Here is a 106,445-nt window from a genome sequence, read left to right on the forward strand (position 1 = left end):
GGTGAAAATAAAACTACTCTGATAATGTAATATTTTTATTGGAGATGGGGATCCATATATGTCTGCTGTGGATCCATGGCCCATGGATGTGGAGCCAAAAATGTCGAAACAGCGCCACGATAAATGGACTCCCACGCTGTGGTCAAAGATGGTATTGCAGCTTTAAAGTGTGCGTTCGTGCTTAAAATGCCTAAATATTTTAGAACTACATCTTACCTACAACATGAGAACTTAAACATACTAATAATGCGTCAGGGCTCTGTTAATTTTAATGAGTGGCGAGAAGAAATTTTCTTTTACACCCATACTATCTTACCCCGCCCTCCAGGGAGCAGGAGCTGGGTCACCCTGCCGACTAACGTATGTTCCGTCACGCCATTTTCCATCGACGACCGAGAGGAACAAACCAGCAGGAGAAACGCATACAGTCAGACCTGTGGTTTTCAACGAAAAAGGTAGAGTTTTAACGACATTTTTAATCGTGTGTAGTGCTTTAACTTTTTAAGAATGATATTTTGGGTCGATTAATCGTATCTCCGCATTAGCTTAGCCTGATATTGTGGTCCTAATTCAGTGGTTGTTAGCGGAATGCTGTTGCTTAGCACTAGGCCTCGGAATGGCGACAGCCATTTTAGCTATCGTTAAATAGCGGTTAGCCACCGTTCAAGCGTCGAGACATAATCTTTTGTCAAATGTGAAACAGTTTATTTAAAAGGTGAAACGTCTGTTAAAGTGTAAGGGTAACTGTTTAGTGGAGTGAGGCTTATTTCTATCGATTAAGGGGTAAATATCTGCCGAATAACAGCTAATGTTAAGACAAAACTAGCATAACGCCGGATTGTAGGCCAAACTTGCTTCCGTCTCAAAACGTGTTTAAGAATGTAACGTTATTGTAAATGTTTTTATTGATTACACGCTGTGAAGAACAGTATAGTATCACGTTACGGTCGCTCTCACATTATAGCACGCATTGCTGAACGATATGTTGGAACAAGCTAACTGGCGCTGCACATGTTTACGAAATGGGTACATAAACTTTCATTTTCCACACCAAACGCTCGGTTACCTTGCTGTTATGTATTGGTTTTAGCTTTCTCCAGGAGAAAACAGAAAAGTAGCGTGCGGTATCGTGTTTGATGTGCTGCCGAAATTCCAGGCCTTTATTATGGGTCCTGTGTGATGCCGGGGGGTAGCAGTCTTTGTCTCACCAGGTTGTGATCTAGTGCCATAAACAGGGTTCCCACTGTCATGGAAAATCTTGAAAAGTAGTGGAATTCCACACTCACATTTTCCAGGCCTGGAAAAGTCATGATTTTTATTTTGAGTTTTGGAAAAGTAATGGAATTTTGTTCTGTGAAGGATATTGATACAGTAATCTAATGTGAAATATTTCCCACTAGGCTTGGAAATTGGCAACAGACAAATCCTGGTAAAACATTCAAGCAGCTGTTAAATTTGCCAAACTCACCAGCCATAAAGAAAAAAAAAACAATGCTGAACTATTCAGTGGCTGGTGGACAAAAAAAGTTATTTTCCAATCTCGCCGTCCACATAGCATAACACTCCAGCAAATGTATTTTCTGTGGCTGTCAATGTGACACAGCTCTGAAATGCATCAACCCATCAAATTCGCCGTAAAGAGAGTTTGAATCTGATATGTGTAAAAAAAAAAAAAAAAAAAAAAAAAGTCAGGCAAGAGGGTAAAAAAATTGGCTATTATGAGTCATTGAAAAGAAATGGAAATATTTTGAAATTGTGTCCCTGAAAATGTGTGGGAACCTTGCATAAAAATGCACAGGGACTGTATTTTCAGCATGTTTTAGTGAAGTAATTCTCTGAAATATAAACTTTCTGCTGCATTAATAATCATTTGCCTATCTTTGATTATGTTTCAGATCCAGTCATGCATCGTGACTGTCCTCTAGACTGCAAGGTCTACGTTGGAAATCTGGGCAACAATGGAAACAAGACAGAGTTAGAGAGGTCATTTGGCTACTATGGCCCTCTGCGTAGTGTTTGGGTGGCCAGGAACCCTCCAGGCTTCGCCTTTGTAGAATTTGAAGATCCCAGAGATGCAACTGATGCTGTGCGTGAGCTCGATGGAAGGTAGGGATCAATCTAAACACACTCTTGAGATACAGTGGAGAAAATTCATCTTTTTTTTGTCATCAGCTTTTTTATTATTTAACACGGGGACCAAACAACAAACACACTAATGCACAACATACCCCACACTTCTGGCATCAACCAAATCCACATTACAGTAGGCCGTAGTGAATTTAATGGAGAATTAAAAAAAGAGATTATGATGGGAAAAAAATAGTGAGACATAGAGTAAAATGAAAAATTTGAAACCAAATAAAGTAAAAATAACGATAAGATTTTTGATAATAAATAAAGTAACAATAGATATATAGGATCTAAGATCTAGTGGTTGTTCACGTAGGATTTTTTACAATGCTGACAAGGGAAGCCCAGGCACAGATGGTTGATTTTTTGACATAATGCATTTTTAATACTGACATCTCCATATATGCTAAGTCCAATAGGTGCCATTTTCCAAAAATATACTACCCCTAGGCAATTCCAATACATATGCAGAAAAGACGTGTCACCATTAGGGCAGAAAATGTACATGTACATGTCAAAAATGTACAAGACTTAACCAGCGGATGTTATCCTCAGAACAGCTAAGATTTCTACCCCAGATCTGATGAATTGCCATAGGTTTGCAGGCAGGAATAAGGAGTAAATATATCCTGAGAAACAGGAGTTATCTTGATACAGGTCTGATGGTTTATGATGGTTGTTTCACAGGACATTGTGTGGTTGCCGGGTGCGTGTAGAGTTGTCCAATGGCGAGAAGCGCAGTCGAACCCGTGGCGCTCCCCCTCCATGGAGCAGGCGTGCTCGAGACCGTGACGACTACAGGCGTCGTAGCCCCCCACCAAGGCGAAGGTGACACATGTTTTTTGACAGTGACCAACAGGGACAGCCTATGGTCGATCTGTGATTTACTGATTCTGCTCTCTTACCCACAGTATATTTCCTGCTAGTTGCTTATATTTTTCCAGTCTGGGCATTTCTAGTGTTTGTAATCTTTTCTGCTGATTGTACATTTGTGATAGTCTCATCTTCATTGTTATTATTGGTCATTTTATGTAGGAAACCAAACAGATAGACATTCATAACCAAATAATGACATATGCCATGGGTATACTAGTGTATGTAGTAAAGTCTTTCTATTGCAAAATGCATCTTCAAATCTGGCCTGCCGCACTTGGAATGCTTTAAGCACTGATGCTTCTTTTGAAGTGTAAAGTATTTTGTGCACTCAAAACATTAGTGAGTGCTTAAGTGCTTTTAAAGTGGCAAAATAGGCTTGTGAGATAAGATAAGGGAATTCCTGTGTCAGTAAAAGTGTAATCTATTTAGAATTTGGGGGGATAAAAGTGCCAAATGTGATGCATTTTTTCCTTTTGTTTGAGGATGCTTTTTATTTTTCATCTATATTAATAAGAATGAAACCCGTTGCAGAGCCGTCACCATGCCTCCTCTCACCACCCTCTGAGTCAATCAACTAGTCCTCTTTCAGCATCATGTGACTGCTGACCATCGTGCACCAATCAGCTTGGCTGGTGCTGTCACATGACCCAGGCATGGCCAGTCGTCAAGTTGCACCAACCCATTGGTTCCTCAGCATGCCGTTCTCAACCTCCTCCTCCTTCAACCTTAATCCAAACGGCAGCGGCCCACCTCACATTCCCGACCAATCAGCGTATTACGTTCCCAAATGTCTACAACCTACCAACAGCAGCCTTCGGCTAACCAATTAAAGCAGGAAAAAAGCCACAGCCAGCCCCCATCTGCCTGCCACCTAATCACCTTGCAGCATCTGGCCAGTCCTATTCAGCCAATTCTACCTACCCGGCCGGCAGTCTGCCTCCCTTTCGTCATATCTAGCTTGTTGAAAACCAAAAATACTAGTAAGTTTTCCTGCTTCATTCAGTACACTGCTGATTACAGTTTTGAAAGTGAAGAGACAGCTGGTTTGACAAGGTTGTTCTTTTTTTTTTTTTTTTTTTTTTTTAAACTATGTGAATCAGAAGTCTGGAAGTTCATTGCCAGAGATTTCGATTATAGACAAACATCTGGTATGTCTTGGGGCTCTGAGCAGAATTATCAAGTCACACAATCAAAACTCTCCTCAACCCCCAAATGATCATTTAAAAGTTTTCTTTTGTGCTGTATGGTTGGATTTAACAAATCTTAGCCTGGTTGCTTCTCAGACTTATTCCCAGCGACCAGTAAATTGTTTTTGCTACTAGCTTCCAATTCCTAATGTTGTCCCTTGAAGTGTAGTGGACCAGTTTCATACAGATGGTGGCCTCTGTGTCTTTTTATCACTGGCCAGTCCACAGTGCGACGTTTAATCTTCTGACTGGAGCAAATGCTGCTCTTAAGCTCGCTGTAATTCTGCAGTAAGCTTTGAGGCTCTGACATCATGCAAAATCTCTTGTATATGTATCATAGTTCACCACTTCAAATTAAAAGCGGCAATGACGTTATTTAAAGATGCACATGGCACTGTGGAATAGGTGAGATATAATTCCTAAACACCTGCCATCTCCATGCACTAGGTCCATTGCCAGTAAGTTACAGATTTTGAGTGAGATAATTGTGAAATAATTGTGTTCCTGGAAAAATACTCAAGTGTTTTATTTCCATTGTGAGTTACTGAAAGTAGACAAAGGGCTGTGTTGACGGAGGCCCATGTAAGTAAAGAATTGGAATAGTGTGGAGCTCTACGGGGATCAGTGCGTCTGTGTTGGTAACCTTTTTCTATTTTCCTTGCACAGATCTCCACGCAGGAGGAGCTTCAGCCGCAGTCGAAGCAGGTATGTCAGCTTTCGGGATGTCAACCCAAAATATTTTCCCACGTGCAGAATATTTTGTAGCTATATTTATCTAAGATATGTGTTTAATAAACGTCTCTAAAGGAAGACATAAGAAGAGGTCACGATGTCTACATCAAGTTTTGTGTAGTCATTTTATTAAAGCCAAATAAAGAATTAGGCCAGAATCCTCTCAAAACCCTAAACAAACCTAATCTGTTGTTGTCTGGGAAACCAGGAACTGCAGATTTTAGTGAATGTGTGCAACTAGTCGAAGAAACATTGCTACCCTTACTAGTCGTCACCAAAAATACCATACAGTTAATGTTATTATTAAAAGTATCATTATTATAAATGATTGCATTCATCCAATGACAGTGCTGCTCTAATAATCGGTGTGTATGATAAAGATTACATTTCCCTAACGAATGTTGTTTTCAGTATATACGTTAACCTGGATTTAGTGAGTAGTTGTCATGTTTTATAGGATAATTTATAAGGTTTACAAGGCCGAGTGCCACACATTTCTGTGACATTTTAAATACGATGTGGTTATCAAAAAAATGCGATTAACAATTTTGAATGGTTCTTATAATATACACAATACCTTCAAACAATGTTGAAGCCTTACAGATTGATTTGTGCTCTATTTCGACTGTTTTCATAGTGTTTTTTTTCTAAGTTTAAATGTACTTTTATGGAAATTAGTTGTCAGGAACATATCTAATAGCCACTAAATGAAATGTTTATATTTATTAATGTATGTGTGTATTTAATTATAAAGATAGCCTTATTAACTGCTTGATCTAAATACGTAGACAAAACTATGAAAGTGATGATCACAAAATATTTATTTTAAATGCATTTGGGGGTTTTCTGGTCTGGAAGCTGGATCCTGAATGGAACTCAACCTTTATAGTCATGTAGCTAATGTAACCGTGATTATTGTGTGATTATTGTGTGAAATGTTTACTTAATGGGATGGTTTGGCTTTGCAGGTCTTTCTCCAGAGACAGGAGGAGGGAGAGGTCCCTCTCCCGGGACAGGAACCACAAACCTTCAAGGTCCTTCTCACGATCAAGGAGGTAATGATATCTTTTGAGCCGTCTTAAGATGATTTCAGTCTTGTGTCCCAACAGATGTTTGACAGTTTACTGCAGTTTTTTCTCTCGAGGACACTACACCTCTGAGAATAACACTCATGTGGCTCAGCAGCACACAAACCATTGCGCCTGTTGTTTTTGTTTTGCTGGGTGTAACAATGACAGTTTGGTCTGTGATTCTTGCTAGCTTTAACAGATGTTTTTTTTTTTTTCCTTCCCACAGCCGCTCCAGGTCTAACGACAGAAAGTAGAGCAGTGTCTGTCAGGTCTAAAGGGAGCTGAAGATGAACGGTTGTACAGACTTGACCGTTTCATATGGTGGAGTTAAATATGGCCGTGTGGCCATTTTTGTGTTGGATTTTTTAAAACAATCAAGCATTTTAGTGTCCCTCCCCTTGTTGTAATTTTCACATACATTGAGTGGGTGTGTACAGGTGTGACGCCTCGCCTTTAAGTCCATCTCGTAGGTCCTGAAACAGTCGTGCCACCCAGCATTCCAGTTCACCGGTAATTCTCTTGAGTTTTGTTTTCTTGTCGATGAATGTACTGTGTAGTTTTGACATAGTGTGAGTAGTTATCTCTTTTTCAACGCCAGCATTTTTTTTTTTTTTTAAGCAAGGATTGGGATCATTTATAAGAGTCCCTCCTTTTGATTGTCTGTAAAGCCAACCTCTTTTCAATGTGCTACTTTCTTACTTCACACTGAAGGTTTCCATCTGTCAACGGTTGGTTGTTTGTAATAAACACACCCCCTCATTTAAGATGCAGAATTATGGCATTGATGTAGAAAAAAATATGTAATGAACATGACTGATTTTTGTCTATGAAGTTTTCCATTATTTTTTTTCTTTTGTTTGATACAATGTGAGATGGTCTTTCAATTAAAGATACAGGTTGATACAAAAGACTATGTTTGTATTTATTCTTTCCTCTTGAAAGGCCAACATACTGAATAATCTTTTCCTGAGAGGGCATCCTGAAGAGCATCAGTAACAGCTGAACGGGGACCAACCTTAGTCACTTTCACATGAAATTAATTACGTCCAAATAGGTTTATTATATAGGCTGTCTTTGGTTTGAGCTGCACCTGCTTTCCTTCATGTCTACATCTATTTAAAAGTGTTGAAACTGCAAACTTCACTGAAGTGTAGTTCTGTCTTGTAGGTGATCCACATCGTCACTTGGTGGTGCTGTTTATTCTGCCTTGTATGCTGGCATATTTAACAGGATGTATTTTATCATTCAGTATCACCCACTTATTTTAAGGTGCCAAATTGTAATAGTTACTGAAACAAACAAATTGTATAGATGTGGAATTTTGACAGCTACAGATCTCATTATCTGCATTTGCAGTTTCAAGATAAATTTTGTGTTAATATTTGAGAATTGATATACAGTATATTGAATATATATTTTTTTTATTAAACATTCACATTTCAGATAGTCAAATCTGAATTGGAGACATTATTTGCAATGTAGTTAGGGACTGTTAAGCGAAGGGAGGGGGTGGTGCAAGAGGTGAGAGGCGCTGCAGAATTCTTTAAGCACTGTGGGGGAAGTTTTGTCCTTCAATTTGGCCTAGGAGGAGGAATTTCAACTTAAAATAGTTATATTTTGTTCTTTTTTAAGTACCTTCAAACCCTGCAAGTGGATTTAAAAGGCATGTTTTCTTTTAAAAAAAAATCTCTTAAATCACATTACTTTTCTAATAGAAATGGTGATATATGGTTAATTATAGTGGAGGGAGGGGTCGTGCATTTCCCCTCCACTCACTCAGGGAGGCTCAAGGAAAAATATTTGTAGCTCTAGGGAGGGTCATGAAGGACATTCTTGTGAGGTCACACCCACCCACTACGATGATACATATAGATCCTTAAATATGATTTAAAATAAAAGTTTTACCTGTTTTTTACATTTCAGATCAAATTGAAGGTTCCATTTCATACAACCCATACTCATACAAAAGTATTGTAGTCTAAATGTAATAAATGTATTAGAGTTTTGACTCATTTGAGGTAAACAGCACATGTGTAACAGTGGATTGGTGAGGATGTTGTGATTTATCACATACTGTGGGGAAGAAAAGTAACCTGACCAGTTCATGTCACTGTGTACATCCTCAGATTTCCCTCCTTTTCTGGTGTACACGGCGTTCATTATATAATCCAGCTGACTGAGAGTTGAACCATTTCACCAGGACAAATAAGCGATAAGGCATCCAAATAATGGTGTCCTTGTGCTGCAGATAAAGTCTCTGTAGGCTGTGTGTAAGTTGTATAGTTTAAACCTTTTTTGATGACTTCAGTGAGCCCTGAACTATTTTCAGTAGTTAAATTAAGACATTATTCATCAATTAAAACCACAAAGTCGAGGTTACATTGTAATTTTGTTGTCTGGTGGTGAGATCTCATTAAGGTTTTATTGTTCATTGTGGTCAGAGAAAGTGCTATATCTAAATTTACAGCTGTGGGTCTCTTCTGGTTCCCACAGACGTTTCACAGCACCATTTCCACTCCCACTGCCCAATAGCTTTTTTTCGGTCCCACCCCTGACAAACCCACGGCTCCCTGTTCACGCACACAGTCCACGTGAACCGGCATAACACAAGAGACGAGTTTCTCAAATCTGCGCGCCCTTTTCCACGTGTTACTCAAGCGCTGATGACATCATAGAAGCTATGAGTCACAGTATCCACGGAGACGGGTCTCACAGTGAAGGAGCTCGCGGGAATCCACTCAGAAACCTACGGTATTTCCACCCACTGTTATGTAACACACTGTGCCACGGAGCACTGTACAAGAGATAGGCTGAGTGCTCTGAGAAAACACAAAATGTATGTTTGATGGAGCTAATTTTAGATTTAGTCACAAACGGTCTATTTGATGTATCTGTGTTTTAATTATTAACCAGTGTTGGGAAGGTTACTTTTAAAATTAAATATTACTTGTTAACCTGTTAAAAATGTAATTAATTACATAACTATTTGAATTAGGCTACTTCGTCAAAGTAATATATCTTAGCCTATTACATTTTTGATTACTTTTTGATTACTTTTCTAACAAATATTTTAAACTGGGTAATAAAGCTAAAATGCATAAATGTTGCACTGTGTTGCACTTTGCTGATCTGCATTGTCTGAAAATATGCTAAAAGAAGGCATTCCTGCAATGCAAAAAAGATGCAAAGCATCTTTATTCTACATATAAACCTTTTACCAAAAATATTATATTTGAATGCAACCCCCTTTATTCACTAACATTTTTATAAGACAGTGTGATTTAATTTATTTTTTGGTAATTTATATATATATATTTGTAGTTATTTTTCTCAGTAACAGTAACTGATTATAATTAAATTCATTTTGTAGTTACACAACTCCATTACATGTAACTAGTTGCTCCCCAACAGCACTAAACCCCCCAGCAAGCTGTTGAAACTACAATGCTATACTATTACTGCATTACTATTTGTAGGTATCTAGTACATAAAGTTACATTTAATTAATGTTTTAGGGTAAAGGGTCTAACTTTACATTTTTACTTTAAAGGAAAAAATCTTTTTTTTTTTAAATAAATTGAATGACTCTCCCTACAAATCCCCCATCATCATATAAGTTTGTCAAAGTGTTTTTTATGTATAATTTAATATTAGTAAGTATCACTATCTTCTAGTGACTAAAATAATAGATCAGTTTACCCTAAAGTAGTTCTAGTGGAATAAATCTCAAGAAAGCGGCAATTCAGATGAAATGTCACAATTCATTGGAGCATAGTCGTTCAATACATGTGTTGAGAGGAGATTTAGTGCCGTATGTTGGTTAGGAGAGGATTTAAGGGGGTGGGGGCATCTTCCCTCATCTACATGTTTAGTGACTTTTTTGCTGAGTTAGATGACATCATGTACAGCCAGTACTGGGTTGGTTTCTTTTGAAATGTTAATGGTTAAAAAATTGGCTACTAGTTACCCTATTAAACTGTAACAGAAACATTACATTTAATTACTTCATCAAAGTAATGTAACTTATTATATTCTGACAACTGCTTTAAAATGGACAATTAAATTGAAAAATGTCTGGAATTTGGTTATGCCAAAAAAAAAGAGCGTATGGCAAAAAAAAATGCAAAGCAGCAGATTGAATGTTTTATTCTACATTTAAATTTGTTACTGATGAGAACATATTTGGATATAACCCTTTTGTAATCAACAGTTTGATTAGTAACTGTAATTTAGCCGATCACGCTGTCTGTTAAATATGAGACCAGAGCCAGCAGCCGGTGAGCTTATCGTAGCATATGACTGAATACAGGGAAACAGCTCGCCTGGCTCTGTCCAAGGTAACAAAATCCACCTTCAGAGACCTGTAAAGCTCACTAATTAACACATGACATCCTGTTTGTGCGATACATACCATAACCAAAGTGTTGTAGTTATATATCGGTCTACTTCTTGGCAAAGAGCACTGACTTCCTGAAATGTTTCCAGGTTATCAAACAGCCTCAGTAATGACAGGACTTAAAGCTGGGGTAGGCTCAAAAGCCAAATAAAACTACCTAACCCAGCTTTAATGGGCTGTTCAGATTCAAATCAGCCTTTCAGTAAGACTATGATTAAAACTATACACAACTATACACAACCCAAGTTTGCTGTGCAAAATGTTAATAAAACAGAACGCAATGATTTGTAAATCCTTTTTGCTCTATATTTAGTTCAATATAGTCCAACAACAAGATATTTAATGTTCAGACTCATTAATGTAATTATTACTTTTTTTTTTTTTTTTTACAAACACACTCATTCTGAATTTGATGCCTGCAACACTGAAAGGTGCATGTTTACTACTGAGTTTGAGAACTGAGTTTTGAAAGTGATTATTTTTTTCCCTACTCTTCCTTGATGTACGTCTTCAGTTGCTCCACAGTCCGAGGTCTCCATTGCTATATTTTGCATATTTTGCTATATTTTCCACACATTTTCAATAGGAGACCAGTCTATACTGCAGGCAAACCAGCAGAGTACCTGCAACTGTAATGTGCAGAATTTGTTGTCTTGCTGGAATGAGCGGGGGCATCCCTAAAACATGTAATTTGGATGGCAGCATATGTTGCTCCAAAACCTGTATTTATCTTTACCGTTAATGCAACCTCAAGAGTTACCCATGAACTACCATCTTTACTTGCATTTACCGATGCAGCAACAAAATGTATTTACCAGCAATGATTTTACAAAGTGTTGTTGCAGATATTTAGGTTTTATTGTAATGCTACCACTCTAGTAAGTAGAAACTGCTTTTTTTCATGTTCAATTTAACCACCACATTAAAAGGAATATACATTTTTGTTGTTCATTTTAAACACAAGATTGATTTTAATACCTTTAAAGTACTTAGAGTGTGCATTGTGGAGCTGTATTATTCAGGTAAATGCAAGTATTGGATTGGGACTTCGTATTGGCAGATGCTCAATATCAAATGACACGGATCAGAACGAGTGCAAAAAAAAAAACTTGATGGGGACATCCCTACTTACATTTCACAACTGTTAACATAGACTGATACATGTAACTATTCTTACAACTCGAGTCAACAAAATTTTGATTATAATAATTGTAAACTATTCTGTTTTTACTTTCTAACAACTACTTGTACTTATTTCATTAAAATTCATACTCTCCCCAAAGTCCGTTGATCCAAGAAACATTCCTGATTGGATAGATGGGTGTCTTTCACAATATTATATGTCACTTCTTTGGCTTTAGGTGGGATTGGATAGGATAAATATTTAATTTTGCATTTCCACAATTTCTACCTCACTAATGTTAAGGTGTCAAGATTCACTGATGAAGATGAAAAATGTACGTTTTGTAAAATTAAACCTGAAACACTGGTTTCAGGTTTAAACCAGTGTTTAAACCTGAAACCAGTGTTTCAGGTTTTTTTTAATTTTCTGAAAGAAAATTAAATATGTTATAACTAATAACTAACTCATTGAACTTTATGACTCTTGATCATGTTAGGCACATTTCTTATTCACAAATCTAAATTTGCAAAGACATCCTCCTCTTTAAAAGTTTTTTAATTGATTCTTTTAAGTTAATGAAGTCTTTTCAACGTGTAATTAACAAGAACAGTCTATCTACTTTACATGATTTTAACCTGCCATTTGGTAATTTATGTACTACATGACTTAAAAGTGCTGTCTCTTTTTTTTGTTTTTTTATTTTTGTTTCGTTTTTGGTTTTTTTTTTGCTTGTTTCTTTGATTTTTTTTCCCCCTTTAGGCTATGTTCAGTTTCAGTCTGTCATTTCTCTTATTGATAATTTGTGCAGATCTTTTCAATAAAGCTGAATTTAAAACATGGATAGGATGAATATGTTTCTTCATGTGTCTTGCTTCTTCCTAACTTTATTCTTGAAAACACTGTCTTTTCAGCTGATAGTGGTGTTTTGCTGTTCGTCCAGTTATCTGTGTGATCTGAAACTAACAGTGTGCCTGGGTTGAAATGGGAGGAGTTAAAAAAGTAAATCCGGGATACTGCACGGTGGTCCAATGACATGCGCAGTGAGAGTCCTCGACAGGAGTCTTGTTGGGCCGTCCTCCATAAGCATATATACGTCTATGGTCGTCCTCAGCTGGAATTTCCTCCCCGACTCATGCAGAGCCAAACTCTCACGTGTGCTCATGTGTTTACCGGCAAAAATCCACGTGTGTGCGCCACGCAGACCCCGCCCCTGCACGAGAGAGGAGGGTCCCTGCCCACCGCAGTTAATAAAAGTTTAGCTCAAGACAGCGAGAACACTTGGAGATATGATCAAGAAATAGCCTAATACCCAGCCGCTGAAGCTGTATTTGATTCATTGGAGAGGGTGGGCTCAATAACATTAACCCGGGGCATATTTTACACCGCAAACATTAAAAACAAGGAGGCAGATAAACAACCTTCATTCAGCAAGTTTGAATTAAGAAGACTTTCAACTGGACTGCAGACGACTGAGAATGTAAGTAATACCACTTCTAATGCGTTAATGTTTGGGTTTTGTTTTTGTTTTTTTCACAGTTTCTAAAGTGATTTTGTCTTTTATTTATTTTGTAAGCATCTCTAGAAACACAAGTCAAGGTTATACGGTTATTAACTATATAACTATAACTATAACTATATAGTCACTTTTATGTTGTTTTAAAAAATACTTTCAGTCCTACAAAATTAAACATTTTCATGAGTAATCGCTTCCACTACTTATATGACCTTGTGTTATAACCAATGGGTTTATTTCTGCATATCACTTTCAAGGTTTTAGTTTATCACCCAAAACTTGACCAAAAATCTTCAAAACTCATCGTGGTTGTCGTCAGTTATTTGAGTATGTGTAAGGTAAAGGTTGTCGGCCAGGCTCCAGTGACAGCCCAGTTTGACTTGTCGACACGAGCTCCAGCCTCACGTGGAGACTGTAGTAAACTGGGCAGGGTCTCTGCTGCAGAGGCTCCGCCGCCAAGCGCGAGACGAGCCGGTGCCTCCGCCGCACATGTGCGACTCCTTCTCCCGCCACAGACTTGAATCACTCCTCCCGCCCCGCCCAGCCCCGCGCGGCTCTCTCTGACGTAGTATCCCGTGAGGTGGATATGGAAAAAAAGAGGGGGTCACAATGGTGATCCCCCAATTTTTTTTTCGGTACCCGTTTTAACAAGCATATATGATCATATATACATTTTTATTTTTTTTTCTGGAGCCACTTTGATTATATTCTTCTCAATGAATGACCCCACCTGACCTCAGGACATGCAGGCCCACAGTTATGTAACAGTGGGTGGGGAAGCGACCCTGAAACCTATGGAATACTTATCCTTTCTAGCAAGAAACAGGTTTAAAAGATGTAGTAAAACTATAGTTTTAGTTAACCAAGCAAGTCTTTTAAGGGCCCCAGGAGGCCCCCAGACTACACAGTCATTGTTACTTTTACACCTGACTGTAAAATATTTGAACATTTTAACTTAACTTTTTCGAATCTACAACAGTTTTTACATTTATTAATTAATGTATTAAGAAGTGATTACCCCATAAGGACAATACAAATATATCATTTACTGTTAAAATAAAAGCAGATTTTTATTGTTTAATATACTTTTTTTCTTATCAGTCTAATGATCAGTCTGAGATTTTAAAAAATATTCTTTTTAATTAATGTTACAGCTCCTTCGCAATTTATGGGGTAATGTTTCGGAAATGTTTTTCAGTTAATCAGGAAGTTGTAAGTTTTGGTTTCGGTGTTTTGTTTCTTGGATCGTGTTAAACTGAACATGAATGAACTGAATTTCCTGGAAACATGCCACATGATCTCAGACTAGTCTGCGGTGCTGTGTGGCTGCAGCCAAGTCAGGTGACAGGACAGGACATGTCCCACCTTCTGCTATTTTATTAAACAGTCTTGCAGGTTTAATTTTAGGAATATGTTTGCTTTAAATCTTTATATAACAGTCAGAAAGGCTTTAAAGTAGCCGTCAGACCAAGTCAAACTGCCGTTAGTGTTAATGTGCAGTGGCTCATACATCTCAGCCCATCATCCACATAAAACCAGGACAGTTTCTGTCCTCTGATAAAACATACTTCATTAAATCAGTGAACTTCATTAGTGTCTGACCTCATCTCCCTTGCAGTGCTGGATAATTAGGGTGGGCTGGGACGGGTTTCTCTTGATTGTTTGCTGAAATGGGAATCCTGCCCGGCCCTTCCCGGATGACTGTAAATGACTTATTATTCTCCTGAGACACAGCTGATTCCTTCCTGTAGCGCTGACAGGAAAGTGACCATTCAACCCTTGTACTTGTAATAGTTTGTATGTGATCAATCTGTACAGATACACAGGTTGAAAGCACTGATTTATTGATAAGATTTAATAATCTGACCTCAGCTATGATCCTCATCTCTGCTCCCCGAGGGTTGTTAAACTGGTCTGACTGGAGGTCTGACACTGACACCCAGTGGTGCCTCTGTGAACCTGCACTGATCTCAGCTCAGGATTTGCCCTTACATGTCTGTCCCAGTCTGTCTGAGACTATGTCCAGGCATGTACCAGTGAGTGGCACAGGAGGGCCCAATGAGTCACTGGCTGCTCAAGCTCTTATAAAGAGAGCAAACCCAGTGACACCAGTCTGAGATGCTCTGTTGTTCATGTTGAGGATACTGTAACTGATCGGAGCCATGGTAAGAAAGATTTCTTCTTTTAAAATAGAAGCAGGGAAATAAAACCTTTTGTTCTATGTATTACTGAGCTCAGGATGGATTTTAAGTGGATTTTAAGTATTTTTTTTCTAATCTTAAAATTAGATTGGGGTTGAAATTAAGCTTTTTATTCACCTTGGAGAAATCAATTCATCATTGAGTATTCAAGGATTAGAGCTGCAACCATTGGTTGATTATTCAATTAATTGTTTTGGCATATTGGCAGATTCATATTTTAACACCTGGATTGACGTCAGTTATACATTGCTACATTTAAACGCCTTTCAGAAGCATTAAAACCCCTGAAACCTGAGAACATTGGTTTGATTTCTTTTGAAAACTCGGGGGAAAACACAATGAGCAATTTGGCAAGAAATGTACCAAAAATCCTAAAAAAAAAAAAAAAAAAAAAGTAAACGGTAATGAAGAAATTACCCAACAATTAGCTGGAGGGAATTGCTAGATATTATCACAAAAAACTACAGAAAAATGTCCATTAAACTACATTTATAATTCTCTTTAAAATTATTATGTTTATTGTAGCACTTTCCTATGGTCATTTTATTGTTTATTTGTTGTTGTTTTTTTAAATTTCTTTTATTCATTTCAGTTAATTTTCTCCTAACTGTTAACCTAACTGTTTTAGGCGAATCTCGTTAAGTTGCTCATTGCCACCTTTCCATGTTTTTGATACAATTTGCTCGGGTTCCAAAGGGTTTATTGACAGGATTTGCACAGTCATGGAATACCTGGAAAAGTCTTGGGATTTCACAAACATGTTTTTTCAGTCCTGGAAAAGTCATGGAATTAGTAAAAACCACTGAAAGTTTTGGACAAGTTATGGAATTTTGATGTGTGTAATGAGATTGTTGCAATAATTTTTCCGTGGATAATTTCCGTGTAACGTCACATAACAGAATTATTTTCTGTAGCTGTCGACATCACAAACTGAAGTGATAACAAGGAGAAATGTTGGTACAGCTCATCATCACCGTCTCAGCAGATTATTGATGATTTCAAACTAACCGTCTGTCTTTTCTCTGTTCCCCGCAGTGTAGAACGATGGCTACTCATAAGCGGATCCTGAGCGCACTGGCGAACGGCCCTGCCCGGCGAAACCTGTTCGGCCCAGTCGACCGAGAGCAGCTGCAGGCGGAGTACCAGGCCGCCCTGCGAAAAGACCTGGACGAGGCTTGCCAGCGATGGGGCTTCGACTTCTTCTCGGACAAGCCTCTAGAGAGAAGTGATTTCCAGTGGGAGGGCATCCCAGGCACCAAGGTCCCGCTGCTGTACCGATCCTGCATGCTCAGTGTGGGACACGCAGGAGGCCAGAGGGCGGCTGAGGCCACAGTGAAGCCCAAAGGAGGAAGGGCGTCGTCGATACAGAGTGAGAAGGAGAACATCCCAACATCGCGTCAGAGGTGTGCACTCAACGTGGAGAACTTGGAGAAAACGCCAGAAAAAAGAGAGAGCACGGGGCTGAAGAGGAAGCAGACAAACATTACAGGTACATAAACGGGTCAATTTAAATGCGAACGAGTTGTGATTTCATGTTGGATTTGCATGAGCTGAACTTCCTGTCCTTTATCCCTACAGATTTCTACCAGGCGAAAAGAAGAGTAGTTGGGATGCCGCGCAAATCCGGCGAGTAATTTTCGGTGCAGCTTTCTGCAAAAGGTGCCAATATCCCCAGAGATCCACACAAACAGTGCAACACTCAGGAAATCTCCAGTCTGCACAGACTCTGCTGCACAGTCACTCAGTGATTCATCTGACAACAGAAGGGACCTCAGCTACACGATAACATATCACTATCAGGTTAATTAGGGTACTGTATTTACTCTGAGGGGGGTTGGTGTTTTTCCCAGTGGTGAGAAGGGGACATTTGAGCAGAGAAGATTAACGGTAATCTCTGGAATCAGTGGATTTATACTCATTTGGATCACGGGGATGCCAAAGTGTTGACTGACATTTCCTACTGTACATTCCACCGGCTGAAAACGTCTGCTCTGTAGAGAGTGGACATATGATGGATGAACGTAATACTGTATACACTTGAAACAGATGTCATGTCGGTTATAATCATCAAGAAGTGTCTGTGGCAAATCTGCAGAATGATCAAAAATGGGTGAAGCCCTTTTGGCTCCTTGTTTAAAATCCACTAGTTTTTTTTTACAATGTTTTTTCATGTAAATCATGAGGGCTAGGAGTCGTTTTTTTGTGTATTATACTTAATATATCAGGACGTACTGTCTGTTTTTTTTCTACCATCATGTACTCAAAGGAATATGCTTGAAGAGTTTTGATATCCTGCACGTGCAGTCGCTTTGCTTTAGATTTAAAATGACAGAAGTGCCATCATGTCCTCTTCAGTTCCTTCCATCTGTTGTATGTCGACAGATTTTCAAAGCAGATCTCCACAAGTGCCCTGTCCGGACTCTGACTTGTGTACAGCACCTGATATTGTAGGTTAGGAGTGCAGCACCATGTCCTTGAAACACTTAAAAACACTTATATTTAGGTTTATTTAGATATATATCAGAGATTTATCTATGTAGTTAAATACAGCACTGTTAAGTAGCACAATTAAAAAAAAACATTGCAGTATTGCACATACATCTGATCGGTGCTGTATCCAAAGCACCCTGTATCAAGTGCCTTTATGGTATTTGACTCGGTATTTGAAGCTCCATTTAGGACAATCAGAAGACAGTGTTCTCAAATGTGTTATTGACTAAGCTAAGGCTAAAGTGCTATTTTCTTTTCCATTTGGACGCAATGTGCAATTGTAACAATGTGTCATTATCTGCCTCAAAACAAATGTTTGTTCTTGACACTTAGTCATGCCTATGTTGGCAAATCCTGCTGCTATGGTTAATCTGAATGGGTGTCAAACAAGGTCACTGTAATGCTAATCCTTACCAACTGACAGCTTAGAAATGTTCACTGTCGCCGCTGCAAATACAAAGCTAAGCAAATCACAGCATTGCCCCAAACATTGAATGCACTTCTGTTTGTAGATGCTTGTGCACAGGTCCTAAATATTGTGTTATGTTAAAAGCTACAAATGAAAAAGATCTATCCTTATTTATTGCGAGAAACTATGCTTTGTGTTAATTTAGGGTTTTTTTGTAATTATTGTGAGAATTACAAATTCCAATAAAATGTTAAAATGACACTTCTTGAGAGTGTTTGGGGTTTTTTTTGTGTTTACGTGTGTGTGTGTGTGTGTGTGTGTATGTGTGTGTGTGTCAAAGACAGCCTATCAAATCTAATAAATACACATGAGAAACAGCCCGGAGATATTTCTGCATTTCAGTTAAAAAAAGTCAAAGCCATTTTTACAATTACAAAATACGTATATATGGACCATTGTGTCAAAATGAAAATATGAGAGTCCTTAAAAGATGAGATAAGACACATCTTCATCAATCCCCAAGGAAACTCTTGAGAGAAGACAGAATTTTATTAATCCTGAGGGAAATTCTTGTGCCTGAGATTGCTCAAAAATTACAACATAAATAAAAAAATAAGAGAAATAAATACAATGTGAAAAGGGCACTGCTAACATATTTGCCCAGTAGAATATTATGATAAATTTAGTAAAATAAGCAAACTAAAAGAAAATATAAAAGTATTGTTAGAAATGAGATATTGCACATACAATAACATTAAAAGTAAGATAAATGTAATAAAATAGGAAAACTATAACATAATATAAAACTAATATCAGCAATGCGTTCCATGCCTCATCCTGTTATCCTTTTTGGTTCCCCCTGTGTTTCATTGTCTTGTACTTCCTGTTTTATTTTGATACTCACATCTTGTCTCATTTCGGGTCCTGCACTTCCTGCCCCTGTGTTTCCCTCCTGTGTGATTACCTGCCCAGCCCTGATGTGTTGCACCTGTGTCTCATTATCTCCCTCCCCCTCAGCATACAGTCTCTGTTCTCCCTTCCTGCTGTGCCGCTTTGTCTTGATACCTCGTCTGGTGCTTCTTTTTAAAAGTTTTGTGATCCTTTGTGATTTTGACCTTTTTTCTACTTTTGCACTCTGCCTTTTTCCTGCTGTTTTTGTACCTCTGCCTGAGTTTTTTGGGATGTCCTGTGTACCGACCTGGTTTTGCATTAAAGGACTTATTGTTAATTTTCCCACCTGTGTCTGAGTCAGCATTTGGGTCCAAGCTTGTGGTTCAGTGTTTGTGACATAAAGTAATTTTTCACGATATTAAGAAATAACATTGCACATACTGAAAAATAATATCACAAGTGATATTGAACAAGTAATATTGTACATGGAATTGGAGTCGTAATATATTGCACACATTAAAGGAAATAAATACAGTTTTGCACATAATATTGAAAGGTAACATAGCACATTTGATTGAGAGGCTACATTGCACATGACATCAAAAAGTAGTATTGCACAAGATATTGAACAAGTATTATTGAAAAGTATATTACAAAGTGTTACTGCACATGATATTAAATAGTAAAGCACATTATATTGATATGATTGATCTCAGTGTCCGATATTTCAGCTGCTACTCTTGCAAAAGGGGGAGTAGTTATAATTAAGCAACAGTTTGGACGCCATTCATTTCTATTACATTGGTGAGAAGGCAGATATCTCTACGGATGATATCTTCAACTCTCAGCAACTCACACCAAATAAATCTGGATTGATGAACAGCACTTTAGGTAAGAGGACAAATATGTACTTTATTTTGATGTGAATTGTCTCTTTAAGTTTGAATGCATAACTCTATTTTGGCATCAAAGTAAAACATCTACTTCATCCACTGTACTTGAGTATCTTATGCAATAACGTCTCTGTTGATGAAGGTGGGTTTTTTTTTCTTCTTTGAAATGTATTTTAGGTTTGTTTGTATGACGGAGATGACAGCTTGTTTTATTTGTAGTGGGTATCCCTCCACACGCACACACACAGACACACAGGCCAGCACAGAGAGAGATTTGAAGTTGGTTGAAAACAACTTCAGGCAGTCCTGAGTGGCTCAAACAGCCTTCTGTTGTTGTAACTCCACACGTTGTGAAGAAGGTAAATTAAGAGAGTGAGTCACAGCTTAGGCAGACACTGTGTACTTTGGCACCACATCACTGCAGCCCCACATCGGCGTGCACACTGGGCGCATGTGTTTGAACTGAGGGTTTGGGGCAAGGATACTCAGCTTACTTTGCTTTGGGGCCACTTTTGCAAACTGACAGGAGACGAGGCGCCAGTCGCAGCAGAATTTTAAGACATTTCTAGGGTTTGAGAACGTTTCTATAGGATTTTAGGACATTTCTTGGAAGACGTTTCTAAGATTTTAGAACTTGTTTAGGATGTTTATTTTTTATGTAAATTTGAAAATTATTGGGAGGCCACCTGGCAGCCTTTCAGGGGCTAGATTTGGGCCGTGGGCCCTAAATTGAGTATCAGTGGTTTAGGGAATGAGGGCCTGGAGCAGGCCCTGCTGTGCTCCCTCCCTCCCCCTCCTCTCTCCTCTGGCCTCACAGAGAGGCACCTGCACGCCTGCGCTAAGCTCCCCCATCCCCCCGCCCATCTCCCTCCATCATCTGTCCCTTAGCTCCCACATCCATTATAGGGCAGGACAGCTAGCATTTGCATTTAGACTGAAAGAGAGAGAGAGGTAAGAGGGAGGCAGAGGGAGGCGGAGGGAGCACAAAGGAGAGAGAGGGAGAGGGAGGACTGGATCAGAGCGTTAGAGAGAGAGGGAGGGAGTGGGAGGCTGCAGATATCGATGGCATTAACAATGGAGCGTTAGGATCCAGAGAGGTGATAGTCAGCCATACAGCGGCTGCTGGGGGTAAAGATATTTGAGGAGGGGGGCTCCTCCTCGGTGAGCACAGAGGGAGGAGGAGGAGGAGGAGGTGGAGGCAGGAGGAGGAGGATGGGCCTCGAACACAGACTTGCAATGGCACTGCAAAAATTGGATTAAAGCAGTATGGTAACGTTTCTAATTTAATTTATTGCTGTGCTACTTGTGTCTCATCCTCATGTGTTCGCATCCACGCTTGTTGACATCCATCTCTCATGTCAAAGTGTGTCCTCCTGCCGCGTGAAGAAGGCACGGGCATACCCCTGTCCTCGTGTGTTTGTATTTAAATATAAATATGTAGGCTACACATCTGTCTTCTCCATCCTCATCACAGCCTCCCGACCTCCTGGAGCTTTTTGTTCAAACCATCGCCGGATTCATCCACGTTAGATTTGAGCATCTGGTCCGTGTTGTTTTTTTTGTTGTCTTGTTTTCACCCATATATCGCCGGACACTGCGCCCCCCCACTCCTCCTATGAGCCATCGCTTTTAGCTGCTGCATCTCACTTTCTCTCTGTGCAAAGATCAGGAAATTACTAACACCCAGGGACTGCAGTCATCTGTTTTTCACACCATTACAATGTGATTGTAACCTACTTTGTCTTTAAAAAAAAACTGCCTCGCTTCGCTTCCGCTGATTTATAATAGCACGAGGAGCGCGTGCTCATTTCACACTGTCACGCAAATAAAATACAAATAAATCCTTTTGCACCGTCCCGCCTGCAGAAATGAGAGCAGTGCTGTGAGATTTTTTTGGTGTCACGTCTGCCCGGCTCATGTTTGCAGGGTCTGATTACACTGTTTTGACGTCAGGCAGAGGGTCATTAACAATCTCTCCATCTGCCAAGATGCTCACAGATAGCCTTTAATACATAGTGTACCAGGGAATTCCCTCATGGGACCAATCAGACAGAATGGACACAAAATAGAGCATTTAAAAATAGATTACATTTCATCCTCATTATCATAACTGTCACCTGCTGCACCATCATGGTTATAAATAAACCACCCAGCATGTTTTTACCCTGTTATTCCTGATACATACCTGATGCATTTTTCAATGAAAGGTGATTTGAAGTAACTTGTGTGCATTAGTTACTGAGGCTTTGCAGAGCAGGAAGCTGCAGACTAATATGTATCATCTAATTAATGCATGATGGCCTTTCTGTGTACTCTCTGATGCCTCCACCAAATCAATTATGGACATAACAGACTGACTCTCAGTTCAGAAGCCAAAGTGAAAGAAGTGATCAGCTGATATTTAGAGTAACACTTTATTTGGAGAGTCCGCCCACAGACAGCCTAGTTTGTAGAGTATTTGTAACATTTTAACAGTTTATTGGTTGAGTTGCAACAATGCAGCTGTTTGGATTCTGTAGATGTTTATCTACAGAGTATGTTTTACAATTCACTGCATATTCTCAATAATTTGAACTTGAAATATTCATTCGACCAGAATATTTCAAGTTTGGCCAAATTATTCTGAAAATATGTAGGTATGCTCATGCAACAGGACATATACTCTACAGGATGTTAATCTACACAATAAAAGCACATCATATGAATTGCTGAACGAATTACTGAGGATATAAACTATCCTCATAGTTTCTAAGAAGTTCCCTTTAACAAACTCTTACTTAGTAATCATTATAGAAAAATACAGACATAAAGACAAAGCAAATTTTGTCAGTTTTTCAGTAAAGTTAATCAGCATTTGTTGATTTCCCAAATGCATTTACTCAAAAACAAGCAAACAAACAAAAAACACATAGCAAAGGGCTGTAGGTCAGAATCAATCCTGAGCTGTTGTGAAGGCCTCAGCCTATATGGGGCACACACTTTACCAGGTCACCCCAAATTTTTGGAGTCATTATAGCTAAATTGACCATAATTTCGAAACACAAATCTTAGATCAGGGTTCTCAAAGTTTTGAGGACTGAGAGCACTTTTAGGGACACAGAAAATGTGCACACACTATGACTTTACACTTACAAAAACTCAAACAATCAACATTGATAAAGCCTACATAACACTCATTTTATCTTCTAGTGTTCCACTTTTCAATGAGTTTGAAAGTAATGAAATAAAGACAGAGCAGTCGATCAACAGCTTTTGCTGGGGTACAGCAACACCACTTGGACAAACCACATGCAGAACTGCAGCATTCTAAGTTTATTTGTGATTAGATTTACATTTGCTAATCATTATTTGGAACAGCAGTGCATGGTTGCCTTTCATAGCATAGCACTTTTCTTTGGGGGGGTAGTCCCTCAATATATGTTATGATTACTGCCTAAATTAGGGGTGTTCAAACTTTTTGACTGGGGCCCAGATTAGATTATTTAAAAAATCCTGGAGGCCAGCTGCTTCTCACATCTTATTTATGATTAGAAATTATTATTTAAAAACAATCACATACAAGAGCGACAAACACATCTGTGTCATCTTCCATTAAAAATTAAATTATGCTTCTTTCTTCCTTTGTTTGCTTGTTTACCATCTGCTTACAAAAACACATTAGATCTGCCTGTGTGCGTAGTTCCCACTGGGTGCATGTCTACAAACTGTATGATAGTCTAGCCATGGTGGTGATCTTAACTGATTACGTGTAGCGGGCCACATATAGTGTATTTTGAAAGATAAGACATTTAAAATCTGTCTGTAGGTCACAGTTGACCCCTGGGCAGACTTTGGACACGCCTGGCCTAGATTGAATATTTGTCTGACCTGCTGTGACTGACTAAAAGATTCGCTGGATTACACTAAAATGAGTTCATTAAAATGGTGTCAATTGAGCACTTTGTCCATGCAGAGCATTTTCTCTATAAATAGTTCCAGGACACTTCGAGGAAATCATCAGGAAATTCCAGGACCCGTAAATGAAAGCCTAACTGTTTTTGGAAAGCCAAAAACTATCACAGACCCACATCTTATCTGTTGTGGCACCATCAGATGGATATTCTATTTATGTAAATCTGAGATGAACTTATTTTCCATTTATAAAAAAAAAAAAGAATAGACAAATAGCCCTGCAATAGTCTGGTGACCTGTCCAGGGTGTATCCTGCTTTTCGGTCAATGACAGCTGGGATAGGCTCCAGCCCCCCATGACCTTAACGAGGACAAGTGGTTTCGGACCATGAATGATTGAATGATTGAATGAATGAATGAATAAATAGACAAATAATTACAGCCAGGATGGAACGCAATGCCTGTTACTTTGTATAATCTTACATTACACTTTTATTTGAGTACATTTGATGCTTCTAATACTTGAATGAAGTCATGTCAACACTACTTCATCTGTAGAAGTTGTAGTTCTCTTTCCACCCCTGTTGACGTCCTCCTGCCCTCTCGTCCTCTCGTCCTCTCAGCTGGACAAGAGCGAGGTGGCAACTCTAGGCCTACCCTCCACCACCAGCCATGGAGGCTCTGACAGTAACATCAGCACGGACGGGGCGGCAACAGCAGCATCTGGGGTCATGGCCTGTGGAGGTGCAGAGGGTTTTGGTGAGCCACAGCGGACTCGTGCTGCTTTGGAGCATCTGCAGCAGAAGATCCTGAAGGTCACGGAGCAGATCCGTGTAGAGCAGGAGGCCCGTGACGACAACGTTGCAGAGTACCTGAAGTTGGCCCACAACGCAGACAAACAGCAGGCGTCCAGGATCAAGCAGGTGTTTGAGAAGAAGAACCAGAAGTCAGCACAGACCATCGCACACTTGCACAAGAAACTAGAGCACTATCACAAAAAGCTAAAGGAAATAGAACAGGTAGGTGAGCAAGTGTGATCTCTTTATGTGCAGCTGTTTTTGCACTGTGGCTGAATCATTATCTCGTGGCTGACTCGAAAAAGTGTTGAACTTTGTCAGGACAGTTGTGTCCAAATATAGACTGATGATTCTCATCTCCTAAACCAATGCATTATCCTGTGTCTCACCTAATTCTCTACAGGGCCTGCTTTCCTCATCTATCTTCCTACAGTTCTCTCCCTTAACCTAATCTCTCCTACCTTTGAGATCCTCCACTTCTCTGCTTCCTCATTTCTCTTCCCTCTCTACAGAATGGACCAGCCCGGCAGCCTAAGGATGTCCTGCGGGACATGCAGCAGGGATTAAAGGACGTTGGGGCCAACGTTCGTGCTGGGATAAGTGGTTTTGGAGGTGGAGTAGTTGAAGGGGTCAGAGGTGGAGTATCTGCCCTCACTCACACAGCCGTGGTCTCCAAGCCCAGAGAGTTTGCCAGTCTTATCAGGAACAAATTTGGCAGCGCAGATAACATTGCTCATCTAAAGGACTCGCTCGAGGACGGAGTCGTGGGCCACTCTGAGGACACCCCGACACCTCGTGCACTGAGTGGAAGTGCCACTCTGGTCTCCAGCCCAAAGTACGGAAGCGACGACGAGTGCTCCAGCGCCACGTCCGGCTCCGGAGCGGGCAGTAATTCTGGTGGTGCGGGGGGAGGAGGGGGACTGTTAGGACCAACCATGGGGAGCCCCAGACTGGACGGGCACCACCACCACCACCATCACATGCACAGCTCCTGGGACTCTCTACTTGAGGGCCTGCAGGAGATCAAGGCCAGCCAGGCTCACATGGAGGACACCATCGAGGACATGAAGGGACAGCTGCAGAGTGACTACTCCTACATGACACAGTGCCTGCAAGAAGAGAGATACAGGTACGAGTCACACAAAAACACTGACAGTCACACTTGTGAACTCTTGCTGTAATCATTCACAGTGTAGTTCACATGAAGCATAAGGTTGGTAATATTTTTTATTTTTGTTATTGTCAACAAATCACATGAAAAGACCAACACCAAAAGCACATCTCTCAGTACTCTCTCTGTGCCATTTGGCACCAACCCAATTTGCTCCTACTGAAGATATAAATCTTTAAAAAGAGTCACAAATCTATACTTTAATTTAAAAAAAAAAAAGACTTGAACAGCTCAGCACTGTAGTTTTTGGCAGTCGCTACTCAAACTTGAGTAAATAGTGAATTTGCTGCGACTATTTTCAGCTGTGGATTAATACACATTTGCTTGCAAGTATTTACTGCAGCAGGATGAACATTGGATCAACTTAAATAAACTTAATCGCCCATGTTTATCCTAACAAAGAAACATAGTCAGTGCAAGAATTTGATGTGTTTACAGCAGTTTTTGGACAACAATTACGCAATAAGCTGTACATGACTTTGGATATGGAGACAATATTCGACCTTTGAGCATTATCTTGAGCATTATTATGTGTGTGTTTTGGACTGTGTGCTCAGGTATGAGCGACTTGAAGAACAGCTGAATGACTTAACAGAGCTGCACCAGAATGAGATGACTAACCTTAAACAGGAACTCGCAAGCATGGAGGAAAAAGTCGCCTACCAGTCCTACGAGAGAGCAAGGGACATTCAGGTAAAAATCTGCTCGGTTATCGTTGGCATTGAAACCTTGTCAAACATGGCTTTAAATATTGTCTCTGTGTGTTTTTCTTCAATATTAAATACCCTTAGTTCTTAAAGAAGCTGTTTGTGATATTCAGAGCAAGTGAATGATTCAGAGTCTGGATTAAAATTGTCTACACTCAGTTCTCAGCAACGAGTTTACTGAGTTGGTTGTTAGCAGCTAATGGTGCTAACTCATTAAACAGTGCTAACAACAGCAACAGTGCTGAAAAGTTAACCCAGGGGGAAATCGCAGTATATCAGCGGTAACTGCTGTATGAACGCAGTGCGGAGTGGTGGCGATTCACCAGGGGAATACACTCACAGGGAGTCACGTGCTAACTCAACTACTAATAGAAGCTCAGATTACAAAACACACAGAGATAGTATGATTTTACTTTCTGCTCAGGATGCCATCACACCACTATATCTCTCATAGCTAATATTGGTTTGCTGGTATTATTCTGAATGTCACATACAGCTCCTTTGATAAAGAGTAAAAATCAACATATTACCAAAAAAAACTTGAAACTCTAGAAAAAACCCTAGCATCACATTAAGACACTCAAGAATGGTAATTTAATTGCTTGTCTTTTCAAAATAAACTTCCATGTTTGCAGGAAATGCACAGTTTCCACTCATAAATACTTACAGTCTCATTTCATAGTGAACTTCCCCAACCCTAAACCAATGTAGGTTTACTTCGTTTTTAGGTTTACTTCCTTAGAATTAAGCAACAAAAGTACGTTGTTAGGTTTAGAGAAAAGATTATGGTTCAGGTTAAAATAAGGACATTTCTCACTAATGGAACAGAATGTGACGTTTCTCCGGTGACATTGGCTATGTTGTGATTTTTTATCATGTGATGTACATCATGATACATAATACAATAATTTCTTAAAATTACCCAACACTGAGCTTTGGTTTCACAGGGGACACAAACAGCCGTCTCATGGGTGAAAGTCCTGTGTTTGCACCCTACCACTCTGCACAGACTTTCTCGCTTTTTAAACTTTGGCTGTTGCTCTGAGTGTCAAATAATGACACAGTGTGGTGCATCTCTTACTAATATTAAAATATGATTGAGAAAATACATTTTCATGGGCCTATGATGTGAAAAAATCTTACTGTGGGTACTCTATGCATACAGGAGGCCGTGGAGTCTTGCCTGACCCGCATCACCAAGCTGGAGCTGCAGCAGCAACAGCAGCAGGTCGTCCAGTTGGAGGGAGTGGAGAACGCCAACGCTCGAGCTCTGCTGGGCAAACTCATCAATGTCATCCTTGCGCTCATGGCCGTACTGCTGGTCTTCGTCTCCACTTTGGCCAACTTTATCACCCCACTGATGAAGACCCGAGCCCGGGTGGCCGCCACCGTCCTGCTGACCTTGCTGCTGTTTGTCCTGTGGAAGCAGTGGGACTTTCTGGAGCCGTGGCTGCTGCCCAGCTGAGCTCCCTGAGAGAGACTCCAGTGGAGGCCAGAGCAGGGAGACACAAACTCATCCCCACTGAAGGATTCAGAAATAGAACAAAGGCCACTGCACTTGTTCCCTGTGAAGGTGGAGCATCAGAGGACAAAACATGGCACTTTTAGATCGGCAGTGACCCGCTCTGCAGAGCGTTGAGAGGCGTTTACAGATAAAAGGAACAGAAATTCTCTGCTTGCCAAGCAACATAAGACATCATCTCATCTCGCCCAAATCTACTGGTGTTGATGACCAATCATTGATTGCATTGCTGTCACCAAAAACTGAGTTTCTTGCAAGTAATCTTTGGAATGGTCTTTTTCTAATTATTTATGATACATGAATTACCAACTTAATAATGACTTTAAAATGCTGATCATGTTTCGCCGTAACCTTCATGTTGAAGCTATAGTATATTTGAGAGGATAAAGGTTTTTTTCATGAATGTTATGTGCTCATGCATGTCCTCATATGTGCACTAAGATGCATCTAGCTGGCATGAGTTAACATTTCATTAATGACTAAATGAATCTTCTATAACTGCGGTTTTGTTGTCAGAAATAACAGTGCAGATATGTTGTATTCACTCCTGGTTTGTTTCACATCCTGTTCTGGTGTTGAAGCAGTGCTTATAGACGCATTTCTCTCTTTTTGTCTTTTTCTTGAAGTCAAATGAACTGTTAAAAAAAACACGCTAATATTTCCAACAAATTCACTGTAATAATTCAACAATGTAAACTCTGTTCTGTTCTGTCCATAAATGCTCTTTCATAACCACTGCTACTATCCACAGTGTCAAATTAACTGGCATGTCAAATTGTATCAAAGTTTATATCCAGTTTGCAAAAAACAATTATTGCTGTTTTATTAAACAATGTAAGAAATAAATGATTTCATATATTAGGCTGACCTTGAAAATATCCTTATCGTCCTTTTGCAGAGACTGAACTTTTTGACTGAAATGTTCGTAGACATAACAATTCTTAATTTAATGTGATTACAAACAAATGAAAACATAGTTATGATTAATATAAACTATTTCTGCCAACATCTCTGCCTAAATCCTACACACTGGACTATTAATAGTAAATAAAATATTGTAGGCAACATACATCTGTTTTAATCCTCTGAACCCTGGATTGACATCAGTTTTCTTTTGCTGTGTTCAAGCGCCGTTAAGTGATTTGACCTTTTGAAAAGTCAACAAAGTGGTTTGATTTCTTTTAAAACATGGGGGAAAAAGGCAATGGCCAGCTTGCAGATAAATGTCCCACCAAATCCAAGAAAATTTACCTAAATATTTGTCTTTCAAAAGAGGGGAGAATTATTAGAAAATAATGCAAAAAATAGGGGAAAATGCCCAGAAAATCTTTTAAATTAAAAACATTTTATTTTTAAAGTAATATCACAGAAATAAACATTATAAAATCCATGATATAATTTTATATCTCTATCTATCTATCTATCTATCTATCTATCTATCTATCTATCTTATTTTTTTAAAGTTATTTTATTTTTTGTTGTGGGCTTTTGAAAGTCATTTTCTGGTCATTTTCTTGTAACTTTTTTTTTTTTAATTTCTTTTTGCTAATGTTTGGGCCATGTTTTGTTAGGAAGCTTCAAATCAAATCAAAACTATTAGCTCTGGTTTCAAGGGGTTAAAGATAATAGCTGTCTCATACTTCAGTTTTTGTTACAGAAGTTTTTTGTACAACAGCACCGGAACTTTTAACTCTTTATGTATCACTCCGCTTCACAGCTGTTCTAATTCGTTAATTAGACCTACATTAACGTCGGTAGTTCGCCTATCTAACCTGTAGATTGTGGTGTAACTGACTGCTCTGTTACCATGGGGCAGGAAAAAAGTTGTGGGGGGAACTTCCACACTTCTCGGGGCACATGCAAGTGTGCAAGAGCTGTCACACTGTCTTCCGTCCTGTTTATTGTGTTATTAGTGAACAGTTAGGCGGAGCAGGACGCTCGGCTACAGCTGTAACAGCGGTGCTCCTCGACAAACCGCGGTGAGGGCTTTTCTGTGTTGTTTTTAGCTTAGCTGCCTCAGTATTGCTAGCTGGCTAAACCTCACAAGGTGCCCCAAGACTGTGCAAAACTACTATGAAGATGTGGCGCAGAGTCCAGGAGCCTTTTAAACCGGGCACGGGGATTTTTGACAGTGGCTCGCTTTGCAAGGACTCTTTGCTTGACCTGTCCTCTCCTTCACTGGACACAGGAGCCACAGTTTCCTCAGCTGGAGGCCGGAGACTGCAGCTCTGAGCCGGTAAGGATTCATTCATCAAACAATATACAACAGGTTGTTACAGTTAACACACTGGCATCTCACTGGAAACATACAGATACTTGTCCATGATACCAGGCAGCTGCCCTGCACATAACAAGTAGACCTAACTAACACCAAGTAGCAGCTAGTTTATCAGTTGCTAGGCAACACTGTCACTTCCATGTACTGTGGCTTATTTCTGTTAACTAATAATGAGGCCTGTTGAACTGTTTTATGAAATCAGCATCACACTCGAGGTCAGGCTGTATTGTACATCATCATGGTTTTGATTATCTACGACTGAATCAAAGCTGTGATGATACAGTACAAAACACTCCCTCCCCTGTGACCTTGCTTAAATACATTATCCCTTGGTTGTTGTGCTGTTAACTTTGAGTGTTTCTGTACTGTAAATCCTGCTGAAATGCAGGTGAAAATATTTCTATGTTATGTGTACCTGAATCCTGTGTTGTAAAACCTGTGTTGATGAGATACAGGTGATTTTTTTTCTACTTATCGTGCTGTTGGCTTGCAGGTGAGTGTATGTCTTGGTTGAAAAGCTGTGCTGGCGTTAATTTAGTGTACCTGGGTCCTGTGTTGATGAGATACAGGTGAATTTAACTCTACCTAGTGTGCTGTAGGCTTTGAGTTGTGTAAATCCTATTTAGATGCCGGTGAATAAATGGCGAAATTCGGGGTGTAAAAATGGAAAAATGCCAGTGCCGAATTTTGTTCCCAGCCCAACCATGCACAGACCTGCTTTAAAAACAACAGTAGTCTCATAGTTAATCAACAGAAATTATTGGGAAAAAATCCCACAAATAATGAATTGTGGTTTATGTTCCCAGATGTTTTGATATATATATGATTTCAATCAAATGCATTCAGGATGTGATTTGTAAATTAATTTTAAAAAAAACCCTGAACATTAATTTGATGGGTAAAAATAAAAAAAGTCATCATGATACATCAGTGAAAATAAAAGGATAGGGGAGCAGTTCACTGCTAAGAAAGTGACTCGTCTTCAGAGATTATTTACATTTAATACCCTCTCATAAGATGCATCTTTTTCTCAGTCAGATTACATTTACTCTAGGTTTCAAATCTTTAAGAAAGCTTTAGAGAAGCAGAATTAATGTTATAGATCAGCGGCATATCCATCCTCTAATCCTGTGGATTACTGCAGTTCTACTTTACTGTATCTGTTTCTGTTAAGGTGCTAAATTTGTGACACATTTTTCCTGATTTTATGTTCTCCAAACATGTTTGTATGCTCCTATAATGTTGGTTATATAAACGTTGAAGGCGTTATGATGACTGAGTGAGTGAAGCTACATTCACATGTGTGGATCTACAGGGGTGCGTAGGGGACAGGTCCCACTAAGTATTTTGAATGTGCATTTGTCCTCCCAAATAAAAACATGAAACAGAGGACGTTTACAAAATTAAAGACATTTACACCATAAATTGATGCAGAAAATGCACAAATTTGTGCGTCAAAAAATCACCAGAATGCAGGAAATTATATGTTTGATGCTCAAAAACCCACCCCCAGTTTCATAAAGGTGTCCCAAATATTGAAATAAAACCTTTGCCCTTGGCTACATATAGAACATAACCTCAACAAACACTCTCTAATTTAGACAAATTATTACCCTAAATAAACTATTTGTTCTAAAATGAATACAACCCAAGAAACGTTTCAAATTTGTTTTGTCTTTTTAATAATTACCGTCAGGCAAAACCCATATGACCATTACATTTATGACAGGTATTCTTACAGTACAAGACAGAACTCAAGGGGATCAGAGCCGGTGGCATGGCCACACCTGACCTCTAAAAAGTAAGACATTCATCGTCATTAGATTGTTCAAACTTTTACATAGAGTTCACAAATGTATCTTGCATTCGACTCGTATCAAACACAACAGTTTTTCTTGATTACCTAGCAAATTCTAAAGACCTTGATAGAAACAGCAGAGTAGAAAAAAACATTGTATAACAAGCAGAAGAATTCCTGATTTTTTCTCAATTTCCTGTCAAGATGCAAGATGTACAATATATTGCTTTCAGGTGCTCAACTAAAAATGGGTACCCCAACACATTCTTCTGTATCGCAGTCTGCCCTTTCACTCGCTTTCCAGCTCCTGTAGTTAAAGGGGAACTACGCCCATTTTTAAAAATCATGCATGTTATTCCTATGGTCTAACATAGTCCAAATCATATATGTAAACTTATACAACTATCTCCCAAATCCAAAAAATCGACTGTTAAAACTACAAATTTTGACGACTAAGTATAAAGTCTGGAGCTGCTCCATAGGCAATGAATTTGCAAGGATAGTCTAGATGATACTGTTAACCCTTTTCCACCAACAGGGAGCTGGTTTCGCTCTGGTTCTCGCACCTCATTTGAACCATTTAGAGCATTTTGACCATAACTAAATAAGTTCTGAAAAGTTGGTCCTCAGCTGGAACCACAAGTCACATTATAAACAGTGTGTAATTTGCAAGTTGCTGTGTGTTAAGTTGCTGTGATTCAATTAAATTGCATTGTTAATGCTGAATTTAGGGGGACTGTCAAAAGTTGCATTCATTGTTGCTATCACAACATCCTGAGGGGACTGAACAATAGAGACGCTAAGTGAGAAATTGTCAGTCAAAAAAAGAGCATGCAGTGCTCCTATTACATTGTCGGTTAATGTCCCTTGTTTGGGTAATGACAGAGCAGAGTTTGCCAGTAATCGATGTGATCTGCCATTTTGCTATGACAGTTTATTTTTGTTGTGCACGGTGCAACACTTTACATTGGTGACAGATTCTTGATAACAATGGTGCTGTGTAAAACTGGTGGGAATGTGGTGGAATCCTGAATGGAACCAGTTCAAGAACCAGAGCTGATTTGGTGGAAAAGCAGCCAGAGGAATTTTCTGAGTATATGGGTACATCTTCTGTTTTAGAAGTGAGGACGCTACAATAGAACAAAGCTCAGTTGGAGAAAAAACAAACTTTCTGTGGGTCCACAAAATCAGTCTCCAATTCATTGTCTATCTAGCTGCTCCAGACTTTGTACTTGATAACATCACAAGTTTCAGACATTTGTCTCTGGTTTTGAGAGAGTAGCTCATGTTCACAAATATTGACATTTCCCAGGCCATGGAAATAACACTGTAATTAATAATTTAGGTGGTATTCCCTTCAAAAACACAGGCGCAGTGTCTCAGACCCAGGCTCAGACTACTCTAACCGTTACACCACAGGGGGAGCTGCCATTTAAACAGGATACAGGAGCTAAAAGATGAACAATCACAAAGATAGGACCAACAATAGTAGCCCCTCCTCAAAAGTGCAGCTTTCCATCACTCATCATCAATCAAGTGTTTTTCGTGAAAGTGAAACATAGAATGACTACAAAAGAAACTAAAACAAAAAACTATTTCTGTTCACTGAGAGTGCAGGCCTCGAGCCTAAGACACAGTATCCAGTCACAGCAGTACAGTTGAGGAGAGGACATGATGAAGTACAAACGACACAGGAATGAGTATTAAAAGTTTCCATAACTGACATTTCACAATAATTGAAAAAGCTGAACAGGAGGCAACAAAGAGTCTGGACTTTGGTCACAAGATTCATTCTATTCAAGTGGAACTACACAATAATGTGGAAAGATGTACCTCTTATAATACTTAGTGCATTGCTATCAAATGTAAAGTCACATATAAAATGTACATTAACGACATTATTGTGATAAAACTTCTCTAAAATCCAGAATCCGTGTTGCCTCTGAATGTAAAATGCTGTTTCAGAAGAACGCCTGGTTGGTTCCAGACTCAACAGACATGAGCCTGATTGTTTTTAAAAACACGGACACACAACTTGGTGTTCAGCAGGATAGAGGCGGACCTGCTCCCACAGTCTTCAGGCCATTAACCGATATGCTGGTCCCACAGGCCGACAAACCTGTGGCCTCATTTATGAAAAGGCTTTTGATTTTTTTTTTTCTTTAAATCAAACATAATCCAGAGCCGCACGAACATATTATTTATAATTATTTTCCTCCAATTCACCTTGGCAACATTACAGTGTGTGTATTATTATTATCATCTGGATTATGCTGCTAAAATCTTTACCTGAACTCATGATTTTGGCTGTCCTACTGCCCCCGTTGCCATCTTTTTTTAGATAATTATTTAAAACTGATTGTTTGATGACATCTGGGAAAACATCAGAGAACGTTTTCATAAATGCAGCCTTTAGTTGCCACGCACAGGTCGACATCACAGCGAGAGGTACCTAGGCAGACCTCTGGGTATAGAAGAGAATATAGGCCTGAGTGTTGCACACTTCCTCCACACTGCAAACCTTCATCTCAGAGTCATTACAGTGGACCCAGAAACCTGAAGACACAAAAAAGTCAAACAAAAAGGTTAGCAACAGAAAGACAGGATGTCAGAGGCCAATCTGAATCGAGTGTCGTCCTCACCTCCTTCTGTATTGTAGCAGTATGCGGTGTAGTGCCCTGAGCCGAAGCCTTTACCATGATGCATAACAACAGCAGACAGATCGTAGGTGTAGCCTCCTCTGTGGACAGAGTGACCTGAGCCTGTGCAGCAGTATGGTTTGATGTTCAGAACCTGGTCAAAGGCCACATGGACGCCGATTTTCTCCCTATGGTTCCGCCCCGACCATCTGCCGTGCAACAGGGACTAGTTAGCCTCACAAAGACCCACAAGCACCATGATAAACAAGAATGCTCCTGTACTTAAAGGAATACTTCTGTATCATAACATTGTGGGTAGTAGATTAAAATGAATTGTGGCAAACTTCCCACTATCTCACCAGCACCCAGACCTCCCTGCACATCTCCCAGCTCAAATATGGAAACTACAGATCTTCCCTGGCTTGAGGGCTGTTGCGCAAACTTCAGCTTGTTCTTCTACATTTTCGAATGCCCACCACCACCACCACCACCACCAGTCACAAAGAGCACAGAGAAGCATCCCTGTCTCTCTTTCTAAGTCAAACGGAACCATAAAACTAAGCAGTGCTGATCATATAGGAACCAAGATTATTTCCTGTGTTGCCTGTATCTCACTTTAAATGTTTTCAGAAACATATTTTAGTGCCCTGTTTAGATGTAACCCGAGATTGTTTGTTAGCCAAGTTTGCATTATGTCACGCACCATCGGAAGCATTTATTGGTCCCGTGTGCACAGTGCGTAGTGGTAGTTGTAGATTTTCTACCCTTGAGCAAAAGCAAATGCTGCATCACTATTCTCATTTTTCATGAAAAGACCATCTTTTCAGCAGTAAAATAGTTCTCTTGAGCACTCTGATTTCAGCTATAAAAAAGAAACATGATAAAAAAAGATTGGCTTTCTCAAATAATCGTTTAAAGTTATTTAACGTGCAGTAAACATTTTAAGAAAATCTGCCTGTAGAGACACTTGCCTGAAGCGTTTGAGGTGCAGCCGTAGAACCTGAGGTAAACGGTAGATCAGAAGCTGCTTACGTGCCTCTGACAGAACTAAGGGTTTGTGGGATGATTTTCGTCTTCTTTCTGACAAACCATGAAACAAAGAGATATAAGTTAATGTGCAAAGCAATTCAAATGCATATCACTGACATGAGGCTTTGTTTTAGTGCAGAAGTGACACACTTGCTCACAATATATGAGGCTTTGCAAATAGACAGTTTCTGTAGCTTTCATAATGGAATTTAACTCTGGAAATTATTTTGTACATTTACTTATTTAAAAGTCTTTTTTTTTTTCTCCTCCAGGCACTAATGTACTCTGCGGTCCAACATCCCATTTCTGTTTGTGATGGATCTTTATTTGCATAAGTATGTGGAACACAGCATTGTCAACAAGCTGCTAGTCAGACATGGATTTTTAAAAAAATATTATACAAGGCCTAAAAAGACACAATCAGATGCTACATGAATTAGATTATGTTAAATTGTGAGCAGACAGCCAGAATTATTTCAGACGTATCTTACTCCATTCATAAAAGGCAAATCTTAATAGATAAGAAAAAAACGGTTGTTTTGCATTAAAAAAAACCCTGCTGCCTTTGCTTTGCTTTGCATTGTATTGAACATTGTACTCACTGTTGCAGTGGTTGCAGGCATAGATCCTGCCTTCGAGAGCCTCCATTTCTGTAAACTTGGACAGCATCTCAGTGAGGGTGCAGCTGCGCTGGTAAGCTGTAGAGCCTGAGCCTTTGTCTATGCTGTGGTATCGCTCTGGAAACTCCAAAGACAGATCCCAGAACGGCTCAACTGTGTTAGACTTGTGCTTACAGGACAGACACGTCACCTAAAAACAAATACAGCCGAGAGAAAGAAAACAGGTGAAGCCTCAAGCTGTAAATAGTTGCAATGCTTGATGATGAGATTAAGTCTTAAGAAATTATGTGGATTTCTAAAAGGCATCACAAAGTTTGAAAAAAGCATCACAAAATATCTGAGTTTTAGGATGTCTAAAAAAATTACTGATCATTGTTGTAGAGTTAATTAATTAATATAAGTCAACATTTCTCTGTGGAACATGGTATTTGTTAATCACACTGCCATGAGCCCCTTTACACTGCCTACTCATGACTGGATTACTGCGCCGTTATGCTGCCTCACCGCTCTGTATAAAGTGCGACTGTGGAATGGAGGGACAGAGTGGTTTCATCAATAATCCGCTACGGGAGGTAGTAACAGGGTCAAAATGGTATTTGCATGAACAGGGTGGCCGGCAGGATGGGACTATGGGTGTGATATTTTGACAGCATGTTATCTGTGAAACCCACTGCCGTCCGAGCAGAGGACGAGATTAGCCGCCATATAACAGAGATGGCAAATGATTGTTATTAACATGTTAAGCCTTTGTTATTATTTAGAAAGCACAGCTGATGCATACATTACATGTCACAGTAAAGGCAGACACTGTTGTGTTTAACTTTACACCAGTCACACCTCTTTTGATTCAGCAATGCTGGCATGCAGTCTATAATCACACGATGGAATGGCATGATGCCACTGCTGTTGGTTCTGTGTAAAAACGCAAAGGAGGTATAAAGAAAGGACTTTTTAAGTGGTCCTACAGTGGTATCTCTGTGTGAAAGGGGCTATAGGTTTATATCAGTGACGCAGCCTCCTAAAAGTCTGTTTAAGTCATGTTCAGAATTAAATATAAATGATTTTTTGTCCACAATCACATCTCATTTATGAGGAGGAGACATTGTGTATTCTTCTCAAATATCTTGGCTACATTGTCATGAATTTAAAGGCAAGTTTGGAATAAACATGTTGCAAAGTGTCTTTATGGTCACATGTCTGATGCCTCACCTGGCTGAGTAGCTGCCCATGAAAGATGGTGTTGAGAACCTTTAGCACTTGCTTGGATAGTTTCCTCTTTGTAATGGGGATGACTATCCTGCGTTTGGACCCCTCTGTGTCTAGCTCCTGCTGCACCTTGTCCAGCAGTTCACACAAAAACTCCTGGGCGTCCTGCTGGTCATACCCACGGAAAGCTGGGATGAGGTTCCACACAGAGTGCAGCATGGCGAATGGAGACACTAAAGACCACCGGCCTGACCACATGACCCTGAAAAGTGTATGTAACTCATGGCAAAGTGACATCTGCTGGCGGGTGGAGCAGCGAGGCTCCTTGGGCTGGACCAGCTCCGAAGCCTGCGGGGAAGGCGGGGCACTTTCTTTTTGGCCAACAGGCAAATTCCAACTGCCTGTCTTACCCATGCGTCCAAGAGGGCATCCTGACAGTGCTGTGTTACCACTGCTGACTACACCTCCCGTCACACCCTTCACCCCCTGGGAGTGATTGGTCTTGGCCAGCAGCTCCTCGGTCTCACACAGGTCCAAAGTGAGAAAACACTCCCTGAATTTCTGCAGGTGGCTCAGCACTTGCAATATTGAGTTCATGTAGCATGTGTTCCCCAAATTGCGCAGACCAGTGACACCTGGAGCGAGTCTCCGGCGGGTTACTGCGTGTGTGGAGTAATACCTCCTCAGTTTAGCAGCTCTGCCGTTCTGAGGAGCCTTACGGGACAGGGTTATGAGGGAAGGCTTCTTGGGAGGAGGAGGAGGTAGGCGTTCTGGAGGGTCGCGAAATTTGCGAGGAATGAGTGTGATGGTTGAACGTGGCGCCTGAGTAAGAAGCCTAGCACTCTTTCTGGGAGGGACATTGCCAAGCTCTTCCATGAGTCTCTTTTTCACCTCTTTTTTTTGTCTTCTAGCTTCCTCAAGTTTCTCTTTACGCTGATTCTGCAGCTCCTGATGTCTACCGATCCAAGTCCGAAGCATCTTCCCAAGAAGTGCTTTCCTCCTGTGACGCGAGGCCAGCTGCATGGCGGGCTGTGGCCCGCCTTCCCCAACCCAGGAAGCACAGTCCCCCGCAGTCGAGGAGCGTAGCGAGCGCCTACCTGGGCTGCGAACGGTCGAGAGCGCCCCTCTGAGGAGTTTGAGGTCTCCCTCTGCGTTATCATTGAGTACATAGTCTCCACAGGCAAAACAGAAGACATCCAGCTCACGCACCTCCATAGCCAGTGGGTGGTGTGACTCCTGAAAGTGTTTGAGTGAGTGCTCCTCCATGAAACGTCCACAGGCCACGTGGGAGCACTTGAGGCAGGCCCACACTGAATCGGTGGTGCTGCAGTCCACACAGTGCCATTTTTGTGGATTGAGGATGGAATGGTCGTGGCCCAGACGAAGGCGTCCCACGTGCTTACAACGATCCATCTCTCCCGATACACATGAGGCCTCAGTGACAGGACACACGTCCTTTAGCCAAGCAGGAACTCATTCTGATGTGAGATTTACAGAGAAAATATGAAGGGGGATTAAAATCTGACCATACAATTATGATGTGTAAATTATTCAAATTAAAGAGCACGCGCACGCACGCACGCACACACACACACACACACACACACACACACACAGTGCTTAGAAAATGACAGAAAATTGAAAGGTTTCCTTACTATACAAAAAGTTTGCTCGATCAGGTTTGGGACAATACATCACAACATCTGCAGAGAACTCAACAGCAACATTCAGCGTGATCACCCATGTCCACCGTCATCACCGGCACCAACAGGAACATGCTGAGAAACAGGGATGAAATCAAATTAAAAGTGCACAGTTGCATCAGGACTCTGGGTAATTCTTGGTCTTTTACCAAAAAATGTTCAATTAAGTAATGAGACTAAACCTAGGAACGTCAAAAATAGCAATTTACAAACAATAAAAATAATCCATTTCCTGAAAAGACTGGTCACCACAAAACAACGCATCTCTCCACTTCAGGAATACCCAGCATTTGAGCAGTTTTCAAAAGCAAACACGTTGAAGGGCTAGTGTGTAGGATTTTTGACATCTAGCCGCTGAGGTTGCAGATTGCAAAAAACTGAAACTTTTTCTGTGTGCCCAGCATGTTGGTGGCTGGCGTGAAAGGCCCTATCTAGAGCCAGTGTTAGGTTTGTCCATTCTGGGCTACGGTTAATGGAAACAACACAGCGAACTGTGTGGAAAAGAACCCGCTCTGTATGTGGACATGAACAGCTCATTCTACAGAAATAAAAACAACTTTTTAAGGTAATTAAACACAAAAGAAAACATTAAATTATACATAATTTCTGCCAATACTTCCCTCTAAATCTTGCAAACTGGACTTTTAAGGAATCTGCTAGTGTGAAATAACATGATCCTTCGCATTAATTAAAATATGCATCGTTTAAGGTTTACATCTATCAAAAGGCAGTTTTTTTTATATGAACAAAATGTCTGTTTACAAACATTTACATTGAAAGCTGTATTAAAAACAATACCAGACCCTGACAACTGAACGTGACTGCAAAACTTGGGATGTCACAGTTTGACTGTGATTTTGCAGTGATGTGAAAAACAAAATATACCCACCTGCTCACCATGGCCTACAACCTCTCATAACTCTGTCATCTCAGCAATTGTGCAACTTTTGGTTACTTTTTCAGATTCGCTTTTTGTATTTGTTTTTTTATGTTGTTTAGTTTACTCTGCTATGTAATACATCCTTGGGTCTCTTGACAGGGAAGCAATTACTATGTTATTATTGTTAATATTATTATTATCAAAACCACTTGATGAACATGAGACTTGACACAGACAGTTTCATACAATACCTTTTTTCTCTTGTGTTTATTTTCCTTGACTTTACAGCCAGCTTGTGCTGTACAGTATAAAATAGATATTATGGGCCTTTAACACCCATTTAAACATGTAATATCAGGCTTTACAAATAAACTTGACCTGACAGTACCCAGGATAAGTATTACAGATCACTGACGACTTTGAAATAAAAATCAAAGAGTATAGTAGTAATTACTAAAGTATAGTGTATTTGTCATGTTGTCTGCTGGTAATAATTAAGTCTGATGTTTACTGAAAATATGCCTTCCCATTCAAACACGATATATGGTGCTCATTTCCACAGAGACAATAAATAAAGCTAATAAAAGGCCATACTTGAAGCCAGAAATGTTGACATGAAGGAGAACGGCTGCCTGTCCATTTAATTATGTGGTTAATCCACGTAATTGTCTACCTCGCCGGTACCAGCGCTGTGCTACACAGCCCTTTTTGCTCTTCTCATTGTGTAAATCATCCTATCGTACTTTTAAAACTACAATCTTGACGGAAAGACACCATTAATTTGCAAGTCGGTGCAACTGGTTTCTCGTTAGTTGCCCATCGTGCTATGTTGTGTTGTGCTATTGCCGCTGCGCTATTGCCAGTGTCTATTAACGCACGAGACGCTGATAATCACAAATGTTACATTATCACAATCATATCGTTATCTGTCCGTGTTTTAACGCCTGTCGCTTGGATCTGGCTGGCTGGCTGATAACGCCATGCTAAGCTACCCCACCATCACCATGTTCAGCCAGAACAAAGAGCAGTCAGAGAGCCACTCTCCAGGAACATCCACCAACTTTGTTGCTCTGAGGCAGCAGCTCAGCAAGCCATAAGTTAGCTAACCCCGCTAACCGCTAGCTACGGCGGCTCCGCGCAGGGTTAGCGCTGCTTAGCCTTTTGCCGTCCTCTCTATTAATGTACTTTGTTAAACACAGAGGGCTCGCCTGGCACCAAGCGGTCAACACTTACGGTTTTAGCTCACCACAGTGGCCGCCGTTAGCTGCACGGCTAACGCGTTTCTTGAGGACAATCGAAGTTAACCTAACGGTTGTTGTTGGTCGCTAACGTTCACTAAGTATTAACACTAACGGCTTAGCTCGCTAGCGAACTGCGCCGTCAACGGTTTAAAAACTCCCCGGTGACTTTCATCACAGAAAGCCGGTAAATGGAGCACACAGTAACCCCGGGCCTCATCTGTGTCCGGTACTACATTTGTAACATCTGATAAAAGCTGGGTAACGTTACCATCGCCAACATCCATCCATCCGGTACACTCAGAGCTGGTTGTTGTCCTCCTCTCACAGATTGAACAACCCAACTCTCGATCCGTGCCCAGACCCTGCCACTCTCATTGGACCGGGACTGAGCGGCAGCCGGCCTCTCATTGGAGGAGCGGCTGAACAACAGGCAGCAGGATGGACCGTCCGTCCGTCCACCCACCGAGGCCACATGGAACAATAAGCGAGACTAGACCGCACACCGGGCGGAGAGGACACCCTGAGCCCCTGACCCCAGTGTCCCCGAAAGCCCCGTGCTCACCATGTGTCAGCTGGTCTGAGGTAATCTGATAAAAACATAAGGGAATGTGAAGTTTGTAAGGACAGCATTAGCACAATCTGGTGTTAAGGCTTCTTGTATGCGGAGGGGACTTAAAAATCTAGACTTTGGGCCTCTGGCGCTGCAAATTAGGGACTGTTCTCTACTTATCAGAAGAAAGGAGTGGCTGGGGTGTTACTTCATTTTTGTTTTTTAAAACTCTCCCCTATAAATATTTTTCTTTAAGCCTCCCTCTTGACCCTGCCTTCACTATAAATTAGTATTTCGATTTAAAAACATACCCTTTGATGTTTGAAAGTTAAAAGTTGAAGACAAAATCCTGGATTTATCAAAAGGCCTGGTTTTTCGCTCTTGTCTTGCATGCTGGTTAATTAGTGTGAACAGTTTTTTTTTGGCCAAATTTTAATTAAGACTTGCGGAATGAAGTAGGGCTGTACCTGACCCAGACATAAGATGATCAAATTAGATTTGGCCATTCAATATGAATAATTCCAATAATTCCATATTAAGTTTTAAGATTTGACAAGGCTTAGTGGGATGTTCACTGTGTCAAAGGCAGATTTTATATATATATAATATATATATATATATATATATATATATATATACTCAACTGACCCATATAGTAGTATATGCAAATTCACCACTTCTAAGCAGAAGACAGGAGATAGTGTTGTCTCAGAAGCACAGCACAGTGACAAGCCATAAAAAAAACCCCCAAAAAAGACTGTTCGACTTGAAGCAGTTGCTGTCGATTCAGGGGTCTCTGTCTGATAATTGGAATCTCAATACCCCTCCCATTTCAGAATAAGGTATTTTATTTCACTGGATCAAAGGCTAACTTTCACTGCATCAAATGTGTTGAATGTTGCAGTTGGTGAAGGTGGAGCTTGTTTAATTAATTTATATTTTTCTGGGTTGCTTAATCTTTTAATCTTTATTAATACACCATCTTTTATGAGTTGATTATATTATATTATTTAACAAAATCTGTAAAGTGACGAGTGACTAAAGCTATCAGATACATGTAATGGAGTCAAAGTGTATGATAGCTTGGATTAGAAGTATGAAGTAGTGGAGTACAAGTACCTCAAAGTTGTTCTTAAGTACAGTACTTAAGTACCATTGCATGAATTATTATTATTTATTTATTTTATTTTTTACTTAGTCATTTTAATACCCAATTTTGACATTTGAACATTTCGTATTTTAACTTTCAGACCTATTATTCAAAATTTCAGCTTTGCAGAAACACCATGGAATTCCTTATGTGTTTCTGACAGATTTTTTCATTCATTTATTCATACCTTTTTTTCTGCAAATCCCCTCAGGCTCTGACTTTTTGACAGTGGCCATTTTGACTTGTCAAACATCAGAATTTGAATGAATATTTACATCCTTTACTTCAGTTGAAGTAGCAGTAAGATCATGTAAACATACTTTGTTATAAGTAACTGTTAGAAGTAATTGATGCGTTAAAATGAAAGCAGCTTAAGAAAATGGTGAAAATGATAAAATAATAGTGTTGGTTCAGTTTCATTTAGTCTTTGTCATTGTTCATCTCAAGACTTCAATAAATCTAAGCATTGTTAACATTATTTATAACACCTTTGTATTGTGCATGCTGACCAATAGTAAGGTTTAATGGGAGATTTAAACTGAACAGAAACCTTTATCATGTTACCTGCATTTGATTATCTCTGTGATTCAAAGTCTTTCCCATGAAAACGCTATTGAACTGAGATCTGCATGTTTCTGCACAGATGCACAGAAATGTCATTGTGCACGCTTCAGTGAAGTGTTGCCTGTGTAAAATTGAATTAAACATGGGCCTTTTGTCACAACCCATCCCAGGAAATTTAGAGAAAAAACAACAGAAAAACAATTTTGTGTAGTTTTACTTTCAGCTCATATGTCTCAGAGAAGGTTACAACCCCACCAAGAGGACGTTTGAAGTATGTGTCTGATTAGAAAAGCAAAATCACAGTTGCTGTTCTACGTTAAGTCTCTTTAATACAAGATGCTTTCATCAAATAGGAAGATGTAATACAATGTTGAGGCTCCGGAAATAGAAAAAATATGGCTTTGAAAAATGCCTGGACAACATGCTGATCCATAGGACCAGATTTAAATCATCATTAATACAAACATAAAGAAAACAGTTCTCTCCTTTGCCACTTACAGCTCAACGCACATTGCTTCCTGGGATTTGCAGTTTGCGAAGTTTGTTAAACAGTTCCAGGTACTGAGTCATGGTGTCAACGCAGTCTGATGGTGCGAAGAGTCCTTCAGGCTTGGCTGCAAACACAGACGGCAGTTCAGGGACGCTGGGGCCAAGAAAGGACTGCATAAACTCCTTGATGAGATTCCAGCAGTCCCCTGGAACCACACAGGGACAGTACTCCACCTGAGGAATTACACAGAGTTAATGCAGTCCTAGAGGGAAAATGTCACACTCTCACTCATATTCATCAAACTACGTACCTCTACAGATATCCCTCTGGCGCTGGAGCTCATTGTCACAGTACCAACTTTTATCAAGAAGTCACAGTAGCGGTATCTAGACCCACGACACTCCACTTTGTGCCCCTTGGCGTTTTGGAAGTGACTTTTTAATTTCACCATGAGAACATCAAAGTTTGCGTCGGCTATCAGGCAGGGACCGCCTTCAAACAGAGCCATGCAGCTTAGTGGCGTCTCAGAGTTGTGCATCACGTATAAGAGCTTGGAGGGCTGACCTGTAACAGATTAGAAAGACTGACTGTCAGCAGTGTCAAATAAAGACGTTTATTCAAGTACTGCACCGCCTTTACTGTAACACAATGCAATGTGTACATCTTGTAATTTTTATTTTATGACATTTATCTAATAACATTAGTCAGAGTAGTTACTTGCAGGATTTGGTTTTCTGTGTAAAAATACAACTAACTTTTACAATATGGTGAATTATTACAGTCAAAAGCCGTCTGTGGAGTTTCCCATGTCCATGAAAGTTCTTGCTACAACACTACTACATACTAATAGTTTAAGACAGTAAAAAATCATAGATAACTATCTCTTATACACATGCTGTCACTTTTAAAAGGAGCTGTGTGTGACTTTCTGGGCATATCTATGGTTCAGAGTCTTGCATTACAAAATGATGACATGGACTTTGAAAAATGAGGACTTAATTAGGCAGGGAGGGTCTAAAGAACGTGGCGTGATGGGAATTGTAGGATTCAGGCTTTATAGAGCAATATTATGGAATTAAAGTCAGGATATCCTAGCATAGTATCACATTATTTTTGCGTGGCAATATCATATAGATACACAGATGCCAAATATCAAATTTCTTATAAAAATTATCAATATTACAAATACAAATTAAAATTTGAGTAGTCTACTAGAACCATAATTGCTACTACTAAAACAATTGTTTTTTTTCAGTCCATTAGAAACATTTTGCTGCAATAAAAAAATCCTGAAGTGAGATGAACAGACTGAAAACATAAAACCATCTTAGAAGTTAAAACAAATGTGGTATTTTCTTTTGGGGACATAATTTGCAGTTGAAAAAAAAGTTATTGCAATACTCGGTATATCGTGACTTTCAGTATCATGATAATGTTAAATTAATATCAATAATAATTCTTACCCCTACTACTTTCAGTTGCTTAGGCTGTATGGAAGTTCATTACTAGATCTCAGTAATATCCCCTCTTCCTCTTCCCCCTCAGTCTATCAGAGAGATTAGGCGAAATCTGATGCTCAAAAAAAGTAGAGAATGAAATATTACCGCTGACATTTGTAGCATGGTATGTCTCGCAGTCCACACAGAAGCTGCCCTGCTTCACAGCGCCGAGCTGCTCCAGCTTCTTGTGCAGGATGTCCACTGTCTGCTGCACGCTCTTCCCCTCTGCCACAGGCACCTGACACACACTGCACGACAAAAGAAACACCACATCGCGTTACAAAACACCAGTTTAATCCGCTGCGTGTAAGGATACAAGAGCTGCTTTCACAGAGCATCGTGTGAATGAATATGAACGATGCAGCGGTGCACAGTGACAAAGTATATGTGCGATGGTTGAGATGAGACATTGAGGATGAATAAATATGTAATTTAAGTTTATGGCGTTCCAAATATTGTTAAAAAAATTAAATATCGCTAAAACTATAAAGTAATAATCTCACCAAGTGACCCCCATTGATGTTTTGCCTCTCGGTTGAATACTTCCGGGTGAAAAGAGTCTTCCGGTAAAGTTATATAGGAATATTTATATTTATCGGCTAGAAAACAGTCTTGACAGTTCGTGATGCTAAATATCCACAAAGTATCGACAGTTAACTAGTTTCATCCTAACAAAAACAGATAACATTTTCTCTACATTTTTTCTAGTTTAGAAAAAAAAATCCATTTTACGTGATGTAATATACGTCACTTCCCGTCTGTAATGGACATCCGCACGTGTTGACCAAGTGACTGTTTACAGCACTTGTTAATACTGGACTTTAGGCAGCACATGCCAACAGAAAACACTGATATTGCTGCTAAATTGTGTGTGAAACTACAGAGATGCCGAAAGTGAAGAAGTCCAGAGGCGGAGGAGGAGAGCCGAGCGGCGGAGCGGTGGCGCTGGCAGACCAGATCCTGCAGGCGGACACGGTTCGATCCCGAGGCCGGGTTAAGAACAGGGACAGCCGGGCAGAAAACGAAGACGAGTACGTAGACGAGCGTCTGTCGCGGAAGATCTTACAACAGGCCCGGATTCAGCAAGAGGAGCTTCAGACTGAGTATGGCCTGGCACCAGAGAAGAAGAAAGCACCAGTCACTGTTCTCGGTAATGTTGACGATCTGTCCTGAACTGCATCCATTTTATTCAATAAGCCATGTATCACATGAAATGCACTGAGTCCACATATACATGATCATAGTCTGGTATGACAGGACTAGTCTTCTGTAAGTGTTCATATAGGCACAGTTATTAAGAATTTAGTTAACTGGAAAGTTCACACTCATGAGTAATTTGTAGATTTTTTTATGTTCAACATTAAAGGTCCCATATTATGCTCATTTTTAGGTTCATATTTGGGTTTCTACTAGAACATAAATGCAGAAATTGTAAATAAATAAAAAAAAAACAACAACGAAAAACATCAACATTATTTTTCTCATAGACTCTGCCCAACTTTACCTGCATTCTCACTGTGGTGCCTCTCTCTATAAGTTCCCCTCCCAAAAACAGCTCAGTTAATTTTGGTCAGTGTTTCGAGATCTTCCAAAGGCACATTCGATTTTAGTGTGAGCAGGTTCAACAGGCTTTGAAGTACGTTTTCTCAAGTTTGGCTGGTGTGCTGGAGGTGAACCCAATCACCAACGACATGTATATACAACAGATTCTGGTAGATCTTTTCTAATTGTACATAGATTTTTTTTGCTTTTACTTTACACTTGCTTTGGCAGTGTTGATGTAACTTTTCTCATGCCAATAAAGTCCCTGTGAACTGAACTGAATTAAACCCCAGCTTATCATCACATGTGCGTCACACAACAGGGTGTTCAACGCTTTTGTATCTTTATTGACAGAAATATATAATAAACAGGAAATAGTAAGGGACCCATTTGAAATATTTTTGTTTCAAGTTTGAAAAAGTCTACATTGTATAGTAGAGTTGTGACATCACAACACACAGAAGTCCAGACAGGTTGTCTAAAGGTACTGTTTCTGGCATAACATGGCAATAACAATCATTTACCATCCCTGTCATCTAGCGTTTCAGATACGGATTGTGTGTATTTCTCAGTGGATTGAGTATTTTGATACTTTCACAATATTTATATAGCAGCATATGTGTTCTGACTTTTTTACAATATGGGACCTTTAATTTCACAATACTAAGAGACATAATGCATAGAAATGGCGAAGAAAACTTAATTCTGACGGAAAAGTATTAAATCAGGAATATTTGATCAAAGGAAAAACTTTGACACATTACACAAATCGATTGCAGTGTACATATGTGGAATATGCTTAATGCTGTAAAGCTCCTTTAAATGAATAATGTAATCAAGGAGAATAACTTCATTATAACAATAACACATTTTATTTGAAAAGCTGTTTTCTAGACCCAAAGACTCGCCAGATCAAAAGAAAAAAAGGGGGCATATAAGCACATATTCATGCAAAGCAGAAAATTCAGCATAAAAGCACATAACATTGCAGGTGCAGACAGTGGCAGAGGACAAGATTTCTAACAGCTATTGTTAGAAGAATCTTTAAGGTGTTTTTTAGGATGAGAGATGGAGTTTGGGTCCAATCTGGAGCTCCTCGGGCAAAGTATGCCAGAGTCGGGGGCCACTGCACCTGAAGGTTCATCATCATCATTTATTTTCACATGTCAACGAAAATAATAAGAGTATAATAAATAATAAGAATAAAATGCAATACAATATAAAAAACATATGACGGGACACCCCAAGTAAGCCACTACAAGGTTTTTTTTGGGGGGGGGCTAGCAATAACATATAACATAAAAAACAAAACAGAACATCACAAAACAAACAAGCAAAACAAAAGAAACACTGCCGTTAAAACAACACAATTTTTCACAAATTTCAGGGCCTGACACTCAGGATGCAGACTCCGATGAGGAGTGGCCCCCACTGGGACAAGCAGGTGCTGGTGGCGGCGACATCATGTGTGACACTGAAGTCGTGGTTGACCCTGACGACGAGAAGGCCATGGAGATGTTCATGAATAAAAACCCTCCAATGAGGCAAGATGCAGCATGATCCTGGCTCTATCTTGAAACCTGCTGTAGAGTTTGACTGTAAGCTCAATTTCCACATAACATGCTTAGCTGTGTTTTCTTTTGGTGGTCTTTGCAGACGCACCTTAGCTGATATTATCATGGAGAAGATTACGGAGAAGCAGACTGAGGTGGGGACCGTAATGTCAGAGGTCTCAGGGCGTCCAATGCCCCAACTCGACCCGAGGGTAATAGAAGTGTACAGAGGTGTCAGTAAGGTGAGTTACCTCAGTTATGTCCGTTAACCTTTTGGTTGTGAATGTGAAGATCTTAACAGCTGAATTGATTGCTGTCATTTTGGTTCGTATGCTCCAGGTTTTGTCAAAATATCGCAGCGGTAAACTGCCAAAGGCTTTCAAAATAGTCCCAGCTCTTTCAAACTGGGAGCAGGTTCTCTATCTGACTGAGCCTGAGACCTGGACTGCAGCTGCCATGTACCAAGCAACAAGGTGAGTCCCCAGCTGGTTTATAGAGCTGCTTTGGCTTCATACTGAGCTAGATTTTATATTAACTGCAGATATCTCAACACATTACAATGAATTTATTCTTTTTTAACATGTTTTTTTGTGTTTAGAATCTTCTCGTCCAATCTGAAAGAGCGAATGGCCCAAAGGTTTTACAACTTGGTGCTGCTGCCCCGAGTACGGGATGATATCGCAGAGTACAAGCGACTTAACTTTCATCTCTACAGTGCGCTGAAGAAGGCTTTGTTCAAACCAGGAGCGTGGTTCAAAGGTGAGACCTTTTTAATGGGCACTCTGTTTCTTGTCTGACATTTCACAATTTACTCAGTGCAATTTTGCTTTTAGTTTGAGTTATTAAACAAAGAAAAGAACAGAATAGAATAGCTTTATTTTCATTAAACATAATCGTACAACATTTGCTCTGCAGTGCCTGAAAAAAAGACCCAGGGGGCAATGAGAGTTCATTTCTGTGATGGCTCTTAGGTAGAAGCTGTTTTTTGGTCTGGAAGTGTAATTTTTTAGGGTTTTGTAGCTCCTTCCAGACGGTAACAGAGAGAAGAGGTGGTGGTGGCTGGGGTGAGCGTGATCTGTCAGAATGGTGCCGGCTGAAGGATTGAATTCATTAGTGCCACTCTACTAGATGGTATCAAAACTGTGTGACATGCCCTCTGCTGTGTCTCCTACATGCCCTCTGAGGGGAAGCTGAGAGTAAAATCAAAAAACTGTTTAAGTAAAATAGTTCTGATATGTCTTGCAGGTGCCCACATGGTAGTTTTTGTGTGATTAAATACCCAGTAAATGCTGGGCTAAGTTCTTGTCACATGTGATCCTTGAAAATAAAAAAGTGAGTGAAAGAGAATTTGACAGCTTGTTGCAACGAAGAAAACTGTCTGCTTTCTGGGACATGTCACCTTTCTAATTTCAGCACTAAATATAGAGTTTTTATTCTGAGGACACTGTCGGAGGATTAGTCGATGTCCACAGGGTAAATAACACGATTGGTTCTGGAAGCTCAGTAATTAACACACAAAAATTTAATTGGGTCAAATCATCCTTTGTATGTCTAGTATTTTTTTGGGCCACTGATTGTTGATTGTTTTTCTTTAATCCTGTCGGTCCTGTCTTAACAAACTGTCCCAGTTTAATGGGACAGTTTACCCCAAAACATCCCTTGACCCATATTTAAAAACGTCCAGAATGAGACGGCACCACTAGGTGGCGGTGCTGCTCATAGAGACACTAAACTGTGCACCACTCACAGTGTGAACGGAAGAGCCAACAGACCACTGACTTCCTTTAATTACTGACTTCCATTAATTCTTCTATTAGTGGGGTTTATTTAATTAACTGAAGTGATTAAATATTTGTTTAATGAAATCGGTTTCATGAGACAGTTGAAAGTTTTTCTATGCAGCATTTTTCATAAAAATATTTTCCATTATGATTCAGTTTATCGCACAAATAAACATGAAAGGCTAACTTTTAGGACAGAATCATAACATCTAATGTAAAATTATGCTCTGGTCAGTCATGTGGCTTATAAACTGACAGTTTCTTTTCTTTTTGATGATGTTAATTTTTTGTCACTTTAATCAAAATCAGTCTGTTTCAGTTAGGTAAACATATTAATACCAGAAGTATTAGGCTCACCTATGTTTTTAAAAACAATCTGAATAGCGTATTGAAAGCAGAATAAATGTTGGTATGTGAATAAAGTTACTGTAAAGGTTTGTGTTAAAGGGGCAGTCTGCTCGTTTATATGTTATAGTCAATTTCATATTTGAGTTACTATGATTACCACATTCTGGCCAAGTCCAAGTCTGTCTGGGGAGGCTCCAGTATGTCCTACTTGGTGCATGATAATACAGAAGTACCTGATAATGAAACAAACAGGGATGCCTTGACATTGGTCAAAGTTTTTCATCAAGGTAATTAAACCTAATAGTTCCCATCTCTACCACCCATCCCTTATGATCTGTAGACGGTACAAGCGAAGATGCTTTTGACCTGCACAATTGGAAGTGTGGTATCAAGTGTTTTTGTAGTTTTAACCATTTTTACTACCTTTACAGTGGACTAAAGGTCAGGTTTATAATGGCCACTGCTGCATCTGTCTCTCGCAGGTTCCCCACCTTAAGGAGGTGCAGCGCTGGAGAACTCATGTAATATTTTTATGCCTTTTCTGCCACACAGGTATACTGATTCCTCTGTGTGAATCTGGGACATGTACTCTGAGGGAAGCCATCATTATTGGAAGCATACTCACAAAGTGCTCCATCCCTGTGCTGCACTCCAGGTAACGTTTCACTGACACACAGCTGCAGACAGATGTCAGCATCTTCTTGTCAGATGTAGGATCAGGTGTCATTTAATGATTTAATGATTTAGTGTTGGAAATAGTGTTTCACTCCATATCGATATTAGAGAGGTATTGAATATCCTGCCATGAAATATATTCCAATTTATTCACGCCAGTACTTCAGTACTTCATTTATCAACAAGAGCTGTATTTCCTATGAGTTGTGTGGATTTACAACGGCAGGACAGTGTGTGTGTGTGTGTGTGTGCAGTGCTCTTCTTCCACTCCCTGCAAGAATATTGGGTGTGTCAACTTTTTTAAAATTTTTTTCATTCGCTCACACACGCTGCAGTTTTCCTGGTGAAAAATAAGAGTCATAGCTGCAATACAAGTATTCTTGCCAACTGTCCACGGCTTGAAGACAACGCAAACGCACAAAGCTTACATGACTGACTGACTGAAAGCCCACAGACACCACAAATCCTGTGCAGACCAAAAGAACATGTCCAACTTGGCAAAGCATCTTGCTGGTGGACATGCTGTCCTGCTAAAAGAGTGACATGTTAGCAAATTTAAAAAGCCCTTTTCACACAGAGATCCCATTTTAGGGCCTCAACAAAGACCCTTCATTACCATGGTCTTCCTTTTTCATACAACAGCGTATACACACAGTGTATATGCTGTAATAACATTATGCACTTGATCAAATTATTGACAATCCTCCATTTATTAATGTATTAAATGTACTAATTAATTGTCAAAAACTCACTTACATGTATGAAAAACCAACAAAACACTTAACAGCAAAGAAACTGCAGTTTTGTTGGAAGTCTGGCACTTCATGGATATTAATATATTGGTATAGACTGGACAAAGTGCAGATCAGTCAGTCATTTTCTGTAACTGCTTGTTCTCATAAGGGTGGCGGGGGGGGGGGGGGGCTGAGGCTGAAGCCAATCCCAGCTGTTAAACGCATTTTCTATTAAGTCAAATTTAATTTAAAAATAGGCTCTGTAAAATGTTAAAAAAAATCCCATAAACAAAAAAATCCCATCAAAAAACAAAGAATTTGAAGATGCATGTTCTGTCATCTATATTTCATAACTTCTCTTGATGATTTAGGTTTTTGCCGTTTCAGTATCGGTATCGAGATGATTAGGCAGTTGTCTTATTAAATTCATAATTTTGGTATCATGACTCTAGGTGACAAGGTAAGTGAGGCCAAGGTTACATAACCTGGGAGGTTGTATAACATGTACAATCTTTCTTGCCTTTCAGCGCTGCAATGCTTAAGTTGGCAGAGATGGAGTACAACGGCGCCAACAGCATTTTCCTGCGCCTCTTGCTTGACAAGAAGTACGCCCTGCCTTTCCGTGTCCTAGATGCCTTGGTGGCCCACTTCCTGTCTTTCCGTAATGAAAAACGTGTGCTTCCTGTGCTGTGGCATCAGAGTTTACTCACCTTGGCTCAGCGCTACAAAGCTGACCTTGCCTCCGAACAGAAGACTGCACTGCTGGAGCTGCTCAAGATACAAACACACCCTCAGATCTCTGCAGAGATCCGCAGAGAACTGCAAAACTCAGAGTCAAGGGATGTCGAAATCGGGCTTCCTGTTACAGTTGAAATGGACTGAAAATCCAGTCTTGTCTGGCACTTCCTCCTCCTCTGATTCATGCTCCCTTAAGCATGAAGAGAATATTGTTAAATCTAACTTCATCATTCTTCTTGACCTATGAAAGGACAGTGTCAAAGACCGCAGTGTCTCAGGAGCCATAATTCTGTTTTCTGCTTGGATGAGTTTGCACATTTGAATATGTACATCAGTAGTGATGCAGATGTAACTTTATATCAAGAATCTATGAGCTTTTTTCCTGCAGTGCGGTGCTGTGATCGCTTAGGAATACACAGACTGGTATTTGTGTTCTTTTGATTAAGAACAGTTTTGTTGTTTTGGAGCAACAATTTGGATTAAAAACAGAATCTTAAAAAAAGTTGGTCAGAAATCATGTGTTTCTCTCCATTTTTAAACTGCAGAACACAAGATGAATGGTTAAAAAACAGAATTAAGAGCAGCTGCTGTATATTTGTACCCTGCCTTGGTATTTTCAAATGGGAAATTAGATACCGTTGGTACACTGTACAGTAGATTTTTGTGAAAATATGTAGCTGTCAGTGACCTGTCATTTTTTGGGTGCTGAGTTTCTGTGTTGAATTTTATCAGCATACAGACTCATTTGTCATTCATTGATCACGCAAACATTTTTAAATTAGTCATGAAATAAATATATTAGAATTAAACAACAATGCAATAATAATAGTCAAGCAAATGTCAATGAGGTATATATATATACACGTTTTATACAGATTGTACCTGTTTTAATATTTTTTTTTTTTGTAGTTTTTAACTGTTGGAGGCCCACACAGCCACACAGAAAAATATAGACACATAAAATTAACGTATCCATTTTAATGCACTCTGGGACAATAATTATGTTCAAAGTAAAAAAAAAAATAAATAAATTTTATTAATTGAGAATCTTACATTGGCCATGCCGCACCCTTCAGCGGAAGGTTTTAAGTTGAGTATCAGTCCTTCACCTTCACATTAATGACCAATTTCAAACTTTTCTGATAGAACAGGATAAAAGTTATCGGTTCATATATATTTATATAAATACCAAAAATTACTAACAATTGACCTTTTTGATTCGCTACGTTGAATGACGCTTTAAACGGCCGTTTGTGGTCATAGGACCGACGACAGTTAGCATAGCGAGCTAACGGTGGTCACGCTCTCGGTGGTGGTTAGCAGCTAGCTTAACGGTTTGTTGATAACTCCGTGATTTGTCGACGCCATATTGAATTCTACTTTGTTTAACCCGACTTCACCATAACGAATCCATGGTTTAACCCCGTCGAATGGATAATTGTGTGGATGGACAGTTTCAAAGTGGACCCAGAGAAACCTGGTGTGATGTGGTTCTCCGGGCGGGCAGCGATCCTCCTGTGGCCGGTGACCTGCGAACACTGCACAGCCTGAGGGCTCTGGAGAAGACCTGCCCGGTGTCTCCATACTTCGGCCGAGTCCAGACGGACATCCAGCCATACATGCGGAGGATACTGGCAGTGTGGATGTTTCAGGTGTGCAAATGTTTCTTAAAGTAATGTTATATCTCCCTGTAGATGATTAAAAGCACCACACGTGGCGTCTTTTTAGGTGTGCGAGGAGCAGAAGTGTGAGGAGGAGGTGTTTCCGCTGGCGGTGTATTACCTGGACTGTTACCTGAGCCGCTTCCCCATTGAGAAGTCCAACCTGCAGCTTTTAGGGTCCGTCTGCATGTTCCTGGCCTCAAAAATGAGAGAGACTGTCCCCCTGACTGCCAGCAAGCTTTGTATCTACACAGACAACTCCATCTCAGTCTCAGACATCCTGGTAAATCTTTATTTTTTATATAAACTGCACATTGTATTTGGGATTATAGAAGTGTGGCGACTCAGGAAATGGAGTTTAAAGGCCTATCAGCATGGCTACAGTAATCTAATAGTAATGTTCATGCTTGCTACTATTGTGCATCTGCGCATGAGCAATGTGGACAACACAAAAACTAATTTGATGGAACGGTGAATAAGATTTTGGGGCATCAGTGGCATCTAGCAGTAATGATTGCATATTGCAATCAGCTGAAACTTCTCCTGGTTAGAATCCTTCAGTGTTCATTGTTTAGGAGGTCTTTATCGGGAGCTGAATTGCAAAGTCTCCTTTTTCTCCAAAACAGTCTAGGTGATTTAAACTGTTAAAAACACTGAACATAGCAGGCTCATGTTACAAATCCACGTTCGTCCAGCGCTGTTTGGCCTGTTGGAGACAGGTAATGTGCGCTCACATTTTTATCTACGATAACATAAGATCCAGACGTTCAGAGGGTTTGTACTGGGAGCCAAATTATCCAAAGAGGTCTCTTTCTCTCCAAAACAAACAGACCCGCTGACTTGAAACTGGTTTAAAACGCATAATAAAGCAGTTTAATGTTAAAAAAAACACTCTCATCAAGGAGGGGCTGCAACCAACAAAAAATGTGAATAGCCCTATCTGGAGCTAGTGTTTGGTTTGTCCATTCTGGGCTCCTGTAGAAACATGCCAGTCTTTGTAAACGCAGAGCTCCCCCCTCTGTAGATATAAGCAGCTCATTCAAAGGCAACAAAAACGAGATTCTCATTGTCAGGTGATTATATACTAAAGAAAAAAAATCACATATATTGTATTACATTACTGTCAATATATCCCCCTAAATCTTAAACACTGGACCTTGAAACACCACTGATCTATAATATGGGATCTGATACCTGTTTGGTAGGCCCAAACAGGTATCAGATCCCATATTATAGGATCTGAGATGCCACCCGGACATGACACGCCAAAAACATTCTTTCATACCCAAATATACAGCTCAGTCCAGTTAGGTATTAAGTGTTATTATGAACCACTGTTCATAAAAGTTCCCTGTAGAGCTGCAACAACTGATCAACTAACTGACAATTCAATTAACAGAAAACTAATCTGCAACTATTTTGACCATCATTTAATTGTCATTGTCATTTTTCAAGCAAAAATGCCAAAAATTAGATATTTCCAGGTTCTCGAATATAAGGATTTGCTGCTTTCTTTGGTCTTACATTATAGTAAATGTAATATTTTTGTTGTTTAGTTTTGTTGGACAAAAATATCGCTGTTTTCTAATATTCTGATATTTTGTAGACCAACTGATTAATTGAGAAAATAAACTACATAATAATCTGTAACAAACATAACTGTAGTTGCAGCCCTACTTCCCTCAGATAGTGAACAAAGCTGTGGAGGGAACTTGATTAAAGGTTTTCATGCAGTGGCACTGTGATGGTGGATTGGTTTAGAGGAATGTGTGTGTGTGTGTGTGTGTGTTGCAGCAATGGGAGGTGGCAGTGGTGTCCAGGTTAGACTGGTGTCTGGCGTCTGTGGTGCCCTCTGACTTCCTGGAGCCAATTCTTCACGCTCTCCCCTCTCTTCAGCCGCACCACTTTCCAAACATGCGCAGGCATGTTCACTCCTACATTGCTCTGGCAGCCACCGGTGAGTTATATAACTGAATTACCAACAAGAGATTTCTTTCCAAATAAAATAAACCAACAGACAATGTGCATCAGAAGTGGAAGAACATGTAAAAACACATATATTTTTTGTGTTAAATGATTTTTTGCTCAATTATACGGTCATTTTATCTCCCCAGCGCAATAAAAGCAACTACTTTATATCCCTAGTAATCCCTTTGTGATTTAGAAAAATGTTAGAGAGCATTAAATGTAACAGTGAAATTAAATGACTTTCCTCACAGTGAACAATGGACACAAAGCAGCCATAAGTTTGATTACGATGTGTCAGCAGTTCATTTTGGAGACAGAGAGCTGAGTTTGTGTAATCCTGTATTGTCTGCTGTGAAAGACCAGCGTCCGGCTATTCAGCTGGCTGATTTCCCACGAATCTCTGTGGTGCTGCCCGAGGCAACAGGTCACGGGGATACAGTCAGTTAGTGTCACTTTAGAGGGACTATAACATTACAGCCCATAAAATTAAGACAATTCCTGGCTCCTGACGTTGTAACCAGTTTAAAAAGGTGTCTGAGTGGGGATTGAATGTTAGACTTTTTGTCTCAGTGCGTCTCCTGCCTGAAGCAATTAGGGTATTGTATCAGATTGTAAGGTTTTGGGGAAATGTCTGCTTTTGAGTGCTTGCTTTTGTCTATCAGGGTGTGTCTACAATGGTGGCATTTAACCATCTACATCCAGCCTTTACTGACTGTCCCACTCTTGCAGTAGTCTACAATAGTGCTGCAATAGTACTTAAAGTAAAATACAGATGCCATCAAAATTTTGAAATGCTAGTTTTATTTTTTTTTAAATTTTAGAGTAAGTCTCCCTCTCTTGTCATCAGACTGCAGGCTTTCAGTGTTCTTGCCCTCCACTGTTGCATGTGCCTGTGTGAGCATTGCCATGCAGAGGCTACAGTTAGTGGACGCTGCCGTCTCCTCTGATTTGGCGATGACGTTCTTGGCCAACCTTTTGGTCATTGATCTGGTAAGGGTAATGTTTAACCGTCATTTTTAGATAATATCTCTTTTGACTTTGCCCTGTTGTCAACAGTGACTGGCTTGTTTGTGATAATTTTGGAAGGCATAGGTTTGAACAGTCTTGAGGAAAAAGTACAAAAAAGAGGCAGGGTTAAAAGAGCAGCCATGCACATACAGCACTGGCCAAAATTAGGGTTGCAAAATTTCCATTTCCAAAATCCATTAACAAGGATAACAGTTTACTTTTGGATTAATGGAATAAATACAGTTATGTTTTTATCTCTTTTCTCTTATAAAATGATTTATATATATAACATTTTACCATATCATGAGCAGCAAGGGCGTACTTTTCCCTTCAACACTGGGAGGATCATATGAAACAAGGGATTTGGGGTTCTCAGCTCGAACATTTTAAACATCAAACCACTAATTGACAGCATTCCAGTGAATTTTTATCCACCAGTTTGTTCCCTTTCTGCATCAATTTATGGTTTAAATGTCTTTGATGTTGTCAAAATAAAAGGCTTATGCTACTTTCACATTTTTGTTTTTTATCAAACCCCTCTAATAGAGATGATAAAAAATTGACACTGAAGTGATTAAAAAGTATGATTCATGTTTTGCAGAATAAATTGAAATAAAAAAGATTTTTCTCCAAAATTCTGAAGCTTAACCTCCCTTAGAAAAAATTCCAGAAATGTACCGACCCTTTGCAACAATAGCCAAGATCCAACAGTCTGTCCATGACCCGCTAATGAACTTATGGTTGTTTTTCTTTCACTCTGACCCTGAACAGAGCTCTGTCCTCCTCTGCTATGACCAGTTAGGGAGTGTGCTGGAGCTCAGCCTGCCCTCTCGTTTCCAGGCCAGTGTTTGCAGATCAGGAGCGCACAGCTCGGAGATCAGCTACACCCCTGCTGACTTTCAGGATGCTGTATTGACACAGGTGACATCACCCAAGAAATCAAGCTAAAACACTCCTCCAAGACATGAATGGTGAGAGCGAACTGTAAATTTAAAGCCATGATAGAAAACAAGAAGCCTAAATACCAGGCAAACTGAACCTAACTACCATTTCTCCTTGTTCTTTGCAAGTTGATTGTTGTTGAGATCCCTCTGCGCTGTGTAGAGCTGTTGCAGTTTGAGAGTTGTTTTAAATGTGCGTCCTGTTGCTTCTTGTTTTGAACGTCTTTTGAGATTGCTACAGCAGCTTTGAAAGATAAAATATGATCCAAGATACATAAACTTTTCTGTGATGCTGACACCGAAATCGAACCCTACAGCAATGTTTGCACATTTTAATGAAATGTCTTCTATGCATTAGGGTCATACATGTATTCACATATTTTTAGCATTTATCTGGATTTATTGAAGATTATTATTACATAAAAATTCCTTGTGACTATAAGTCAGCACTGTTGAAAGATAAAAACGACAATATAAAAATGTATGTAGGTCAATGATGACATTAGCCAGCACTTGAGTTCTGTTTTTTATTGATTTCCTCATCCTGGTCATAACAGATCACACAGTCATATAAATGATAAGCCCAGTAACTTTGGCAAACATTGTTTTTGTTGCTGTTAAAAAAAAAGCATATTAACAGAGCCTGCATACCTGCAACTTCTGGGACAAGAGGGAGAAAGAGACGTGTCTTCTTCTTTGTCACACTTCAGTAATATAAGATCAGTTGTCTGTGACAGATTAGAAATAACAAGAACTTCCAGTTGAAATTAGGCAATTCCAAGCCTACTTTTGTGGAGGCTTTATATTCCTGACAAGCCTCAACGTGTGCCAGAAAAATAACCATAAATAAATTCAGTTTTTACATTCCAGTTACAGCATGGTTTTGCAGCATCAGCGTATTGCCGTGTGCAACTTTTAGTACTTGAACTTAATACTTCATAAACAGCCAATAAATTGAATGGTTATCAGGTTTCGATGGTTCGACTAAGTGCTGTTCCAGGCGCCGGCTTCATGTTCTAATTTAATGCCAGTGTGCCAATCCAACTGAGTAACTCCAGTGTGCAGCAGGGCATTTCAACAGAAACAAATACAACATACTGATTTCATTTCTCTGACTACCTGGATGTATTTCATATAGCAGGAATAAGAACCAGATAGCATGTATCTTTCCAAACTTAATTGTTGATCATCTATATGCATAATTCATTGTTTTACTTTAGAACCTGGTATATAAGATTATATAAGTTTTACCTTTTGAGTCATGTACATTTTTAACAGTTAAATGGCTGAACCTCTAATCCGGCTTTATGAAATACTCAACCACCGCGGGTGTCTGGATATTTTAAATTAAAATGTAAAGTTGAATACACCTGAGCTCCGTGACTGATCTTAAAAATTCCATTGAAAGGTTACACATTATAAACAGCATACAGTAGTAAGCTGGAACTTATGATTCACTTTCAGACTCAAGTCACTGTTTTTCAAATTTTCAAACAATCAAACTCTGAAGTGATTTCTTGAGCCCCACCTTTTCTGTGAAACTGCCACCTGCACACTGAATGAATGGCCACCTGGGCACTTGTATGAGGGCAGGCTCTGTAGCAAAAGCAGGTTCTTCTAGTTTCACGTGATGTGAGTCACATGAGTCATGATTGTTATTCAAGTAATTGTCCAAACTTAGAACGAGTCATTTAAGAGGAAAAAATTAAACAATAAAAAAAAGTCCATGTTACAAACAAACATCTTGGCACTTTTTGTTGGTGCTTTAAATAAAGATAAAAAAAGAAAGAAAAAAAACATCCAACGACATTTGCAAAGTTGCTCTTTGGTATCCATGAAATGTCATATTCCCCACATTCTATAAAGCACAGTCAAAGCTGCAGCATACCCAGCCTGACATTAAACCTGCGTGTTATTGCGGTTATTCTGGTTAAACATAAGGTTGACAGATGAGCAGCTTCACACAGCCAGAATCCAAATGAGCGTTTATGTCAGAAGCACTTTCTCAAACAGTCCTGTTGACAGTTAAAGACACTGACACCGGCTTAAGTAATATTCAAACAACAGTCTCATTGTGACTGTAAAATGTCAGTTTCTTAGTTTGTTGTCACTGATAAAAAATATTCAACACACTGTCACTTTTTGACATTTAAGACCAGTGTTTTGGTTTCAGAGTGACTTTTTGCATTACCTGCACTTTTGATGGTGAGCTCTCGTGTTGAAAATTAGAGCTCCTTATTGACCGACAGCAGCTTTCTTCTCCTGAGAATCTTTGAAATGGACATTTTCAAATACTGTACCATCTGGTTATTTTTAGCCTGTTCGACTCAAATTACAAGCCTCACCAATCACCATCTAAATTACAATCTGATGTTAAACAAGAAGCCTCCTGCCTCTTTGGTACTGAATAATTCCTGAAGTTAGCCAAAAATGATTAGGACTACAGTGTGCTAATTTCACTTTATGCGCTTTGGCTTTCAAGTCTTCCTTAGTTTACGGTCCGTCAAAAACAATTGTCCCTCATTACCCATCACCAGCCTTCAGCTTGCTGCAGAGCCTCGTATAACCAGCGCCTGTTTGTAAGTCTCTGTGACGTTATCACAGTCTGTGATAGAAAAGGCACTGTCGGCCACTCCAGACTTGTAGCAGTTCCAGGGCCTCAGCGGCCCATCCCCAAGAATCCCGTCTTCGTTAATGTCTAGCAGGTTGTCAGCAGACACACACCCTCTCATGATGGCCCTAGCTGGTTTATCCATTTGAGATGGAGGTCCTACTCGGTCAGGCAGATCCAGCTGGTCAAAGGACTCAGAAGACAGAATGCTGTCCTCGCTGATGGCCCCATTCGGCCTCGACCTGGTGCCGCTGCGCGGTAAAGAAGCAGCCAGCTGGTCCAGAGAGCCAAACTCCTGCAGTCCACCTGAGGAGAACTTTCCGTTGCGCTTCAAGATGCCTTTCCTATGGGTTGGCGCTGAAGGGCACTCTTTAGTTTGAGGTGGCCAGCCAGAGTCACTGTTCTCAGGAGAGGAGGAGTAGTATCCTGACTCATGCTCTGTGGGCTTCTTTAGGATTCCTTTGCGAGGCAGCAGTGCGGCTGAAGGAGTATCATCGGGTGCAGACAAAACGTTCTGTGGCTCTACTGAGGCCACAGCGGGGGTTTCACTCATCGGCTTCTGCTTCACGCTGTTGCGTTTCTTTAAAATACCCTTAGAGGGGCGGCTGTCTGTGCTTACTTCATGAATGGTCTGGGAGACATTGTTTTCCTTTCGTGACCTTCGCAGAGAACGCTGCCGGACTACATCCCCTCCAGCGCCCTGTGAGCGGAGCAGGCAGCGCATCTTGGAGCCGTTCTCCAGTAGAGGTCTGGATGTACGGCGCAGCCAACTGGCAACACTAGCCAGCCCAGCAGGGTGTGATGCTGATGGAGAGGTCAGTGAAGAGCTTTGCTCTACAGCACTGCTCTTTGTCTCAGCCAGTAATGGCTGCTGGTAGCCCCAGTTGAGCCACCAGTGTCCTGCAATCTCCTCTATTGTGGCTCTGCGCTCTGGGTTCACCATCAGCATCCAGCGGATCAGCCCACATGCATCTGAGAGAGAGCAACAGAGAGAAAGAAACAAACATGTTCTTTATTGTATTCATCTACAACAGGGTGTATGCCTCTGCACTCAAGTTGCAGTTGCAGTTGCAGTTTATATCCACGTCTGTCCAGACTCATGGTGTTCTGTTTTTTGCAGAACATTATGATGTCACACTGAAGTTGACCTTTTGACCTTTTGGGTATAACATTTCATCACTTCATCATTTTATTCTGTAACACATTTGTGTGAAATTCTAGAGTCATGGCCAAAAACATGTTTTGTGAGGTCAAAGTGATCTTGACTTTTGACCACCAAAATCTAATCAGTTCATTCTTGAGTTCAAGTGGATGTTTATGCCAAATTTGATGAAATTCCCTCATGGTGTTCTTCAGATAATTGTGTTGGCATGAATAAGATAGAGGCAATGTCACAGTGACCTTTGACAACCAAAATCTGATCACTTCATCCTTGAGTCCATGTGGATATTTGTACCAAATTTGAAGAAATTTCTTCAAAGCATTGTTGAGATATTTTGTTCACAAGAAAGGGACAACTCAAAAACTGCAACACAAAGTATAGACACCAAAATTATGTTTCAAGGAGCTGAAATGACTCACCAGAGGGGTTGCTGGGTTTCCGGTAGTTTCCGGTGCTTATCTGTTGGACCAACGACTTGTGGTTGTTTCCATCAAATGGCATGGTGCCATGAACCATCGTGTACAACAGCACACCAAGAGACCAAGTGTCCACCTCTGGCCCACGGTATGGTCGTCCATTTACAATCTCGGGGGAAGCATACAGAGGGCTGCCGCAAAAGGTTTGAAGATACTCGTCACCATGATAGAGGTTGGACAAGCCAAAGTCTGCGATCTGCAAGAACAAGAAATAGACGTCAGGCTGAGTCACATCCGGCATAACATCATCTTCAGATTACTGCAGAGAAGAAACATCCTCTTTAAAAAATTCCATATGCATCACTATAAGTCATTGATCATTCTTTACACGCACCAACTACGATTTTAAACACTGCATTGTGAATCAGCTTTTATTCACTAAGGACTTGTGCAATAAGTAATGGAATCTTTTGCTAAATGTTACATTTATTTCCTTTGCAATTACATCTGCAGTCATTTATTATCCAAACCTTACCATAAAACTGCAGACTTTTATGCTCATGAGCCCTGTGTGTGAATATGTGTGGAATGTGTCCCATATGCATACCTTCACATTGCCGCTGCCATCTAGTAAAATATTCTCCAGTTTCAGGTCCCGGTGTACTATTCCATTCTAAGAAAAGAAAAGATATCAGTTTTTTTCCTAATCATTTTTACAACATCTTCACCCACATCATGACACATCAGTTTACTGGAAGATGTCTATGATATATTATGTAAAAGGATTAGTCTTTACTGGGTCAGAACACATTCTTTTCCGAGTGAAGATTTTTTTTCTGGTACGTCAGCTATGCCTCATTGTCCTCCGCTCTGTAGGGGGGCATGCCTTTGACTCAAGCACAGTTTGAATGTGTTTTGCTTTCAAACATGCAGCTCAACAACATCTCACGTATGGGCACAGTTTGTAGCAACGAACACATTGTTTGTAGGTTTTGTTGTGCTGCATTCGTTTATTGTCGAGATGCAGTCATGGGGAAACTATTGCGTGAAGTACTTTATATTCATCACGGTACGATACAAAACTGACTCTAGATGGTCTTTTCCAGACCGCTTTCAAAAATTAAGTATTTAAATGAGACATCAGCACTCGATAAAAGGGAAATATTAGAGAGGGTTGACACAGAATACGACAGAGCGATTCACTCTGTAAATACTGCCCAGCAAATATTTATAAAAGCTCTGCAAAGAGCTGAACAGCTACACTAAAATATAGTGTGCTGTAAATGTTCATAATTACACAGCAACGACTGATGGTGTGCGTGTGTGTCGAGCCCTTCTGTTCCATCACACCCTCATTAGAGTGTGAGGCCATGCGTGTGTGTGTGTGTGTGTGTGTGTCTCTGTGTGTTGAGACGGCTGGCCTTTCGCCCTGACGCTAGCTCTCTACAAACCAACTGTTCATTTCCCCCTGCATCGTTCTCACAGCCTCCCTGTACAGATCAGCAGGCTGACACTGAATAATGCCCATTATGTAACTTTGGGGGTGCCTGTGCCCTGGAAAAAAAAAAAAAACGAGCAGTGCTGCTAGTCTGAGCGGAGCTCTAGCTTTGCCGGAGCAGCCAGAGATACTTTAGTTTTTATTCAAGACTTAGGGATGCACGCATTTTTAATAAGCTCTGTATGAAAGCATTGGATTGAGCCTTACCTGATGGCAGTAATGCACAGCTGATACAATTTGTCTGAAGAAGTGCCTGGCCTCCCGTTCAGAGATGTTCTTCTTGTCGCAGATGTAATCGTACAGGTCCCCTCGGCTGGCGTACTCCATCACTATCACAATTTTGTCCTTGTTTTCAAATACTGTAGGATAAGAAAACATCAGAACTCCTTTTATTCAGACTTTCAAACCCATCTCAACACCTTAGATTATCCGAGATTCTAGTCTTTATCAGTGCCAACACGTATGTAACATGATTTGATTAAGGACATGCCAGCATTTGAAATTGATGCCAGATTTCCATTTTACTGTACAATCCCTTGTTAACTCTGATTAGGATAAACGGGCCCCACGATGACTGGATTGCAAACAAACATGCACTGAGGTGGACAAACACTAAATGACCATCTCATCAGGCGTGATGGGCACTGGAAGACACGAGGCTCCGCACATTATCCCGCAGCTCTGACGGGGTACGACGGGGTGTCAGCACTTATGTAACATAGCATTGCTCTTCAGCACAAAAGACTTGCGTGACCAAACTCTGGATCTCTAACAGAGACTGATTGAGAGACGCATTTTTCCAGGTACCACGTTTCACTCCGCGTGTGGCTCAGAGATGGGGTGACCCCTGAAAAGTGAACGATAAAACTCAACCCAAACACACACACACACGGACACAAAGCGCTTGACACTGTACCTTCATATATGGTGATGATGTGTGGGTGGCAGAGTGACGACATAATCTCGATTTCTCTGCGAATATGGACCAGGTCTTGCTCATCTTTGATCTTCTCCTTTCTAATTGACTTTATGGCAACCTTTAAAAAAAAGAAAAATAATGTTTGATTTTTGGGGAATTATGTATTTATTTAACATCATTTTTAGAAAAGTGAGACTGATTTGAGAGACTAATCAACAGAAGTTAGAAGAGTCACATAGTTCAGAGTGTAACTTTTTTAAGAACAGCAGCAACTGTTGCCGCAAGAGACAATTAACCCTTCACTAAATCCCATCCCCTCAAACGCAGGCATAACATCGGCTACTCAACAGCTGTGCTCCATAAACGTTCATGTTATCATTTCAGATTTTTATCATTTTCAGACTGGTATTGTAGATTGGAGCACAATGTAATAGTGACACTTGTTACCCAGACAAATTTGGAAGGACATGGAAGTTTGTTTCTTTCTTATGAAACCAAACTCAAACCCCGAAAAGTGTAGGCTTAGCTAGCTACTGCAGGTATACTGAGTCAATGCACACGCTGTTTTTACTATAATGATTGTAAAAATGATTAATGACCTACTCTATTTTAAAGGAACAATGAAGAAAAACAGGGAAACTTTGCTGATTTTTGACCTGCTCTGTGTTATCGCAGTTTGGGCAGATGAATGGTGTTTGGCTTTTCACACCATACTAAGTACGGCTGCAAAACCCTGGAGTGTATAGAAATGTTCAAGGGCGTGTTTTAGTGCTAATGAACCCATTTTTTATGTTTCATTAGCAGAAGAATGTGTTGCTTATTGTTTCAAGAGTTACGTAACGGTCGCTTTAATGACAAAGAAAACATTAACACAATGGTCGGCGGCTGTTACAATAGGGGTCAGTTAATTAATGTACAAGATTAAGCCTGTCTATTCATCAGACCAAGGTAAAAAAAAACCCCAAAAAAAACCAAACATAAATAAGTTATTTAATAAGCACTGCCTTCCATCTGAAGCTTGTCCTCTTGTGACATGAGCAATGGGCAGTGAACCGAAAACTCAGCAGAGGGAACGCGGGGTCAAGTATTGTCTGCTGTAAAGAAATCTATTGTCTGCTGTTATGTCTGTGAGGCTAAAAGAATAAGAGAATTTGAATCTGAATAGTTTATGTTGGGGTCTGTAATCACATACCTATCACATGTAAGCTTCAAGTCATGTATACAGACAAGTCTGTATACATGTCTTTATGCTGCGTTTGTCTATCTGAAGCTCAGATGCCTGGGATTCCTTCGAGCCCTGAGTGCGTCATCAGACTACCCCAATGTTAAAGGGTGTCATGAGGCACCAGATGGCCACTGGTGGCTGGGTGTCTTTGTTTCCTCTCTTTCCTAACCCCTAAGGCTGCAGACACAGGGGAAGTGAGTGAAACAGCGACTTGTCTTATCAGTCTCAACACTCAACTGTCTCCCGTCATGAGTCACTGTCTGGCCTCGATGCTTCTGCGGGTCACTGCTGTATTCACGCCACAGATATTTTTTCCTGATTCTGGGAACTGCGGTTTCCTTCATGTGTTTGCATAGCTGTCAGACGGGCTGAACTCACACTCATGATGAGTTCACACCCCGGTGCGGTTCTCTGTGTGTGTGCGGTCTTTGTGACTGTCAGTTTGTTGCACGCAATACGCACTGAAGCTAAAACATTTGATATTTAACACCAAGTTCCTCTACCTACGAAACCATATTTGTGCACTGGGGAAACAGTTTCAGGTGCAACTGTTGCGTAACTCATAAATCCACTTGTACTTTTCTACACATTTGACTTGACACATTATATTTACCAAATATAACACAATATACCTCACATAACGGTTTCAAGAACGATAAGCTAAATTACCAAATAATGTTGGTGAGGTTGGCTTAATTAGATATACACTCATTCTACACTGCATGTAAACTAGCCTGCACATAATCAAAGGACTGACAATTAAGTTTAAATATGTTTTCCCCCTAAGAATGTTAAGCCTATTAATGGACGTATGCATTAGTTTGTGATACTAGTGACATTTTGTTAACATATTTGATAACTTTTGTTTGGAAAGGACAACAGATTTGATACGAACCAATTAACTGATAGGTCACTGAATAGAAAATGCAACTATTCTGATAATCGATTATGTATTTAAGTACATTTTTTCTTGCACAAAGTTCCACAGTTCTGGATTCTCACTTGTGAGGGATTTCTGATTTTCTCTTTATTTGTAAATTTAACTTTTTTTAAAATAACATTTTATATGCCTATAATCTCAATAAATAATATAATCAGCTGAATAATAATAGCATTATTGCATAACAGTTAGTTCCAGCCTGTCTGCTGATGTTTAAAAATCTTTGCTTACTAAAACATTTAAGCTTTAAAGGTTCAGTGTGTAGGATTTAGGGAGATATACTGGCGGAAATGTCATATAATATTCACAACTATGTTTTTAATTAATGTGGAATCACCTGAAAATAAGAATAGCTGTGTTTTTGTTGCCTTAAAAATGAGTCAATTTTATTTTCATACAGAGTTGGTCCGCACGATGTAGCCCAGAACAGGAAAAACCAAACACCGGCTCTAGATAGGGCCGTTTGGATTTTCGTATAGGCCACTGTAGTTCTCCTACATGCTTGGCACACGAGAGAACATCCCCTCCAGACGCCACTAAATCCCACACGCTGGACCTTTAATTGTTCAGCCCAGTTTAGCAAACCACTATTTTAAAGCTAGTTAGTTGCTACTCAAACTTGATGGAGTTATGAATAGACGCTGCAGTGCTAACCAGGGTGCTTAATCACGGATGCACATACAGCATACGTGTCATGCACCAAGTGTGTGGTCAGCCCTACAGTTGACGTGTGCTGTGACCACCCACTAAAATGGGTTATGCAATCAAACTTATGCATGTAGATAATGGGAACAGCTGTAGTTCCTCAACGCACGCAAGATGAAGCCACCCTTTGTGTTATGTCACTCCCCGTGTCAAATTACCTATCTTTGTCCATTGTGTTGTCTATACTAAAAGTAGCCTGATAAAAACAAAGCTGTTTTTCCTGTTTCCATTCTATGCTATTTGAGCTGCAATGAGTTCAAAACATATATTTGGGCTGATCTGTATTTTGAAATTTGAACATGAGATTTGATGACCAGAAGGCTGCCTGCAGGGATACTTTTCAGACACTAACTCATATCCTTTAAAAGCAAAGTGCAGCAGCAGCTTGTCATGTCAGACAGTGTGAGAGCAGAGATTGGTGTGTAGACAGGACTGGACTTGCATCGCTACGTTTACAGCAGGTACAAAAGGGGAATTCCTGTCTCTAACGTCCTTGATTTCCGAGTGCTTTCACTCATAACAACTCGATCCTTAACAAAGAGCATTTCGGGTAAACATGACCTGGCAGCAGAGGCAGACTAACTGGTGAAGGGAGTTCACTTCTGAGCCAAGTATCTGTTTTTTGTTTGTTTTTTGATGAGTCACGATATCTGAAGTTATCTGCCTTTACACTCTGCCATATACACTCTAGACGTGCTTTTTCTTTTTGACATTTGTCCTGTAGTTTTATTTCCTGATTAAATGTTGGCGACATCAAGTAATGGAAACAAAAAAAAAGGCCAAACAGAATGCAAATTATCAAGAGCAGAACACAGTTTTTAATATGTACATAAACATGCACACAGTTGCTTGTTTATTATTAACTCCCTGTCAAACCAAATGCAATCAAACACGGCAGCCCTGCAGTAAACCTTCATAAAGGTTGCATTGTCTTGTTTTTGTTGAAACTGCTTGAGAAAGGTGTTGATACAACTTTATGGTCATTTTATAGGCTTAGATTGTGGTGCTGTTAAATTATATTGCATTACACTTTCTCATGTTTAGTCTACCATCATTCCTATAAGCAGTTACTTCATCCATTCATTTTTAAGCATACAGACACGTTCTGTTACACAACAAAGAAATAAAATCTTTAACAAAAGACATTGTCTTTTGTTTGCCAACTCCTCTATGTCCCTTTAAAGTTTATCTCTGTCCAGTCTGTTATAAATACCTCCCAGTTCCCCTTAGGTCACAGGGAACTGGAATTCACCTGGAAGGCTGGCTTCAGTTTCCCCCTCACCCTTCATCACAAAAAGAAAGTTACCTAACTTTCCTGTTTCAAAGTCCCAGCTGAGACTCGCTCAGTTTTTCCAATGAAACGCCTTTCCTTTATTCCCTTTATGCCAAAAGAGGATGTGGTTGTGTAAAATGTCTTGTGTAGTGACAGATTTACAGGAATCAATTTTGACTTCAGTTTTTGTAGGATGACCTCGTACAAAAGTATTGATTTTGTTGTCAAATGATCTACTTTAATACACCACAAAAACGACTGGGCACTATATTGACAGGATGTTGATATTGTCATATGAGACTAGATATCTTAGATTTTGAATATTGTAAAATTGTAACCCTTATCTTTTCCTTTTTAATTTTAATTAATTTTCCTGTTTTAAATTCATTTTTAAGTAATTTTCTAAACTTAGAACAGCCAGAACAAGACTGTTCAGGCTGTTCTATTATTTAATTTCCCTACTTAGTCATTATATCTACTTTGATGATATTATTTATCAAAAATATAATTGTGTAAATATTTTGAGCAAATACCAACAGTCAATGTGATTCTCCATATCGCTCAGCCCTAACTACAAATAACCTTTAAGTAAGATCAGACAAACAGTTATGTGGTAACTGGTATCATGATGTGGAAAAAAAAACAACTTAATTACGAGTGTTGCATAATTTTTTTAATTAGTGTACCCAGAGGACTGTATACTTTAAAACCCAGATAGCAAACAGTGTTAACCATACGTTTTGTAATCCACTGACATACTTTGTGAGGATACCATGTAGATAATATGCAGTATGTGGGCTGCAATTCACTAAACATTAAGAATTTTTTGTTATGTTATCAAATGCACAGACTGGATGCAGTGTTGAGAAAACTGAGAGCTATGAGCTTCCCCCACCCGAAAGCAAACATAGTGAACACTAAAGCAAACTAATGCTGGTTTGTCAACATCAGCAGCAAGCACATTGACCTATTTCATTAGGATACAATCAAGTTTTGTAGCTCAGTTCTTCGCAGGGTGAAACTTAAAGCCAATCCTGCATATAATCGTGTTTAAAATCGATATGTAGCCGACCTGAGCGCAGACAGCACGTCCTCTAAAAATAGCCCCCTATCTCTAAACAACAGGTGGCAGACGGGACAGCGAGACAAACACAGACCTTCTGTCTGCAGATGTGGCATCGCTGATAAAGGCATTCATTCATACAGTCATAAAAATGAGACTTATATTAGTCCTTACCAGTCTGCCGGATCTCTCCCTGGCTTTCTTCACTTTGCCATAGGTTCCCTTCCCGAGGGTCTCCAGAAACTCGTACCTGTGCTTCAGGTTGTGTTTGTGGTGGTGTCTCTTCACCGCTTGTCTCTTCACGGTCACCTGAGACGGAGCTGTCCCGACAGGAGCGTTTTCATCGGGTGAAATTGTCCCCAAAGACGGCCTACGGTTTGACGATGGACGGGGAATATTTGAGCCCTCCATCATGACACGTTGTTGTCTTTTTTGGTGTGTTTTCGGTCGCAGGTATCGGTGTTAACGTGCATTCCTCCGCGGGCAGCTCTATCGGAGTGGGAGCAGGCTGCTTCCAAAAGGTGCTCAGGTATAACTTATACAAAAACGTAAATATAATGATCACTATAACTAAGTGTTGAGGACATAGACCTGCAGTGTGCCCGTCTCCTCTGGGGCGCTGAGACCTACTGGCTGCAGGTTCACGGCGTGCTGCGGAGCTCAGCGGCAGCCGGACACGTCAAATGATCGAGGGGCGTTTCAGGTACCCAGAGGAGCGCTTGTTTTGTAGCACCAAGCGGTGCCGGGTCAGCGTAAAAATCATAGCTCAAGGTCAGTTTGTGACAATATTAGGCTTTCTATTCGTGCTCATTTCTTGTTAATGTTTTTTCATTACATATTTTTTATTTTTTAATATTAAACCCGAATTGCAGATCAATTGTGCTTCACGGTGTAACTGTGTAATAGCAGCTGCAGCAGCAGACCACATCTCTAATAACAGTATATGATATATGGCGGGTAGCTTTAGAAGGCTGTTAATAAGTAGTAGGAGGTAAGCCAAGTAAAAACACAAAAATGCAGATGACAGTTTTTGTGTGATTGCTGTTACATCCGGTACTCGCTGATATATACAACAAGCGCACCACAGTATGAAGTGTGGGTCAAATGTATGAGTGCAGCCTTGCCATTGGTGGATGGCGTACCTAAAATCCATTCTTGAGCGTAAATACAGATATCATTGTTACTTTGGGGTTGTATGCGTTGTGTAATAAGCTACATGGTGCCTACATTTCCCTATCTATTTACCCATCTATCTGTCCCTACACCACTACAGTTTGGATTCATTTATTGTTGTTTTTACTCCACTACATTTATTTGACACGTTTAGCTACTTTTGAAGATTCAGATTCTTAATACAAAATATAACTTTAACATCGTGATGTATTAGTGTTGGTTAAAATACTCATTAGCATATAAAGAAAATACAGTTAGCCCCATCTTTACCAGCTGCAACATGTAAGTGATGGACACACTACAATTCAGTGATATCATCTATGTGATTATAAAATGGGCCATTCTGCATGATGAATACTTTTACTTTTGGTACTTTAAGTATATTTTAAAGCGAATACTTTACTTTTACTTGAGTAAGATTTTAATACAGGACTTGTACTTGCAACAGAGTATTTTTTACGTCATAGTATTGTTTGACCACTTTTTCTTAAGGATTTCAATACTTTTTCCTCCACTGGTTACAAGTTCCTTTACATGTTTTGTATTTTGTATAGAAAATGCATGACATGAGCTTGTAAAATATGGCACAATTAATTAAAAATAAATATGAGTAGTCCTTTATGAAATTATTAAAATTGCTGCACATTTACCAGCAACAGCACTCTAATATTTATGTGTAATAAACAACATTACAATATGTAATAGAAAACATTCCTAAGGTCTATTTATATCAATATTTTTGCTTTTGATACTTTACATACATTTAGCTTAGGTACTTGAAAGTGACATTTTCAATGCAAGACTTTTTACACTGAAGTAAAGAATCCAACAGTAGTTATAAAACAGAATAACAGTAAACGGATTAAGAGACAACTATACTGCTCAGATCAATGAACTTGTTGATTATTTTGACATTATGAGTTAATTTATAATTGGATAGCGGATGCACTTACATGATGTGCAAATAATGTGGCCTTTTCCTGGGCTAGCCATGGGGAAAAATACTAATTAATGAGCCAGAACTTCTTTTTCCAACATATATCTACTTAGTGATTAAGAGCGGAACAACACTGTAATAGCTGCATGCAAAACTCCCACACTCATTGGTATTATCATATGAAAACATCTTCCATTATATAACTGTCAAACTGTCAAATTTTAAATTAGGCCTAGTGTACACAGACAACCAACCAACACCCTGTTAACAGACACAGAATTATCTTTATGTATTATGATCCATTGATAAAGCTGGTGAGAACAAAATGCGTACAGTTTTATGCAGGAGTTGTACAGGAAAATGCATTTCAAATTCTAGTTCCATGGAGCTGGAACATGTTATTCAACCATTCAGTTAACTTGACCTAAATAGTCAGTCTGCAGTAAACTGGGAGAAATGAATTCTGGAAGTGGGATCAGTAGTGTCATTACAAATGTAGGCCACTAGAGATCACCATGCAGCAAATTGTTTCAAGACTGTGCATTGACTGGTTTGAATGGTTTGAGCCCCTTGGTTAACTTACAGAAAGTCTTAAATAGACACAGTTTCTAACTACATAATAATAATAATGAGCATATTTAGGTATATTAAGTGTTTAATATCCTATGTAGAATGTAATAGTTGTTTAGACACAGCTAATGAGTGTTTGTTAGTCAGGAGAGGAGGAGCAGATTTAATACTTTGAGCCAACTGGCTGTAGAAATAAAATAAGTTCTTATCTGGGAAGGATACGACTTAGAAAAGAATAGCACCTAGACTATACAAAAGGTATAGTGAGAAAAATAATATAAATAAATAGTCTGACTGCACAGGAGAAACATGTATACATAATAGCACAATAAATTAACATTGGCAACTTTATTATGTCAAATATTTTACATGAAATTACAGGATATAAGCTTTTGATAGACTTTTACAAAGCAGGCCTTCACAAAGTAGTTTTAAGTGGTGTTTATGTAATTTTGTATGTCTGCCAGAGGAGGGGGCTCATTAGTAGCACAGAGTCTACATTTTTTACATCAAAATGCCTCTATACTTGCAACTTCTCGCTTTGCTGAACAAAATTTGATCAAGTAGATCAAAATATGTGCAAGAATTTGTATTTTATATTAATTCAAGAACCTATAGGAATTGGTGTGACTATGAGATATGAGTGGTTTTGGTAAACTTAAGGTAATCTATGACTATATAGTCTGCAGGGGAAACAGAGCACTAGGTTTCCTCAACCGCACGTGGTCAGCCTTCTTTGGGCCACAATTAGCCACAGAAATTACATTAACATGCGGATGGTGTATATAACCACCAAGAAAGACATCACTTGTTCCTTTTCTATTTATGTTTGAACACTGGAATTAATAATAAATGCTAATGAATCAGTCAGTTGGTGTAACTAATTAGTAATTCAAGAGTATAATTAATAGTATATTTTATCATCTAAAATTTACTGGGATTTATTGTGGAAGCCCATCATTTGATTTTTAGTCCCTAGTAAGGATTTTTTTTAATCTTTTGTTTGACCCCCTGAGAGGACTTTATACTACTGTTTTGACAGGCTGAGTAGTACTTTCTCTGTTACAACTAAACTGATCTTCACTTGTTAAATCGATGGGGTGCCTCCCATCTTTCATTATCTTACTTTCTGTGGTCAAAGTTATTAGACAATAGGTAAATATATCTGATGCTGATGCTGCCCATTGCCTACTGTATTTGCACTCCATGTTGTTTTGTATATTTAACTGATTGCATTTAACTCTAACAGTGTTCAACTGTTTGTTGTCTCTTTAGCACTGTATATATTACATAACTGCCTACTAGTTACATAGCCAGAACACTCTGCTATATTAGTTAATAGGCTCAGTTCATACTCTGTCATAGTCACTTATGTGTCACCGTTGCCATACATTTTGTATATTGTTTTGTTTATTTTGTATATTCACAGGTGCATCCCTTTTTTAATGATGCCACTAGTATATTATTTAGTCTATACGTTAGTGTTATATCATTATATATCTATATGCACTTTCGCTGCTGCTTCTGCTGCTTGGTGTGATGCTAAACTGCTATTGTTGTTTTGGTGCTGTGTGAAATAACAATAATGTTGAATCTAATCCAATCTAATGATAAATCACAACTGTAAAAAAAAAAAGAAAACAAAAGAGAAATGAGCCTAATGTTTCTGTTTAGTTACTATTTAATAATTGTTATCTATTTAAATCAATAAACACTGTCTCATAAATGTTAGGCTATATAGGGAGAACAGAGTCGGTTGGGACAGGAGGACAGTTGGGACAATGCCTTCTCGACAAGTTAGAAAGCAGCTATGTCTATGCCATTTTCCTTCGTGGCTGTGGGAGTCCAAGGGCAGACAGATGGCATATGCTATAAAGCCCTATGAGGCAAATTGTGATTTGTAATAATGGGCCTCATAAATAAAATTGAATCGAATTGAATTTGAATTGAATATCAGGATGTTTCTAGGATTTCAGAGCATTTCTAGGAATTTAGGGCGTTAGGAGCTGAGCTAGGACCTCTCTCAGGGGGTCTCTCTATTTTGATGCCGGTTTATGTGCTCTAGGATTTTATGTATACTAAAACTACAATAACAATTCCCAGTGTGAATCTTTTTATTTTATTATAGAAAATGGTTTGGAGCCACCAGCACTCTATTGGGGGCCAGATTTAGCTTGTATGCAGCACGTTGAATATCATTTATTATGCCATTGGACTGTTTTTCCATTGGGAACATTGCCATCTTACTGAAACACATTAGAAGTGATCCATACCTACTGTATACTGGTAGCTGTTGACGAACAGTCACGAATGTTCCTACATTTCCCAGATTGCAGTGCGCCATCCTGAACCCCGCCCTTTCCTCTCCCTAACTTTGGCTGTGTCGACTTTCTGTTTTGCAGTGATTTGATTGCTTGGTCTCGACTGTGTGAGTTGGTTCGGACACACCTCGCCCTGCACCACCACTCACTCTGCTCTTCATCTTCATCATCACCGAAAGAGAAAGCAGTTCATGCAAAGTTAGTTGTGTCGCGGTCGCGCTCCGGGGAGGAAGATGTCCGCTGGTTTCTCCGGGCCAGAGCCAGTTTAGGAAGATCTTTTCCCCACGGAGCTTCATCAGGAAAACGCCAACGCTTTTTGTCGTGCTCGAGTTGTCATTTCGAGGCGACTGTCAGAGTCGGGCCCCATCTTTTAACCACGGAGCTGCATGGCTGTGAAACGGTGGCCTGGACTATTTTCGTGGAGTTAACGGCTATGTCTGTTGTGCCAGGCCAAGGCGAGGACGGGCAGGAGATGCCTTCTGGCTAGCGGCGCTAACGATATCTGGACCACAGCTAGGTCTCTAAACACATTATTTAGCACATTAGTCGGCACACATCGTTGTGGTGTTGGTTTTCTTTTGTTTTTAAGTCACTCCATAGTCTGCAGTCAGTCAGACGGTCGGCATTAACCAGAAAGATGCCGAAATAGCGGTCACTTTGTTAGCTAACCGTTAAAATCTTATTAAAGTTTTCTTGCACGCGCAGCACGACGTTAAGCTAGCTAGCTAAACAGCTGCAGCATCACAACAACAAAAGCCAAATGCCAAGCCTTTATTCACTGATACTGAACACTGGCGACGGTTGTTTGTCCAGCACTAATACACTAATGTTATTTTAAAACGGACTACACGTGAATGAATTACTCAACCTAGCAGGTGGGTGGACAAGCATGGCTACTAACTAACTAGCGCATAACAAATAAAAGGATTGATTGACACTCGAGCAGCCCACTTTGGGTGTTTGGCACCTGTTCAACCTTTGAAATCCCAATAAGAAAAAAATACAGCAGCTCGATCTGTTGACCATGGAGGGAAGTGTACAACAACAGAAAACGACTCCTTTAGCTCGGGAACTGACGAGGACATTTAGCAGCTACAACAAACACACCATCCAGCTGAAGAAGAACCTGAAGGAGACTAATGCATTCTTCCGGGAAATAAAGCAGAATTACAGCAATGCTTGTGCATCTACAATAAGCTCGGAATCAGCGTCTTTTGAGGCAGGTAGGTTAAAAACCATGCAGCACCAGAGCAACAACAGTGGTGTACCTAGATGTCACAGTGCTTAACCCTTTGAAACCTGCAGCGGCATCACTTTTCTTGTGCTGCTTTCAATGCCTTTCACACATATTTAAAACCTTTGAACCCAAAGTAGATTTGTTTGATTTTTATCAAAAAACAGCGGAAAATGGCCAGTAGCAACTTGGTAAAAAAGTGAGTTAAAATGATTAAAACTTTATTCAGAATTACTAATAACAAATGTTAAATAATGTTACAGCAAATCTTTGTAATTTTGTTTTTCTTTCTTTTTATTTATTTGCAGGTACTTTTCTTTTTTCTTTAAAGAAAAAACTTATTTCTTGTTAATTTTCTGGTCATTGTTGCTCTTTGTCTTCTTCCCTTGTTTTTGAAAGAAATTAGACCAATTTATTCAGGTTGCAAAGGGTTGTCTATCTTTAACGCATCCTAGATAGCTGCAAAAAATCATATTCAGATATATATGTTCTACGTTTTGTATCCTGTATACAAAAGAGCTAACAAGTTTCTGCAGCCAAGTAGTTTCTCCACCAAGCAGACTGAAAAATGCATTAATTAGGGTTATGGAAACTAAAGAGATTAAGCCCCCTCTGAAAAGAATGAGTAGACTAAGTGCACCAAATATGCTGAGATTTCTGCACTCACCAGCTGGCTAACAGCTTCGGATATGAGACTCTCATTCTTCTATTTTGCATGAATTTGGCCTTTTGTATGTGTTAGTGACAGGTTAGGTTACTTTTAGACTGTGGAAACATTTTAGCATCTTTGAGTCCAACTTTAAAACAATAAAATTATACTCCTCTTTTGATATCACATTGTATATCTTCATCATAACCATTCTAGATTCATGCTTTATGAAATTTCATTCATAATTCATTATCCGAATATCTCATGAGTAATGTGAGCGTTTTTGATCTTATGGTTAAGTAACTGCCTCTATGAAACACTGATAAAAAAAAACACACACTGATGGTATGCAGATTAAATGTAACACATCACGTCTGCAGGAGTGTATTATTTAATCAGAGCTGGTTTCCTGTACACATAGAGGGTCAAAATCATTTCCCTTAATGTTGGATGAACAATGTTAAGCTGTAGATTAGTCATATTTGACAGAAAAATGGGGTAATAATGTTGCCTTTTATGAGTAGAGCTAAACACATGTCTTCACCTGTTAAACTGGATTCATCTTGTAAATATCTCAGTTACACTTATCTGGAAAACAAAAAGTGCATCACATGACGTAGAACGATCATTACATAGTTCTTAATTTGACAATTTGTTTGAGTTCATACACAGGTCCACACTAACAGACTTTAGTCTTTCCACTGTGCTGGGGTCATGCTGTCAAATGCTCAACACAGGTCTGTCTGAAATAATAGGCTTCAATGCATCATGTTAAGTTCAAGGGGTGAATACTCTAAGGGAAATGCTAGATCAGAGTAGCAGTTACAGTAAAACCACATGTATGTTCGAAAGAAAATCACTTGTGTATGACTATGAAGTAGGCCATTGCTACTCTCTCCATTCTTTGTTATGTAACTGTTTTAGACTGTGACTCAGCATCACTGAGGATTATGTCTGATACCATCAATAATAGTGTTGAATTGGTTCTTTTGTATATGCGCCACATTTGAAGGCTGGATCAAGAATAATAGCCCAAGGAATAATATCTGATTTAAAAAAAGAAAATTGTCATTAAATACCGTATTTCTGCTTACAATGTTGACTGAGAACTTCCAGCAGGGTTCCACAAGGTTTCTGATAAAGTCCACCTCTAAACATCATATACTGTACCTCCTTTTGTTGTCTCCTTCACCCCAGGCCAGCTCAGCTGCATCTCTTTCCCCAGCCATGAGGAAGAGTTCCTGCGCAACACCGTAGGCGCTGCCCCGTACATCCTGGTACTGGGCCAGGACTGTGCTGCCCGCTATCAGCTGCTTAACTGCCTTCTTGGAGAGAGGCTGCTGCCATTGGGCCCCGAGGCCGGAGAGGCTTGTGAGGGAGTCCAGGGCACCGTCTGCAAGAGGCGGAAGCTGTGTTTCACTCATGGGAGACAGACGCGGCTCAGCTTGGCACTGCCTGGCCAGTATGAGCTGGTGCACCAGCTGGCAGCTAACTGTGGACGCTGGGACACAGTGCCCCGGGAAGACTTGGAGATCCATGAGGAATGTGAAGACCCGGCCCACAGGCTAGCAGAGCTGGAGATCACCCTGCATCACCAACTACTACAGGTAGGCTTTAAAACACAGGCTGTGGATCCTGCGTAAAATCTTCTAATGCTTTCTTTTTGATATGAAAACATTTACATGGTAGTTTGCCACACTGACATTGCTTTGTTTCCTCTTTGTGAGCTTTCACATTTTAACTCAAAAAATTCATATATATACAGCATGGCTTGGCACTGACATTAGTCACCCATTAGAAAATTTATATTATGATGTTTTCTTATATCAACAATTTTCTAAAATGAGGATTCGAACAGTTTCAGGGAGATTAATTGACAAAAATTGTGTTATTCAGAAAATGCACTTAAATTGTCACTAATTTGCTGGGTTTTTTTTGTTTTGATTTATGTGAAAAACATCTGATTTTGCATATGTGAGTCATGTTGTGGTGTAGAGGACATCAAAATAAAACAAGCAGTCCTGAAGTTAAATCACTGATTTCAATCATATGGCCCAGCCCTAACTGTTTATTTTTTGTGTGGTGGCATTTCCTTCTCTAGCCCTCACCAAACGGAAAGATGGATTGATTTTTTTTCCATCCTTGTCTCTGGCTTGAACTAGCCTTTGTGTTCACACATGGCTGAGCTCACAAACAGATTACTGAACAGAGCTGATTATTGCCTGCGTTGTTCAGTGTTCTACTGATTTCTGCTACTGTGCAGAAATACTTTCTTTTCCAGTCGCTTTTATCTTGTTCATGTTTTGAGCCACTACTAAAAACCGATTTCAAGTTACTTTGAGGTTACATGGAAAAAAAAGGATAATTGCTGGACACAGTGGAACAGTGATTCTGGTCTTCAGCAGGAGTGACCTGAAAATCAAAATATCTTGTGGGAGTGAATTGATTAAGCATGGTGTAAGGATTGTAGTCATTCCTTATCATGTGTGACATGTGGAAATTAGTCTCTAATCCTTTAGACCAAGGCCCCTCAGTGAGCATCACAGCCCCAGAAACTAGGCCTTGCTCTGCCTCAGAGCAGCCCACCCGCCCAGCCCCCTTACGTAATGCCACTGGTCTGGTGCAATTCACATGACTAGGTCATTTTAAAAAATCCCAAACCCTTTGCTGTGATGAAGTTACCATGGTTACAACTGAATTCTTGGGCACTGGTTGTTCATATTGTTACTAAAGTTGTTGTTTTTTAACGGTTATAAAGTAAGACTTTGTAGTTGGGATTTTGTTTGAGTTGTACTATTAGAAAACACTCACTCACTACTTTTTTTTAATCCAACACTTCTGCTAAGAAAATCAATTTGTACTTCTGTGGAAAGACAATATATACACATAAACATTGATTGCATCTTCAGGATATATGTTTGAGACTAAAGTAGATCAGTAAGTGTGTGTCAGTAGAGTTCATGTTTAACATGACTGTTGGACTTTAAAAATAGACTGTATAAATCATGGACGTAGCTACTGTGACGTCATCCATTGGTTTGTGGCATGCTGTTTTGAAGCCTGGAGTTAGGTATTTCGACTGTCCCCACCTGTGTTTTTGGAGCCAGAAGGGATAATATTTGGATGAGAGGTTGGTGCTGTAGACGAGCGACTGGTGGATCTGACTGAGAAGCCGAGGACACTATTGGCAGACAGCCTGTTACTCAAAGCGGACCCCCTTAAATATCCATTTGTTTCTTTGTTTTTTCTGTGCAAGGCTGTAAACATGATTATTTCTGTTGCAAAGTTGGGCATTTTATGTTTTATGGGCATTTGTGTTTCGGAACCAAACTCAAATAGACATTTAATGAATTGCAGTTTTGGGAACTTTTACACTGGCTTCATTTTTTAGTCTTGGTAGTTGTCTCTTGATTTTAAAGCATTACCAAATTTTCAAACATTGTTTGGTGAAACCCATAGTGTGGAGTTTTCGTATCTCTGTTTTTTGTGATAAACAAGAATGTAGGTGCTCATGCACACACCTTTAGAAACATGTAGACAGGTGCCTAGAAGGAAATTGTCCATAGATGAAGAAGAGGGGAATTCTTGCATTGTTCCTGTTACTTGCAGCAGACTTTATTAGGTATAACTAGCATTTCTATCATCAGACCTTTATCAGGACAACCTGACTCTTGTAAAGTTAATTTCAAATAACAGAACACTGTTTGGGAATTCCCCTTTTCTTCATTTTCTTTAGTGATTAACAAAAAGTTTATTGGTTGGGTGCCCTGTCCGCTCAGCTGGTAGAGAGCGCAGCATTAAGACCCAGTCTTTCCCACAGTGGTTCAGTTTTGAGTCTGGTGCGGGCCCTTTACTGCATGTCATCTGCTCTGTTCTCCCTGCCTCTCCTTCTCTCTCTGTTAATATCTTAATAAAGCAGAAATGCTTAAAACAATAATGTAAAAAATTGTGTTGGTAGTTGACCAAACATGGCCATACATTTTTAAAATCTCTTTCATTGCTGCTTCAAGATCCACCAGCCTTACCTAAAAAAAAAAAAAAAAAAAACAACAACAGAAAAATGTAATTTATGAATGCCTGGAAGGAAAATATCAGTGCTTCTGGAAGTAAGGCTGGTCATTTCACACCCCTGTTCATTTTCACATGTGACTGAGCGGCTTGAGATGTGCAGTCCTTTATTTAGGTCAAACACTTTGTCATACTTGAGAGGAGAGGACCTCAGATGGTTTAATAGCAGAGTTGTTTGTAGTAATTACACAAACTTTATCATAGAAGACAGGGTTTTTCCTAGAGCAGTGGTGGTAGGTGGCGTGGCCCAAGGCTGTGGTAAAAATTGTTTTTTTGATTTTTCAATTTCACAACATATTAAATTAATGCCAGTTTCAGATACTTGAGGCTAATCAGCTAATCAGTTTATAACAACTCAGAAAGATGTTAATATGCGTTCTTTCAGTAAGTATATTTTATTTAAGTGTGTTTTAGTGGTAATTTAAATAAAATAGACAAAAATAAAAATATACTTATTTACACTGAAATTGCCAAAAATGTGAACTATCCATTTAAACAGAAAAAAGGAAATAGTTCACATGATACAAACGAAGCCTTTAAACATCACTAAAATGTGGCCCCATTACAGGGGAAAACATTTCAGCCACCTGTTATTCTTCATTCCCTCCTTGTTGTGTTTGAGCCAGGTGAATTTTTCTAGCCGTTGTGGGTTAAAACCACTGGCTCTGTGTTTATTGTGTTTATTACATCTGGGAAGATGAATAAAAAGTGATCTAACACATTACTATATGTTGAAGGCTCCATCAACACACTTGGTGTCAAAATTTGAGAGCTTTAACACACATTTTTAGCCTGATATGGACGCTCAAAGAGACAGTGTTACAGCTATCCCCAGTCTCCCCTACGGTCTGTCCCTGTCTGAAGTGGATCTGTGTGATCCGTCTCCGATGACAGCTGGTGTTTTTCCGATGAGGATGAAACTTTTGCAACCGCACTTTAAGTTTTCCTTTTGACAGATACCACGATAGTTGCCAAGCAACCAAGATGCAGCTGCCACTGCCTGAAAATGTAGCACTTCAAAACTTAACCACGGCAAAATCTGTATGATTATTATGAACGTCTGTTACTAAAACAGATGAGAAGGATCACATTTTCTTTACCATTTGCAATTTGTATAATTATGATTCATCTACTCCTCGCCTGGACTCCTCCTTGTCTCTCCTTCACTCTGCTGCTCCTCTCCACACACGGCCCCTCCCGTCTCTTGAGGTTTAGCAGCAATATTGTCAGACCGGATAATTTTTTATTTTTTTTTATCAGGACAAAGCCTAAAACAGACACTCTTTGGACTGGAGGAAATTTCTCTGAGGAAAATGAATGTTTCCTGGAGTGTAGGAAGTGGTGAAGTTTACTTTACTCCTCTGCTACCAGTTTGTGATGCGGACAGTCATTGCAATAAAAAAGAACTGCTGAAGATGTGGAATGAATATATCGCATTAGTTTTTGCCAACATTGACCCTTTTAAGTGGTGGTGGCCTGGAAATTGGCAGTGGTGGCTGCTGCAGGGATTAATAAGCAGGAAAAATCCTGTATAAGAGAAAAGAAATTGTGATGTAGGTCCATGCTGAAATGAAATCAAATATTCTAAAACTCAAGCTAATATTTGCATATCATTTTAATGGTTGTGAACATAAATTTCCCCCAGTGTGCCACTCCTCTTTAGGTTTCTGCTGAATGAATGAGAGATTAACATGTTTAAATTGGAGTAAAGGAAAGCACAGAATCTCTCTGCTCACTGTGGTATTCACACACTCCTGTCATAATCACAGCCAGCTTGCTAATTACCCTCCTCTTCATCCTTGAGTTAACCCATGCTCCCCACCTCAACTTAAGCACCCAGGGGACATAAAGGGTGCCATGCTATAACTGCATTTCTAAAATTCTTTTGAGGTTCATGTTCTGTTTTGTCTTATGCTCTGTGAATTCACACACACAAGTCTGTTAACAAAGGGCTGTGATATTAGCAGGCAGCCTTAAAATGTGCTAACAGAGAAAAACTCTAATTTCTTACATGGCCATTTGTCTTGACTGTGTTGCTTTGTGGAGCTGGGTCAGATGATAGTGTTGATGCTAACTCACACTGACACTTCTTAAAGACATATAAAAACAAATACAAAATTGAAAATTCAAAATAGCCCACAGAGAGTATCTTGAAGGGTTGCCGTTGAAACCTGAGTGCATTAAATCAATTCAAACATTGTTTGGATTTTGACTGGTTATGAACAAATGTTTGCAGGCTATCTTTGTTCTAAAGAGACTGCTCAGATGGGCTCTGCTCTTGTGTCTTGGAGACAGGACTGACTGTCTCCTTTGTGTAGCTGTTGGTCATTTTTGCCTCTTTTCTCTGGCTCTCTTTTACCCCCACCATGGTCTCCCTCTCAAGCTCTTTTCGAGACTATTTTTGTCAAAAAGTCGTTATTTATTAAGGGTTAAGAAAACCTTTTTACTTGTGTCATTTTCCTGCCCTGTCGTAGACATTCCCAAGACCACCACAAATATTTATGTGCCATTAGGTGTTCAGAAATAGAAGGAGCATGTGATGTGTGTGGAAGTGTTTCTTCTTCCTTTTGCAACTGAAGCCATTGAAACATCTTGTGGCACAAATTGGTTTGAGTAACTGTGCTCCAGTTGCCTTGAAGATTTTATCTAACAGGGGTTACAGTTATTCTTTTCTTGTATTTTATGTCAAGAAGTTAAAAGGTCAGTAAATCTAAATGACATGACACAGAAAACATGATATAAGATAAGATGATATCAAGAGATAAGTAAACCTGATTATCTTTTCTAATGTTAATAGAAAACAAAAAACTGTTCATAATGAGTTCTATGGATTATACAGCGTTAGGCTTGATCTATGCTTGGTGCATTGCATTAGCAGCAGCCACGAGTGTCTGCACGGCCAAAGTGACGTCACACCATCAGACACAGTCTTTCACGGGGGTTCCCATGCGAAGGGCTTTTGCCTGCCCTTGCTGTCAAGTATTTTCCAACTATGCAAACTCAGTTGTGTGGAGAAAATAGAGAAATCATGCTGTAGGTGTTTTCAGTACACTTCTCCCTACAGCTTGGGGGAATATTGGTCTGTTGTGAGAAGAAATCCGCACTCGAGTCGGTATTTTCCGCCTTCTGATCTAAATGCGCCCCAGTGCATCTGCTTGGGAAAACATGGACCCTTGCAGCAAACTATTGTTTGTATGTCAAGTCTCTGAGCTTCACAAGCGCCTACATCAATTACCAGAGCACAGTTTGCAAAGAGAAATGGCATATAAGATAAGTCAACAGTCTTGTTCAACATTGCTTATTAAAATAACATACAGCAGCTCGAAATTGTGTGAAAGGGCGCTGAGCGTTATACTGTTAACCACCACAGCCATTAGCTTAAAGTCTTTGTGTTCATTCGTTTTCTGTGGATGGAGTTTGAGATTCATGTGCTTGCAAAAAATTCTATTAAGCATAAATCAACTGAATGGAAATCGCAGCTACAATTTTGTTTTTGTTTTTTAATGTTTTACAGCAAAAACATTACAAAAAGTTAAATAATTGATGAAAATGTTATTCTGCTCGATTCACGATGTGTGCTGTCAAGTTGCTGTGACATCAGGTGTGTTTTTGTTGTTGATCTTTGGCTAGATGGATCTTTCCTGAGTTTACGACTTGAATAACCATTTCATTTCACTTTTCCATGTCTTAGGTCATTTTTTTCTGAGTTCGAAGCACAGCGTATTGCAGCATTTGACTTTTTCTAGTTTAGCCCATGTCCCATTTCTGAGCATGGAGGGGGAAGGGTTTATAACCAATCCTGCAGCCTGCCCTCAGGGGGCAATCAAGATGTTTTGGCTTCACTTCTCAGGAGCTGTCACGACATCCATCTTTATACACAGTCCATGGTCTCCACCAAAATATTCAGCTCCTTAGCTGCTTAATGTTCATTCCAATTCATTCCAGTGCTACCCCACTAGTAGTGTCTGCATGGCTGTATTTCATGAGAACATGTTTTTGTTTCGTTTGCATAAACTGGGCTTTTTTACAGAACCATATTTCCCAAAAAGAAAACCTTTATATTAACCAGTGTGCTAAAATGAAAGTAATACCAAGTAACATTTTTGTGTTTTTTTTTTTTTTTGTGGTTTGTCATCAGGAAGCAAAAGTCATGGTGGTGCCTTGTCCGAGTGTCCAGCCCATAGAAGAGGCTTTGGAAGACTGCACCCGCAGTGTGATCCCTATCATACTCTATGCCATCAACCAGGACTCCCTAAGCACAGAGCAGGTGGCTGAGCTCTGGAAGGTCAAAGAGATGCTCCCCTTTCCCATCTGTTTTATTCGTACCCCTGACACAATGCCAGCAGCTTCCCCAGAATCCGGCCGCCGCGTCGAGAAGGAAAAGGAAAGGGAGAGGGAGAAGAGCGCCCTCTATAAGCAGCTGCTCTCCCTCGACTTCCTCAGTAACCCAACAGGAAACTGTGCCTGTGGCGCCCCTGCACCGATACCCACCCCGGGTGCTAAGCCCCAGAGTGTGCTGGGTGAGACTTTTGAAAAACTGCATCGGTTGCTGGTGCCTTTTGCTCGCCAAGTTCTTCAAAACCAACAGGTGGAAGCTGCCAACCTGCTTAATGGAGTTCACTGTCGCTGTTTAGATCTTTTCATCAACCAGGTCAGAGGATGGTGCACTGTTCATCTGTATGTCAGTGGTTGTTTTAACTGCTTCATACTCTTTCCAGTTGTTACTGCCTTTGCTTGAACTGCTTTGTCTTGTGCGCCTCTGACCCAGTACACCCATTAAAAAAAACCACCATCAGACCTTAATCCTTTCTGCTTCTATTCCCCGCAGGCCTTTGACATGCAGCGGGACCTGCAGATAACACCCCGCAGGCTGGAGTACACCCGTGAGAAAGAAGGTGAGCTCTTCACCTCCCTTATGACCATCGCTAACCGCAAACAGGAGGAGATGAAGGAGATGATTGTGGAAACGCTTGGCAGTATGAAAGAGCAGCTGCTGGAGGATGCAGCCAACTTGGAGTTTACAGGTTAGTGAGTCAACATTATGAATAAATGCCACAAGGCAGGCAGGGTTTCTCTTTTGTGGTTTGTCAAGATTTGTTAGATTATTAAGGAAGATATTGTTTTACAAATGGTGGCTCGCACAAAGGTTTTCAGAATAAAAGCTGACATGCGAAAAATTGAACTGGAACATTTGCCCGTAAATTTTAACTTGTTTCACTAAAGACATTCAGTCAGCTACTGTTTGATAACAATAGAGCTGATGTGAGAAAGATCTTGATAAGCACAACCCTTACATAGTTAAGAGGAGTGATGACAGTGAAGATTTTAAAGTCTTATCAGGCTTGACCATATCAAAATAGTGATTCTAGTCTAAACAGATATTAACCTGAGCTACAAAAACAAAAGTAGAAAAGTAAAACTAATGTATTAAAGTGTGCAAACAAGGATGTACTTGTTAACTTAATGTAAAAAGATTTGTTTTATTTTGTACATTGCGCCATCTGGGATCTTTCTGTGTACCTACAGTTAAATGTTCTATTTTTAAGTTTTTTTTAGAATGTACTATGTACAGAATAATACATTATTAATGTAGTTAAAAGCTTGTGATTTGAATGGATATTGCACATATTTTGACATCATCAGAAGTTGGTTTATCATGTGCTGTGGTTTTCATGTCAGGTTTGTGGTCAGCAAAGTTAATTCTATATTTCTGTTAGGTTATCTCTGCTGCTATTAAATTAATTCTTGCTTATTGCACTTATGGGCAGAAAAGTACCTGCTTTTTGTAAAAAAGGAAGTATTAAGTTATGTTTGTTTGTTGTGAGAAAGCTGTAGTCTTTACGGTCACTGAGTAAATCCAGAAGTGAATTGACATTACTGAAAGTAGTTACTGAAAGTCAGAGGGGTTGTTGCAAATTGTTGCAATTTTTTCCCCCCAAAAAGAAAAAACCTAATCTATTAAATTATCTTAATCAGGAAATAATAGCAGTTTTACATTCTTGACCCTTGAATTATACTAAATCAAAACCTGTGATTTTTCTTTCTGCAAAAAAGATATATCTAAAATTGGAAGCCTGCTTCCTGGTTATGTGTTTATTTTGTTTTCAAAGAAGTGGGACATGTGATTTGCCACGATAGACCCCAGTAACTTTAAATCTGTGGATTCACATCGGTTTCTAAAAAATTGACTACTCGTGTGCCTTGTTTATTTTTCTCTTAAATCTTCAACTTAATGAGAAAAGATTCCCTCTTTATTATTTCTCTATTAAAGGAGATGGATGACTCGTGTTACCCATTCAGATTACTTTCATTTTATCCATACTCTTTGTGATACTGCAGATCTGTCTCTAAAGAGGAAAAAAGGGACAACTGACTTGTCTTAATTGGCCAGGGTTCTCTAGTCTGCAGCATGACCTACTTAAAGCCAATTTCTTTACTGTCTCTAGATTCCAGTCAGACCTGCGGACATGGCTGAGCCAGCTGCATTTCACAATCTGCCCACAAAGTTTTGCATTGTATGACTCATATGTTGTGAGCGGCAGAGAAATTTTTTTCATTGGTTATTATGGTCTGTTATCTTCCGGTCTCCCTTCCTGGAAGTTTATTCAAGAAGCAGGTTTTTTTTCTTGGTTATCTGGATAACTTTTTCTTTGTAAAACCCCGACGCAGGGTTTTAACATTAGACCATGCTCCAGAATTAGATCTGAAAATCAGTCATTATTCATGACAGGAGCCGTATGCTAACACATGTTTAACCAGACATGTGTCCTGTTCTGGCATTGCACAAACAAGATTTGTAGATCATTCTGGTTATGCGAACATAGCTCTGATATGAAGGATTTAAGGTGCCCTGTGACTTTTCTCATAAACAAACAGAGTTTCTGTTTACATTCAGTCAGGGTTCCCACGGTCATAGAAAACCTGGAAAAGTCATGGAACTTCACAAACACATTTTCCTGGGTTGGAAAAATCATGCAAACAGTAAAAGTCATTGAAAGTTTTGAAAAATTCATGAAATGTTGTCATGCTAAATTGTTAAAGTAATCATCCATGGATAACCTTGCACGTAATGCAACATTACAGCAATTTTTTTCTGTCGCTGACGACATAACGCAGCTTCAGTTAATGTTGATGACAACATTCTGTGAATCATATGTTTCTTCATTTTCTCTCCTCCTTCCGTCTCTCCCTTCATGTATGTCAGCAAGCTGAAATTATGTTTGAATATGAAGTGTGTGAAAAATGAAGGGCAAGTGAAAAGTCAAAGAAAACTTTCAATATTTTTAGCTGTGAAAGTTTGTGAGAACTGCCTTGGACATCTCTTTGTGTATCCTTCAGTTCCAACAAAAATATTGAATCCCCTTTCTTCCCCATGAAACATTTGCAAATTTGATTATTTGAAACATTTACACCTGCTTTATTTCCTTGCAGGTTAACTTGCTAGCAGTCCTTCTTCCCCGCTTTAATGGTGCATTTCTGTGTTTCTTAGAGCCTTACCAGAGCCTGTAGATCACTGAAATAGTATGAAACTATTGGCAGGACTGTCCTACGTGTGTGCTGCACAAGAACAAACTAAACAGGGACTCACACATAAAAATCACTGCTCAACAGCTAATACTAGTTTTCAAAACCTCTATAGATTATGTGAAGTTATTAATTCCAAGTGATTGTACACTCAGTTGTCAGTTTTTTTAGGTACACTTAGTCTAGCTGAATAATACAACAGTCCTGCAACAAATCCTACCATCATGAATGTTTTAATGTTCAGTTTTCACTGAATTTGTTTTTAGAGAGGTGTTGATCTAACTGTGTGGTCACTCTGGAGGCTGCAGTTTCTTGTGCTGTTGAACTGTACTACATTATACAAAGAGGTTTTTGTCCACACCTTTTATTTCAGTGAGGGTTGGCTAAATGACAGAAACACCTCTCTGTGTAATGCAAAGCCACACAGTGCTAACAGTAGCCAAATGGGAAAAACAGGTTTCGACAGAGTACACAGAATCTACCACCTCCCTCCATATTGTGTTTGCAAGAAGAGCTCTCTGTGTTTTTCTCACACAAATGAACATTTCTTTAACATTAAATTATTTAAATGAACCTTAATAATGCAGTCATAATATGAAATGGCCCTTTGTTCTCATTCAGCAGTGCGTCTTGTTTAACATCTTAACTGTCATACTTACAGCATTAATTAAGATTTCTCTCTGCATCTAGGTTACGAACACCACTTATTAACATGACAAACTATTTTCTTTCAACTGCAGACATCATAGTAACAACTAATGGAGAGCCTGTTACATCAAAGGAGATCAAATCTTGCATCCACCAGATCCAGGAGCTGATAGTGGTGCGTTTGAATCAGGCCGTGGCAAATAAGCTGATCAGCTCTGTGGACTATCTGAGGGAGAGCTTCGTAGGAACTCTGGAGCGATGTCTCAGCAGTCTGGAGAAGTCACACATTGATTCGTCTGTCCACAACATTACTTCCAATCACCTCAAACAGGTGGGCCGTAGTTTGTAAAAAACTGGAACCTCATTTAGTATTCCTGTCATGAATGTGTGAAGATACTTTAATCTAATTAGTTTGATCATCTTAATTCATGTGTTACAAGCTTTGCATTTAAAAAAGGTTATTAAACTTTGTTTTTTATAGTGTTTCTTGACATCAAGTCAAGTTACAAAAACATTTCCAAGAAAATAAAGCTGAAAACTAAGGGACTGAGGCTCCAATAGGAACAGTGTAAGGAGTTTGATTCCAGATGTTTTGAGAGAAATTTTGAGATTTAGACTTTATGATAGTGATTCTTTTTTTTCTCTGTTATTCATTTAACCCTTTAAAGTGTGGTAGAGAAGCAAATCAGAACAAAGAGTTCAACAAGTGACATTTTAGCATTTTAGAAAGTGTATGTACCAATAAAGATCGGTGGCATGGTGTTGCAGCGGTTAGCACTGTCACCTGTCAGCAAAAGGAGCCTGGGTTCAAACCCACCGGGAGACTGGGGCGCGTCTGTGTGGAGTTTGCATGTTCTCCCGTGTCCGAGTTTTCTTTGGATTCCTGGGCTTCATCCCACAGTCCAAAGACATGCAGGATAGGTTAACTGGTGACCCTAAACTGCCCGTACATGTGAATGTGAGCGTGAATATTTGTCTGTCTCTGTGTGTCAGCCCTGTGATAGTCTGGTGACCTGTCCAGCTTCCAGGTTGGCTCCAGGCCCTCCGTGACCCTCAAGAGGATAAGTGGTTACAGATAATGAATGTAAATTGACCTCTTGACTAATGAATAACGTTTATTGATATCTTAGACCACTGATTTTGCTGCATTTTCTATTCTCAGACTTGAGAATAGGGTTGAGCGAAATACTCTGATGAAATGAGTATTCGGTTCGTACAATTTTTATGAGTATGTGTATCCGGATAAAAGGTGTCAATATTCATACTCATATTAAGGAAAATCCTCATTTGGGTGGCTGTCCTCAACCTTCTGCTTTTGTGATTAAAAAATGATCTGAAGCGCATTCCTGAGATTACTCTGTAAAAAATAGTTAATACAGCAACTCCTGATCAACCCATGTACATGTCAGGCTTAAAAATATTAACTTCTCGTTAGGTGCCTCCGATTTCTGGTTTGAGTCCCATCCACTTCTGATAAACCTTGCCCCTTCCTTGGGAAGTTAATATAATGGCATACTCGTTCATTCCCACTTGAGAGAAAGATGAATAGTGAGAAGTCCCTGGCGATAAGACACCATTGTGACATAGTATTTTAGATATAGAGATGTAATGGTTAATATTACCCCCGATGGAGTCTAAACACTGGTGGTAGAATTGGGAGAGTTTGCTGAGGATCAGGATTTGGAGCAGGACTGGGCAGCAGGTGTGTGAGGGTGGAGGTCACGTCTGTTTGTCCTGAAATGACACCTGACAGCAGCAGAGAGGAGATCAGTTTTAAAGTTTGACAGCAACAATATGATTGGTTCGGGGAGATCGTGGCAAAATCTAGTTGGATTAATAAGTGTGACCTGCAGCGTCAGCTAAAAAAGCAGAGAGAGAGGTGGAGAGATTTATGCAGAGATGGAAGCACAAACAGAGAGGTCCTGACTTATATTTATTAACCCTTCTCCTCTTCCACAGTTATTAAATGCTGCCTATCATGTTGAGATCACCTTTCATTCAGGATCCTCCTTCACAAGACTCTTCTGGGAGCAAATCAAACAGGTCAGCATCTTATAAATTCAATAATAAGAGTTTGAAACCACATTGGTGACTTCTGGAGAAGTGTTCTTACTCTGAGTCTTGCTCTCAGATAATCCACAGGATAACGTCTGTGAACCCTCCTGCCATCACTCCAGAGTGGAAGAGGAAAGTGGCCCAGGATGCCATAGAAAGTCTCAGTGCTGCCAAACTGGCCAGAAGCATCTGCTCCCAGTTCAGAACCCGCCTCAGCAGCTCCCACGAGGCCTTCGCCGCATCTCTACGTCAGGTGGCCTCCCTCTCTCTGCTGCATTTTTTTTCCTTTAGTTCCTCATCTATCTCTCTCAAAGGGACAATTCACCCCAAAGTCACAAGTCTTACCTGTAGTGCTATTTTCAGTCTAGATTGTTTTGGTATAAGTTCCTGGGTGTCATAGATATCTGCCAAAGAGATCTTGAATATAATTGAATTACATGGCACTTGGCTGGTTGTTCTCAAAGCGCCAAAAAAATTGAAAAATTCAACAGCAATTAATGTTTACATCTCACGCTGTCATGAGCACAAGCCTCTCGTGCAAATGACGTGTGATAATAAACTGAACGATAGCTCCATAATCAGTTACTCTCAGGCCCTGCACAGCTTATGGTTCAGCAACTTATTCCTCTTTACTAAAATTGTTTCGCCTTTTAAGCTGTGAGTCCCTCCATGAGGTCCCTGACAAATCAGTTCCACTCAAATGGCTCTGATTATAATTCTCACATGACAGACAGTGTGGGTCACATCACTGCATACATTTCCACGCCCGCTAATTCTTTACTCCTAATGCAGTTACACAAATACAGTGATTGTGGTGATTCTTACACAAGGGCTGAAGTTAAGCGATGTTGTATTAATATGTTCTTTTGAAGAAAATACAAGCTTTTGAACAGAATTATCCTAATTTAATTCAGTTATTTAACCGACAGAGTTAGTTATATATAGCAGTGCAAACAAGTCAACCTAATAAAATAGCATTAAACGTTTGTGACATTCCTGTTTCTAAGAATTAAATCACAAGTAGAGCGTTGGATGAGTCATAAAGAGAGAAGCCTGTTCTGCAGCGTGTCTGTATGCAGTTGGATTTGAAGGAAGTGTTATGAAAGTAAATGAAAAGTGTGCTGTAAAGGCAAATAAGGGATTATTATCAGAGGATTATGAACCTTAATATTGATGCAAGAATTTCCAGAGCATGACCTTTTTTTCTGCCCTGAAAAGTATACATGACAAAGACACTCAGCACTTATTGTGATGCCCCAAGTTGCAACAATGTGATGTTAATTGTCTTGTAGTGGTGAAAGGAGAATGTTTGGGTTGGCATTGACGGTACACTCTGGGTCAAATTTCCAGGCTCTGTTTTTATCCTCTGTATCTTTGGCTCCGTCTGCTTCTGCACAAATGAGACTCCAGTCCTGATGCAGTGGATTGCAAAGCATGTCAGGGCTTGTTCCATGCCAACTGTTTAGTTTTTCTGCAACAGGGCATCAGATACAAACACTTGCATGAAAAAAAAACAACTTGTGAAATGTGTAAATATGACAGTAGAGTTATGGAAATCCAGGTTGTAACAAACAAAAAATGAGAAAAAAGAGGAGAATAAAAATCAAGTTAGTTCTTCACATTAACGTTTTTTCATTAACACATTTACAGAATTACTTTTTGTTGCATGTTAATACCTCAAAAGCTTTCCTGATACACTTTTTAACAACCTCTCCTCTTGTAAATGGCAGATGGTGCACAGTGAAAGTTGCATAATTTTTACATTACTCTTAAGCCCTATTTGCACAGGACAAGTATTACCTGGGGATTTCTTTTGATTTGTAATAATTCCAGAGGTCGTCTGTGATTTTAATACTGTGTGAATCTGCCATGTCCCTAACTTGTTAAGTAAAATTTTCACTGCTGGAGAGTGTGTGCCCCATGTAGGCTGAGGCCACGACAGCGACCTGGGCTTGATTCTGACCTTTTCTGCATGAATCCCCCCACTCTCTCTGCTACCTTTCCCATCTAAATTAGCTGTCCTATGAATAAAGGCAAAAATGGCCATCAAAATAAATTTAAAAAAAATTACTGCGCTTTGTTTCTGCCTCTGTCCTGGTAGAGAATTATGGTGGCTGCGTTGTTACTGTGCACATCATATCTGGGGGAAAATGTTGAATGTCGAATGAAAAATTTGAGTGAAATACTTAGTAGTCTTTTCTTATCCCATGCATATTTGCCTCATGACACACAGACTGAGGTAATTTATAAAACAAAAGTTTCCCAGGAAATACAAGTCCTGTGTTAAACAGGGCTTAAGTTGATAATTGTAAAACACAAAGTTGTCTAACATTAGAAATATCAACAAACTCAGCATACTTTACCAAGCAACCAAGTAATTAAAATAACAAGTAATAAAATAAACAAAGTAGAGTGAAAAGACTTATGATGGCTGCTAAAGTTTTCAGGCCATCAATAATTTACTGATATAATCATAATGGAAGGGACTACTATCAGACAATATGCCAGACAACTAAATACAATGTTTAGATATTGATCATTTAAAAAACAAACTGGAAAAGTCACCCACTACAGACGTGTGGTGACTCAGTTTAATAAAAGCTGTGAGCAAACTTTACAGTATGTCTCTTATCATGTTGACTTACAAGTTCCAGCAGAGCCCAAAACAAACAGCAGTGATGAGAACCCAACCCTGTGCTGTCACCCTCTGGTTAAAATTAAAAATTCAATACATCAAGGAGTAGCTCTGCATTAACCCTTCTAACTAATGTCTACAGCGACACAGAGGTCAAAGCAACTGGCCTTTAGTCACTGAGAACCTGAGGGCAGTCGTCCTCAGCAGCAGTCTCCATGGTGATGGCACCTCCTGATGTTGTAATGATGTATGTAGTTAAAAAAAGAGGACAGGATAAGATGTTACAGGGTTGACCAAGAAAGTTTTTAAAGATAAAAGTAAGGCACATCAGCCATTGCTCTAACAGTTTCAAGTCAGTGAAATAATTGTGAAATGAAAGCAGTTATTTAGCAGTGGTTCTTAATGCTAACCATGAGATGTTATGTCATGTGTTGGATTTGTAGCTTGAGGAAGGGCACACTGGCCGTCTGGAGCGCACTGAGGACCTGTGGCTGCGTGTGAGGAAGGACCACGCCCCTCGGCTGGCCCGTCTGTCTCTGGAGAGCCGCTCCCTCAGGGATGTGCTGCTGCACGGTGAGTCACCACCAAATCCTTCCGTTGTTCATACACATAAAACTCTCACTCTGCTCACACATTGCTTCACAAAAGTACTTATTGTAAATTCTGTAAATTGTGTCTTGTGTCTTGTATTGTAAATGGACTCTGGTATCATTATTCATCTCTACCAGACATGTAAATATTTTCTACCTTGAATATTATTGTATATCTGATGGGGCTTTTTTTCACATAAAAAAAGTTTAATTACCAAATTGACATTTTTTAGTATTACATATAGTCCTCTCTCATAAAAAAAAATCCAGAAAATATGAATATGATATGACAAATGTAAATATAGTTTATTCCAAAACTGCTATACACAAGAAGTCTCCCTCTTCACTTCAAGGCTTAACCTCAGTTTTAAGGTGAGCACAGAGGAACTCTCCACATTCTGGAGATGAATGTGAAAACAGCCTTTTAGTGTCAGACTTCCCATGTCACTTTGCACAAGCTGAAGCTCAAACATCAGTGAAAAAACTATTAATGAAACATATCTTTGACTGGAGAGAGACTTTAAGGAAAGCTAATTCAGAGAGACAGTGCTTACATACAGACAGAGTCCCGCCTTGCTAATGAACAATATTATAATAATTTGCAAAGCATTTTTAAAATGTTTAAGCTACCGAATGCAAAACATTTTTGCTACTTTGAGGTAAAAATGACTGTGCTGTTTTCTGACAGGCAAGCCTAAACTCGGGCGAGAGTTGGGTCGGGGTCAGTATGGAGTTGTGTACTTGTGTGACAGTTGGGGAGGACGCTACCCATGTGCCTTGAAGTCTGTGGTACCGCCTGATGATAAACACTGGAACGACCTGGCTTTGGAGTTTCACTACACGAGGTGAGTGAGTGTAAAAATGAAATCGCACACAAAGACAAACTTGTTAAGACAGCTGTTTAAGCGTGATGTCATCAGCAATCCTGTTTATCACTGAGTTATTTTAAGGCTTCACGCCATACTGCCGCAGGTAGAAAACCCAATACTCATCACAGCTGACAGTGCATTTTACTGACACATGAAGGGCGTGTATCAGAAACACTTCAGTTTCTGAAGAAGCTGCATTGATCAAGAGCAGAAAACTATGATTGGATATGACAGTTGACTCATAAATAACGGCTAAACTCCACCCAGTATATAGAAAGAATAGTTTGACTGCTGAAGCCTTGAGGCTTTTCTGTGCACATGTCAGAATGACAAAAGTGTCTTTTACCCTTTTTCCACCAAAATTATCACGTATATGCAGGTTTTTTTAAACAGGTGAAAACCAGCTTAATACAGGGGATAGACTTTCCCACTACCAGTAGATAGGCCTGTCCGTTTTTGTTTTTTCTTTTTTATGTCATGTTCAATGTCACAAACACGCCAGAAAAAAACAAAACCGAGTTAGTGAAGGTAGGAATTATCATGGAGTCCAGTGAAAATGTTACAGTAGTTATTTTAGCCCTGTATTTGTGCGTATGATAAAAAAATACAGTAACATAAGACAGCATATAAAACGACCCCACCCACTGCAATTAAAGACAGTTGTAGATGTATATTACCAATTTACAGACACATTTTTTTTTAAATATTTAAAAAAAGAATACAAATTCCAAACAATAATTCTTAAGATTCAAATACACAGAGGAAAAAAAAACTAAAATAAGATATTCCTAACAAGAGATGCCAGAGATAAAAAAAACCCAAAAACTACTACTACATAAAAAAAAATATAAAAACAAAACAATAACTTTTATATGCACTGTTTACATGTCACAGGTCATTTATATGGTACTAAACTCCTTCAAGAGAAATTCTTTAAGATCTTTTCTAAAAATCAAAAATGAGGATTGACTGTTCCATATAAGTGGACCTCTCAGGCACAATTTTTGAGAGCTGCTTGGACAGAGATGGATGGAATATGTGACTGACATTGTAGCAGAAAGGGGGGAAGGAAAGAAAAAGGACAGAATAGCCCTTTATACCCCTGACAGTAGAGGAAGATGGGGAGTGAGAGGAGATAAATGAGGCACGCACGAGAGTGCGCAGTAGATTAAACAAGGACCTGCTGGACAGTGTAAACTTTCTGGACACCGAGGCTATTGAAGGTGTGTTTATCCCTGGAGCAGGAGGGATGAAGGGACTCTTCGTCATCTTATTCTTAAACATGTTTGGATGCACACTGGTGGACTTCTTGCTGTGGCCATCAGATAAGTTTCCCTGTTCTGCCCTCCCCAAACTTCTCTCTTAAGGAATTTACATAATAGTACTCCTCTTAAGCGATATCCAAAATGAATTTCTTTTGAATTGATAGGCATTTACTTTGTGAAATTTTGTGTTTAATTATTAACTGTAATCATCAGAATGCAGGGTCAAATGAAGATCATAAAAAGATTATTTTATGATTATATGTCAAACATTTAAATGTCCTCCTCTCTCCTTTGGATGTTTGTTGCTTCAGGTCTCTGCCCAAGCACGAGCGTCTTGTTGACCTGCATGGGTCTGTGATCGATCATACTTACGGAGACGGCTCCAGCATCGCTGTGCTGCTCATTATGGAGCGGCTGCACAGAGACCTCTATACAGGCTTGAAGGTGACTTGATGATACACAGATTACAAAAAGAGACACATTGTTGTTTTATTGGAAAAATCTCACTCATTACTTCCAGTTAAATCTCCTTTTGCATTCTCTTTCCATCTCTATCAGGCTGGTTTATCACTGAAGGAGAGACTTCAGATCGCCCTGGATGTGGTAGAGGGGATCCGCTTCCTGCACGGTCAGGGCCTCTTGCACAGAGACATAAAGCTAAAGAATGTTCTGGTAAGTTCAGACCATAGACAGTACATAAAGATGGACTACACACACCCACTTTCCATTTGCTATGCTTCAACTGAGGCTAAAGTATTCGGCATTCAGGTGCTGCAATCTTAAGCTGGTGAATTCATTTAGAGCTGGAGTCTGCGCAGTGGCAATATCCGTGGTGGGGGAGTTCCCGCCAGAACACCTGCACAAACAATCGCGAGCAGCTCCATTGAATACGAACGCATAGATTGACACACAGCTGTCACTCAAGGCGGAAAATCACGTTTTTGTGGAATTGAATAACTCATTAAAAGAAATTTATCATTAAAAACAATCACTTGGGCAGGCTTTGTGATCTATACTGCAAGCAGACACCAGGGAGCGATCGAGATTGGAAATTTATACTTGGTGGGACCTGTCATGTTGTCCATCTTTATATCCAGTCTATGTTTCAGACCAAAGTTCAACAAACCTGTGGAATCTGTGACTTCTGAGGTGTTTTATGTGTGTGAGTCTATCACACCACTTAGTGATCAAGTGATTTCTTCTTTTTTTATGTCTGCTGACCCTCATTTCTTTTCCAGTTGGACAAACAAAATCGTGCAAAGATCACCGACCTGGGCTTTTGTAAACCAGAGGCCATGATGTCTGGCAGCATAGTTGGAACTCCGATCCACATGGCTCCAGAGCTGTTTACAGGTACGATTACTGAGCAGTAACACGAGCCATTTTTTGATCATGAAGCAACTCAGATTATTAGGTCAGAAGTGTCAGAACATGCAACTGCTAGTGGCTCACAGAGGTTTCTTTACTTGAGAGGAGAGTCCTAATAAATGACTTTTTACAAACACAGTATCATCAGAATATGAATGTCTCATTTTATCGTGTGTCAAAATGAAATCTAAATGTGCAGAAATGCTAGAGCATATCAGTGTTTTTAAGGTTTTCCTCTACATTATCACCCTTTTCCTGACAGGAAAGTATGATAACTCTGTGGATGTTTACGCCTTCGGGATCCTTTTTTGGTACCTCTGCACTGGTTCAGTGAAACTCCCAGAAGCCTTTGAGAAATGCTCCAGTAAGGACCAGCTCTGGAATAACGTTAAAAAAGGTAAACAATGCTGTAACACCTGAAGTTTGATTCATTTGGTGCGGGTCAGTGAAATTAAAACATAATTTGTTTGCTTTTAGTTCTTGTTCAGTTTGTGTTCACACTGATGGCATGTGTTTGTGTACACTGCCGCACGGTGAGTATACTTTGCTCTTTCAACATTTGAGTCTGTTGTTTTTATGCGAATTGGCTAACTGCCTTCATGACGGCCCTCTGGTTTCCCTTTTTGAATGGCAAATACAGACTGCGGCTGTCTGCTGGTGTGTAAATTTATCTCCTCTGCGTGCCGTTTGGCCATCGGTTGCAGCCTTTACAGCATTTCCACTGGCAACTTCTTGGTAGAGACACAGGCAACCTGAGGCAACTCAGCAGCTGCCTTTCATTGTAGCTAGTTTTTTAGACTGTTTGGTGTGTCTGCGCCTTAACACAAAACCACTAAATCACAACCTAAAACATATTCTACCTCATGCTGATGTATTCAGATGAAAAACCCTCCCACAGTCTTCAAACATGATGTTCAGTATCCGAGGACTGTCTGTTTTTTTTTTTTTTTGTTTTTTGTTTGTCATCGCTACGTGTTTTGGTCTGTTGGCACATTTGTGTTCATGTCGTCTGCAGGAGCCCGACCTGAGCGGTTGCCCACTTTTGATGAGGAGTGCTGGCAGCTGATGGAGGCCTGCTGGAACGGGGACCCTTCCCAGAGGCCCCTGCTCGGTATTGTAGAGCCCAGCCTGCAAAGCATCATGGTGCGGCTCTGCAACTGCGGCTCAGAACAGAAAAGCAGCAGCCTCGAAGACTCAAACTGAAAACACTCCAGACAAACTAACACACGTGTGACAGGGATTCTGATCAGGAAAGTATTTTTCTTGTATTTATGAAGAGTGGAGATAAGCAGGCAACCAGCGAATGATGTTTGAGCTGTCCTCCTTTGTTGGATTTACATTATTTATGAGGAGTTGATACAGACCAGAAGTTTTCAAATATGTGTGTGTTTTATTGTTTGTGCTTTGTGTATTTGTATACAAACTCTACAACATGCTTTCTTCGTAGCTCCCTGCTAATTGCTACTTGGTCATAGAATTGTTACTAGATGCAAATTGTTTTAAAAGTAGTCCGTTCCCAGTGTTAAGAAAAAAAATATATAAATATATAAAAGATTAATTTTAGATTGTATTTAAACTGAACATGTCTGCATCTGTACAAATACAACATCTTTTTTAATAAAATGTTACAACATATGAATGTGTCATGAGCTGGATTTTTCTGGGGTTAGAAAGTCTTAAACCTATTCCCATAAATCAGTGGTTTATCACATTTTTGGCTTAAAACAACATTTCATCTCTAGTTGCATGTGTACACTGGTTGTGACTGGTTCAAACAATCATTGTTTTCAGGAAAGAAAATGTTGTCTAGCAGAATGATGTGTTTTTTTGTTTTTTTTTTGCTTTTCTATCCTGTTAATCCCCTTTAGACTTGACCTCCACAATAAGAGTTGTTGCTCTAAATCATTACAGTCTGAAATGGGAGCATTTAAAGAAGTTTGATTTGGTTTTGACAGAAATACTGCATACTCTATCAAAACATGAGCGTACAGTGGAGTATCACATTATGAAGGCGGAGCTAGAGAATTTGACACCTCCACAAAGTAAGTACAACTTTTCTTCTTCGACAACTACTGAAAATTAATTTATTAAGCTTATTAATTGTAAATATGAATACATACTTAGTGTTCTTTAAATTATTCATCATGTTGATTACAACCTTTTTTTTACAGTTAAAGACTAGCTGATTAATTAACGAAAATAAGTTTATAAATTTGAAGTGACAGTAATCATAATACACACTGATATGCTTTATTGGAACATAAACAAGCATTTAATTACTGTGTATCCATTTCAGAACCAGCTGGAGCTCAGGAGGAAAAATCGATGACTGGTGGTGACGAGTTTCCTCAGCACGAGGCCCATGATGAAAACCGATGAGCAGCTTGAGCACCGCCTAGTGAGTTTTTATGCCTCATCTCTCTCCCTAGTTATAAACGTCTTTTAAGTAATGGAAGTAATAGATAGGAATAGTAATAGGAATAGAAATAACAAATCATTTTCTTGAGACAGATTTATGATGGTTGAAAACTGTTTTGATTTACATCACTTTAAGATGATTTGTGAAGTCATCAGTTTCAATAGGAGAAGCACTCAGAGTAGTTGTCAGGGTAAATTTTTTTTGCAGCTGCAACAATTAAACATTCAACAACATGAATTGGTGAGAACTGGTAAACACCAAATGATAGTTTTAGCAATATTTTTGATCAACAGAGATGTAGATTGCTTGTTTCACACTTCTTTAAGTTATAATTTGATGCTTTGACTTTTTAAAAAAATATACTATACTATGACATTTTTTATGATGTTTTTATGACATTCAATACTTTAATGTTTTTAATGTCTTTTTGACAACATACCAAACTGAGTGACATTTTTATAACATAAAATATCTTGTAATTTTTCATGACGTTTTGACAACTTGTCATTCTGACATTTATTGTGATGTTTTATGATGCACGAGGACATTTTTAATGACTTCTGACATACTATACTATGACATTTTTTATGATGTTTTAATGACATACATTCTGTGACTTTTTTTTAGCATATTATACTTTGTTTTTAATTACTTTTTTATGACTATACAATTAATTTTTCTTCTTTTTGAAATTTTAGACACTGTATGATGATATTTTTTAAAAATGTTTTTATGATAAGTTTGATGACATACTATGCTGTGACACCTTTCATGACTTTAAACATTCTATACTATGACATTATTTGACTTTAAATTTTTTACATCATATACAATGATATTTGTCAAATGATGTTTTCATTTGACATCCTGTTCTGATATTTTCTTATGTTGTTTTGATGACACTATGCTGACATGTTTTGTGAGAATTTTGAGGACATTCTATACCATAGCATTTTAGTGATCCTTTGAAAAACTATTATGCTAAAGTTTTTGTTAGTTTTTTAATGGTATGCTACACTATGACTTTTTGGTGAGATTTTGAAGACATACTATTCTGTTTTGTTTTTTTTTAAATTTTATTTTATTTTTGTCTTTTACGAAACTGTAGTATGACTTTATGATATGAATTTAGATGACATACTATGGCCTTTTTTTTGCTATTTTGGACTACATACTATGCTATGACTTTTTGATGCTGTTTTGGATGATATACTATAGTATGACTTTTTCATGCTATTTTGGATGACATATTATAGCACAACTTTGTGAGACTGTGCGCGTTGTGTACAAATATTATCCGTGTTTGGAAAAGAAAGGAAACTGAACTATGGATGCACCTAATGCTGTGGGCATTCCCGCGGACATTATTGCGCAAACGGTGCAGTTAGATAGAGGAAAAGGTGTTGTTAAAGTGACTGTGAAAGCGCTCGCAGAAAAGCTTAAGGTGTTGCAGAGCTCAAGAAAAGCTAAGCTAAATAAGACCCGTCAGTTGAGAGAAATGATTTAACAACGTTGCCTGCTCAGGTGGCAGCTTTAAAGGAAAAACACATCTTAGAAGAGCAGCAGCTGAGGAGGAAAAGGAAGCAGTTTTAGTGGGAGGCTATGCTAGATGCATCTAAAGCAGAATTAGCAGTGTTACAGTCCTCCGATGTCCAAAGTGTATCCAAACCATCATCTAATGCAATGAATTCTTACCTGGACAAGGAAGAAGGAAAACAGCCAACAGCAGAAAAGTGTGTTTCCAAAGGAGAGAGACCTTTGCTTTGGCTGCTTGGGTGCAGGGCATAGGAGTTGGGACTGTGGTAAGCGCTTGACTTGTAAGACATGCAGTCAAAACCATCTCACTGTGAGACATGTCAAGCAAACACAGACCATTCTAAAGAGCCAGTGGCATGCAACAGCACAGTGTCTCAGGGACCATCAAGATTGCTGTTTTCTCTGCGTCTTACCCATCCAAGTCGAGTCCACCAAAGGAGATCGTGTAGTACACACATGCATTCTTTGATCCTGGTAGCACAGTCACTTTCTGTTCAGAGCACCTTATGCAGAGACTCAATCTGGCTGGTAGACGAACCAATGTTCTCCTGCAAACCGTGGGACAGGAAAGAGTTGTACCTGCATACGAGTGTTCAGATTTGGAAATAGCTGGGTTGCAATGCACCCAAGACGTTGGCGCCTTGGGAGGTTGTCAATAGTGGTGGGGATGGCCCATACGCTATAAGAACAACACTAGGTTGGGTAATTTATGGTACTTTGAAAAGTGATGGCAACATTGTTGAAGATAGGTGCCCTTCAGCAGCTGTCAAAAGGATTTCCATCTGATGGTCAGAAGAAATATTGAGTAAGCAGTATAACCATGACTTCAGTGAAGGAGCTACGGAGGAGAAAGGGACGTCAAGAGGAGACCTCAAGTTTATGGACATTGTTGAAGATTGTGCTGCAGCTGAGGGTGGTCATGACAGCCTGAAACTGCCCTTTAGGGTGTCTCTGCCCAACAACTTCTCTTTAGCGAAGCAAAGGCTCCTAGGCCTAAAGAGGAAGTTGATGAGCAATGAACACTTTGTTGAGGAATACAAAACATTCCTCAATGAGATCATCAGCAAAGGATATGCTGAGGCAGTGATAAAGTGTGGTGTATTCCTTACCATGGTGTATATCACCCAAGGAAGAGGAGTCTGCGGGTGGGGTTTGACTTTGGTGCAGTATTCAAGGGAACATCTTTGAACCAACAGCTTTTGCAGGATCCCAACCTCATCAGCACACTTTCTTGTGTCCTTCTCAGGTTCAGGTTGGAACCTGTGGCAGTGGGTGACATAAAGACCATGTTCCATAAGGTCAACAAGTGTGTCATGGCGCAGGAGAAGCAAAAGCTCAAAGATGACACACGAGGACATTCCTTGTTAGTAGACGACCTGGAGGCTGAGCTTGCTATCATCCAGTATCGTCAGCACGAGATGTTTGGAGAAGAGATTGCTGCTTTGTCATCACAAAAGCATACAGTGAGTAAAAGCAGCCGCATCCGCAGGTTGGATTCATATTTGGATAGGGGACTCCTGAGAGCTGGAGGACGCTTGGCTTATGGCTCCTTGCCTGAGGAAAACAAACAACCACTCATCCTCGCCAAAGATCAACATGTAGCCACTCTCATCATCAGGAACACTTACCAACAGCTTGTGTATAGTGGTTGCAATCATATGCTGTCCACGTTGAGAAGGAAATACTGGTTCACAAGTGCCAACTTAGCTGTGAGAAGGTCTTAGCAGAGCATTGCTTCTTTAGAAGATACCATGGGAGAATGATGGAGCAAAAAATGGCAGATTAGCCAAAAGAGCAGATTCTTCCTGATGGTCCACCATTATCAAATGTTGGTGTTGATTACTTGTTGTGAGGACGAGGAACAGTAAAACACTATGGAGTTATCTTTACCTGCTTTGCTAGCAGAGCGGTTCATCTGGAAGTGGCCAACTCTCTGGACACAGATGCATATATTAATGCAATACATTGTGTCATCTGCAGGAGAGGTCAAGTTGCTCACATCCAATCTGTCAATGGTCCCAATTTCATTGGTGCAGAGAGAGGATTGAGGGAGGCCCTTGCATCTTTGAATCACGAAGGGATTCAAGGAGTGTTGCGGTAAGATGAAGTCAAGTTGTGCTTCAATACTCCAGCAGGCTCACACCATGATGGCGTTTGAGAGCATGTTATCTGTATGGTGTGAAAGATTCTCAGTTAAGTCCTTCGACAGCAGCGATTAGACTATGATGGACTTCATACTGTCGTGTGAAGCTGAATCTCTCTTGAATGATTGGGCAATCTCTAAACTGATGGTCCACATGACCTGGAGCCACTCACTCCAAACCATATCCTCCATATGAAAATAAAGCCATCTCTGCCACCTGGTTATTTGTGCCGCATGATCTGTACATAAAACAGCGGTGGAGACAAGTTCAGTATACTGCTGATCTGTTTTGGAAACGATGGGTACGGGAATATCCACCTTTGCTGCAGGAAAAACAATTAAAAAAATGAACTAAAAGAAGATATTGTGGTCATAATGGATCCAACTGTCCCACCATGGTCACTCAGAAGAGTCTTGGAAGCTTTTCATGACAAGAATGGATTTGTATGTTCAGTATGACTACAAACCAAGTCTAGTGTCATTGAAAGACTGGTGACTAAACTGTACTTGGCTTATGAATGTGCATAACAGCAGATCATTCATAGCAATGCATGTCACATGTGACTGAGAAAAACAATGTGGTAAATCATATTAGTCAATGTGACTTTGTAAATATGGTTCCACATAGAAATGTTTTAATTGTATGTTTGGAACATGACAATTAGGGGCAGGTGTATAGGAGCCATTCATAATGTGAATACATGTAGGACGTTACCTGTCCTTTAGGGATCACTATCATGGAATTGGGTGTGTGTTCATTTAGGTAGGAAACATCATGCAGCAAGCTGTTATTGCTAGACGGAGGAGCACATACAGCTTTTGGCTGCAACGTTGTGTCATGTCATGCTGAATGTTGTGGTAAAATGTTGTGCTTTGATTAATGTTTGTAGACACAGATAGTGAGTTCGTGCGTGATGAGTGAAGATCATGATGGTGACAATAAACAGCGTTAAACACAAGAAGATTGTAGTCTTGCTTTCACCAGACCAACAGCTGAGGGAAGACTGGCGAGTGTGTCAGTTAATAGCCGTCTAGGCAGCCCCCAGTGGCTTTAAGTTTAGGCTTGGCTGCTATAATACCACATTGGCTTGTTAATGCTACTTTGGACAACAAACAACACTAACAAACAATGACTTTTTTATGCTATTTTGGAAGACATACTATTATATGACTCTTTTATTCAATTTGGGACAACATACTATAGTATGACTTTTTTATGCTATTTTGGATGACATACTGTAGTGTTATTTTTTTAATGCTATTTGGGACGACATGCTTATAGGGATTTGGCTTTAATACGGGAAACCCTTTTAGTGATTAGGCCTGACGCAAGGGTCACCAAATATTAAAGTATGGCTATCAGCTATGGTGTGTCTCAGCATGCTATTTTATGCTGTTTTGAGGTGTTTTTAGCTATTTTTGGGAAGTGTAATATTTTGACATTTTTTGCCATACTATAGTATTGCATTGTCAATCACTTTTTGACATACTATGTCATGGTGTTTTTGGCCATTTTTGCAACATTGTATGCTATGGTGTTTCTCTGCACGCTATTTTATGCTGTATCAGCTGTTTTTGGGACATGTTATATTTTGACATTTTTAGCTATACTATAGCCTTTACGGTAATTTTTTTGACATGCATTATTATTGTGTTTTTTATTGTTTTTGCAACATTCTATGCAATGGCATGACCTGGGAAGCTATTTTTTGCTGTTTTTAGCAGTTTTGAGGAAGTGTCATATTTTAAAATTTTTAGCCTTGTGTTTTTGGAACAATTGGAACAATCTATGCTATGGCGTGTCTTGGCACACTGTTTTATGCGGTTTTTGAGGTGTTTTCAGCTGTTTTTGGGACATGTCATGTTTTGACATTTTTCGCTATACCATAGTATTGCATTCTTTGGCCATTTTTTTGGAACGTTTTTGGGACGTCAAATTTTGACATTTTTGCCTCGCGATATTATTGTGTTTTGGGCCGTTTTGATACGTTTTAATGCTATGCTGTGTCCCAGCACGCCATTTTATGCTGTTTTG

General features: G+C 39.6%; 9 protein-coding genes across 11 annotated transcripts; 6 read left to right on the forward strand and 3 right to left on the reverse strand.

The window, feature by feature from the left end:
* Positions 1-256: 256 nt before the first annotated feature.
* On the forward strand, positions 257-6,903 carry srsf3b (serine and arginine rich splicing factor 3b). 2 transcript variants are annotated; one of them, XM_042504536.1, is made up of 6 exons: positions 257-455; positions 1,896-2,106; positions 2,818-2,958; positions 4,860-4,898; positions 5,894-5,980; positions 6,222-6,903. In XM_042504536.1, exons 1-6 carry the CDS (start codon positions 272-274, stop codon positions 6,247-6,249), a joined length of 690 nt encoding a protein of 229 aa, XP_042360470.1. In that variant the 5' UTR covers positions 257-271; the 3' UTR covers positions 6,250-6,903. The 2 variants fall into 2 exon arrangements, with proteins under 2 accessions (XP_042360470.1, XP_042360478.1); XM_042504544.1 differs by lacking the exons at positions 4,860-4,898; positions 5,894-5,980; positions 6,222-6,903 and adding an exon at positions 3,538-3,837.
* Positions 6,904-12,821: 5,918 nt separating this feature from the next.
* On the forward strand, positions 12,822-18,383 carry cdkn1a (cyclin-dependent kinase inhibitor 1A). 2 transcript variants are annotated; one of them, XM_042497438.1, is made up of 3 exons: positions 12,822-12,991; positions 16,264-16,717; positions 16,807-18,383. In XM_042497438.1, exons 2-3 carry the CDS (start codon positions 16,273-16,275, stop codon positions 16,860-16,862), a joined length of 501 nt encoding a protein of 166 aa, XP_042353372.1. In that variant the 5' UTR covers positions 12,822-12,991; positions 16,264-16,272; the 3' UTR covers positions 16,863-18,383. The 2 variants fall into 2 exon arrangements, with proteins under 2 accessions (XP_042353372.1, XP_042353364.1); XM_042497430.1 differs by lacking the exon at positions 12,822-12,991 and adding an exon at positions 15,130-15,192.
* Positions 18,384-21,063: 2,680 nt separating this feature from the next.
* tmcc2 (transmembrane and coiled-coil domain family 2) lies at positions 21,064-28,339 on the forward strand. The gene is made up of 5 exons (XM_042497679.1): positions 21,064-21,180; positions 24,425-24,820; positions 25,111-25,727; positions 26,327-26,462; positions 27,642-28,339. The coding sequence occupies exons 1-5, from the start codon at positions 21,178-21,180 to the stop codon at positions 27,939-27,941; spliced, it is 1,452 nt and encodes a 483-aa protein (XP_042353613.1). The 5' UTR covers positions 21,064-21,177; the 3' UTR covers positions 27,942-28,339.
* Positions 28,340-31,934: 3,595 nt separating this feature from the next.
* usp49 (ubiquitin specific peptidase 49) lies at positions 31,935-41,726 on the reverse strand. Its single transcript, XM_042504568.1, has 7 exons — positions 41,661-41,726; positions 39,224-39,346; positions 37,572-39,046; positions 36,345-36,552; positions 35,685-35,793; positions 34,717-34,922; positions 31,935-34,630 (listed from the first exon to the last, which is right to left on the reverse strand). Exons 3-7 carry the CDS (start codon positions 38,979-38,981, stop codon positions 34,527-34,529), a joined length of 2,037 nt encoding a protein of 678 aa, XP_042360502.1. The 5' UTR covers positions 38,982-39,046; positions 39,224-39,346; positions 41,661-41,726; the 3' UTR covers positions 31,935-34,526.
* A 2,233-nt stretch (positions 41,727-43,959) lies between these two features.
* med20 (mediator complex subunit 20) lies at positions 43,960-46,256 on the reverse strand. Its single transcript, XM_042502263.1, has 4 exons — positions 46,149-46,256; positions 45,751-45,893; positions 44,457-44,710; positions 43,960-44,379 (listed from the first exon to the last, which is right to left on the reverse strand). Exons 1-4 carry the CDS (start codon positions 46,160-46,162, stop codon positions 44,158-44,160), a joined length of 633 nt encoding a protein of 210 aa, XP_042358197.1. The 5' UTR covers positions 46,163-46,256; the 3' UTR covers positions 43,960-44,157.
* A 155-nt stretch (positions 46,257-46,411) lies between these two features.
* bysl (bystin-like) lies at positions 46,412-53,518 on the forward strand. The gene is made up of 7 exons (XM_042496867.1): positions 46,412-46,795; positions 48,575-48,731; positions 48,844-48,982; positions 49,080-49,213; positions 49,339-49,499; positions 51,422-51,524; positions 52,806-53,518. The coding sequence occupies exons 1-7, from the start codon at positions 46,531-46,533 to the stop codon at positions 53,158-53,160; spliced, it is 1,314 nt and encodes a 437-aa protein (XP_042352801.1). The 5' UTR covers positions 46,412-46,530; the 3' UTR covers positions 53,161-53,518.
* An 800-nt stretch (positions 53,519-54,318) lies between these two features.
* ccnd3 (cyclin D3) lies at positions 54,319-59,033 on the forward strand. Its single transcript, XM_042504591.1, is given in 6 exon segments — positions 54,319-54,668; positions 54,745-54,960; positions 56,472-56,634; positions 57,493-57,635; positions 58,425-58,584; positions 58,587-59,033. Coding segments are annotated over 6 exon segments (939 nt in total). The 5' UTR covers positions 54,319-54,446; the 3' UTR covers positions 58,622-59,033.
* A 303-nt stretch (positions 59,034-59,336) lies between these two features.
* On the reverse strand, positions 59,337-71,040 carry nuak2 (NUAK family, SNF1-like kinase, 2). The gene is made up of 6 exons (XM_042504579.1): positions 70,581-71,040; positions 65,198-65,318; positions 64,489-64,640; positions 63,391-63,456; positions 62,787-63,039; positions 59,337-62,177 (listed from the first exon to the last, which is right to left on the reverse strand). Exons 1-6 carry the CDS (start codon positions 70,818-70,820, stop codon positions 61,135-61,137), a joined length of 1,875 nt encoding a protein of 624 aa, XP_042360513.1. The 5' UTR covers positions 70,821-71,040; the 3' UTR covers positions 59,337-61,134.
* Positions 71,041-75,483: 4,443 nt separating this feature from the next.
* On the forward strand, positions 75,484-99,947 carry dstyk (dual serine/threonine and tyrosine protein kinase). The gene is made up of 14 exons (XM_042504603.1): positions 75,484-76,630; positions 78,488-78,897; positions 85,497-86,009; positions 86,187-86,382; positions 89,623-89,861; positions 91,490-91,573; positions 91,662-91,838; positions 94,664-94,793; positions 95,499-95,655; positions 97,256-97,388; positions 97,503-97,616; positions 98,183-98,297; positions 98,575-98,709; positions 99,328-99,947. Exons 1-14 carry the CDS (start codon positions 76,432-76,434, stop codon positions 99,513-99,515), a joined length of 2,790 nt encoding a protein of 929 aa, XP_042360537.1. The 5' UTR covers positions 75,484-76,431; the 3' UTR covers positions 99,516-99,947.
* Positions 99,948-106,445: the final 6,498 nt, after the last annotated feature.

Source organism: Plectropomus leopardus, chromosome 2 (genome assembly GCF_008729295.1).
Source record: "Plectropomus leopardus isolate mb chromosome 2, YSFRI_Pleo_2.0, whole genome shotgun sequence".
NCBI classification, from domain to species: Eukaryota; Metazoa; Chordata; class Actinopteri; order Perciformes; family Serranidae; genus Plectropomus; species Plectropomus leopardus.

Coding starts and splice junctions, on each gene's coding strand:
- tmcc2 (XM_042497679.1), top strand. Junction 24,821..25,110: donor AGCTAAAGGAAATAGAACAG/GTAGGTGAGCAA, acceptor CCCTCTCTACAG/AATGGACCAGCCCGGCAGCC. Junction 26,463..27,641: donor AGAGAGCAAGGGACATTCAG/GTAAAAATCTGC, acceptor CTATGCATACAG/GAGGCCGTGGAGTCTTGCCT.
- nuak2 (XM_042504579.1), bottom strand. CDS start 70,820: ATGATGGAGGGCTCAAATATTCCCCGTCCATCGTCAAACCGTAGGCCG. Junction 65,319..70,580: donor GGGAGAGATCCGGCAGACTG/GTAAGGACTAAT, acceptor TTTTTTTTAAAG/GTTGCCATAAAGTCAATTAG. Junction 62,178..62,786: donor GAAACCCAGCAACCCCTCTG/GTGAGTCATTTC, acceptor GCTCTCTCTCAG/ATGCATGTGGGCTGATCCGC.
- med20 (XM_042502263.1), bottom strand. Junction 44,711..45,750: donor CCATGCTACAAATGTCAGCG/GTAATATTTCAT, acceptor AATCTGTTACAG/GTCAGCCCTCCAAGCTCTTA. Junction 44,380..44,456: donor CCAGAGGGATATCTGTAGAG/GTACGTAGTTTG, acceptor GTAATTCCTCAG/GTGGAGTACTGTCCCTGTGT.
- srsf3b (XM_042504536.1), top strand. CDS start 272: ATGAGTGGCGAGAAGAAATTTTCTTTTACACCCATACTATCTTACCCC. Junction 2,107..2,817: donor GTGCGTGAGCTCGATGGAAG/GTAGGGATCAAT, acceptor GTTGTTTCACAG/GACATTGTGTGGTTGCCGGG. Junction 5,981..6,221: donor TCCTTCTCACGATCAAGGAG/GTAATGATATCT, acceptor TCCTTCCCACAG/CCGCTCCAGGTCTAACGACA.
- usp49 (XM_042504568.1), bottom strand. CDS start 38,981: ATGGATCGTTGTAAGCACGTGGGACGCCTTCGTCTGGGCCACGACCAT. Junction 36,553..37,571: donor ATGGGCAGCTACTCAGCCAG/GTGAGGCATCAG, acceptor ATTTGTTTTTAG/GTGACGTGTCTGTCCTGTAA. Junction 35,794..36,344: donor TGCCTGCAACCACTGCAACA/GTGAGTACAATG, acceptor ATGGTTTGTCAG/AAAGAAGACGAAAATCATCC.
- cdkn1a (XM_042497430.1), top strand. Junction 16,718..16,806: donor GAAGCAGACAAACATTACAG/GTACATAAACGG, acceptor TTATCCCTACAG/ATTTCTACCAGGCGAAAAGA.
- dstyk (XM_042504603.1), top strand. CDS start 76,432: ATGGAGGGAAGTGTACAACAACAGAAAACGACTCCTTTAGCTCGGGAA. Junction 78,898..85,496: donor TGCATCACCAACTACTACAG/GTAGGCTTTAAA, acceptor GTTTGTCATCAG/GAAGCAAAAGTCATGGTGGT. Junction 89,862..91,489: donor CTTCCAATCACCTCAAACAG/GTGGGCCGTAGT, acceptor CCTCTTCCACAG/TTATTAAATGCTGCCTATCA.
- bysl (XM_042496867.1), top strand. CDS start 46,531: ATGCCGAAAGTGAAGAAGTCCAGAGGCGGAGGAGGAGAGCCGAGCGGC. Junction 48,983..49,079: donor TGTACAGAGGTGTCAGTAAG/GTGAGTTACCTC, acceptor CGTATGCTCCAG/GTTTTGTCAAAATATCGCAG. Junction 49,214..49,338: donor GCCATGTACCAAGCAACAAG/GTGAGTCCCCAG, acceptor TTTTGTGTTTAG/AATCTTCTCGTCCAATCTGA.